Raw genomic sequence first — 144,179 nt, forward strand, 5'->3', positions numbered from 1 at the left:
CCAAGTACCACTAGTATCTTTAAGCTTTGAAATCTTGTTGAAACTCTTTCTATTGCTAGCAGCCCTATGAAAGTATTTAGAATTCTGATCACCTTCCTTAAGCCAAAACTGCTTCGCCCTCTGCTTCCAAAAGACTTCTTTTTGGTCCAACACCAAAAAAAGTTCCTTTTTCTTCTCACTATACCGTTGGACGGAGAGAGTATCTCTTTTGTTCTTCAATTGATTCAACTCATTTCGGCATTTCTTGATTCGAAGTTTAAAATTGCCAGTCACATTTTTTCCCCAAGTTGATAATTTCTCAGCACAAAGGGATAATTTTTCGGCCACACTCACATGGTTAGAAACATTCCAACAATCCTTCACAATTTCAAAGCACGTCGGTTCTTTTAACCAAGCATTTTCAAACCTGAATTGCCGATTAGGAATGAAGGCGTCCGGAGCTACGACTTCTAGAAAAATTGGCGAGTGGTCTGATGAAGAAAATTCAAGGTTTAGTAACCAAGCTTGTGTAAAAGTCTGAAGCCAAACCGATGAAACAAGGGCGCGATCCAATCGAACTTCTATCCAACGAGAAGTTCCCCTCCCTTTTTCCCAAGTATAGGCATAACCAATCAAGTCCATGTCAAAAAGATCACAATCCATTAGAGTTTGTTCGAAGCCAGAGATTAACCAACTCGGATAAGGTTGTCCTCCGCGTTTGTCACTTTGACTAAGAACATTATTCAAGTCGCCAATTACACACCATGGAGCATTCGAATTGTTGACTAGGGACCTTAGTAAATTCCAGGTATCCATCCTTTGTTGCCTTTGGGGTTCACCATAAACCCCTGTAAGTCTCCACTTTGGATTGCCTTCCACTTCTACCATAAAATCAATATGGCTTTGAGAAAAGCCAATTATTCTACCATCTTTTTCATTTTTCCATAATAAAGCAAGGCCGCCACTCCTGCCTTGGGCTTCAACAATAAACACTCCTTCGTAGCCCAAACCACGACCAACAAACTCCACTCTAGCTTTATTACTTTTTGTTTCACACAGAAAAACAAAATTGGGTTGCTTTTGAGTAACAGTCTCTTTAAGGAATTGAAAAGCCCGTTGGTTCCCAAGCCCACGACAATTCCAACTTAACACATTCATAAGTCTTGGCGGGCCTGTGACACAGAACCCGCCCCATCTAAGTTTTTTGGGCCTGCTGACATAACAAGATTTCCACTAGTATTTCCATTCGGCCCAAATGAAATATCTTCAGCAAATCTTTTCCTTTTTGATTCAAGGATTAGTAGATCACCATCAATGCCATCATTAACTTCTTCCCTCATATTGGTATCTCGTATGATATGTTCAATATTCACCTTTTTATTTTTCACCTCACTTAAAAAAACAAAAAAAAAAAATACCTAACGTAATTTTATTTTTGAAATAAAAAATAGTTACCAAATACATTTATTTTATTTTCCAAACATAAAATAAAAATACTTCAAGATGGATGTGAAGCTTTTAACAATGGTGAAGGTAGAAACCAAAAAGAGAAAAACAGAGCAAGTGGCAGAGCCTATAGCAGAATTGAATGCCAAGAAAGCTTAACCAACTGGTTAGCTTGAGACCAATTTATTTATACTGTAATAATGTTCAGTACATGAGAAAATAACAGAAAAGAGCAACTTGCCTAACTAACATTTAACTAACTAAACTAACTGATAATAACTAACTGTTATTATTGTTTACATCCCCCCTCAAACGAAATGGGGAGGAAGCCATTTGAAGTTTGCCCTTTAGGTAGTTAAACCGATCTGTAGTGAGGGATTTAGTTAGGATATCAGCTGCCTGATCCAAGGAAGGAACATAACGAACTGAGAGTTGCTTTGCAATGATTTGGTCTCGAACAAAATGCAAATCTATCTCAATGTGTTTGCTTCTAGCATGAAACACAGGATTTGCAGCTAGTGCCGCAGCACTTTGATTGTCAATCCATAAAACTGGGGTCTGAGATAAGGGAAATTGCAGTTCAGAGAGGATAGATTTGATCCATTGTACCTCAGCTGCAGCATTAGCCAAGGCTCGAAATTCACTCTCCGTACTAGAGCGAGCAACAACATGTTGCTTCTTTGCTGACCAGGACACCAAATTGTTGCCAAAATACATGAGATAGCCTCCTGTAGACCTCCTGTCATCAATGCAGCTAGCCCAGTCTGCATCGGTGTACCCTTGTAATTGAAGATGATCTGTTGGTTTAAGCCACAATCCTTCATGTAGGGTGCCTTTTAAGTATCTAAGCAATTTCTTGCAAGCTTCCCAGTGTTTGACAGTGGGAGCATGGAGAAATTGACTGAGTTTATTAGTAATATAGGCTACATCTGGTCTTGTTAAACTCAAATATTGGAGTGCTCCCAAAGTACTCCTGTACAGTGTGATATTGTCAAATGGTTCCCCATCAAGTAAACTCAGTTTTGAAGTAGAACTAGATGGATTTGGACAACTCTTTGCTCCCTCCATTTGAACCTTACTGAGTAAGTCAGTGATATATTTACTTTGACTGAGATACATACCAGTGTGGTCTCTGTAGATTTCAACCCCTAAGAAATAATGCACTTCTCCCAAATCATTCAAGGAGAATACAGTATTCAGACCCGAGATGAAGTGATTGATGAGAGCCATATTTGGACCAGTGATGAGTATATCATCGACATAGACCAAAAGATAAACTAAGTTGTCACCAGATCCATGAATGAACAAAGATGAATCAGATTTTGAGCCATGAAATCCCCAATGTAACAGTGTGTTCCTTAGTTTTTCATTCCAGGCCCGAGGTGCCTGTTTTAAGCCATAGATGGCTTTGTGTAGAAGGCACACATGAGTAGGTTTAGAAGCATCAACAAATCCGGGTGGTTGTTGCATATAGACTACCTCATTGAGATCTCCATTGAGAAAAGCATTACTCACATCGAGTTGCTTTACCATCCAATTAGCATTGACTGCAAGAGACAATACAAGTCTAACAGTTACTGGCTTCACAACTGGACTGAAGGTATCTTCATAGTCAATTTCAGGTGTTTGAAGGAACCCTCTTGCAACCAATCTAGATTTGAACTTATCCAAAGAGCCATCCTTTTTGAGTTTAATTCGGTGAATCCACTTGTTGGTTATAACCTGCATATGATTTTCATAAGGAACAAGGGTCCAAGTTTTTTGGTTGGTGAGTGCTTTAATTTCTGAGTTCATGGCAGCAAGCCATTTGGGATGACTAAGGGCTGCTTTGAGAGACTTTGGTTCTGTTGGGAGGAGAGACTCAGGTAAAGGGTGTTTAGTGGCAAGATAGGATTTTGGTTTTCTTATACCACTCAGGGATCTAGTTTGCATAGGGTGAGTTCTTTGGACTGTGTTTGTTGGTTCGGGAATAGGTGCTTGAACTGGTATCTGGTGTGGTGAAGTTTGGGATAGGGAAAGAGATGATGGTGGTGGATCATTGGTATGATGGGGAGATGGTGAGATAGGAGCAGGTGGCACAATTTGTGTTGAGGATGTGAGGACAGGTGGGCATACAGGTGTCGGATGAGGGAATAAAGAAGTATGTGGTGGCATTGATGACTCATGATTGATCATGGGAATTGTGGTGGGTGGAAAAGTTGCCACAGGAGGATCAATAAGAGAAAAATTAGTGTTACATACATTCGGGTGAGTAGAAAAGGAAGTAGAAGGAAAATTTAATACAGGATTAGTAGTTACCTGATGTTTTGATGAAGTATTTTTGGCTGGGAAATGGTGTTCATTGAACACAACATTTCTTGCAATATATACTCTGCCTTCATTGGATTCACAGAGATAGCCTTTATGATGTGAAGAGTAACCCAAAAAAAGACATTGTTGGGATCTAAAATCCAATTTGTGGTTGTTGTATGGTCTCAGATGGGGAAAGCAGGCACAACCAAAGGATTTCAAGATATTATAGTCAGGTTTGCTTTGAAACAATGTTTCATAAGGGGATAGGTACTGTAGGACTCTTGTAGGCATTCTATTTATTGTAAAGACAGCTGAGCTAAATGCATACCACCAATAGGATAGATCCAAACCCGATTGAGCTAGCAAAGTTAGACCAGTTTCTGTAATATGTCTATGTTTCCTTTCTGCCCTTCCATTTTGTTCATGGGTTCTTGGACAAGGATGTTGAAAGTGAATGCCTTGATCCTCCAAGAACCTTTTGAAAGTCCTATATTCTCCTCCCCAATCCGCTTGAACCGATTTGATAGGAAGATTGAATTGTTTTTCCACTAAACCTTTCCATTTGATGAAGACTTCAAATGCTTGAGATTTGAGAGTAAGTGGAAAAATCCATGTGTATCTGCTATAATCATCCAAAAAATGAACATAGTACTTGTATCCTTGTTTTGAATCAACATGAGAGGGGCCCCATAAATCAGTATGGATCAAGGCAAGTGGTTGATTGGCTCGGGTTTCAGATGTGGGAAATGGCAAAGTATGACTCTTGCCTAATTGACAAGCAGTGCAAAATTGGAGGTCTTTAAGAGTACCAGTATGAGAGACATGTGGTAATATTTTGCTCAATATTTGTGGGGCTGGATGACCAGTTTTACAGTGCCATGAATTAATGTCTTTACTAACTGAAGTGAGAAAGACTTCAGGGGAAGATACAGAGTAATCAACAATTGTAGAATCTTTATTAATTGGCAAAGTATTACAATTGGTATTATCAGGTGTAATCTTCATTGAATTACAGACACAAGCACTATCATTGTCAGAACTGGACACAAGATTGCATTGAAGAGTAGTAGTAGGACATGATGGAGAGTCAGCACCCAATTGATATAAGCCATCTTTAACCTTCCCTTTGAGGAGCACCTGCCCAGTGGTCTTGTCCTTGACAAAGCACCAGTGTTTATGAAATTCAAGAAAGACATTGTTATCTTCTGTTAGTTTAGAAACACTAACCAAATTCTTTTTAATAGAAGGAATTTGAATAACAGAATTTAATTTCAGTGGGCAATTATTAAAGGAAGGTAAAGTAGCTGAGCCAATGTGAGAGATACAAATTGTCTTACCATCTGCAACAGCAAGAGTTTCTGGGCCAGCATAAGCAGTGGCTGCATCAAGTGTTTCAAGGTTGTTGGTGATATGAGTTGTTGCTCCTGTGTCAGCAAACCAGGAGAGATCATCACCAAAATCGGGAAGGACAGTTGGCTGGTGTGGTTCAGTCTCATGTTCACATTCAGTAAGATAAGCTCGTGGAGCATGAAAACCAGGTTTCGGAGTAGTCCAATTTTTGTCAAACCTGTAATGGCAGACTGCTGCTGAGTGACCTGATTTCATGCATACTTGACAAATGATTCTTGAATTGGTGGTGGAGCCACGGCCAGATCCTCGAGCATAAGTTCTTGACTGGTTTTCATAGGGAACACCACGACCTTGGGGCAAAGAAGGTCTGGAGTAATGATTTCTTGATGCACCAGTAGCAAGATTAGCTTGCAGCTTAACATTTGTATCCAGAACTGTATGATGATGATCCAAACGACTTTCATGAGCCATGAGTAGAGCTTGAACTTCTTCAAGTGATAATTCATCACTTCTTGAGGTTATGTTGGAAACCACGGGATCATATTCGGGTCCTAATCCGTTTAACAGTTGAAGAATAATATCTTGATTTTCGACATGCGAGCCAGCTATGGAGATTGAATCAGATAACATCTGAACTTTATCTATATAATCCGAGATAGAGAAAGAACCTTTTTGAATGTGAGAAAATTGTCCTTTGAGTTGAAGAAGACGAGCACGAGATTGGCTTGTGAATTTTTGCTCCAGGGCTTTCCAAACGGAGTAAGAACTGGTGTAGTTGGCTACGGAGGCTAGGACTCCTTCTGTCATTGAGGATCGGAGCCATGACAGAAGAAGCTGGTCTCGTTTTTTCCACATCAAGAATTGGGTGTTTTGAACACCAGTAACAAGAAATTCAGGGGGAGGAATGCCGGTGAATAAGATATCATCAAGGTCATGTCCTATCACAGTAGGAACCACCTGAGATTTCCACGCAAGGAAATTCGTTCGATCGAGGCGGACAGTCAGAGAAGCAGAGAGAGAATTGGAAAAAGGATTCCAATTCATCGTGGCTGGAGCTTGATGATGAGCAGCGGGAGTAGATTGATCAGTGGGAATACCAGAGGGATTTACAGAGGAAGCCATGGAGGACGCTAGTCAACGGCGGTTGATACCATGTGAAGCTTTTAACAATGGTGAAGGTAGAAACCAAAAAGAGAAAAACAGAGCAAGTGGCAGAGCCTATAGCAGAATTGAATGCCAAGAAAGCTTAACCAACTGGTTAGCTTGAGACCAATTTATTTATACTGTAATAATGTTCAGTACATGAGAAAATAACAGAAAAGAGCAACTTGCCTAACTAACATTTAACTAACTAAACTAACTGATAATAACTAACTGTTATTATTGTTTACAGCAACCTTCGGGCTAGGGCAAAGATAAGTAGATTTGGACTTTGGAGAAGCATGGAGAGTTTACTTGTAAGTCTGCTTATCTGGCTTGCAACGAGCACCGCATTGTGATGTTGTTCAAACACTTTCGAATAATAAACTGTGGACCAGTAAGATCTTGGAGCGTCATAAAATTTTATGGTGGTGTATCTTGTCTAAGGCTTTACCGGTGTGTTCAATTCTCAACAAAAGATTCAGGTTTGAGGATACTAGTTGCCCTATTTGCGGGTGTGTGGAGGAATCAATGGAACATCTATTTCTATCATGTAACTTGGCCTTCCACTTATGGCGATCTTCTCCCTGGGGCATTTTTTCGATTTGTTGGAAATAGTATTCACATGTGGGACTGGGTAAAATTTCTTTGGAGCTTAGATAAGAAAGGTCTCAATATCGATGAAGTTTTTCTCTATATATACTTCATCGGTTATCGATACTATTTGGCGAGTTCGAAATGACAAGGTACACAATAACAAATTAGATAATGTTAACCAATGTATTGAATCTATTGCTATATCTTATGCAGATTACTGCGCCTCTCTTCTCCCTGCCCCTACTCCTGCTGCGCTGGATGTTTGGCTCCCTCCTCCCGAAGAGTGGCTCAAACTCAATTGTAATGTTAGAGTTGAACTGGATAGCATGTGTATAGCAATCGTGGCAATGAACTATCACGGCGAGGTGCTTTGGGTACAAACTAAACATATGGATTTTACTGACGCTCTGTGTGGGGAAACAACAGCCTGTTGTTTGGCTTTGGAAGTCGCCAAAGATAATTGCCACCAATTTATAATTGTAGAGTGTAATTCCAAGGTTGTGGTCAATACACTCAATGGAAAGAAGTCTTGTTGGAGGATCCAGAACTTTGCCTCATTTTGTAAAAAATCTTTTTCTTTTTTTGTGAGTTGTATTCTAAACAATATTAATAGAACTTGTAATTTTAGGTGTTTAATGTGGATAAGTAGACTTTTACCCAAACAGTTTGGCTGGATTTCTGTTGGTCTAATGTATCTATATATAAGCACGCTTATCTCAAAAAAAAAAAATACTTCCGTTTCTATATTTAAAACTTTTTGAGAATGCATTAATTCTAAATTATTAAAAAAATATAAATGTAAAATATATATTAAATATATTACTCTCATCTCATCACCAATACCAACTAATATACATAATACAATACAGTTAAATAGCAAATCATGAATGATAATGATATATAATCTTTAATTACCAGTACAATAATATGATTAAGTTATGCCCATGAATTATCGAAAGCCGCAGCGGTGATGGCAGTAACGAACTCTTCAAAATCAATGCGACCATCGCCGTCTCTATCGGCCTCGTTCATCATTCCAGCGAGTTCATCCACCGTCAGAGCGTGGCCGAGCTTAGCCATGGAATGAGCCAGCTCAGCCGCCGTGATGTAGCCATTGCCGTCGGTATCGAACATCTCGAACATCATTCTAAGCTGTTCTTGGTTGTAGGGAGAGCGAGAGGAGTGGAGGAGCTCAGGTTCAACCATGGCCACGAACTCCGAGAATTCAACTAGGCCGTTGTGGTTTGTATCGGCCTGGTTAATTAGGGCCTCAACTTGATCTGGGCTGGGCTTTAGGCCCAATGATTTTAGCATTGAGCCCATTTCAACCTGAGTTAAGCTACCGTCTTTGTTGCTGTCGAATGATCGAAATACTTCTCGTAGATCAGATATTTGTTGGTCGTCCAGCTTAGCCGATGATGATGTTGTTGTTTTTCTACTCATGATAATGATAATGATTATAATCTATGTAGTAATTATGAATGAAAGACTGGATATGGCTTTTAAGAGATATAAAAAACTTATTAATATACAGCATATGAACAAGTCAATAAAAGACTTTATTTGTTTATTTAAAATTATTATCATAAGATATGTTAAATAATAAGTTTGGTTGTCATTATCAACCATTGATTCAACTTTTATATTTGACAACTCCTTTTATTTTTTTTATTAGTGTTTGGAATACTTATTACTTAGCACATTGATTGGTCGGTAATTTAGAAACTGTAACTTTGAAAATAGTGATTTTAAATTAAAAATTTAAATTTTGTGACAGATAAAATGTAATTAACGTCCGACCATTGCATTTTTAGTATTTTTTGCAACTATAATATGAATCCTTCCCCAATTTTTTATTATTTGGGAAGTTTTTTATTTTTATACTTCAAAACGAAAAAAAAAATTTGTATTTATGCGGAATTCTACACAAAAATCCCTTGTAACTAACGGAGAAACATAAATCGCAACCAAAATTCGTATAGCAACCCACCTAAAAATTATTGGAGCAACCCAAACCGTAACTTTAAAAAAAAAATTAAGAAATAGCATATGGAATAATTCTCCTTTCTTGGCACCCACAGTACTTAACACATTTATGAAGTGTAATCTCGTTATTGTTGTAATTCAATATCAGATTATCAAAAATAACTAACTAAATGTCATAGATATACTAATATTCTTAAGCACTTTTCATTGTTAAAAGATTATTATTAAGGAGAATTAAACTCGAACACAACTCAGATCTATTAATTGCGGAAAACATTGCAATATGATATGAAACCCCATTACAATGGTTGTAGAATTCAAACCAAACCCCCCCACCCCTTCCCTCAACACACAAGAAAGAAACCATTACCATATGGTTTCCACTCATGAAAACGGATCCTATTTATGATTTGGTGTGTCACCACATGTTATTGGGGGACATTATTTGTGACCTTCGGATGACTTAATTTGTGCTACCTCACATTTTATTATTGTCATTTGCATGTGAGTGACATATATCCTGACTAATCATTGAGTTTGTTCCTCGGAGTGTCACCAAATACTGCATTAAACACCTTAAAATAAACGTAAAATGTCGGTGTTAGACACCTTAAAGTGTTGCATGTACACAACCCAAACTACTCAATTAAGATTAAAACTCATGTTTGCTAATTGGTAATAACAAGACGTGAATAATGTCCCAAACTGAAGATGTCCATGAAAATGGATCAATGTGTTTGTTTCAATTTAAGAATATCTATCTATCTATCTGTATATATCCTTACATGTGTCTTCACTCATAGATAGCTAGCCTTCAAAATCACCCAACCAAGCCCATTTCACCTCAGCAAAGCTACAACAGTTTCAGTCCACCAGTTACTTTATCAACTGTTTCGACAGGTCCTGCACATCAAACATAAACCGAAGTTTAATGCTCACTTTTTAGAAAGGAATATCATAAGTGGTCACTAAAGATAAATGGATATGCAATTCAAAAGACTAACCAAGAATAGCCATCACTGTCCTTGAATCTGCAACAAAAGCGAAAATGTGTCAGCAGAACGACACTAGATAGATTCATACCATACATGTATGGCTCATTTATGATCAAACAAGCATTTCAAAGAAGAGAGGCAAGTAAGCTCTTGGAATCAGAATGCACATTAAGGCTCTTGAAGTACCAATATGATCATTTGGTCAATCCAAGTAATTTGTTTCGAACAAGTCTTAAGGCATACTAGTAGTTCCACTTCAATGCACCAAAAAGAAAGGAAAAGAAAAAAGAAACTATTTCAAATGGTGATGAACTACATATTGTAGGTTACAGCAAACTCACTTGGTGCAATCTGAGTTCTCCCGGCATCAATAGTAATATGGGTTGGGAGCTTGACTGATTTTGCCTTCTCCTGCAACCATTAATAGGAACCTTGCTCTTATCACAAATTTCAGCACCACATATACAAAATGTATGCAGTATGGATTGAAAAGGGAAGAAATATCAGTCCCTTTATTCATCACCAAGTGTTGGAAAATCAGTGAAAAAGAAACAAAAAAAAATTAAACAATGCTCTGAATCAATGACAGCAATGGAAATACAGATGAGATTGCATATAACTCTGATATGAAAGAACATTAGAAAGCTTCAAAAACAAACAAAACAATATCAAGCCTGACTTGGTAAGAATAAGAATTGTAAGAGATAGTGACCTGCAACATGAGCATATCCTCCTCGCTCTCAATTTTCACAACCACTTTAGGCTGTGCACACATCTCCCATCTGCAAGTTTATGGAAACAGCAAACCAAATCAACGATATATGCAACAAATACAAACATAGATAGCCAAAGACGGTACCTGTTCAGGGCTTTTGGTGCTCGGCGGAGTAGCTTCTTATAGAGGCCCAAAGTTGCATGACTATCAAATACAGTAAAGAATTTTGTCATTAAAAGTGTTTTTAGTACCAAAATTTGGAATAGTAATAAAAGGCGCCATAAAGTATTTTCATTATTTTTCATTGTTAACAAAGGTACTACGTGAAAATTTGTTTTAATCTTCTTTTGCCCTTGGCTACCCCATGAAAGATATTGAATAACAACACAATGTATATTCAAAGGCCAAACAAGAACGGCAGAATGATCTCACAAGTTCATTTTTTAACTCCAAGATATACAGTTTTGAAGATTTAATTCAAATACTTGTTGCAACATGTGGTTTCTATCTATAAAGCATAAAAGGGAAATGTCAAAGTTCAATAAGGTACCTGCATTGGGCGGCAATTTTCCCTTTACCCATCTTTAGATCATTTCTCACCACCAAAATCTGAAATATAAAAGAGAACAGAACGAAAAAACTGAAAACAAAAAAAAAAAAAAGGGTTCTTTTGGTTTCAACTGTTAGTGAGAAAAAATAAAAATAAAAATAAAAATAAAAATACCATCTTGAAATCTTCAAAATTGTCAACTAGGTTTTCAATCTCAAAAGGGTCTTTGGGATTATCCTTCTTCTTGTTCGTTCTAGTACTGACAAGTGCAGTAGTGTCTTTAATTGATCTGGTTGAGAGAAAATTCGTACCAGGGTTAGAGGTCCCCACGAAGTAGCCCATAGCAAGGCAACCCGCCCCAACTAGAATAGCGCTCAGCCAACTCAAATCCATGGCTGGAATATGCTACCACACTTGAATGAATCCTTTATATAATGATAAGTTCAAAGCTACACAGTACAAATGATTGAGCAAAAACCTTGAGCTTTGAGCGGAGGAGGAGAACAATTCAGGCGGAACAAGTTCATCTCCGTTTTGGGTGCTTTTATTGGGCTTAGGCCCAAATTAAATTGAAATGGGCCTGGGCCAGGCCGATATGAATGTGGAAAAGTGCATAGTGTTTGCTTTTGAACACTCCAAAGCAACAACTTCCAAGGAAACAAATTCACTTTCCTCCATTCGAAGAAGAAGAAGAAGAAAGTAAGAAAGTCTCACAGTCACAGGTATTTGTTTTTAGTTTAACTTTATATATTTTTAATTAATTTATATAAACAATAATTGGGTAGCTAAGCAATTTGCCTATGACAATATGTGTATGGGTTTTTTGAGTTGTACTTGTAGTGGGTTGATTCCATCTCCTTTTTCTAAATTCTATGCTTACTGAGAAACCCATTAAAGGAATTTGAGACCATAATCAAACAAAATTATTTTCTGGACTGGTAATCAACCTTCCACTTATTAGGGTTTTGTAGAATTTCTATTTTTTTTTTATATATATATATATAAAAGAATTCGTTTGCTTTGATGATTTATGTTGAGATTTTTTTGCCCACCTTCTCTACGATTTATGCATTTTTTTTGGTTACCAATTCTTTCATTTTCTCATTTGGTTATCAATTGTTGGTAGAGTTGATTTCCAATGAAATGCTAACATTATCTATTTGTTCTCAATTCTTTAATTCAATCAAAATTCCTTGGCTGTTGAAATGTATATGAATGATTGGTGAATTTTTGGGTGATTGAATTTGAATTACATGTTGCTTGCTAACCACATTTGGAAGGATCATCAAATGCTGGTGAATTTGGTCTTCCTTAGGTTTTATCTATCATTTTTCAATGTCAAATGGCTCAAAACTGTAATGTGTAAATTTTAGGAGTAAATTTAGTATACTTGCAGCAATGTCTTGAAGTGTTTCTTAATGGCTTTGCTTTGCTCGTTCTTTGCAAGTTTGCTGCTGTGTTCTTGATGAATACTTTCACCATTGTGCAGGCAATGTATATTCGTGTTAAGCGAAATAAAACAACTTACTTCATCCAATGCGAGCCGACTGAGACTGTTTTAGATATTAAGCAGAAATTACATGTTCTTATTGATCAACCAGTTGATGATCAGCGTTTGATTCTATTCAGTAGTGGGCATGTACTGGAGGATGTGAAGACATTGGCAGATCAGAAGGTACCACTCAGCTTTTTTTCTTTTATCTGAGTTGATTGGTTTTTCTATTGCTGTACTTATTCCTATAGGTGTACTTATCTGTTAATGTGCTAATTATAAATTTCTTTGCTTTTATCAGGTGGAAAATGATTCTGTCGTGGCACTTACTTTGAAGAAAGGTGGTTTTATCTTCTTCTTACCTTTTTTCTATTTCGTTTGAAATGGCTTACATCTGAGTTTGGTGTAAATTTGCTTTATCTTTGGTAGTTTTCATTTTGGGACATTATAGTTAGCTAGTTTATTTCTACCAAAGAGCATAAAAGGTTAGATTATATAGGCATGGATTGAATAATTTTTTCATGTGATTTGGTTTTGAAATTGAAGAGAATATTTAAAAGAATTAAATTAATCCAACAATCTTATAATCCCGGAGCATGTATAGCATAATTTCATTCAAAAACTAGGTATAATTTACCCTATCCGGTCCTCCATTTTCATGTATTTCAATGGTAAGAAGAAGAAAAAAAGGGCTACAACTTTGCATGCAACTTATTTGTTTGTTTGTTTTTCTAATTTTGCTGTTGCAAATGATCAACTCATCCATTCTTCTATGTTTTTTCTTTTATATTTTTTCTTTAATCTAATCCTACATTAACGTAACCATGGTATTTTAGAAAATGTTGTGGAATCAATTTGATATATTCTTACTCTCATTCTTTGTAATGGAATCGTATCTTTTTACTAGAAACATAGATTAATACGCTGCTGCCTTTGTGTGGTATACAAATCCTGTCATATCAATTATTAGTTATTACTGTTCTAAAGAACTAAGTGACCGTATGCAAACCAAAAATAAAAAATGTCCCAATTACAATAAATTTAATATTCTCAGTACCCTGTTTTGTCTTTTCTTCAAAGGCAGGTAAGAACTTCTTTAGCAACATAGAACAGGGAGTGTAGTAAGTTAGTCTTTCATATGCTCTCCGGTTGATAAAGATTATTGTTGGAGAGCTTCTTTTTGTTGAAAGATTTTAGAGTATGGTGCAACTTTCGTTACAATTTAGCTTGTAGATGATAATACTTTGCATATAATAATGTTTTTTCTGCTTCACCAAACAGAATAACATGAGAGACATTCTTCGAGTGCGTATTTTAGGTTAAGTTGGATACAATTGTTAGATTCTGCTATTTTTCATTGCTTTTTGGCAGAACCTTGAGAGAAAATCGGAGATTGTGTTTGAATAATTGGATAAAGAAGTAGAAGCTAAAAGCAATTAAAGACTGTTGCTTCTGGTCTGGTACTAGCTGACTGCTTTCTTGTATGCAAGTATGCTTGGGAACTGGGATTAGGTGTTTGTAAACTCTTCCCGATTAGCTCAACTTTCAAACTCTTCATGACAGTTATACTTGGGAACAGAACAGTTATATTACAATGGAATATGGCTCGTGTTCAGTTTAACAATTCAATTGAATTCTTCTCTTTTCTTTCAGATGATAATGAGTTTGAAGATGTGAACATTGCGCGGCCAACTGATTTCTACCAATCACGTGATGCAGAGGGAGGCAGTTGGTGAGAAGACCATTGCCTCAGCTTGTAAATCCAACCAGCTGCAATTGAAAGTGTTGATTAGTTGTCAAGGCCATGGGCTATAATACATATATATGATTAAATAATAGAACAATTCAATGGAGGGTTTGTGGATGAGTTATTCAACTTGGGTTTCCATTATTTTACTTAAATCAATGAAATAGCTGAAATATCTTGGATTTGGATTTTAAGCTACATTTGTGCTGTATGTACTGACTGACACCCCATCTAAAGGCATACCTTCCCTATTCTTACATTGAACCTTCCTTTTCATCCCTCCTACTCGAGTCTCAAACTGCATATGTATACATGCTTTTTCTCCACTTTGGTTCGATTGTCTTTCTTGTTTTACAATATGAGGAGTTTTAAAGAAAACTCTATATTTTACCTCACAATATTTAGACTAATTAGGACTTTTATGCGAACTGTGATATGATTGTCTCTTCATTTTTTCAGGCCATAAAAAATAGAGCATTGTTATAAGATACTATTTCAAGTTGCCTAGTACTATTATGAGGAGGCGTTCATAATTAGTTAACGATTTTTTATAATATTTATTAGTAAAATAATTGAAATTCGATATTAAATTACAGTAATAATAATATAATATTATAGTGTGTAAGTTTTTACCACACTTGAAATAATCCATTATATAATATTATATATTATATATAAATATATAATAATGATCGGTTTAAGAAAGAGAAAAATAGGGAAAGATGAGAAATTTACATTGTATATTCACTTTATTTTATATAATTTAATTTTTATTTTTATTTTTATATTCTTTAAAATATATCTATTTTTATATATGATCTCCCCATTATATCCCTTAAGTTAATGTAAATTATGTGTTAGACTTAAGTGAAAGGTGAGGAAATCACAAAGGTGTGTATATTTTAATGAAATATAATTTGAGAGTGTTTTCGATAAATAGATATAAAAAAAAAATAAAAAAAAAAGATATTCCTCAACTTATTCCAATAAAAATTGGGTGGAGGAGAAAGGGAAAATTCAGGCTGAAGGGATTTCCTCAACAAGATCCTTTACACTCTATACCCTTTTTATATTGTTCTCTTTTATTTGTACCCTCTTTTTTAAAGTGTATCATTTTTACCTCTTTTTTTAAACATTGTACTCATTTTGCTCCTGTCACTTTAAGATACTCTCCATGTGACTCTCTTATATCAAGGTATTTTGGGTACAATACATATAAAAAGATATATATTTTAATTAAATATAAAATTAGAGGTAAATTTAATTAATTGATTAATAAAAGTGGTATTTTTCAACTTGCCACTCTCCGTTTCGGGTGCTTATACTGACTTAGGCCCAAATTAAATTGGAATGGGCCTGGGCCCATATTAATGTAGAAAGTTGTATGGGCTATTTACAAAAATATGGGAAAATAAAGATAAGTTTTGATATATATGGCATAAAAACTTAATTATACTAAATATGGCATTTTTTAAAAAAACTTACAAATATGGGAAAAAGTCTTGACGAATGCCATAAAAAACTTTAAATTTGTGTTTCTTTTTATTTATTTTTTCTTTTTTTAAAAAATAAAATACTAAAATAAATAAAAAATGATCTCAACTATAGATATTATTTTTTTTTTTACAGAAATTAAACTTGTTTTTTTTTTTATTTAAACTACTATATTTTTTCTTTGTTTTTTTTTGTTAAAAACTAATTATTTCATTAAAAGCAACAAAAAAAAAAACCAGTTTCATCAACATCATCCTGAAGAAAAAACAATATAAAAAATTATAATCTAAAGATAATATAAACTTTAAAAATCAGTTTCATCAACATTGAAAGAAACTATTAATTTCATGAAAAGAATAAAAAAAATAGTTTCATTATGTTATTAGAATTTTTTTTTCAAGTTATTTTTTTATTATTTTGTTTCTAGGTTGGAAAATTACACTTATATTTTGTTATTAAATTATTGGTAGGCATTATGTGTTGTTTTGATTATATTTGTGATTAGTATTTTTTTTTTTTTTGTATATTTGTGTGTGTATGTTTTTATTTGATTGTCTGATGAAACTGGTTTCAATTAACTTTATTATTAACATTTGTATTTTATTATGATTTTTTATAACGTCAAAAGCTTGGTTTCACGAGGTTTTAAGCGATTACATAATGGGGTTGTTCAATTTTTATGATATTATTATATATTTTTTAGTTTGTATAAAACCAGTTTTATTATTGTATGATATTTGAACAACAATTTTTATTTAATTTTAATTAATCAGTTTCTGACACACATATTATTTTATTATTTTCATAACTGTTTTTTTTTTTAAGTAACTAGTTTTATAACTATTTTTTTTTATTGTTGTTCATAATTGAGTTTTATTCAATTTTTTATTAATTTATTTCAAGAAAATAGTTTTTATTTGTTTGTTTTTATTTTGGTTGTTTTACTAACTTGTTTCTCACATTCCACCTTTTTTTTTTTTTTTTTGTTATTCTTCTATGGTTTTTATTGCACTTTTGTCTCTTTAATTTTCTTTGTTTCTTTTTTCTCTCTTTGATTTTAATTTATGATTCTCTTTGTTATATTTGCTGCATATTGTATGTTTAAATTAACTCTAATTTTTGAGCAAGCAAATAAAAAATTAAATGCCAAAATAAAGAATGAAGTTAGAAGTTTGATTATTAGGTATTGATATAAAATTTATATGTTCAAAACTGGTTTTTAAATTTAGTATCGTTAATTTGTAAAAGTTTAGTTATTAGACATTGTGTATTTTTTATTATGTTATTGATGAAACTACTTTTTTTTTTGCCTCTTTTAATGAAATAATTCGTTTCTTTTAATATTGATGAAACTGGTTTTTAAAGTTAGTATCGTCTTTAGATTGTAATTTTTTTCATTATCTTGTTGATGAAACTATTTTTGTACTCTTTAAATGAAATTATTAGTTTCTTTCAATGTTGATGAAACTAGTTTTTAAAGTTTGGATTCTTTTTAGATTATGATTTTTTATGTTGTTTTTTTTTTTTCAGGATGATGTTGATGAAACTGGTTTTTTTTTTCTGTTGTTTTTAATGGAATAATTAGTTTTTAACAAAAAAAAAAAAACAAATAGTAGTTTAAATAAAAAACAAGTTTAATTTTTGTAAAAAAAAAATGAAATATAAAAATGTACACTTATTATATATATTAAGAGAAAAAAATTAGGTTGAGAAAAAAAATTAAAAAAAAAAAGAAAGACACAAAGAGAAATTAGAAAAAAAAAAAATAGAGAGAGATAAGCGAAAGAAAGAAAAAAAAAAGTAGCAACTGACTTAAAAGTTGAAAAGAAAAAAGAGCCAAAATTGGTAAAATATATAAAAAAGACAAAAAAAAAACTTATTGAAGTTTCAATAAGTAAAAAAGAAAAAAAAAATTAATAAAAGTATAAAAGTAAAATGTTCTTGTCAAATTAAAAATGTAATGTTTGAAAAAAAAATGTAGTATTTGGTGTAAATTTTTCAAATAAAAAAAAACCCTAAAATGTAAGTGTAAAATAAATTAAAAAATAAATAAAACTAATTAAGCTAAAAATAAAAACATAAAATATGGGATTTGATAATAAGTTTATAAAAATATGGCATATCAAATACCATAAAAAATCTTAAATGTGAAAAAATGTCATAGAAGAGTGACAAACCTAAAAATACCATATTTTTCTAACTTTGCTATGAAATTCCATATTTGATGTAATTTTCACAAGTTGTATAGTGTTTACTTTCTAAACACTCCAAAGCAACAACTCTGACTTTGACAAGTCTTCTTTCTTCTTATATATCAAACAAACAAAATACAAGTCATAAACATAAACACATATTTGTATTTGGTCAAACAAAACGAAATATAAAATTCAACCAGACTTAACCTTAAATTAATTTATGAATTTTCAATATCAGTAATTCAGTATAATAAATCCAAATTCTTTTCTATCTTACACACCATTGTTTTAGGTAACGATTTTCTTAATTTTTTTTTAAAAAAAAAATACTTTTATGAGTTATTCTGTTATGGTTTGGAGTATATATGCAAATTATGCCATTATAGAATATTAAGTAGTTATTATTTATTAAAATAAACAAATAAATTAGAGAGAGAGAGAAAGAGAGAAAGTGGGTGTGACTGAAACTCCAAGGAAACAAATTCACTTTCCTCAATTCGAAGAAGAAGAAGGAGAAGAAAGATAGACGGCTTAGGCAGTCCTCTAAGTCTCACAGTCACAGGTATTTGTTTTTTAGTTTTAACTATATATTATTTATTAATTCATATAAACAATAATTGGTTAGCTAAGCAATTTGCCGATGATCATGTGTTTATGGGTTTTGAGTTGTGGTGGGTTGATTCGATCTCCTTTTACTATGCTTGCTGAGAAACCCATTAAAGGAATTGAGACCATAATTCGAAAAAAAAAAATTCTGGACTGGTAATCAACCCTCCACTTATTAGGGTTTTGTAGATTTTTTTTTCTGTATAAAGGAATGAGTTTACTTTGATGATTTATGTTGAGATTTTTTTGCCCACCTTCTCTACTTACGATTTGTGCTTTTTTTTTCATTATTATTAACTATGAATTGTGTTTTTGTTTTTAGTTTTGTGTTTCTATTTTAGTCTGTTTGTTTGTTGAAGGAAAAAGGAAAAGTCTTTAATTTTGTTAAAAGTTTTGAATTTTTTCTACTGATAAGATGGTTTTGGTTGAAATTTCAAAGTTTCTTTTATGCTTAAGATTGTAATACTATATATATGTTACGTTTTCAGTAATAATTCAGTGAAAAAAGTTTGAAGATGAGTGACAATATAATGGAGAAAGTGAGCGCTTTTGGAGAGCGTCTCAAGATTGAAGGGGCCGACGTGGGTAGAAAGATGACTGCGGGAATCAGTTCGATGAGCCTTAAGATGAAGGAGCTCTTTCAAGGCCCAAACCAGGCGGATAAGCTTGTCGATGATGCAACCTCAGAGGCACTGGAGGAGCCTGACTGGGCCTTAAATCTTGATATTTGTGACATGATCAATACTGAGAAACTCAACAGTGTTGAACTGATTCGTGGGATAAAAAGGCGAATTGTTTTGAAGAATCCTAGGGTTCAATATTTGGGTTTAGTGCTACTTGAAACTTGTGTCAAGAACTGTGAGAAGGCTTTCTCGGAAGTGGCGGCTGAGAGAGTTCTTGATGAGATGGTGAAGCTCATTGATGATCCTCAGACTGTTGTTAACAATCGTAACAAGGCTTTGATGTTGATCGAGTCGTGGGGGGAATCAACTAGTGAGCTCCGTTATTTGCCAGTTTTTGAAGAAACATACAAGGTAATCTATCCATCAATGTGTGGATATTGGTGCCCTTTTTTATTGTTTTTCAGTTTTGTTTTGATTCCTACTGGTCTAGATCAAGATGACAGTAATTGACTAGGAGTTTTATTCATCAGCACTGTACCTTATGGGATTTCATTCTTATTGTTTTCATTTTACATCTGGCTGTTGTTGACTTCAAATTGCTAAACCAAGGCAATGTGGTTTTATATTCTTCGTACGTGTGCTGTTAACCTTATGTGCCCTTTCAATTTCAGAGTCTAAAATCAAGGGGAATTCGGTTCCCTGGTCGCGACATGGAGAGCCTGGCACCTATTTTTACTCCCCCTCGTTCAGTTTCAGCTCCTCCAGAACCAGATGATAGTCTTTTGCAGCAAATTCAGCGTGAGCCCCCTGTCCAAAGCTTTACAGCTGAACAGACAAAGGAAGCATTTGATGTTGCGAGAAACAGCATTGAGCTTCTTTCTACAGTCTTGTCCTCATCACCACAGCAAGATGTTCTACAGGTATTACTCTTTTCTTGTTCACTTTTTTGTCTGTCCCATAGTTATATCTTCCATGATCAGGGATGTGCTGATTCTAATCTATTATCCCTTTCAATTGAAATACCAAGCTTGGTTATCAACTAAAGCAAAATTAATGTAGCTGTGTAGTATAGATGCACAAATTCAATGATTTTGTTAGCCTGACCTTGTTATTGGGTGGCAAAGAAAGCCGGTTTGGTATTATGTGTTGGGTACACAAGGACATATTCAGTTCAAACAGGATTGAAAAATGTTAAGACAATGTCCAGACGAGATGATAGTGTTTACGCTTGATCATATGTTGACATAAATTTCTTACCTTTGGCAGGATGACTTAACAACCACACTTGTACAGCAGTGTCGTCGGTCCCAGGCTACCATACAGAGAATGATTGAAACTGCAGGAGATAACGAGGCCCTGCTATTCGAGGCATTGAATGTGAACGATGAGATCCAGAAAGTAATGTCCAAGTATGATGAGCTGAAGAAGCCATTAGATGTTTCAGCTGAGCCAGAACCAGCTATGATACCTGTTGCCGTCGAGCCTGATGAGTCACCCCGGCATACAAGGGAGGAAGAGGCATTGGTCCGAAAGCCAGCTGGCTCTCGGATTGGATCCCAGGGAGGAAGCAACGACGACATGATGGACGACCTTGACGAAATGATATTCGGGAAGAAAGGTAGTGGCGGTACGTCAGAAGGTGGGCAAGATGGTAAGAAACAAGCAGCAAAGGATGACTTAATATCATTTTGAGTCTGGTAGTGGTAGACTACTGGTAATTCCTTAAATATTTGGACTGAGTGAGACCTGTGACTGTCATGGTTGTTATGTTGGAATGTTTAAAAGTCCTTTTTTTTCTTTTTAATTTGATATATACTGGAGGTATTTATCCATTTTCATTCTTCTTTTTATTACCATTTATTTCCTCATTCACTTTGTGTAAGTAATTTATGATGGCTGATGATGATGAGGTCTGTTATATTTTATAGAACAGTGGATTATTCATGGATGATATCCATTTTCATTTTCTTCATTTTTTTTTTAAATACTTGGTAGAGTTTTTCAGCGACTAAATAATTAGTAACATGATGACCCTATTTATATGTTGTAATGCAAGATGGGCCAGATCAAATAGGGCCTAGTAACAAGTTAAATCATGGGCTATTACAAAATTGGGAAAAAATGGAATATTATAAGGGTTAAGTTGAAAAATATTTTTTTTTTTTTGTATCTATTAATAAAAAATAGGGAAAAAATTACTATGGGCCGGTCCAATTAACATTTATACAGCCTACATTGAAAATATTACAAAAATACCACCTAACCTATACCTTCAGCCGCACGTCACGAACGGAGACGATGAAGGAACCTCCATCGATCTAGTCTGCTACGCAACCAGAATGAAACCAGATCGAGCGTAGAACAACCATAAATTCCGGCGAATTTCGATTGGAAACGAACAAATCCAAGGATCTAAACAGAAAGTTAAAAAACAAAAAAACCAGAAAACCGTGGAGAAACTGAAATTAAACATTTGATTTCGGTTTTTTATCGTGCAAAATCACTCAATCGAGCCTCGAAAATCCAGATTGAAGCAATGTAAATCTGTATTGAACAGATCTGGAGCTCCCCCTCAAATCCAAAAAAAGGTATGAAATGAAATTTTTTTCAACAATGATATACGTCATACACAGTTGCATTCTGGTTGATTCACTGGTGTACAACAGGCAATTCAGATTCTTAAAAACAAAAAACAAGAACTGGTTCTAATTAAGGAACCACATGATACGAATAAGGCTTTTTTTAATTTTTTGCGTTGCCTTACAGTTGCATTATCGTTTTGAAATAGTTTACAAATTATGAAGAAGTGTCACTTGACGAGTACCAAAAGCTAGCAGATATACAAGGTACGATTTATGTAAATGGTGGCAAATTAGTTTTATAATAGTTGGAAATTGATCTGATTCAAATAAACATGATGAATAGTGACAATGAGTAACAACTATGTAATTTTGAGTAAAGAGTTGTGGTTTTTAAGTTGATTTACAGTTGCATAATCATTTAATAATAGTTTAATTACATTTTTTGCATGAATTTATTTTGGAAAAGAGAAAGGATAAATCAGTTTGAGAAATGGTTAGTTTCTGAAATATTTGTTGAAGTTTCTTAATAGTTTTATTCTCGTTTCTTTATAGTTTTTTAACAAAAAAAATGGCAAAAGCAGGAATTAGGACAGGAAATACAATGCTTGAACAAAGGGACAGAGATAGAAGTAAGTTTGTACTCTATTTCATAACAGAATCAAACTAGTTTTAAATTCGTTGCCTTGCACTAATAACCATTGCAAAATCACAGGAAAGGAAAGACATTCCATTCCTAGTCTTCTACAATGGACAATTCGATGATCGAATGAATTATGAAAATTATGAAGCCAGTGGACATTACATGTCAGCCAATTGTAACTATGAAGATTTGCAACAGAAACTCAAAGATGTCCTGGAATGCAACCAAGAAAACATTGTTTTGCAACTGAAATATCAAGTGAAGGAAGGATACCAACCATTGAGGATAAAGGATGATCAAAGCCTGCATTTCTACATACAACTCAAACTGAAGGACCCCGACTTCACAACATACCCATTGTGTGTGAATGTCATCCACAACCCAACAACAACCATCAATGCATCATTCTTGGGAAATGACAATTCATTAATTACACATACAAGCGCCTTCAAACCGATCGAATACAATGCAGCAACAACAGAAGACTCAACAAATCAACAACATACAATTGAAGCTACAGAACCGGAAGATGGGGGAGAAAATTTTGACTTCATGGACTATGCAAAACTTGTGGCGGAGGAGATGGTTGAGCAACTGGAAAACAACAAAAACAAGTAACCAGAAATCACAGATTATGACGAACTACTAATCACAGATTCACAACATCCGGAAATAGAAGAAGCACACATATACAAAGACAAAGAAACACTTCAGAGTGCGCTTGGTTTCTATGCAATTAGGTTCAACTTCCAATTCAGAGTGAAAAAATCATGTGCAAGAACATACAAGATTTGTTGTTTGGATCCAAAATGCAAGTGGGCACTAACGGCATCCAGAAACGGGCCAACAAAGTCATTCATCATTCGAAAGTACAACAGGAAGGTGATACACACTTGTGATCTAAACATAAGATTTGCCGACAAAAGACAAGCTACAACGAAATAGATTGGAAACTACATTAAGCCACGGTTTACCAACATAAAAATAACTCAAACGCCACAAGACATCAGAGGAGAAATGAAACACAAGTATGGGGTGAGAATGAACTACATGAAAGCATGGAGAAGCAAAGAGCACGCGCAAGAAGAATTACAAGGAAAAGCCAACGAATCATACAAGCTGCTGCCCAGTTTTTTGCACATGTTGCAAAAAACTAATCCCGAAACAATAGTGCACATGCAAACAGAGGGTGACAACAGCTTCAAGTACTTGTTTGTCGCACTGGATGCTTCAATAAAAGGATGGAAGAAATGCAAACCTATAATAGTTGTTGACGGAACTTTCCTTAAATCAACATATGGAGATATATTGCTCTCTGCTTGTATACAAGACGCGAATGGGCACATTTTTCCATTAGCTTTTTCTGTTGTGGATTCAGAAAACAACAACTCATGGCTATGGTTTTTCACAAAAGTAAGAGAAACATATGGGATTAGAGAGGAACAGTGCTTGATCTCAGATAGACATGAGAGCATAATTAAGGCAGCTGCTCAAGTATTTCCAGAAATCACGCATTTCTATTGTGTATACCACCTGTTAAGCAACCTAAAAGCAACCTTCAAGAAGAATGCAAGCAAGCTGGATAAACCATTCTTCGCTGCAGTCAGAGCATACACAGAGAGGAAATTTGAATACCATATGAGCGAATTGGACAGCTTGGACATCCGTGTCAGACCATATTTACAACAAGTTAGATACCACAAATGGTCAAGATACCACTGCAAAAACAACAAGTATTCAACTATGACTTCAAACATTGCTGAATCTCTAAATGCAGCAAACTTAGCAGCTAGAGAGCTACCAATCACAACACTGATGGAGTCATTGAGAGCTTTGATACAACAATGGACATACACAAACAGGAAAAAGGCACAGAAAACAACAACATTTTTAACACCTACAGCAGAGAAGAAATTAGTCAACAACTTTGTGGACTCATTGACTATAAATGTAAGAATCTCTTAAATATTTAAGTTGCATTACGGTTTCTGAATAGTTTATTTTCCGTTTTTATACATAATAACAATTTTATAAATTTACTTAATCCGCAGGTAAAGCCAATAAACGAGACCATATTCGAAGTCGTAGAACTAACCAGATCATGGGTCATCAACCCCAAGGAGAAAACATGCAGTTGCAACCGATTCCAACTTGACGAGTTACCGTGTGCTCATGCGCTTGCTGTTATAAAAAAGATGAACTTGAATGTTTACAACTACTGTTCAGGTTATTACACCACAAGAACATGGCTTGAAACATACAGCGGCTCAACATATCCGGTACACAATCACACAACATGGGATGTGCCACAAAACATAAAAGATATCATTGTTCTGCCACCAAACCAGAAAATAAGATCTGGAAGACCAAAGAAACGAAGGTTTTTATCTGAATGGGATACAAAAAAAACATAACAGGTGCAGCAAATGTGGTCAACAAGGGCACAATCGAAAGACATGCAACAATCAAGCAATAAAATAGATACAGATGAATTATTTGAATTGTTTAATTCTGTGTGCGAATTCAAACAGGTTGATGTGTTATATTCTAAATACATGGGATTTCATTTTTATAAAATTTTAAACAGTTTTTTAATAGTTGCAACATCGTTTTGTTACAGTTGCGACACTTATTAAATATTAAGTACATGAATATCTTCTTCATTACAGTTTTATAAGCATTCAGGTAAGAATTGATAAAACATAACTAAATAAAGGAAAAAGGAGCAATGGAAAAACAGGGAATAAAAATACATTGATAGCACAATTTAAAATATAAGTACATTGTTTGTTTTCAGTTGGATAATAGTTTCTCTATAGTTGTGCGACTGTATATAAAAACTTGAACAATTAGAAAAACATACAACTTTTGCTGATACAAACATATACAATAAACATATTATAAGGACTAATGTCAAATATCCTAAAAGTTTTAAACCAGATTCAGAGTATAAAACCAAATATAATACCTATATTCAACCAATAACACTAACTATTGTCTGATAATAGATTCAACCAATAACACCAAATAGTCACCAAATTAAAAGACCCTATTTTTTCAATTTAGAAGCCTTAGAAGACTTGCTTTGCTTCTCATCCTCGCTATCAATGCTTTCATCAATTTTCCTTTGGCCATATGAGAAGAAAAGTGCAGCAAGCCGAGTACGATAAACTTCGATATCAAAATCCGCATGAACATCCTTTCCATGGATAAAGAACTCGGCAATCACTGTAAAAGTAGAAAAAAGAAAAACAGTTTAGCAACTAAAAAACAACATAAAATAAACTTAAAAGAAACAACTCACTTTTTCTGCTGAGACGGCAGACCACTAATCTCCACGATTCTTAAAGGAGCTGTAGGGTCAGAACCTAAAGCAGGAGCATGTGACCTATTCTTCCAGAAACCAAGTAGATCAAAAAACAAAGGCAGCAACACAGAATAAGCCTTCATGGCATTCCTAGCTGCAGCATTCATTTTTGCAGTCCTCAATGAATTATACAGAAACAGAATCCCTTCATTCAAGTCAAGACGACCAAACACCCAATGACTTTCCCTCCTTAGATTGATGATGAATAACACATGATCGGCTTCATACCAAGGCTTAGAACACGGAATGCGCAAACCTCGAATGTAATGCGCTATTGGGTGGGCAGCGTGAATGTGCGACATCTTAGTCTTCATTGACTTGGCTTTGTTAAATTTGTGGTACAAAGCTTGGATGGAATCATCAAAGAGACAATCAGTTGTCGCAAAATTCAACGTCACAGCAGAAGAATATTTACCTTTTTTCCTAAGGTAATAGAATATGGTGTTCATATGTTGAAACAAAAACATCACAGAAACACAAATTAAAAGGTTGAACAACTGTTTAAAAACTTTAATACAGTATCTAAACTTAAAAACATTTAAAAAGCAACTGAAAACCAACTATCATAAACTATAATGGAAAATAGAAACTTTACCGAGTCATTTATAAACATGTCGCATGTAGCCAAATAATAAAACCAAGTTTTATCCTCCACATAATCAACACCTAGCCTAAAACTCGGGGTAAATTTCTTTGCGCCATCAACATAACAATTGTAATGCCTAAAAGAACAAAGAAACAACAAAAAGCAACATTAAAACCAGAATAAAACTGAAAAATAAAACAGAATACAAATACATATTTAATAAAAACAGTCACCTAGGATGTTTAAGCAAGCCTTGACCAATCCACGCGTCAAACTTTGCCTCAATCTCAGGAGATACGGGATCAGCAAATGCATCATTTAGAGCATAAAGGCCCTTCACATAAGTCACCATTTTAAAATCCCTATCATCCCTAGTTGATTGAGAACCTGAGGACATTAGCTCCATTGGAGTGCTCCCCACATCAGCAGACCTGAAATCAACAAAAGGAGATTTCAAGGCCGGAGCACGCTTCCTCTTATCCAACAGAGGTGTATCAGAGACAGTGTCCTCAGTTTCTTCATCAGTATGAAGGGCAGCTGACTTTTGACCAACAACATCTGGATTGGGTGGGGGGACCTAAAAAAGAAAGACTGAAATTTAACAGTTGCAAAACAAACTAGAAACTATTGAGCAACCAAAAAGAAACCTAATTTTCTTGCAAACAAATAAAAATACACTTACATGGATTTTACCAACAACCTCCAAGCCAGCCAACACAACTTGATCATCATCTATTTCAAGCTGGCTTAACCCATCAAAGAAATCGTCCCCCTTTAATCGAGACTCATCGCCCTTTGGCTTCTCAACATCCTTGGCATTCTCATCACTGCCTCCAACAGTCTCATATGGATTCACATCAGCAGGAGGAACATCAGTAACAACCTTATCAGCATCATCAGCATCACCACCAACTTTAACCAACTCACCACCATCGTCGGAGTCGGAATCTATATTTTTTGGATCAGGCAGTTCCTTCTCATCATCCTCAGCATCATCATCATCATCACCATCATCATCAGAATCTTGAGTTACTAATTCATCAGATGACTTTCCCTGAATCAAACAACACAAATGCAACTTAAATGAAACAGTAAAGAAACTAAAGAAAAAGTATGAAAAAGCAGAAACAATAAACTATGAATAAATACCTCATCAGAAGGACGACAATGAATGGCATTAACTTTCTCCTGAATATCCTTAATTACAGTCATTACGGACTTGAAATTAAGATCAACAAAACACCTCAAGGATATGAAGTCTTCAGCCAATGATGCTTGATTCGAAATGACCATCTCCAACTTAGATTTCATCAAATAAATATCCGCTGAATCAGATTTCTTTGAAGATGACCCACTCTCAAATGATTGCTTCGCTACACCACGGTCATCAATAGACTCATCAAGAAATAAACCGTCAAGTTGAAGCTTCTGCTTCTCTTCATCAGTAGGACACATGTTTTTGATCTTCAACTGAACAGCATAATCAATCAGAATATGAAAATATAAAAACAATTAAAAAAACAAAAAATTAACAACATAAATAAAACTGTAAAGAAACTGTATTTTACCTTGTTCAAAGGCAAATCAAAAATCTTGCCCTTCAAGTCTCGAAGAGTTGGATTTTTGGTGACAATGGTGTTGCTCCAGTTCAGAGTCCTTGGAATAGAAGACGAAACTCTTTTACAGAAAGAGTTCACCATAGCAGGACAACATTCATAAAACCAAACCGTAAAAACCCATGGACATCCCAAAGCCCTATACCAACCATCATACTGGCCTCCCTTCTCTGCCTTCTTATTTTTCATTAAAATCTCATGCTGAATTCTACCTTTGAATGAATCAACAGTCAATATAAAAGATTCCCTACCCCAACAATACTCGTCCCACCGACCGCTATCCACAACTTCTAGATCAAACCTAGATACTTCTTTATCAGGAGTATTACTAAGAAGAAAACACTGAATAAAATACAAAACAGCATTTTCAAACTAAGGGACTCATCCAAACCCCACCTACTACCAAAGAAAGCATCCTCAATGGCTTTGTGGTCAATGGTTTTCACACCACGAAAACAGATTTCTACCAACTGATTTGTTTCCTGTGAAAACAACAACTTGTTGCAATCACCGAAATAATCAATTCCATAAATCAAATAAAATTCCTCAGCACTAAACCGTCTGCAACGGCCAGCAACCTTAGCCAAAAACTCTCTAGGATTGGGCTGGAAAACTTCCCTCAGTAATAAACTATGGACAACTTGGGGATGAAAAACAAACTCAGGCATATCTAGAAAATGGCCAAACTGAGTTTCACGAAACATGGACAGTAAATTAACAGACAAAGTTTTCTTAATATTATCTATGACAGAAAAAAGACTAGTGCAAAAACACTTAGATCTATAGTAATCAGAAGGACTAAATTTGTAGTCCCAGACCTGCAACAAAACCAAAATGGCCACAGTAAATTATTAATTGTGAATAATGCAGTATGACAACTACAATAAAACTATTAACAAACAAAAAAAAAACTACCAAACAGATACAACTATACAAAAATAAACAGCAAAGATATGAAATCGTTTTGATACCTAAAAACTAACATCAAACAACTAGACCTAATGAAAATCGAAAAACACATCAAACATAACAACATTAAACTATAAAAATACTAATAAGAAACTACAGACAACTGATTGTACGCACTAAAACGAAAACAAAATACAGAACCTAAAACACAAACAAACACTGTAAATAAAGAAAACAAAATCAAATTTAAAAACCAAACCCAGAAAAGAACAAAATAAATTGCTCAAAACCAACAATAAAGACCTAAAAAATTAAACAAGATAAAACAAAATTTTCAAAATGAAACCCTAAAATTACACAAAGTAAAATGAACAAAAAAACGCAAAAATCTGGGAAAACACTAAATGTTGAAAAAGGGGGAAACAAAAATGAAACTGAAAACCAACCTCTGTTCGAACTTCGGCAGAGGCACTAGCTTTTTTCCCAGAAATTTCTTGAACCATTTGCTCCTCCACATTGAGCTTCGATTTCTTCGAAGTATGTGGCCTCCCACGCTTGGTCAGAGGAGCATCAAAATCAGAATCATACTCTTCAACGATCGGGCGTTTACCCTTTGATTTGTTAGCCAAAGTTTTCTTGCTCATTTTTTATTTTTGTTTCTGAACTGAGGAAGGAGATGAGGATGAACGAGTGATGGCCATTTTATAAATAAATTTGAAACAAGAAGAAACTGAGAGGGAAAAACTGTTGAGGAATCCTGGGTTGAGTGGGAGTTGAAATTTTTTGGAAGAACAAAAAATGAGAGGGAAAAAACCGTGATGAATAATGGGTGGTTAAGCTTATCAATGGAGGTTATTGATCTTCCAAACAACAAAAAAAACTGAAGGAAAATCGAAAATCAAATTAAAAGAAAAGGAAAAAAGAGAGGGAAGAGAGTGGGATTTGATTGATGTGTGATGGGGATGGCACACGTGTCTGTGCATGGGAATGATGAGTAAGTGGTATTATTGTAATAAAACAAAGATGGTAAGTAAAAAAGTTGATGTAGGCGTGTAGGGGTAAAACTGTAATAAAATGTGCTAAATAGATTTTTGGTGTAAAAATTTCTAAAAAATACTCTTATATAATTTTTTTATTAAAATATATCTTCTTTTTTGAGTGAGCTGTCCAATATATTATTTTTTAGGGTCTAATGGGGACAGGTAAAATTAAAACAAGTAAAATAAAGTACATAAAAATGGCTTATTTCTTAACTAAACAAATTAAATATATGGGGTATATAAGTAGAAAATATTATAAAAATTATTAAAAAATTGAATCAATTTTTCAAACAACTCTGTCATGCGATAAGAATTTACTTCTTTCTCATGTGATTTCTCTATCTCTCTTCTTGGTCTACTTCTGGTAATAATATTGAATTTGACTCTAGTTTCTCGGTCTATATCAACTAATCTTATTTGTCAAATTTTAATATATTCTAAATTCTAATGAATATATATTTTTTTTGTTATATATGTACTAGGGTTGTACAAAAAAAATTATGAACCGCCCAAACTGAATAACCCGCCCAAACCGAACCGAAAAAACCGATAAAAATTACAAACCAAAATCACCCGAAAAAATTACAAACCGCCCAATCTGTTAATTGGGCGGGTTGAAAATAGTTCCAACTCGCCCAATTAAACCGACCAACCCGATTTTGCACCTTTAATTTTTTTTTTAACTTTTTAGTTTTTATTATATATAACATAAATGATTAAATATATAATAATATAAAATTATATATTTAATTATTAGTTTTAAAGTCATATATATGGTGTTGTACTTTGGTGAAATGTGTTTTTTTTAATTTATCTTTTTAATTTTTATTGATTTTGAATTTAAAACTAAAAAAAAAAAAAAAAGTTTGGTCGGTTTGGGCGGGTTAACCCGACCAAACCGCCCAAACCGTTGGTCGGTTTATAGATTTTTTTTTTTTTAAATTGGACGGGTTGCACTTAAATTTTAGCAACCCGAACTTTAGATTGGGTTAGAAAATATATAAGATAAACCGCCCAAACCGACCGATGTACAACCCTAATATGTACTAGAAATTTCACACTTCTTATTGTCGTTAGCTCCCCAGTCTTGAAGAAATAAAAATCCACAACCGAAAAATCTCACATTTAGAAAGAGAGAGGATGGTGGGAGCGGAGGTCGAAGCGAGGGAGAACGAGAGAGAAGGGGGAGAGAGAGACTGCCAATTTTAAAATGTATAGATTCGAAATTTTTCACATCTAAAAACACATTACATTGGAGCGAGGGAAAACACATTATTTGAAATTTTTTAAATTTTAACTAATTGCTAATGGTTAAAAACCGTGGCTTATAACACTATAGGAGTTGTGAATAAACATATGATCTGGATTTAACTGATTTTGTGTGTAAATGTAATAAACATATTTAAACCATTAGCATGTAAAATTCATGCAAACATAAATTACTTCAAATTTCTTGTATTGATTACTAATCAGATTGTAAAGAGTTTTATTTAGGGCATAAAACCCAACAGAAACTTCCTCTAATTAAAATTAAAATTCTTAGGAAGGTTATTCACAAGAAAAAAGAAAAAAACTAAATATGATCCAAATTTTAAGGATTCATCTTTGGTATGCATTTTTTTTTTTAAATATATTAATTTGTTTTAATTTATCTTCTCGTGAATGTTCAATTTTTTAGTTGGTTGTACTAAATAACTGATTTATGTGTTTAATTGTTGGTATGTTATTTTACGTAATTGAGGTTTAAGTTTCATTTTTTCTTTGTTATTTTAGAAAACTGGTTTTACTGTGTCAGATTTACGTAATGTACTTACTTTATGTAACTAATTTTTCGGTGTCACTTTTTAATTGGTTGTTTAACATAACTAGTTTCAATAATTTAAATTTATTTATATGTTAAGAATTATCTTGTGGTATTTTTTAATTTTTTTAATTAATTAGCTATTTCGTGTTTCAATATATCATTTTATTGTTTTAGGATTCTTATGTTTTTGTTTCTGTATTAATTGTTAGTTTTGTTTAATTAGCTATCTAATGTAACTGGTTTTTGCAGTTTGATTCTTATTATTTTTTTTCTAAGAACTAGTTTTTATGTTTCAATTTATCTAATATAACTGGTTTTTGCAATTTAATTGTTAGTTTTTTTTTTGTTTTGTTTTGTTTTTTTTAAGAAAACTAGTTTTTAAGTTTTAATTTATCTTTTGATTGTTTTAGGTTGTATTGGCAGGGCCGGCCCAAGCATTGGGCAGCTTGGGCCATTGCACAAGGCCCCCATTTTTTTAAGGCCCAATTTTTTTTTTTTTTTTTTTTTAAAAAAAGCTTTTTTTTTTTTTATTATTTATACATAAATAAAAAAAATTTAAGTGGAAATTTATGAAGCATTTTTTTTTTTTTTTTAAAAAAAACCTACTAATAGAATTGTAGTTTTAATGTACATGGTTTTTTTTTTTTTTTTTTTTTTTTCTAAAGGGTTTAATTTTAAAATTTCGCACAAGGCCCCCAAAATGCTTGGGCCGGCCCTGTGTATTGGTAACTAGTTTCCCTACTTAGTTATTACTTTAGTTGTTTTACATAACTGCCTCTAATATTTTAGTTTTTGATTCGGTTGGTTTAAATAATTGGTTTCTCAATTATAGTTTTAACTAGCTGATTATTGTAATTGGTTTCAGTGTATCAAATTCCAACGTCTAACACCAATGACAACTCCGATTTCTAACAATGGTGACTTCCAGTTATGAAGACAACTTCAACGAATTTTTTAATGACAATCTGACAACGATAACAACTTCAGCGAATATTCTCATTTTATTTTCTACTCTTTTTGCAGCTAATATTTTATTTTAGTGGATAATGACTATTTTGGATAATGTATTGGGTTGATGATTAAATCTTGGAGCTTTTGAGAAGTTTTTAGCCAATTTTATTTTAGTATTGTATTTTATTTATTCAATATTCCATACAATATCTAGAATATAAGCATGTAAAATTTATTTATAATTTTTGACATCCATATAGTAACTGTTTTTTTTTTCATTAAGATAACAACTCTAGCAATTTACTCTCATTCTATATATTTTCTACTTCTTTTGTGACTAATATTATTGTTTAGTGGATATTGAATGTTTTGTTGATGGTCTAGTATTGGAGTTTCTGAGAAGTTTGTAACTGGTTTTAATATTAGTATTATGTTGGTATTAGTTTTGGCATTAGTTTTGATAGTGGGTTGATGATAAGTTTTTGAGCTTAGTAAAAATATGAAAATTTTATATATGAATTTTAACAACTGTATAGCTGGTTTTTTCATTAAAAGTTAGCTTTGATTACTTAGAATAAACTGTTGTCTTAATTTATTGCCTTAACAAAATTATATTACAATTGTTTTAGCTTATATAGTTTTTTTTTGTTTGTTAAAAAAAAAGATTTATAATTACAGTACTTATGTAAATAACTGGTTATTTTATATGATAAAAAATGAACCACAATTTTATAATTTTTTATGGCATTCTTTTTTATCTATAATAATTTTCTCATATTTTTAATTTTTTTTTGAAAAAAAGCCATATTTAATGCAATTAAGTTTACATGCCATATTTATCAAAACTTTAATTTTTTTTTTTCATATAAATAGCCCTAAAATTAACTAGTTAATTAATAATAAGGGTGGGGCACGTGGTTGAAGTAGACAAGGTCATCACGTTCAACGAGAGAGGATTGTAGTGTTGTTAGTGTGGGCCCATTAACCTCGGACGTGCGATGCATGAAATTAACAATTCTTTCTTTCTTTCTCACTCTCTCTCTATCTGATGTTCCCACGATCTAATCTATCGATCAGACATGGCCCAACTCTGCACATGCCTCCATTTTCTATTTATTATATAATTAGTGAAAACTAAAATGAACACTCACCCCTTCATGTTCATGATATCAATCATTGCCATTCCCATTTTTCTTACTTATTCATTCACATCAATGTTTGTCATCGAAGAAGGACTAGGATGGAAGAGAACCAAATATTCCATGTTAATTAATCATCAAAAGAGTTATTTACATTTATAGGGTAACTTCGTAGATCTGGTTTTAACATTTACTACAATTTCTAGTCTATTTTCTTTGTTGGAAGAATGCTAATTACAACCTCTTATTACAATTTCTTAATCAATTTCTACGTCCGAAATCACATGTCGAAATATTTTTTTTTTCAATTTTTTTTATAGCAGTATTCGTTATAGTTACAGTATCATCCCTGTAAATTTTTGAAAAATTTCGAATGGTTTACAATACCGAAAACAGAGTTCTTAATATTCCAGTTTACCACGCGCATTTAAAAAACTTCAAATGTATTTTCGACACTGTAAACTATTCGAAAATTTTCAAAAATTTACAGGAATCATGATGTTGTAAGCATAACAAACACTCCCGTGAAAAAAAAAAAATTAAAGAAAAATATTTAATTTGGACCAACCTACTGGAATGCCAACCATTTTCCGTCTGCTTTCTTTTCTTGTTCAATGGAATTCCGACATATGTTTTCGAGCGTAAAAGTTGACTAAGAAGTTGTAACAGGAGGGTTGACGGTAACACTACTCTAAAAGTTAATTTTTTTATTATATTTTAAGTATGCCAAATTATTTGAAATTTTCAAAAAATTTGTAAGTTAATTTTAATAAAGAGTACAACATACAAATATTTTTTTTTTCCAAAATGTTGACAGAAGAAAAAGTGTACCAAATATATTTTAGGAGGTGTAGTTGGATTTTTTTCAATTTATGTACATGCTTTTTCATGCTATGTAATAATGATTAATGAAGATAAAATAAGAAAGGGTACCATTGAGTTATGAGTCATCATGATATATATTGTATCAATTTATTATTGTGTTGGGGAAGAAATTAAATGAACAACACATTGAAAATTAAGATCCATTTTTGTCATATGCTAGTTAAATAAAATATGTCTTAAATCATCAATAAACAATATGGAATAAATATGATTTTCACCTTTGTAGAATATTATTTAATAATTCTAAGCTATTTGAAATTTACTCTAATGACATTAAACATACAAACAGTAACTCTAAGAATTTACATACATATTCACATAATTTATTATTATAATGTCATTTATGCATTATTTTTTATTTAAATTTTTGAACTATGCGTGATTAATGTTATATCAATAAATTATTTAAAAAATTGAGCATAATGCAACTGGAAAGGGATATTTATAACAATTTTAATAGTAAAGAAAATACTTTTGCAACAAAAAGAAATATTAGGTAAAAACACCATTGCATGTATAAGACTAAAACAAATCCCAACTCTTAAAGGTTGGATAACCAAATTTATAAGTTGAAAATATCAATGGAAGAACTTACACCTAATTTTGAAGACTTCATCAGAAGCCAACTACTCCCAACCTCTCTCTCTTTCTATTACCAAAAAAGAAATATTTAATTAACCGGCCTCCCACAAAACAATATATTTATCTTTTTGTATTATTATTATTATTATTATTATTATTATTATTATGAATTTATGAGCATGAATGTTTTTATAATTCTTATTTCTTACATATTGTATTCATTAAACATTTGGAGGACAACTCCTTCTCGATAAGTAAAAATATCGTTATAAAGCATGTGGAATTTAGCATTTTGCAGAATAATTCAATTACTAATTTACTATCAATGACTAGGTCTATAAGAATAGTAATTCTTTCTTTCTAATTATTATTATTGTTTTTTTTATAAAAAGAACAAAAGTGGAAGATAAAGTGTTTGTATAGATGCCATATATGTGCGTGACACCATCATAACTTTTTTTTAAAAAATATATATTTAAAAACTAAGGAAACCAATAGCTTGATTTCAAAAAAAAAAAAAAACCCCAATAGCTTGTAATTTTTTCAATTTCTCTATTAGAGAAACCATTGCTCATATATTAACTAAAAATGCTTGAGAGTCTAAAGTATCTCCAATTTAGAAGAGGATTACTATTTTGTGTGGTTAGTACAGTTGTGTTAGCTATTACAACCAAATTTTTGTAGTAATTTTTAAAGATTCTTATCTATTTTTAGTATATTTTATTTTATGATTATGTATATTGTAGTTATTTAAGATTATTTGTAAATTTAAAAAAAAAATTAAATAATTTATAGTATCAAAAATAAAATTTAAACAATTAATTACTATGGTGCAGCACACACTGTATGGTTATAAAAAAACTAATAAGAGAACTTTGTGAAAGAAAACAGTAATAAGGAAATAGATATAGAATGCTAAAATTTAGTCCGTTGTTTGCGCATTTGAATTGGGAAACAAAGTCGATTATATCATCATTATAGATTCGTGGGTATTTTGGGAAATAAAATATTTGATCTGAAGGGAGGGTGTTTTTAGAATTAAAAAATAGAAATAAAGGAAATGAAATGAGTATGAATGAAAACTCCAAAAAAGTCTCTCCATTTTGGATTTTTGCCAACTAGCATGCACTTGAACACATCAACACGTTTTCAAACATTTCAAACCTATGTAACGTTTGCTTATTAATTTTAAATTGAAACCAACAAACAAAAGGAAAGCGTGTTACCAATTAACCAAATATATATTTATTGATTTCGGCTTTTCTATTTTCATTACCTTTTTTACATTTATTGTAGTTGTGCAATGCCCATTATACCCTTTTTCCCATTTTAATTTTTCAAAAAATATAAAGGGTATATTAATTATTATTAATATTAGTATAAGATACTCAAAAAAAAAAAAAGAACAATGCAGCTCAGCTAAGACAATGGTGAGAGAAAATAGGAAGGTAGATAACACTATACTAACACTAAAAAGCCAGCAATACCCAACTCATACATACACCCTTTCTTTCTACACGTTCTTCAGAACACTCATAAACACTCAGAAGAACCTTCTCACTTTCTTCTTTATTAATTTTTGTTTCAATTTAAAAAAAAAAAAACCATTAATATTTACTCGGGTAGAGCTTAAAGGGAAGAAAAAAAAGTGACTTTTGTTCTAGTTTTGGGGGTTTGTGTTTTGGGTTGAAGTTTTTTTCTTTAATATTAAAAAGACTTGAATCATGGACTCTTAGTGCTTTGTAGTCTGGAAAAACTCGTTTACTTATCTCTTTCTTTCTCTTTTTCTTCTCTTCTCTAAGATTTGTCATCTTCATGCTCAATCTCATGGATAGCCAACAATTCATAGTTGCAGAGCAAAGGAAAAAGCTACCCTTTTGAATTGGCCTATTTCCACCTTCATCCCATCTAAGAAAAAACGCCTTCTTTCATTACTTATCTCATAGATCTCACTATATACACTTTCAGCATTATATATCAAAACGGAGGTAAATCTTACTTTTTTGTTTTTGGGTTCTCTTTTTTATTTGTATTTATGTATCTTGGCATGGTACCAGGATATTCTGATTTTGATTTCTTATTGCTCTGTTTGTTTGGATGCTGAGAAAAAAAAATGTCTGTTGTGTTAGTGAAAACGACTCTTTTTGTGGGACTTTGATTTGTATTGGTACTTACCCACTTACTGTGATGTGGGGTATTTTCAAGATCTTCTTTTTCTTTTTGAAATTTTTTGAAACATTTCAAACTTGTACCTGGGCGGGTTGGTTTGGTAATAAATGATAAGCTTTATGCTTTCTCACGATTAAAGGGAAAAAAAGTTGGGATCTTTTATACTTTTATTTTTCAAGATTAAGATGATGCTCCTTAAATTTAGTACTTTTTTTTTCTTAGACAAGTAGCAGATTTGTAGATTAGATCAGCCATTATTATGTTTATATGTTCTGTTTGTTTGATTAGTCCTAGACTTTGATGAAATTTAAAGTTGGGTTTTTAATAAGTTGGGGTTTTACAGCTCCAATTATGAGCTTTTAAAAGTTAGTGCTGACCAGCTCTTAGATATGGCTTTGAATGGTGTTAATGGAGTTTGAATTAATGTCTTATGTCAACTTTCAGGATCTAAAATAGGTGGTTGAAGATGACATCCAAGTCCTTCAAGGCGAGCCGATCTAATATATCGGCGAGTTCTGATGTGCTTGATGGGAAGCCTCCATTGCCTCCACAGGTGACATTTGCCCGAAGAACATCCTCAGGCCGCTATGTTAGCTACTCAAGAGATGATCTTGATAGTGAACTTAGTAGCCAAGACTTTATGAACTATACAGTCCACATACCTCCCACCCCGGATAACCAGCCCATGGATCCATCAATCTCACAGAAGGTTGAAGAGCAATATGTGTCGAATTCCCTATTTACAGGCGGGTTCAACAGTGTTACTCGAGCTCATCTTATGGACAAGGTGATTGAGTCTGAAGCAAACCATCCTCAGATGGCTGGTGCAAAGGGTTCATCATGTGCAATTCCTGGCTGTGATGCCAAAGTAATGAGTGATGAACGGGGCGCTGATATTCTCCCCTGTGAGTGTGATTTCAAGATATGTCGGGATTGCTATATTGATGCTGTTAAAACCGGTGGTGGCATTTGTCCTGGATGCAAAGAATCATATAAGAACACAGATTTGGATGAGGTTGCTGTGGATAATAATGCTCGGCCGCTTCCACTTCCACCTCCCAACGGGATGTCTAAAATGGAAAGGAGGCTGTCTTTGATGAAATCAACCAAGTCCGGGTTGATGAGGAGTCAAACTGGGGACTTTGATCACAACAGGTGGTTGTTTGAAACTAAAGGAACTTATGGATATGGGAATGCCATTTGGCCTAAGGAAGGCGGTTTTGGAAATGGTAAAGATGATGAATCCTCTGAACCAACTGAATTGATGAGTAAACCATGGAGACCTCTTACACGGAAGTTAAAGATACCTGCTGCTATTCTAAGTCCATATAGGTAAAAAGAAAAAGTATTTTCTTAGATATATGTCAACTAGTATTCTTAACATTCAATGTAGGGAGAGATCTTGTATCTATATATGTATTTATGCTGATGAGTGTTTTCATTTGCCTTGCATATGTGTTGTGTTACCAGGCTTCTCATTCTTATTCGTATGGTGGTCCTTGTTTTGTTTCTGATTTGGAGGGTCAAGCATAAGAATGAAGATGCCATTTGGCTATGGGGAATGTCTGTTGTTTGCGAGATTTGGTTTGCTTTTTCGTGGCTTCTTGATCAATTGCCCAAGCTCTGTCCAATCAATCGTGCAACTGATCTCAATGTATTGAGGGACAAATTCGAAACACCGAGCCCAAACAACCCCACTGGAAAATCAGACCTTCCGGGGATTGATATTTTTGTTTCTACTGCAGATCCTGAGAAAGAACCTCCACTTGTCACTTCAAACACCATCCTCTCCATTTTAGCTGCTGATTACCCAGTTGAGAAGCTTGCTTGCTATGTTTCTGATGATGGAGGTGCCCTTCTGACCTTTGAAGCCATGGCTGAAGCTGCCAGCTTTGCTAATACTTGGGTCCCATTCTGCCGTAAACATAACATTGAGCCTAGAAATCCTGAATCTTACTTTAACTTAAAGAGAGATCCTTACAAGAACAAAGTGAAGCCTGACTTTGTCAAAGATCGGAGAAGGATAAAGCGTGAGTATGACGAGTTCAAGGTTCGCATTAATGGACTTCCTGAATCTATTCGCCGTCGTTCTGATGCCTATCATGCTCGCGAGGAGATTAAAGCTATGAAGATTCAGAGGCAGAACAGGGATGATGAGCCAGTTGAAAGTGTGAAAATTCCAAAGGCAACATGGATGGCTGATGGAACTCATTGGCCAGGGACTTGGTTGACTCCTGGACCTGAGCATTCAAAAGGAGATCATGCTGGTATTATACAGGTATGTACATGGCCTGGCCCCATCAAGTTACTTTCCTTTTTGGATTTGGTTAACACAAATTTTGAGTGGAAATGAAAATAAAGCAAACTTAATATGTTTTCTCTCCCCATTGATGCAGGTGATGTTGAAACCTCCCAGTGATGAACCACTTATAGGAACTCCTGATGATTCTGGGTTCCTTGATCTCACTGATGTTGATATCCGCCTTCCTCTACTTGTTTATGTTTCTCGTGAGAAACGTCCAGGCTATGATCACAACAAGAAGGCAGGAGCTATGAATGCCCTGGTTAGGGCCTCAGCTATTATGTCCAATGGCCCATTCATCCTCAATCTTGACTGTGATCACTACATATACAACTCTCAGGCAATGAGGGAAGGCATGTGTTTCATGATGGATCGTGGTGGTGACCGCCTTTGCTATGTCCAATTCCCTCAGAGGTTTGAGGGTATTGACCCGTCAGATAGATATGCCAATCACAACACTGTCTTCTTTGATGTTAACATGCGAGCCCTTGATGGGCTTCAGGGTCCAGTCTATGTCGGAACTGGTTGCCTCTTTCGTAGGATTGCCCTTTATGGATTTGACCCTCCTCGTGCTAAAGAACACCATCCAGGTTGTTGCAGCTGCTGCTTTGGTCGTAAGAAAAAGCATGTTTCAGTTGGAACCACACTTGAAGAGCACAGAGCTCTAAGAATGGGTGATTCTGATGATGAAGAGATGAATCTCTCCTTGCTCCCCAAGAGGTTTGGGAACTCTACTTTCCTCATTGATTCAATCCCAGTAGCAGAGTACCAAGGTCGTCCTCTTGCTGACCACCCAGCCGTGAAGAATGGACGCCCCCCGGGTGCTTTGACCATTCCCCGCGAGCTTCTTGATGCATCAACTGTTGCTGAGGCTATCAGTGTCATCTCCTGTTGGTACGAAGACAAGACCGAGTGGGGACAACGGGTTGGCTGGATTTACGGATCTGTTACTGAAGATGTGGTTACGGGATACAGAATGCACAACAGAGGATGGAAATCAGTTTATTGTGTGACAAAGCGTGATGCCTTCCGTGGAACTGCTCCAATCAATCTAACCGATAGGCTGCATCAGGTCCTTCGATGGGCTACTGGCTCTGTTGAGATTTTTTTCTCCCGAAACAATGCTCTTCTTGCCAGCCCAAGAATGAAGGTTCTTCAAAGAATTGCATACCTCAATGTTGGAATTTACCCTTTCACCTCAATCTTCCTTATTGTGTACTGCTTCCTGCCAGCGCTTTCGCTCTTCTCGGGTCAATTCATTGTCCAGTCTCTGAATGTCACTTTTCTCAGCTATCTCCTTACCATATCCGTGACTCTATGCATGCTGGCTGTGCTGGAGATCAAATGGTCGGGCATCGAGCTAGAAGAATGGTGGAGAAACGAGCAGTTCTGGTTGATTGGAGGAACTAGTGCTCACCTTGCTGCAGTGCTTCAAGGTCTACTGAAAGTTGTCGCTGGTATCGAAATCTCTTTCACCTTGACATCAAAATCAGCTGGTGATGATTTAGATGATGAGTTTGCTGATCTCTACATTGTCAAATGGACATCACTCATGATACCGCCCATCACAATCATGATGGTCAACTTGATTGCCATAGCAGTCGGGTTTAGTAGGACGATATACAGCGTGATACCACAATGGAGCCGGTTGATCGGTGGAGTTTTCTTTAGCTTCTGGGTTTTGGCTCATCTCTACCCATTTGCCAAAGGTTTGATGGGGAGACGGGGAAGGACACCGACCATTGTTTTTGTATGGTCGGGACTGATTGCGATCACCATTTCCCTTCTTTGGGTTGCAATCAATCCTCCTGCTGGGACTAACCAAATTGGAGGTTCATTCCAATTCCCTTGATAGAAGAAAACAAGTTAAAAAAGTAAAATTATTCTTTGTTGTTGCTGTGAAAGTAAGTTCATTATTCATCAAAGATATTCCTTCATTCATTCATTTTTCTTCAATTCAAACAAGATTTGATGTTATGCTATGCTAGTGTTCTTCATGTTCATGATAATGGATGATGGATGGGATAGGAATCAGGGGAATGCCATGAAGAAGAGAAAGAGAATATATATGGGAAAATCTTGTTTTCCCGGCATTTTGTAATTGTTATTATATTAAATGACTTGGATTGATTTAGTTTTTGATTTTCTTTTTTTATTTATTATATTGAACAAAATTTCATTGTTAGGATGATTCTTCTTCTTCTTCTTCATTTGTAATTGATAATCAGAACTAAATCCACTGCTCTGCCAATTTACTCCTCTTCAGCATCATTTTAATATTCTTGCATGTAAAACTTAAAATCGTTCCACTTAATAAGCATGCAAATGTTACGAAAATGTACATCTTGTAATAAATAAATGTAATAATGAAAAATATTATGTAATAGAGACACTAGATAGTTTTGCCGTAACATCCTAAATAAAATAAAATTTATAACTACCATTTTCAAAAGATGGAAAAAAAAAAAGGTAGAGTATAGTGGTGTGCAAATATTTGACCATTTAGCTCGTAATCAATTTGAATTGGTTGGTTTCGTTTTTAATATCTCATTATTTGTCTTGAAGTTATTTTTTTTTTCTTTTTCTTTTCTTAAACGAGTATAATTTAGGGCTCGTTTGGTATGTTGTGTAAAGGGTCCTATTGTATTAAATAATAAATAACATTATGTTTGGATAAAACAATGTATTGTATTAATTATTACGACCAAATTTATTAATCAATGTATGTTGTATTATTTAATACATAACAAATGATCCGTATTAGTTTGTATTATAATATCTACAAAAGATTCAGGGTCAACACCAATCTCTGACCCGAACCCGAACCCAAACCCAGTTTTCGAAACTCAAACTCGAACTTGAACCCAGACATGGGACCCAAACCCGAACCCGGGACTCGGGACTCGGGACATGGACCTAGACCTAGACATGGGACCCGAACCCAGACCAGAGAACTGCGACCCGAGAATCAGACCTGGACTCAGAACCTAGGACTCGGACTCGAGACCCGAACCCTGACCTGGGATCTAGACCCGAACTCAGACCCTGACCCGAACCTAATTCTGGATCCGGACCCGAACCCGAGACCCGAGACTCGGGACCCGGACCCGTAGTTGATGTTGGGATTGAGTGTATTAAAAATATATTATAACTTTACACGATCTATGAATACAAGTCAATACTAAACATAATATTGTATTAAATAATACTAATACAATACAATATAATACAATCCAACATAATGCAATACAATACAGTACATCCGTACTTAAATACTCCATTTCAATACGTTGTATATAGTTCTTTCAAAAAAAAAATGTGTATGGCATTCAAAAAACAATGTATATACATTTCCACTAATTTTGATAAATATTTTCTTTTCTTAAATGTATTCTAAATTTGAAAAGAGATTAAATTAAAGATTTAAAATATATTTACAATTTTTATCGGAAAAATATTCACATATGTTATGTCAGTGTAAACCAAAATTTACACATTTCATCAGAAACAACAAGAAAAATAAAGAGAAGAAAAGATGAAGCACTGAAAACAGGTGAACAATATCAAATAATTTCAATAACGAAATATATAATAAAGCTGCAGGATCATATATCACATACAACAAACCATTCCAAGAATTCATTAAACCATTTATTCTAATCTGAACCATTTTAATTGAGGAAATCCAAAGTAAAAACCAATAATGAATATGATTGAAAACAACATCATTTTGTTTTCATTTCAGAAGTTAATTCAAAGGGTGTATACTCAATCAATCAAGACATGAATACAAAATAGTTCAAAAAAAAAAAAGAAGAAAAAATCATCCAAGTGATGACTTTGTATATATGGTACAAAGAGAATACAATGAAAAAGGATATTCAAAATTTAGTCCATATTTCTAAATCCTTCAGCTCCTGCAACAATTTCCAAAATCTCTCCAGTAATCTTTGCCTGTCTTGCGCGATTGTAGGCGGTTGAAAGAGTCTTAATTAAGTCGGCTGCGTTATCAGTTGCATTAGTCATAGCAGTCATCCTCGCGGCAAGCTCACTAGCCTTACTTTCTTCCAATGCCCTTAGTATTTGGCTATTCAGATACAAAGGCATCATAGCATCAAGAATATGAGCAGGGTCTTGCTCGAATTCCATGAGAGGGGACAATCCTTTGCTTCCTTTTTTAGCTTTATCCCACTCCACACTCAACTTCCCTTTCTTAGTTGTAAGCCTAAAAAACTCATCTTCAAATGCATCAACACTATTCCCATTCACATCAACAACCTTTCCCTTTGGTGATAAAGGAAGCAAGGTATGAATAACAGGACTAAATCTAATCAAAGACAAGAACTTGGTATAAACAAGCTCAACCTTATCAACTTCTTCGCTGAGAAAGAGCGAGAAAACATTGTCAGCAATAGTCTGAGCCTCTTTCGTAGTTGGAAAACTCCCTGCCTCAATAAACTTATCTACATGAAAATTAGGCCTGCAACTAAAATAAGAGTTGCCCTTTTTCCCAACACTAACAACAGTGTAATCCAATCCAAGTTTCTCCAAATCAGTGATACGATTCTCGACCTTTTTGATAATTCCACTGTTGAAACCACCACAAAGACCTTGGTCACTTGTAATGGATACAAGGGCAACTTTCTTCACGGGTCTAACATTTGTCAAAGGAACATCTATGTCTTCAAACTGAAGCCGCTCATTAATGTCGTACAGAACCTCAACAAGAGTCTCTGAAAAGGGCCGGCCATTGATCACTGCTTCTTGAGCTCTGCGAACCTTGGCAACGGCAACAAGCTTCATGGCTTCGGTTATCTTCTGGATATTCTTTATTGAATCAATTCGCTCTCTCAACTCTCGTATGCCACAATGAACTTTAGGGATTGATGAAGATCGAGAGCCACCATTATGAAGAGGAATGGGAAACAAAAGGGGTTTTGGGTTTTGCAGGAATGTACTAGAAATTGAAGGTTTTGCACTTACCCAAAAGGAGGCATTGGATAAAGACATGGATACTAATATGAATTGTAAATAAGAATGAACAAGAACTATTTATGGCTTTAAGGGTTTTGTGGATATCTGAAATACCAATTGCTTAAAACATTGAAAACATAAAGAAAGTACCTTGAGAAGAGAGAGAATTTGTATCCTTTTGCTAATGAGAGGAAAAGGAGATTATTGAAAGTTGAAAACCCAGGATTTATAAAAGTACTGGGTTTGAGTTTTGAGAGGAACCTAAGATGGCTAACGAAGATGAATGGACTTCAACTATGACATGCTCCAAGATATCTTTGTGTTACAAAACTCGATCATCCTTAGAGCCATCACTAGATTCTACAAAACAAATATATTATAATTAATTAATTTGTACAAATTGCAAGTTTTTTTTGCTCAAGATCTGGCACAAAAACTAATACTGGACAAACAGCAGATGACTACCTTAGGCTTATGCTCTCCAAGCTTGTTTACTAATATCTACAACTATTAACGCCAATATGAGAGTAACTGGCACTTAGCAATTTATTGAGGAAAACTAGATAGATACCAAAGATATTTGACTTTAGGATGTAAAATAAACCATCAAGTTCTTACATAATAATTTGCCATTTGAGTGAGCAAAAATTGATTCAGGATAAAACTCAAAAAGCATCACAATATTTAATCAGTTTATTCCACCAACACGGAATATGAAATAGGTTAAAAGAGCACAAGATATATGCAGTGAATTGAAAGCCATTTATCATAGCTAGAAAATAAGGTATCACCAGGTCTGACACTAATAATATCATAGTTAAAACTCAGCTCCAGAATTGATCTTGATCAAAACCTACACTAGCATAAGTTGATTCTATAAAACTCTCAAGAATTATTCAAGAAACTACAAAAATACGTTTCAGAGACTTGTAAGCTATACAAACTTTCCAAAGATCAAATGAAGAAACACCTTAGTTGGTTGTCGATTTGTTTGAAACAAAAGTTGATTATTAGGGCCTTGTATTTAAAAAACTAAATTGGGATTTTGTATCAGTATTATTACTTTAGAATCAGAGAAGTGCCAAAATCACTAGTGTTCTTGAAATAAACTAACCTTCATAGCCACAATTTCATTAAAGATTGTAGTCCCACAATTCTTATGGTGAGCATGCCACTCAAGGACCATCATGATCACCACTAACAATCCTTGTAAAAAATAATTGCCAAATTTCTGACTTTCCCCTAAATCTTTTCATTTTTATCAACCTAAACAATAAAATTAATTTTGTTCTAAACTAATTGTTTTATTCTAATTCAATATCCACTACAAAGTACACCAAAAGCATAGCATAATAATGCATTAAACTTATCAAGTAAGAATAGTAGGAGAAAATACTAACCAAAACAATAAGAACAAAGGAATCGACACACTCCAATATATGGATGATATACCTGAAAATTTTCCAAGAAAATGAATATCAGTACTGAGCTTGATAAACAAACAAGTGAATATATAAGAGGTAGCATTGTGTTCCTGTTAACATTGAAGCTTAAATAGAAAAAGAAGATAAGAGAACCACCGTGAGCGATGACGAGGACAAGAGACCACTGAGCACGAACAAGACCACCGTGAGAGAGAAGATTTGATTTCAGCGAAGATTGGGTTGGCTTAGGTATACATGTAGATGTATTGGGTTTGAATCAACATTGATTTGAATGACTCGTGAGCCATTGGTGGTGAGTTTTGAGGTTTCTTTTGATGGTTTCAGTTCAGCAGCTTCATACATTAATTAATTAATTTCAACATGAATTTTGGAGTTTTGAGCTTATTTTTCAAAATATCACTCTTCTTCTCAGAATAAATATCAATTTAATAAGTTCAATCTTTTCTTTATTTAAAAAAAAAAAAAAAGAATTGGTGTAATTTGATACATTTCTTACTAAAAATGTGCAAGTCTAGAAGTCCCATATGTGATATGTTCATGGTTTCGGCTTAAACACGTAAGATATTGCCATCCATGATCCATGGGGTGGCATCTATGATAGGTTTTGCTTATGTTTTTAGTTTGAGTATTCTTATTGGCTACCCGCATTTTTTATAGGTAGTATTTTATGATTGGTTAGCAATATTCTTTAAAAATTATTTTTTTAAGTTATATAAAACTCAATATTTAATTACACTAATAACAGTATAAGTACCAATAATGTATTTTAACAATTCTCTTTTAGTTTGAATAAGTATGTATTTTACATGCTTTCTTACTAATAAGTAGGAGTGTTCATCAAACCGTTCAAACTGTCGGCACCACGTCGCATCACAAAAAAAAATGCAATTTAAAATTCTTTGCGGTGCGGTCACGGTTTGAATTTTTTCTAAACCGCGCGGTGCAGTGCAGTTTGCAGTTTTGAATTGTTAATATGCGGTTCAAACCGCACCGCACATTATAAAAATACTAATTTTTATATTTAGTTAAGTCCAATATGTGAATGTCCAACCCAAAGCCCACTAATTATTGTATCATTGAAACTTAATTTTTTTTTTTTTCATATAAGTCTTATGGTATTTTTGACAAGTGTTACTCAAGCTTTGTTGTATTTGTGATAGTTTAATTATTGGTGATAGTCAAAATCGCAAAAACCACCAAAACTGCACCGCACCATTTTTTGCGGTGCAATTTTCGCGGTGTGAGTGCGGTTTGGGAAATTGAAAAAACCGCATGTGCGGGTTGGTTTGAAAAAATAGTCAAAAACTGCACCACTCGCACCGCGAATACCTCTACTAATAAGATCGTGGGGGCATAAGTTGGTTTTAGTAAAAATTTGGGAGATAAAATATTATAGTTATTATAATTTAGAGGATAAAATTACTAATTATTTAACGAAAATCTCATATTTTACTAACTCTCATAATTCAAGTGGTATTTGAGTTAGGAGTGGAAATTTATGTTATCGTATCATATTCGTGCTCGTGTTATGCACGTTAACATATTTAATTGGTCAACCCTAACTCGGCCTATATATTTCTTATTAAGAAATCTCAACCCTATTCTGACTCGGTGTTCTCATGTCAACCATCGTGTTTGCGTGTTGACTATACTTATGCTAAAATACATGTTGATCAATGGTATTGCATATTTAATTTTTATAAATATAATTTATCACAAATTATCAATATAATGAATAAATTTTTTAATATCAAATATAAATTATCTATTTTATATTTTTGTAAGCAATTTTCTTTTTAATTTATATATCTTTTTCTATGAAAATTAATAATTCTATAACTATAAATTAATAATTTTAATAATATACTGGATATAAATAAATTAATTCGTATCGATTTTGTATCACATGCATTAATCTTAATTTGATTTAAATAATAATCGTATCATTTAATTTACTTATAACCCATAATAATTAATATCTAATTTAAATTATATTATCGTATCATAACTTGAATGATCACTCTTAATTTAAACATAATTATTTTTGGCCATACTTATTTAATCTTTTACTTATTTCTAGTTTTGGGTTATAAATAATTTTATCTTCATACATAAGTGTCCAAAATTATGAAAATGTTTGAATCATATTTATTATACTTGCTCATACTCCATGATCTAATACGTATAATAATTACATAATTTTTATTATTATTATTATTATTTGAATAAAATCATCTTCAATAAATAAAACAACTGCACATAAAAATAGATAACAATTTAGGTTTCATAGTCTCTTCCAATATACAATTAGCCAAAAAAATTCTTAAAATAAAAATAAAAATAGGCAACCTAATTTATTCATTGATTAAAAAAATGCAAAATAACAAAATTTAAACTCAACAAAGTCTTTCAATCCTTAAAAAATAAAACCAAAACAATAGAATTTTGGATGGCCTCAACAACCACCAAACTATAAACTCTAGCTCGGCATATGAAAATTGTTGTCTTCAACCAACTCAGAGCCTCTTTTCCTACTTGATTTCGAGCCATTCAGCAACCAAACATCTTGCAATATCGCAAACTACAACTCTAAACCCAAACTAAATCTTCACCTCAAAAATAGCAGCATCTACATTTAACTTGATGCCATCTAGCTAGTTTAGACCAAAACTCTCTACCATCACTCACACGTAATGGACTTACCAAAGGAATATTCTCACGACCTTAACTTTAAATATTGATCAAGACTCAACTCAGCAAACGCAACTACTTCCTCCACCTTTCTTTGCTATTGCTGCCATAACAACTCATTGTGAGCTTTCTAAATTGCCCAATGAAGCATTGCCACTTGGCTTATACCATGAGAATTCATAACCCCAAACATCTCCTCAAGCAAACCTCGAATAGAAACCAAATCCCATCCTACAATGGTTGAACACCAACATGCCCAAGCATAATCAGAAGAGACCAAATAGTGATACTCATTCTCATTTAAAACACCACAAAAACACACAAGTTGGATCCACTACCACCTTCTTTGCCGTCAATCGCGTTCGAGTTGGAAGACATTTTGAAACCATGCGCCAAACCAGGTCCTTGGCTTTAGTAGGCAACTTTAGCTGCCACAAATTTTTCCATAAACCAATATTTGCATTAGTAAATTATAGTCACTCTTCAACTTTTGCAACAATTTATAAGCACTACTACCGGAAATCTCTCATGCTTCTCATAAAACCAATACCGCGAATCCTCATGGGCCGAAGAACTCGAAGAAACTTCATGAAAAACTGACCACCTCTTCATCCTAAGCTCACACACTTATCTGAAATAAACTACTCACCTCACCTTAAAATTATCCAGACGAGAAACAATAGGAGAAGGGAAAGGAGAAACATTCACGGACAACCAAGGATAAGACATAATCAAGATAGAATCAATTGACCCCCACCCTTTACTTAATCCTTTCCCTAAGAATCCCTCTAGTCTCCAAAATGATATGCCAAATAAAACTAGAATTCACTCTGATCTCAGTAAAAAAAAAAAATCTCATGAGTAAAATATCGTTCTTTATATACTTTACTCACTAACGAATTTGTTCTCATCATAAGTGTAACGCCTTCACTTCACATGTAACATACCTCTACAGTATACATGAGTACGTCATTTTGATTGTTTCCTAAAATGATGACTGGCACTGCAAACTAACACAAGTATTTCCAACATACTTTGTCCTCACTTGCACGTAACTTGAGAAAACTTTCTAAAAAATCACACATCCTAAAATTACTTAAGATCAAACACGCACGCTTAATTTTAGAGTTATTAATTGATGAGTTTCTAAAAAGAAGATACGCCAGATTACAATATGTAATCTAGGATTCTACAAACCCCCCACACCACCTACATGTTTATGCCTTGTGATTTTATCCCAACGCATCCCATTGATACCCCACCCTTGAGAGGTAGAAGACTTCTACCAAAACTTGACCATCATATGATTCACCTCACAACCAGATGAAGGAAGAAACACTTATAAGTTAAGGCAAAGATTAACATAATTAATACATATTTATATACATCAAGAATTCTTTTTTAATTAATAACAATAATTTGTCTATTTGCGTGGTTAGCATGAACAAAAACAAGTATTATAGAATATCTGAGCAAGAATGAAGAACATAAGATGGTATTTCTAATACCATTTGACAAATGTGTATCAAGATAATATATGATACAGAATCAACTTTGATCAATTCTGTAATTCTATTTATAACTGGACCATCTTTAAGAAAGTGACTAACATTATACCATTTTCTACTACAAAAGGCACAAGAGAGGGGGCCTTGTAAAAATGACTTAAAAACAGCAATATAACAACATGGTGAAATGAAGCAAGGAATCTGCCACACCTACAACTGCAAAGTCCAAATTAATTCAAGAGGAATCTGCTTGTCACCTAAACCTATATCAAAATTCTATGAGCTGGCCAATTTACTTCTTGGTAAATTACTCTACACAATATACAGAAATCTAATATTATCGGCCACGGCCAGGATGATCAAGCTTGTAATTTTTTAGTGCTCATGTTTAATGCGTGCTTTTAGAATTCCAGGTAGAGGGGGTGAGGTTGGATTCCTTACTGTTGTGTTTGAAATTGAAGGAAGAGGGGGAACTTGCGTTTGATACATGCTCGACCGGCTAGAACCTTCACCTCCATCTGTGATAAAATTGTGTGCCATTTCATCATCATCCCCATGGGAAGATGTTTCACAGAATTTCATTGCTTTCAGGACATAATTATCATCATGGAGCTCAAAAGGTGTGCTGCATAGAGAAAACCAAACAAATAGAGAATTATCATTCAGCTATTGTTTTTGTTTTTCTTAAAACAATAGTTCTATTAGGAAAACACCATAGTTGGAAAACTGCTTTTATTTTACACTACCTAGTCTATATCCCACTAAACATAACTTTTGACTGGAATTACATTTGACATAGCCGATCCTAGCATTCTCACAGCACAATAACATAAAGAACAACGCAAATATATCTGACCAAAACATCAATGCTAGCATATAATATATAATAAACATGCTCACAGGATCAGGATTTCTTACCTATTAAAATCAAAATGCACCAGTTGCATATCTTCTGATATTTCCACCTCAACAGTTGCATGAGGACGAGTCTGGAATTTCAATGAGTCATGAATAAAGAAAAGAGGTCAGATAAAGAAATGGGATACCCGTGAAAGGCTCAACAGCCTTGTAGATATCTATTTCTCAGAATGTTAAGGAAACATACTTGCACAAGAATAAAAGGTAAAGCTACACCCCCACTGGGGGCATTTCCAGAGCTGTATAATTGCTCATTACGTTGTATCAGGTTCTGAAGACCTACGTACTTGATAGGAGAAGACAAAAAAAGTTAGAATACAGTAAAAATGATCACAAGGTGCAGTTTTCCAATGCTATCAACTCAAGTCAAAGGTAAGCATACTTGTTCCTCTAGTTCTTGCAAATATGCAGTTTTTTTCTCAATGCGATTTCTCAGACCAAGACGTTCTGTCTGCATCAAATATGTTGAAGAGTCAGATTAGCTCAAAACTCAACATAGAACTGTTACATTATCACAATCCACACATTGCAAGAGATGCAGATAGAAGATGCACTTAGACCTTTAATTCTTCAATATCACTGACGCTTGTACGTGGGAGGCCTTTCCATTGTATTTCCTTTTTATCCTTTGATATAATATCCATTGCCATAAGAACATTTAAGGCATCATATACCCTTCGCCGGATGTTTTTCTCATCATATTGTTGCTGCCAATAAAATGTACCAAAAAGAAATTCACTGATAAGTAGGTGTCCTATGATCCTTTTCCAGCACAAAAGTAATTTTGACTTTCATACACGCAGAATAAAAAACACAGACTAGAATAGATACATTGGTGTTAGTAAATAAAGGCAAAACCTGATCTGGTGTCGTAACACTACTGCCAGGATCAGCAAACTCTGCTACTAGTTCATCAGCAACCTGGAAGGTGTTCAAAACTCTTAAATAATAACATAATATTGAAAATTGAAACCTTTGCATGGCCACAGAGCTTTCTGAAAAATTAAAAGAAAGCACAACAAGCATATACCATCAGTCAATGCTTGCATGGTTCAATAACATTTATAAAAAATTTAACACTTTTAACTGCCTAAACCCAAACGCAGAAACTAGCTTCCAATCACAATCTTTAGAAAATTGACATCAATATCTACGCATCAATTTGTCTTTTAGTGAATTGAAACAAAAAATCTCCACTCTCTAAATCAACAAATAATAATCGATATAGAGAACTCGTTTAGATAGATGATATCCTCATTTTCTTAGGGTTGTATCATTTTTTTAGTTGTACGATATAATGAAAAAATTCAATGAAGTTAAAAGAAAAAACTCGTTTTTAATGGACATGTAACTCGTTTAAACTCTTTAATATTGAATAACAAGATTAGCTGCCCAATATCTAACTTTATCCCATAGATGTCCTATAGTTCATCAACATCCTCAGAGTCTTCTATTCCACTCCAACCAGATCACACAATAAAGCCATTGTAGTTACACTCCATAACATTTGATTCACTTTATCTTTACAACAGAATAAAACAAAAATTCAGAACAATGTTGCTGAAACACCCATTGCACCTTAAATTCTTTAAACAACCTGTTCCATAAATGAGCATAAAAATCAGGGTAGTCCTCTTCATTCGACTGTTTGCCCCTTACCGTTATAAAGTAATTATTCTAGTACCATCCTCACATCAGAAATTTACTTATTTGTTTTGTTTACTAGAACACCCAGTATTTTCCCTGTTTCAACTGACAGATTCCCATAAAACCTTCAATTTTGTGTATATCAAAATTTAAAGATAACTTAATGAACAAAATAACATAAAACACAATTTAATATGAGGTCAACAATTAACACTAATTGAACCAAGAAATATAGTGGATCAACCTTAAGATATTTGCACAAAACTCACACACACATAAAAGTAAAAAATCATAAAAACCTAGGCAGTGTCTAATTTATACTGTCCAAAAATTAGACAGTATAAATGTAAAGTTTGCCCTTAGCATTTTTTATGGCTCAAAGTGCATACAACCTTACGGCCCTATGAATCCTGTTCGACACTCACTACATTCAATGCAATTAATCTTTAACGATAATTCATAAAAATTCCAAAGCTATATACCTTAATCCTGTGCAAGGGGTTCATATTACTATCTAAAGTTCACTTTTTTAACTACTTGTAGCTTAACCTTACAATTATTGAAAAACACTAAACCATAGCAATTACTATGTAGGTACCAAGGAGGAGCAACCCGTCTTGGGTACAATGTAGAACATTATATTCAACGAAAAGAATGCACACCGATATTGAAGAAAAAATAGCTTGTAAATTAACAATTATAAGATGAGACAAAAATGATAAACAACTTCAGACATCTTCTTACCTCATTATAAGTAGTCCTTCCCTTGCTTTCTACCTTCTCGCACACTGGACGCAACCAGCAAAAGAGCAACATGGAATCAGTAATGCAGACACTAACTAATATGTATATACATATAACTACTATCCATCACCCACAATAAGTTTTTTCATTTATTGATAAAAGACCAATACTCATATACACAGAAAGTATTCAATACTGAACTAAATAACATAAAATGGATCAATTCACAAACCTTTCATGCTGAATTGGCGGAGCCCTCTTCCACTCTTATCACCCCCAACAGCTCGTTGACCTCTCTTTTTCTTTTTGGTACTGTTAAAAGAGAATTCAAGAGATTCAAGCTAAACAATGGAAGAACATCATTTACCATGTCCAGACACAAAGAACAATTCAAAATCAAAGTTCCCATAACAATGCCAATTACTAATGCACAAAACGGAATAACAGATTTGCATCTAAGTGTAAAATTTCAAAGAGGTATATAATCCAGAACACAATTCCAATCACTAACATAAAATACTTCCAATATGAGCAATTGTCGTTGTGCCCTAACCCTCATGCATAAAAGTAAAAAGAAGGAAAAAGCATATCCAAATTAAGGGCGGGATTTTGCAATTGAATGAAATAAAGAGAAACACTGACCCAACGGCCCCTTGGGAACCGGCATCGTCACCATGAATATCGAGATGGTTCAATCTAAGGAAAGTGTTGTCGCTGGCGGGAGTAGCCATGGTCTGCTCGCTACGGCTAGAGGGTGAACCCACACTGCCACTCATGGACACCGATTGGCCGGAGGCGGTGGTGGCGAGCCCAGGTAGGTCTTCGTCTTCGTCAGCTCCGGTGGTTGGCTGGGTTCGGTTACCCATGTTAGGAAATCAAATACAACTGATTTTGGAGCCAAAATCTTTTAGATGGAAGATTTAATCAATCTGAATTAACAATCACAGTTTGAATAGAATTCAGCTAAAATTTCTCTATGCTTGAAGCAATTTAGGTAGGAATTAGGAAAAGGCAGGTAAATTTTCCAACTCGATTTTCCGTTGAACATTATTTTCCCGAGAAAATGAAATCAGTCACACACTTACCCAAACACGTATATGCCCATCTTTGCTACTCTTTCCAAAAGCTTATGCTAAAGTAATAATAACATATCTTTCATGTAATAACAAAAAATAGTTATATTTTCATGTAATAATTTCATCATAATAAATAGAAATTCTTTCTTAATATATTCTTTTAAATAAATATTAGTGTTTTGTCAACAAGAAAATAAAAAATATATATATATATTAGGGTGCTCCTAAAGAGAGAAATAAGTATTAGGGTTTGGTAAATATAATAAATTATCTTAAATATTAGGGTTTTTTTTTTTTATTCAGAGTTTCATAAAATGTTAGTTGGTTGAAAAAAAAATTAATTACGATTGAACTTTGACTTGTATCAAATTAAGATTGTACATCGGTCAGTTTAGTCAGTTTATACTACAAATTTTCTAACCCAATATAAATATACGTTTGTAAAATTCTAAGTGCAAGCTATCCAATTTTTTCAAAAAAATAGTAACCCGATCGACGATTTGGTACAATAATCTCAATAGTTTGGGAAAACTTTTAATAGCCTCAAAAATTCAAGGACATGATTTGGTACAAGTTAATACAGCAAGGAATCCAACCCCACTCTTGGGATTCTAAAAGCATGCATTAAACATGAGCACTAAAAAATTACAAGCTTAATTATCCTGGCCATGACTTGCTGCCGAAAATTTTTTGTCGAGTGTTCAGATTAGTATTTGGTCATAAATTCTTCAATACAACTCGGAATTGGACGATTCAAAATGTTCTGAAAAGTTGAGAACTAGATCTACAACTTTCATGTTTAGCTCCAAGTCCAATTGTACTTTCAAAGTCATCAAAAATTGGATTTAAGTTATGCCTTATAGAATTGAACTTGCCGGCTTCCACTATTTTTCACCGTAATGTGCTAAAATCCTTCCGAATGACACTAAATGCATGATTAATCTTCAAAATAGCCTAACAAATTAAAATCATACTAATTAATAATTTAAATAATTATTTAAGAAGGTTAATACATAAATTGGTCATATTTATAAGACAAAATATCGACTTAATAGAAAGTAGTAATGGACGTATACCCCAACTGCAGGCAAATGGAAAATCTGTGAAGCAAAGCTTTGGCCTCAGCGACATGAGGCTCAAAAGATCCCACACTCGAAAACACATCAGAGAAAAAGACATGACCATTAGAATTGGACGCCAAAACCCCCATCCCCATTTTGTGGTCTTCATCACGAATCCCAACATCCACAAACAAGTTCCTCATCTTAAGCCAAATTTATTTCGGTAGTAGACAGTTCATTCGGCCATTAAGGAGAAGGCTGACCATTAGATGAAGACTCACCAGCATTAGCATCTTGGTATCTCTAAAGATAGTTAATGGCCCAAGGGGTGACATATTATCGGGAATACGCTTGTGATCATGAACAAAAGTAGTACGCCTATGCCAAATGCACCTACTAAGGGCAATGAACTCATCCAATTCATGTTTACTCAAAATATCTACAGAACCTAATAACAATTCATAAAATCAAAAGACATCCTTTAAAGAATCGAGCTCGTGAAAAGATGCATTGATTCAGGCTGAAGGCTTGAATGGCTGACACGCAGGTTTGTTGGTGATTTAAACATGCGATGCTGATGTGTAAAATGTTGGTGAGTCCAGCATGGCCTTGGCGGTTGGGGATGTCAACGCAACCTAATATTAGGTTATAAAGTAGGCTATGTGCGCTTGAGTCATCAATGTGATGTCTAGCATTTGAACATTGTATTCCTTAATATTGTGTTAATAATAAGGTTGGGAAGGGGTTCCCATATGCTGTGTGTGTTCTTATGCTTTATGTGCATATACTTAATAACGAGAGAGTGTTGTTGAGTGACGTTATGCAAACTAAACCGTGAGTGTGTATGCATAAAAACGAGTGTTGGATTGGCTTACTAGATCAGAGAGAATCTAGGTTATCGCAGAGAAAATTTGTGTGTGTGAAATTAACTTTGTGACAAGCAAATGGCGAAGTCAAAGAGCATAAATAGTAGTTTCATTATTCTAAAAACAAATAAGATAAACCTCAAACGCATTTATACCATGACAAGTTAAATTGGCATAAGACAAAATCAAAGAACATGAATAGTAGTTCTCAAGGGCGGAGCCACTCATTATGTTAGAGTGGCCATGGCTCCCCTCAAATTCTAAAGAAATAGATGTACATATTTAAATGTATATAAAATAAATGTAAATAATTAATATATATAATATAAAATATATATATATTGTTATTGTGCATTTTTTGTAGATATTCAGATTATATGAATCTATATAATTTAATTGTAATTTATTAATTAAAATATAAATTATTTAAATTACATATATTTTGTTTTTTTATAGAAATTATAGTTTTGTAATTTCCACTAAATAAGACTATATAAAATGATATTTTTAAATTAGAAATAAAAATATAAAATATAATGACTCTAACACTATTCAATAATATATTTGAATATTTTAGGAAGATGAAAAGAGTTTTGACTAATTAATTATTAATGTATATATTGAAAAAAAAAATTATTTTAATTTCAAAAAAAATTTATGCTAAACATATAAATTACTATATAATATTAATTTTTTATGTAATTACTAATTATTTTGTCAAACAAAATTATTAAAATTTATATGTAATATTCACTTTTACATCTAAATACACTGTGTTTTAAAATATAGTGTAATTACTAATTATAATAGATTATGTAATAATGTATTTTATATCATAGTAAGCCTTTATAAATAACTTTTGTGATGTATAATATGTAAAAAAAAATTATTTAAAATAAAAAATTTTAATAGTTGGCCCCCCAATGTTTCAGTCCTCCTAGCTCCGCCCCTGGTAGTTCTATTACTTTTTTAACTTTATTTTATTTTTTAATTTTAAAATAATTTTTGGAATAATTTTTTACAATTGTTATTAGAAAAACAATATTATTATTGGACACTAATAGTGTCTAACACTTTTTATAAGTAGTGCCTCACAATTGGTTAGCAATATTCTCTAAAAATTATATTCTTAAGTTATATAGAAGTTGATTTTTAATTATACCAATAGCAATATAACAACAACAAAAATACTAAATACCAATAATACTTTTTAGCAATATTATATTATGTGACTGTGCTAAATAGATAACACTTTAAATTGACTAACTGTTCCAATAATTTAGTAACTAAAATTAAAACTTAGAATGTAAATAAAATAATAATTAGGATAGGAGAATTTAACATAAATATGTTAAAAAGTAACAATGATGTGTATCGATATTGCTATTGGTCCAACTAAATATCTATATAATTTAATGTAATAATTTGTTGAGAGAAAAGTGAAATGTCTAGATGCTAAGCACTGCTAAGTCTCCATAGCAATGCTCGGATTTAACAGCTAAAAACTCGATAATTATTAACTGCAATGCTTTTATATAAGAGGTAACCAAAGAGCTCACTGAAAAATTATACTGACTTGATTTTTCATTAACTTCCTCACAAAAAAAAATTCCAGTAAAGGGAGAATGATTTTACATAAAGAAGTTAAACTGTAATGGGAATTTTGATCAACTATTCAACCATGGCATCTGCTGATGCTTGAGGAGCTTCAGAAGCTGCTTTCCCTGATTTCTTGTTGTTCTTACCTGTTCATTCATTCATTCAAATAATGTTAATTAAACTTATAAATTTGTATTCATGAAATGTAATTTGTGATATTTTAAACAAACTTGCCTTTGCCTTTGTGCTTGAGCTGTTGTTTAAGTTTCAAAGCCCTCTTCATCGGAAACTTGGTTGAACTTTTATCACCACTTTTCGATGATTCTTCTCCTACAACAACAGCAAATACATGATTTGAATTCAAACAAAAAGATTAAGAAACATAAATATACAAATATAATATATGATTTACCATCAGCAGCAGCCATTTCAACATCTTGCATAGTCAAAAGGCCTTTTTCGGCGGCTTCCTTCTGGTCTCGGCGCCATTTTTTCAAGAGCTTGCGTTTGCGCTTGCCGGAGACACTTTGGTTCTGAGGTTTCACCTTCAGCTTCCGACTAGATGGATCTCCATGAATCACTCTCTTCCTCTCTGCAGTTTGAGCTCTCTTCTTCTTCTGGATCACATTGAACTTGGCCATCTCTCTCTCTCTGTTACTAAACCCTAAAACAAGCTCTCACACCCCTAATTTCTGATTCCTTTTACTTTCGTTTTCCTTTAACAACGACAATGGGCTTAATGGGCCTTCTCTTTTGCACCTGAGCCCGCCAAATATAAAAGAGTGAAAATTACATCAAATATGAGATTTTGTAAAAAAGTTACAAAAATATGGCATTTATAGGTTTGCCACTCTTTTATGGTATTTTTTCACATTTAAGACTTTTTATGGTATTTAATATGCCATATTTTTGTAAACTTATTATCCATACCCATATTTCATGTTTTTGTTTCTAACTTAATTAATTTTATTTTTTTTAGTTTATTTTATATTTACATTTTAGGGTTTCTTTTTATTTAGAAAATTTATACCAAATACTAACTTTTTTTTTAAACATTACATTTATAATTTCAGTTGCTGACTTTTTTTTTTTTCTTTCTTTCTCTTCTCTCTCTAATTTTCTTTTTTATTTTTTTTTCTAATTTCTTTTTGAGTCTCTCTTTTTTTCTTTTTAATTTTTTTTCTCAAACTATTTTTTTTTCTTTATATATATATAAATATATAATTAGTGTATATTTTTGTATCTCATTTTTTACAGAAATTAAACTTGTTTTTTTTTTATTTAAACTACTATTTATTTTTTTTGTTAAAAACTAATTATTTTATTAAAAACAGCAGAAAAAAAAAACCAGTTTCCTCAACATCATTATGAAAAAAAAAATATATAAAAAATCATAATCTGAAAAGAATACAAACTTTAAAAACTAGTTTCATCAACATTGAAATAAACTAATAATTTCATTAAAAGAATAAAAAAATAGTTTCATCAACAAGATAATGAAAAAAATTACAATCTAAAAACGATACTAACTTTAAAACCAGTTTCATCAATAGTAAAAGAAACTGATTATTTCATTAAAATAGGAAAAAAAAAATAGTTTCATCAATAACATAATGAAAAATACACAATGCCTAATAACTAAACTTTTACAAAAGATACTAAATTTAAAAACCAGTTTTGAACATATAAATTTTATATCAATACCTCATAACCAAACTTCTAACTGTTGGAAATTATTTTACCAGGATCTTAGATCTACTCACAAGTATGTTGATTAACACCCTAAATATGAACTTTCTAAAACGATGAAATAAACACATATAAATTTTAGGAAACCTTACATTGGGTGCAGCAGAACATAATGACTCCTTCCGTTCAGATATCTAGCCCTTGATTCCTTTCTGTAGCAGAGCATTATCAATATCTAAACCTGGATCTCTTTCTCTGAATCTTTGATGCTGAAACCTCCTTCTTGCTGAAAGTCTTTCTTCACGATCTTCCTCACTATGATTGAGGTATCACTTGCTGTGTGTGGGCACTACTCATACACTAAGGATTTTCGAAATCTCAATGAGGAAGAGAGAGAGAGTGGGTTCGGCCAAAGATAGGGAGAGAGAAGGCTCAGGTTTTTCTCTGAAGGAAAAATAGAAAATTTAAGTGTAAATTTCCTGAAGCCTTCACTATTTATTTATAGCATTCCACTAGGGTTAGGTTTGAATTATTTGGCATTAAAATAATGAAAACATCAGAGGGAAAAACCCTACAAAAGTGGCCGACCCTATACTAGTGGATTTGGGCCTCACTTTTTGCAATTTTGCAGTTTTATCTTTTCTGCATCTGATTTTCTCAAAAACGCCAATTTTCTAATTCAACCATTTAAATGCCAATTCTAACTATTTAATAACTACAAATAATTATTAAATAATATTGTCATTTATCATATTTATTAATTGAACCATACAGAGTATCATAATTAACAAATATGCCTCCTAAAACTCTTTCTTTACAATTTTGTCCTTACTTAGTGAAAAATTCACAAATAGACATAGTCTAATTTGAGAATTATAATTGATTAATCAAAACCAATTATATGAGTCTTACAAGCAATATTATCTCAACTAGTGCGGGGACCATGGGTCTATATAACCGAGCTTCCAATAAGTAGATCAAGAATTTAGCACTAAAATTCACTAACTTATTAATTCTTCGTTGAATCCACGCATAGAACTTAGAATTGCACTCTCAGTGTATAGAATGATCTATATGTTCCACCATATAGACACATCATTAGTTATCCATTGTTATAATCCTAATTTGATCACTGATCCTCTATATGAATGATCTACACTGTAAAGGGATTAAATTACCGTTACACCCTACAATGTATTTTATCCTTAAAACACTTGACCCCGTATAAATGATATTTCAACTTATGTAAAATGAGTACTCCACCATTTATGTTCGTTTGGTCAAGCTCGAAGGAGATCATCCTTTGCTTACTATTCGCCAGATAGAAGCTATAGATTCCATGTTTATGATAGCGCTCCCACTCAATTGCACTACCGTGTTCCCAAAATGTATGTATCACCCTGACCTAAAAGTAGGCTTAACTAACAAATCAAAGAACACGAATAGCCTCCTGAGATTGAGCCTAATCATAACAGGATTAAGAACATTTGATCTAGGATCAACTAGGCGATATTGACTTGAATAGATATTACGGTAAGTTTAATAAATCTAAGTCAAAGTTCAATATCGGTCCCTTCCGATGCATACTCCATGCATCCAACCTGAGCTTTACTTTAACCAATGCTCTGGAAAGAACATAGCACTTCTCCAAATGCAAGTAAACTCTGTTGTAGATTATCATATCAGTAAAACCCTATGTCTGATAAATCTAGGAAACTTTATTCACATAGTCATGTTTACTTTCCAATGTGTTGACGATACAATAAACAGGATCAAGTATGTGAAAAGGGTTTCAGATGAATTTATACATTATGTACATATAATCATGAAATAAATCATGTGAACCATGCAACATTAAATGATATTTCTGATCTATATTAATAAGTAAATCTGATTATATTGAAATGAGTTTTATTTAGGGCATAAAACCCAACAAACTCCCACTTGCACTAATATAAAACAAAAAGTGCGTTTCAAATAATCTCAACACCTCGATATACAAATCAAGTGTAGTAGTAGTAAACTCCTCGTAATAGGATCTGAAAGGTTGAATTAAACACAACCTTTTCTCCACCATTACTCTTCCTTTAATCACAAAATCATTGATAATGTGAAATTCCTCTCTATATGTCTACTCTCTTGGGATAGTGGATTCTATATCTTTGGCAACTACTTTTGGTTAATCAGGAAATTAACACTAGTAGTTTAAGGCAATTTGGAATGGTGCCAAAGATGTATAGAACTTTCCTTAGACTGAATAAGTACCTTTCCTGCAGCTTTAACATTCAGTCTCTCTCTGGTAGACCTAGAGACTTCAGATAGGTTTTTACACTTCTCCAAAATCACTATTCCACCCACAGAGTAACCACCATCTTATCAGAAAGATTTACTAGCACAAAGGCAAATTTCGAAATCTGATGTGGTGTAGTCTAAGAGTTTTAAACACACCCTTATTGACTAACATATAGTTCCTCTTCTTAATCTTAAGATTTACTTGATTGTCTTCCAATGTTCTTCTCCTGGATTAATCTGATACCTACTCATTACTCCCACTCAACAGCAAGTGTCTGGTCTAAGGCATGCAAAAGCATATCTAAGACCTCTCATTGTTGATATAAGAAATTCTTTCATGACTTTATCTTTTCTGGAATAGTTGAGACTTTTCCTTAGATAAATAAAATCTATGTCTAAGAAGTTGTGAAGCTTCTATAGATTGCCATTAGAAAGAAAATGCTTCAGCATCTTACTAAAGTAAGTTGCTTGCATTAGAGTAAGTAATTACCAGGTATACCACAAGCCATAGGTTTAGATAAACTCAAACCTATAATACTAGGAACAGGAAGTTTTGTTAAGTCCAGTGAATAGACTTATAAACGAAAATTTCCTTTTATGTCCTTGTAATAGAAAACTTTAGGTTATTCCATGTGAATGGATTAAACCATAGTTCTATTGGCTTTTCTTCTTAGTTTCTTATCTTGACAATCCATTACTTGTTTAAACTCACAATGGATTTTAATCACTAGTGTCTTCCAAGTCATAAGAAAGTGAGTTCCTAGAAACTCTCCCACTACGACAAGGTACCGTGAATTATGTCGAAGAAAACTAAATGGTATTGATCTCTTCGGTTGTGACAAGACAACATAGGCAGTGGGATCATCATATGTTATATAAGATGATAGAACACTTTTGGAATCAAGAAAAATATCTCCTTTATTTGCTACTTGTTTTCAGACTTAGTCATTATCTTAGAAAAGTAGTACTTGTTTGTACAAACACTTTCTTATCTATTGACAATGGGATGGTCCACCCCTAATCACTTAGAATAGCTAACAAACCATGGTTAATAGTTCTAGCTTTTCTTAAGATTTTTGATTAGGTCATCCATGAATCTAGTAATGATTTACATTAAGTATACAACCATTACACCATTCTGAAATTGTATTACCATAGAAGGAATTAGGCAACGACTAGTAACTAATCATCAACATTCAACTCGAAATTTCTGGGGAGGTAAGTTTGGATATAATTCAAAAATCAAATTAATGATCTTTGAACTGCATATCTACTAACTATTTCTCCACCCCTATCAGTTCGCAAGATCTTTAACCACTTACTTTAATGGTTTTAACCATTGCTAGAAATTAATGAAATTTTTAAACATTTCAAATTTCTTGCTAAAAGGTATAATCCAGAGTTTTCGTTTTAAGAATACAACGAAAAACTCATATCCACCCCTGAATGTACATCCATCTGCGAATGAGATGAACTACTTTCAGTGGATATAGGCATATTAACTCTTTGCAGAGTTTGATCTTGTCAAATCCACTATGAACAGGATACAAATGCCATAGATTAAAAAAAATGTGGTAGTGTCTTTTGATGACTTAGGATAGTTACATCAAAGAGTTCTTAGAATAGTGCAAGTGGATCCTGGTCACAGAATACCTAACGCATATTCCATACAGTTTGAATCCATTAATATAAGATGGATATTAAACACTTGAGAAAGTGTAACCGTATTGTATCTGGAATTAGAAATATAAGAAAATTTCTATTTGGAATCTAAAATTAAAGTCAAAGACTTAAAATTTATACCAAATATAATGAGTAATTCTATCTTGGACCACCACTACTATTTAATTCTAAGTCTGATTTGCCCATACAAGCAGGAGATTTCTAAGATTGAGGATTTATATCAATTGGGAATAGAATTTCGGGATTATAATCATATGCGTCATTTAATTTCTTAAGAGAAAATATAGAATGACATGAAATGATTTATAGACCATTCATCCAATGATATGTTTTGAAGCTAATTCGAAATGAATAAGCTAAGAGGAATTAGGATAATTACGTTGTTTAAATAAGAATCCAACGATGCTTCGATTAGCGAAAGTCAAAGTAATCTTATTTATACAATCTTCTTGTTTCATATCGTAAAAATACTAGTCTAAGGTGTCATCAATTGATGAACAACTAGATGTCGCATATACAATATTTATCTTTCGAGATCTAACACTATTATGTATGTCTAATGGTGAAAATCCACTAGGGATTTATCTCATTAGATAAACAAGCCAAGTTAGACCAACAATGAAGATTTGAAATTAAACTACAACTTAATAACAGAAAATAACATCGTTCAATATAAATTTATACACAATTCAGAAATTATAAGCATATAGCAAGTAGGAATGACAAGTGAAAATACTAAAACATACAATCCTAAATAATTTCCAAGGTTTTCAACAAATTGATATCAGCGTCCCGTTTAGGCGAGAGTCAAAGCTACCATTCATTGAATAGAGTTGTCAGCTCGTCTAAAATGTTAAACATTCTAGCAACCTTTTATTCGATCAAGATTGGAATTCAGCGTTGTCCCGTTTAGGCGAGAGTCAAGGCAATTCTATCTTATGAGCTTCCACCATTGTTTCATAATTTGCAAGTCAAGTATGGTCGCCACCATTAGGGTGATCCATACCATACAAAACACTTACAAACTACTTATCATGCGAGGTTAAACAGTGCGAAATTGCTAATGAACGTTCCTCCATTAGGGAGGATTACTCACTAAAACAAACGCGGTGTAAAACCCACAATGGAGATCGAATATCTTAATAATAAAGCTCATTATTTAAAGAGAGTTGTATTTTCTTTGATTCTCTTTATTTAATCTATTTATTTTAAATATATATTTATTTAATTAAAATTTCTAATTTAGAATAAAAAATTCTAAATATAAATTTTAATTTAATATTTATAAATTTTACTTAGATGGATAAGAAAATAACATGAATTATTTCCATCTTAGTAATAATTTCCAATAAATATTTAGAAAAATATTCAATTTAAGTTGTTAAAAAATTAATTTAAATTAATTTACAACTCAAATTTAATTTTTTATAAATATATATTGTATTTTGAAAAATTAAAGTATTCAAGGATACAATTTTCGAAAATGCATGTTAAAATAAAAAATTAATCCTGGAAAAATTATTCTAATTTAATGTTGGCCCAAAATTAATTAATAAAATTAATTTACAACAAAAAAAATATAATTTTCCTATTTAATTAAATATATATAAGAAAAATTTCAAATATTTAAGTATGAACTTAAATATTAATTTTCTATTTAATTAAATACACTAGAAAAACACTTCAAGCAAAAATATCATCTATCTAGATTTTCCTTTGACTAATTAATTCAATTTCTAATAATATACTTTAATTCAATTTATTTTAAATTAATCAATAAATGAAAAAATCATTGATTTAAGTTGATCCAAGAATTAATTAAAATAAATAATTAATTTACAACTTAATCTATTTTTCAAGATAGATTCAAAATCATCTTGCATTATGAAATGCAATTTCGAAAATTGATTAATAAAATTAAGAAAAATATATTTTACTTCATTTATTTTAATTAAACATTAAATGAAAAAATCATTGATTTAAGTTGGTCCAAAATTAAAATAAATAATTTACAACTTTAATCTATTTTTCAAATAAAATTCGAAATTCCAGCATTTAAGAAATGCAATTTCGAAATTTGATTAATAAAATAAAGAAAAATATATTTTGAAAATTATTTAAATTTAGTTGAAAAAATAAATTTCAACTAAAATAATTTTCTATTTAATTAAGTGTCATGAAAAAGAAATATTTAAATATCATGATGAAAATCAACTTAGATATTTAATTTTCAAATTAATTAAATGTATTAAATTCAAGAAATAAATAATTAAGTGTAGAGAAGACTTAATTATTAATCTCTAGTTTAATACTAGGAAAAAATATACTTAAAATAAATTGTACCAAAATTAATTATTTAAATAATTAATTTCACAATGTATAATATTTTCCTATTTAATATTAGAAATAATAAGTAGTCTAGAAATAACTATCTAGAAAATATCTTATTTGACTAAGTATCTTTTCCACAAAATTTGAAAAATATCTAATTTAAGTTGTATTAGAAAAAATCTAGAACTTAAATATTTTCAAATTTAAATTTAATTAAATATCAAAAATTAAGTTGTAACCACTTAATTCAAAAATATTCCATTTTAAGTTAATATTCGAAAAGATATTAACCTAAAAAATATCTAAAATATTCCATTTTAAGTTAATTCGAAAAGATATTAACTTAAAAAATATCTAAAGAATCTTAATAACCAATGCCTAAAATTCCTCAACTTAATTTTGAAATTTTAAATCCAAAAGATATTCAGATTTAAGTTGGTTAGTTGTAGATAACTAAATATCAACTTAAATAGGAATATTTAATGAAAAATTTAAATTAAGCTTCAGAAAGAATCTAGATGGTTATAATTCTATATTTAATTAAATACAAGAAAATACATATAGTTTAGCTTAGAATAAAAATTCTTTAAACTATATTTTTCTTAAATTAATTTCAAAATAAATGAAATTAATTATGTTGCTAATCAATTTTATTAGGTTAAACTAGTTTAATTAACCTAGTACAGTCATTCAAATCAGGCAAATGGGCCTTCACAATTGGGGTGGTTCATGTGAGGGGGTGCTGGGTTCAGTATGTCGTACCCACTACTATGGCTCCCAACTCTCACACAAGGCCCAAAAGAGAGGAATTTAACCTTAAAATGAACAACTGTTATTAATTGAATAGGCCCAAAAACTAAATGGGCCTAAATAAATTCTATCAAGAACTATGATAATTTATTTTAGCAACAACAACCTATATGCATCTATAATAAAATTAAACACATAGGCTCACACAGGCACACTTTGGATGGGTCCTATCATGTTGCTAGGTCATACACAGATGAAAGAAGATTGTAAATATACCTGTTACAAATTATTTACTTGACCAAGGGAGCCATCAAATCATTAGATCTGGCAAAAAGTAACCATGGCTATTTGCAATCAAGTAATAATAGGTTTTGAAAACTTACAAACAAGCTAAAACACATTCTCCTGCAACAAGGTTAGCTGGATAGTTGGATGTAGAATTTATTTAATTTTAAATAAATAATTTCGAAAAATAATTAATTAAATAAATAAAAATTTATTTTCGTAAAAAAATTTTTTAAAAAAAATTAAAATTAAACCTACAATTTTGAAAAATTAGGTTTCAACCAACCTAAATATCATTTCAAAATTTGCAAACTACTTTTAAAATTTAAATGTTATTTTATAAATAAAAATTAAATAAAAAATTAAAGAAGATAAATGAATATCTTTTTCAGATTTTAAATGTAATTTAAATAAATAAAATAACAAAATTTAAAAGTTAGCAAAATATCTTATATCTATTTAAAATTACATGATTATAGTTATCTTATTTTAAATTTAAATAAGGTCAAATTATTTTAAAAAAAAAAGATTTAATTTAAAAATTTAAAATCTGACCTTAAATTTAAAAATAAGATAAGATATAATCAAATTTAAAAATAAGATAGATAATTAAGCAAAAAAGATAGATACTAACTATTTTAAATTCAAATTACACTAATATCTTGAATTAAATTTAAAAAATATTAAATTAATTCATAATGATAATTAGAATTGAATTAGGAATAGTAATAGTATAAATATAGAACTACACAAAAAATCGGAAGTTAATTCCATGAAAAAGCATGAAAAATCGAAGAAAAACGAAAAAATTGTGAGCTGTACGGACAGTTTTCGTGATCGCAGGAAAATTTCAGCACAACTCCGATTTTTTCGAATTTTCAAAAAATCATAACTAATTCAAATTAAATCGAAATTGAGTTCTGTAAAAAAGTAACTTGCTTAATTTTTTCCATACTATCCAATAAAAATAATTCCAGAAACAGATATTCAATTATTTTTAACGAAAATTCATAGACACCAATCAATCATCAAATAACACTCAATACAACATGATACCATCCAAAAACAAACAAACAATCGTTTTAAAGTCCAAATTTCTTGCAAGTAAATCAACTACCATGGCTCTGAGGCCAGTTGTTGGAAATTATTTTACCAGGATCTTAGATCTACTCACAAGTATGTTGATTAACACCCTAAATATGAACTTTCTAAAACGATGAAATAAACACATATAAAGTTTAGGAAACCTTACATTGGGTGCAGCGGAACATAATGACTCCTTCCGTTCAGATATCTAGCCCTTGATTCCTTTCTGTAGCAGAGCATTATCAATATCTGAACCTGGATCTCTTTCTCTGAATCTTTGATGCTGAAACCTCCTTCTTGCTGAAAGTCTTTCTTCACGATCTTCCTCACTATGATTGAGGTATCACTTGCTGTGTGTGGGCACTACTCATACAATAAGGATTTTCGAAATCTCAATGAGGAAGAGAGAGAGAGTGGGTTCGGCCAAAGATAGGGAGAGAGAAGGCTCAGGTTTTTCTCTGAAGGAAAAATAGAAAATTTAAGTGTAAATTTCCTAAAGCCTTCACTATCTATTTATAGCATTCCACTAGGGTTAGGTTTGAATTATTTGGCCTTAAAATAATGAAAATATCGGAGGGAAAAACCCTACAAAAGTGGCCGGCCCTATACTAGTGGATTTGGGCCTCACTTTTTGCAATTTTACAGTTTATCTTTTCTGCATCTGATTTTCTCAAAAACGCCAATTTTCTAATTCAACCATTTAAATGCAAATTCTAACTATTTAATAACTACAAATAATTATTAAATAATATTGTCATTTATCATATTTATTAATTGAACCATACAGAGTATCATAATTAACAAATATGCCCCCTAAAACTCTTTCTTTACAATTTCGCCCTTACTTAGTGAAAAATTCACAAATAGACATAGTCTAATTTGAGAATTATAATTGATTAATCAAAACCAATTATATGAGTCTTACAAGCAATATTATCTCAACTAGTGCGGGGACCATGGGTCTATATAACCGAGCTTCCAATAAGTAGATCAAGAATTTAGCACTAAAATTCACTAACTTATTAATTCTTCGTTGAATCCACGCATAGAACTTAGAATTGCACTCTCAGTATATAGAATGCTCTATATGTTCCACCATATAGACACATCATTAGTTATCCATTGTTATAATCCTAATTTGATCACTGATCCTCTATATGAATGATCTACACTGTAAAGGGATTAAATTACCGTTACACCCTACAATGTATTTTATCCTTAAAACACTTGACCCCGTATAAATGATATTTCAACTTATGTGAAATGAGTACTCCACCATTTATGTTCGTTTGGTCAAGCTCGAAGGAGATCATCCTTTGCTTACTATTCGCCAGATAGAAGCTATAGATTCCATGTTTATGATAGCGCTCCCACTCAATTGCACTACCGTGTTCCCAAAATGTACGTATCACCCTGACCTAAAAGTAGGCTTAACTAACAAATCAAAGAACACGAATAGCCTCCTGAGATTGAGCCTAATCATAATAGGATTAAGAACATTTGATCTAGGATCAACTAGGCGATATTGACTTGAATAGATATTACGGTAAGTTTAATAAATCTAAGTCAAAGTTCAATATCGGTCCCTTCCGATGCATACTCCATGCATCCAACCTGAGCTTTACTTTAACCAATGCTCTGGAAAGAACATAGCACTTCTCCAAATGCAAGTAAACTCTGTTGTAGATTATCATATCAGTAAAACCCTATGTCTGATAAATCTAGGAAACTTTATTCACATAGTCATGTTTACTTTCCAATGTGTTGACGGCACAATAAACAGGATCAAGTATGTGAAAAGGGTTTCAGATGAATTCATACATTATGTACATATTGTTGGGTTTTATGCCCTAAATAAAACTCATTTCATATAATCAGATTTACTTATTAATAAAGATCAGAAATAACATTTTATGTTGCATGGTTCACATGATTTATTTCATGATTATATGTATATAATGTATGAATTCTTTTTAAGTCCCGAACATATGAGTTGGTTAAAGATTATAGTGTTGTCAGCACAGTGGAATATAATCTTAATCATATGTTCAAAAGTTTATTCCCTGATTTGTCAGCACTGGATTTAGACTGACATGGTATAATCAGCGATAGGTATTCTTACACCTTGGAAAAGTGTTATGTCCTTTCCAGGATATTGGCAAAGTTTACCAGTATCGGATGTATGGAGTATACATCGGAAGGGACCGATATTGAACTTTGATTAGATATGTTAAAACTTACCGTAATATCTATTCAATTCAATATCACCTGTTGATCCTAGATCAAATGATCGAAATCCTGATATGGTTAGGCTCAATCTCAAGAGTATTATTCGTGTTCTTTGATTTGTTAAGTTAAGCCTACTTTTGGGTTAGGGTGATACTTACATTTTGGGAACACGGTAGTGCAATTGAGTGGGAGCGCTAACATAAATATGGAATCTATAGCTTCTATTTGGCAAATAGAAGTAAAGGATGATTTCCTTCGAGCTTAACCAAACGAAGATAAATGGTGGAGATCTCATTTCACTTAGGTGAAATATCATTTATACAGGGTTAAGTGTTTTAAGGATAAAATACATTGTAGGGTGTGACGGTAATTTAATCCTTGTACAGTGTAAATCATCTATATAGAGGATCATTGATCACATTAGGGTTATAACAATGGATAACTAATGATGTGTCTATATCGTGGAACATATAGAGCGTTTCTATATGACTGAGAGTGCAATTCCAAGTTCTAAGTGTGGATTCAATGAGGAATTAATAAGTTAGGGAATTTACTTGGTAAATTCGGTTTGACTTATTGGAAGCTCGGTTATATAGACCCATGGTCCCCATACTAGTTGAGACCATACTGCTTGTAAGACTCAGTTAATTGATTTTGATTAATCAATTATAATTCTAAAAGTTAGACTATGTCTACTTTATGAATTCTCACAGTTTAAGGATGAAATCGTAAAGAAAAGGGTTTCTAGGTTTAATTATTAATTGAGAGACTTTGCATGTCTAATTAATAATTATTTTAAATGACAATATTAATTAATAATCTATTTTAGTTATTAAATAATTAGTTTTGGCATTTAAATGATTAGAATTGGAAAAATGACATTTTTGGAGAAATAGAAATAAAATTGAGGAAACTGCAAAATCCAAGTGAGGCCCATATCACCCTATGGTCGGCCACATGGTTTGTGTTTCCCAATTATTATTTTCAATTTTAATTGCCATGCAATTGCTAATCAAAGCCTAGCAATAATAGGAAAGTGGTGGATCACACTAAATAAGGCAGTTAATTGATTACACAGTAATTAAGGAAACTGTTTTATTTGGAAAGTTGTGCTCTCCCTTTTCCCTATATAAAGCAACCTTGTTCTCTTCTCTTGTATGCATGATAAGCCACGAAATTCAAGAGAGAAAAAGAGAGAAAATTTCGAAATCCTTGTGAGATGAGTAGTGCCCACACACATCAAGTGGTATCTCAATCATAGTATGTAAGACTATGGAAAATCTGCATCAAAGAAGGAGAAAAGAAGATCCAGGTTCAGATCTTGGTGATGCTCTACTACAGAAAGGAATCAGGGGCTAGAGATCTGAACGGAAGAAGTCATATTATTCCGCTGCACCACTGTAAGGTTTTTTAACTTTATATGTGTTTATTTTTATTGTTTTAGAATTCATATTAGGTTGTTAATCCAACATACTTGTTAGTAAATCTAGATCCTGGTAAAATAATTTCCAACAACTGGCACCAGAGCCATGGTAATGATTTACTTTCATGTAATATGAATTAAAACGATGATTGCATGTTTCTGTGTTGATTTGGATGGCTTCATGTTGGTTTATGTGTTGTTTGATGAATGTTGATGTTGTACAGTTTCGTTTTCCATGAAAAATATTTTTTTTATTTGGATTCCTTGTGAAAAATTGAGCAATTTTTGTTTTACGGAACTCGATTCTGATAAAAATTGAGAAAGATATGAATTTTGGAAGATTGTAAATCATGGTTGCTGCATGCAAATTTATCCTGCGCTTCCCCACAAATTGCGAATTTTTGAGGTTTTTTCCCCAAAAATCCAATTTTTTCATGGGATTGTTTCCCAAAATTTATTTTTCCAATTTTAAATATTTCTAAATTGAAATGTTTCCAATTTGAAATATTTTCAATTTGGAATTTTTCCAATTTTTAAATATTTCTATTTTGGAATGTTTCCAATTTTAAATATTTCCTATTATGGTCAGATTTAAAAATTTGTCAACTTCTTTAATATTTATTTATTATTTAATTATAAGATTAGATATTTTGATATTTAAGATATTTTAAATTAAAAGATAACTTTGTCTTTTTATTTAAAATATTATATTAAAATTATCTTATATGACAAATTAAATAATTAATAAATTTGAAATTAACATAGATATTTTTATAGATATACTTACCATTATGTTTTTCAAATTCAAAAATTTGTTATTTTGTTAAATATTTAATTATTTATAAATTATAAGTATAAAATGATATTTTTTTTTCTATATATATCATTTTTTTCCTTATTGGAAATTTATAAATCATATCTTAAATATTTAAATAACATAGATATTTTTGTAGAGATTTGAATATTGCTTAATTTGAGATATTTTGACATATAATTATGTGTTATAAATATTAATAATTATGTGGATGTCTAAATCTTTTATTTATTACCATGAATTGTAATCAACATTCCTCTTTTCCTTAGTTTCCATTTTTTCTTAGTTTCTTAATATCTCACTCTTGTATTGTATAAATAGGGGTTCACCCCATTGGAATAAACAACTCAGAAATTCTCATTCACTTTCTCTTTCTCTCTTCATCTTCTTCTTCTTTCTTCTCATCTATTTTATATTATTTTATATTATTTCATAACACGTTATCAGCACTAGTCTCTGCCCAAGCTTCAAGCATGAGTCTCTGCCCAAGCTTCAAGCATGAGTCTCTGCCCAAGTCCCAATGTAAGTATCTTGTTAAAGTTCTTGAATTGTTTCAAAGTCAAAATACACTAAATATATATATTTATATATATACTCCTCTGACTGAAACAATTTCAAGAATCATTTGGTTTCTTTTTTCTTTTTATCTATATATCTATATATTATATATGTATGTATATATTTTTATATATTTATTATTGATTTCATATATATATAATGGTCTTATCATTCATAATATTTACAATATATGTGTACCTATTATATGATAGAGAAAATCTATATAAATTATACATATATCCAGAAGATTATGTATCATCGATAAAATATTGCATATATCCTAAAGATTATGCATCATCGATAAAATATTGCATATATCCTGAAGATTATGCATCATCGATAAAATATTGCATATATCCTGAAGATTATGCATCATCGATAAAATATTGCATATATTCTGAAGATTATGCATCATCGATAAAATATTGCATATATCCTGAAGATTATGCATCCTCGATAAAATATTGCATACATCCTGATGATTATGCGTCCTCAATAAAATCTTGCATATATCCTGAAGATTATGCAAACGTAATATTCATTATATAGTTGATGAATATATAATGAAAGAGATGAATACATATTTATATATATGTTCTTGTATTCTTTGAGGACAATGAAAAATAATCTAATATCGATATAGATTTTGACAAACATTTTCTGAAGTAAATGTTTTATATTTATCGAAGAAAAAAAAATGATTGTATTTATGTGAATACAACTAAAGAATCATTAAAAATGATTATTATTGATGCAATTTTATAGTGGGTTTTGAATACCCAAAAAGAATGTTAAGAAAATTGCATTGAAACATTAAAGTATAAGAATAACAATGAGCATGACTAATGTTATTTAAATACATGAGGCAATATTTATTGTTCATCATTCCCTGCAGAGAATGATACGAATTGAAGTCAATCACTTTTAAAGATTCCTCGTATTAGTCATGTTATTATACATTGTTATTACTTGCAATGTTGGAAATTATTGAATCTGACATATGTTAAAGATTAAATTTTGCATACATCTTGGAGACTATGCAAAAATTGCATTCATATATTCTTTGAAATATCGTAAAAGAAATTGTTGAATAATTTCTTATATTTTTTATGGATGAACAAGTAATAAATTTTTAAGAAATTTATAATAATGTTCTACTTGTTCAACGTCATTCCCCGAAGTGAATGTAATGATTTTAAATAATCAATGACATTATTTACTACTCAAATATTTCCTAAAAGTGGAAACAACTAAAAGATGAGATACCACACATAATCAAAGTGCATGAAATTTATATATCATGTGTGGAATTTAATAATAGTGGTCGCGTACCTGTAGTACGGACATACTTATAATCAAGATAAAAGTATACTTGATTATTTAATAGAATGTGAATTGTACAAACTTATTGTACATTTAGAATATTTAAATATCATTACCTAAAGAGAATGAATAGACATGAAATTCTATTTCAAAGAATATAGATTTCACATATATTGGCAATGCCAGAAGTAAATTAATATATACATATTTTATTATTTCTTGAAATCAATAGTTTCAAACTATTGTTGGTGCAGAATATGTGTATATATATAGTTACTATATAATTTAGTTTGCATATTCCCAAAAGTGGATATATAATTTACTAATATTTTTTAGTGATCTAATATAATCAAAGTGATAAAGAATCACAAAATAATTATTTGAAAAGCTTCCTAAAGAAGTCTTACATACAATTGCTACTTAGAGTAGTAAAATATATTTGTATGTACCTAGATGTATAACTTTTATCTGATTATGAAAGTATAATAAGAAATAACTTATTATATGTACTGGTTGTACATTTAAATATATAATATATCAAGTCATGATAATTAGACTGATGAATAGTCTATTAATAAATTAGACGACTTGTTAAAAAGATACCAGGAAACATGAATGATATATTATGGTTATATCTATTTGACCATTATAACAACATGATGAAGTTGTCATGTACATTTTATATTATACACATCATTGAATTGATGATAGTGATTCCTGAAGAAATATAAAGTTTGATAAACATAATAGTGACTCCTGAAGAGTGTATATGTTTTGGAGAATAATATAATTATATTATTCATGTATATAAAATGAAACTTGTAATGATTATGTTGTAATGAATTTACATTACCTTTTGAAAGTTTCATTGAAATACAAATTATAGTGAACCTGAAGTTCATGAATTGAATTTTTTGAAATGATCAATCATATGCAATAAATTGTCAAAGAATTTGACTAAATTTTGTTGAAGAACCAGAAGATTCTTCTCATTGTTAATTTATAAGGCTCAAAAGAAGAATGTGCATATATTTGCACATAGAAAATATTTAAATTATATTTCTTTAACAGTCTTGAGCCATTATTAGATTTTTATTGCATAGTTTCTTATCGATGTGATAAGATTATATGATCATGCATTTACAAAATGTGTAAATTTATGTATTTCTAATTATACACGTATGACTCATTCTTAGAAATGAATTAAGTTCATAAGTATTGAACTTGAAACTGAAGTTATTGAACCTGAAGTTCAATGTCATATAATATATATGAGTTTAAATAGATATTGATTCACTGTGATGTATTGAAATCCCTACAGGTGTATTAATATTATTAGACACAATTTCTTAAAATTCTCTCGATCAGGGGGAGAGAAGCAGTTGGGATCGATGATAATTTTTGAAAAATGATCCTTGCACAAAGTTATAAGAACGATATAGTTCAAAATGATATATACCAACTGCAAATCAATATTACTCAAAGTTGAGATAGAATGAGTTGAAAACGCCTGAAGCGTAAATGAACAATATAGAAATTATTAGTAAATGTTCATTTGATTTGCCCTGAAGTTGTTAAATCTAGAGGTACTCATGGAGATACCTTAATGTTATAAAGTATTAAAATGATAACCGTGATGAAAACGGTACTCGAAGAGACTCCCAAGAGAAGTTAGACATAACACATTTAATCATAATTGAATCCCTGAAGTGATTCGTTATAGGTACCTATAAATGATAAACATATTTGAAAATATGTAATTTAAAGAGATCTCTATAAGTTATGTCAATATGGGAGGAAATTATCATTTATTGAAATTTTTGTCGACAATAAATATTGAATGTGTGCATATGCAATAAACTAACATGAGATAGCAAGGATCATTGTATTAGATTTGTCGAGAATTATCGACATACATTTTGATTTTTGGCCAAAATATTATGACGCAATCCAGGCAAATTTACTCACATAAAGTGAAGTAAGACCTGTAGGGTGTGCAAATAAATATTTCTAATGAGAAATTTGCATATATGTATTTGTACATAATGAATTGTTGTACAAAGTTTGTATAGACATGAGATTGATTGAAGTAAGGCTTAAATATTGAGAAAATATAATCATGATTTGATTATAGCCTGGAATATATTTTATGAGGATTTATAAGCGTCACATAAATGTTGCAACAAAAGGTTATTTATTTGGAGCTCCTAATATAGTGAGAATTTGAAATAAGCCTTATCTAAAAATTCTAGAAGAATTTAATACATGTCTTAAGTGATATAAATTCAAAGTCGCGCGCACTATATGACAAAGATCTTTGTATGAAATAAAGACATGTAAGTAAATTATTATTTGAAAAATACCTATGGTTGTCTATGCAATATAAATACGTAAATTATACGTTGTGATAGACTTTTTAAGAGTTTTTGATTAATTGAAGAACAAACTTTTATTTCTTTTGTATTTCGAGAAATATTAATGTATAAAGTTTGTTCATTAGTATTGAAGTCCTGAAGTACTTCATATGTATCAAGAATTATAGATATATGATCATTTGATATGGAAATTAAGATCATAAAATAAGATGGAATAAATATATGGTCTTGGAGTACCATCATTGTCACAAATGAAAATTTGTAGTACCATTAATGTGTTATGTTCATATCTACTTGAAATTTTAAATTTTTGTATGAACAAAGTTGTGTACACACATGAATGATACAATTAGTTGGATAAAGACTAATGTTCCACGAACCCCTCATCTATAATTTAGAAGTCCATGCATACTCTGGAAGAGTTATAGAAAATATATGATCAAAGATTATATATGGTGATATTTTAAAAGTGATAACAATAATCTTATGAGATATATTATCACCAAAAGAATTATGGATCATATGTGCATGAGGGGGAGACATATTCATGTTGCACTCTTTTTTCCTTAGTTCAGGTTTTGTCCCAATGGGTTTTCCTGGCAAGGTTTTTAACGAGGCAACTTGCAAATAATTATGAATACGAAATATATATTGTACTCTTTTCCCTAGCTCAGATTTTGTCCCACTGGGTTTTTCTGGCAAGGTTTTTAACGAGGCAACTATAAATCATGTTAACATACTTGCATTTTATGAAGCAAGTAGAGAATGTGTGTGAGTGAGATCATTGACATAGCATATTCGGGAAACATATGGATTGCACTCAATAAAGAAGTATCAACCCAAGCAATTCTCTATGGATAATACTGCTTGCATCGTTCAACTAAAAGGAGGTACATTGAAGGAGATAGAGTTAGAACACATTTCACGAAATTCTTCTTTATACGCTTCAAGAAAATGCATATTGGTGTTCAACATATTCAATCAAGTGTCAATCTTACAAACTTATTCACAAAGTTATTACCAACATCAATATTTGAGAAGACGGTAGACAAGATCGAAATTCGTCGATTAGAAGATCTCCACAAATGCCTAAATGAGGGGGAGGGAGTTAGTTTACACTATACTCTTTTTCCTTTGACCAAATTTTCAGCAAGATTTTTAATAAGGCAACTATTATGGACATCCAAGGGGGAGTGTTATAAATATTAATAATTATGTGGATGTCCAAATCTTTTATTTATTACCATGAATTGTAATTAACATTCCTGTTTTCCTTAGTTTCCCTTTTTTCTTAGTTTCTTAATATCTCACTCTTGTATTGTATAAATAGGGGTTCACCCCATTGGAATAAACAACTCAGAAATTCTCATTCACTTTCTCTTTCTCTCTTCATCTTCTTCTTCTTTCTTCTCATCTATTTTATATTATTTTATATTATTTCATAACATTATGGTAATTATTATTCATTTATTATTTTATTCCTAAAATAATAATTATCTAACCAAATCTATTTTAAAATTGGTTTATTTTATTAAATTATAAGATCTGAAAGTGATATTGAAGATTCTTTCCTTTTTAATCATTGATCTTATTAGATATTTAATTTGATTCAAATAAACCTAGATATTTTAAAATTAGTTTCCTTTATTTGGTTAGTTTAAGAATAATAATTTAATTATATTAATATCTTATTTCACATCTGTTACATGGACAATGTTTGTTTATTTATATTGTTTATTCAAAACTTTTTAACAAACCTATTATTTATCTGATCTAAATTGCTATGATTAACTTGTTGACAGATCATGATCCAATGATCTGATTTTAATCATAGTCCAATTGACGATAGATCTTATAAATAATTTGTAACAGGTAAATTTTGTACTTCTTTCATCTGTGTAAACCTAGTAACATGATAGGGTCCATCCAAATCATTTGACCTGTGTGAGCCTATATGTTTGCTTTTGGGCTTAGATGCATATAGGAAGCCCATTTAAGTTTTTACTAAGTAAATGGACTAGGTTGCTCAAATAAATTTTGACATAAGGAAATTTATTTAGGTCCAATTAGTTTTGGGCTTATTCAATGAATAACAATTGTTTATTTAAAGGTTAAATTCCTCTCTTTTGGGCCTTGTGTGAGAATTGGGGGCCATAGAAGTGGGTACGACATACTGAACCCAGCTCCCCCTCACATGAACTACCCCAATTGTGAAGGCCCATTTGCCTTATTTAAATAATTGTATTAGGTTAATTATATTAGTCTAACCTAATTAAAATTGAATTAGCAACATAATTAACTTTTAAAATATATGAAATTTATTTTTTATGTAATATTTTAAAGTTAATTTTAGAAAAACACTTAGTTAATGATATATTATAGACAGTTATTTCTAGTACTAGTTATTATTTCTAATATTAAATAGGAAAATATCATTGATTGTGAAATTAATTGTCTCATAATTAATTTTGGTACAATCTAAGTTTAGAATATTTTCCTAGTATTAAACTAGAATTAATAATTAAGTTTCCTCTTTACTTAATTATTTGTTTCTTGAATTTAATACATTTAATTAAATTGAAAATTTCAATATCTAAGTTGATTTTCATCATGATACTTTAATATTGTTATTTTCATGTTATTTAATTAAAGTTGAAAATTATTTTAAGTTTGGAATTTTATTTCAGAATAACTTAAGTTTGAATAATTTTCAAAATATATTTTATTTTATTTTATTAATCATTTCCCAAAATTTCGAAATTGCATCACCTTGATGCAGAAATTTCGAATTTTATTTGAAAAATAGATTAAAGTTGAAAATTATTTATTTAATTTTGGACCAACTTAAATCAGTGATTTTTTTATTTAATGGTTAATTAAAATAAATGAACTAAAATATATTATAATTAGAAATTGGATTAATTAGTCAATGAAAGTCTAGATAGATATTATCTGTTTTGCTTGAAGTATTTTTCTAAGTGTATTTAATTAAATAGAAAATTAATATTTAAGTTGATTTTTTAATCATGATACTTAAATATTTGAAATTTTTCTTAGATATTTAATTAAATAGGGAAATTATATTTTTTGTTGAAAATTAATTTTTATTAATTTTGGGCCAACATAAAATTAGAGTAATTTTCCAGGATTTATTTTATTTTATTTTAAAGCATTTTCGAAAGTAGTATTCTTATATAGTTCATTTTTCGAAATGCAATATATATTTATAAAAAAATTAAATTTGAGTTGTAAATTAATTTAAATTAATTTTGAAACAACTTAAATTGAATAATTTTCTAAATATTTATGGAAATTATTACTAAGATGGAAATAATTCACGTTATTTTCATATCCATCTAAGTATAATTTATAAATATTAAATTAAAATTTATATTTGGAATTTTTCATTCTAAATTGGAAATTTTAATTAAATAAATATATATTTAAAATAAATGGATTAAAATAAATATTAGAAGAAAATACAACCTTCATTAAATAATGAGCTTTATTATTAGGATATTCGATCTCCATTGTTGGTTTTACATAGCTATTGTTTTAGTGAGTAATCCTCCCTAATGGAGGAACGTTCATTAGCAAGTTAGCACCGTTTAATCTCGAAAGATAAGTAATCTTGTAAGTTTTTTATATAGTTTATGACCACCCTAATGGTGGCGACTGTATAAGACTTGCAAGAATATGAAACAATGGTGGAAGCTCATAAGATAGAATAGCCTTGACTCTCGCCTAAACGGGACAACGCGGATTTCAATCTTGATCGAATAAAAGGTTGCTAGAATGTTGATCATTTTAGATGAGCTGACATCTCTATTCAATGAATGGTAGCTTTGACTCTCGCCTAAACGGGACACTGATATCATTTTGTTGAAAACCTTGAAAATTATTTAGGATTGTATGTTTTAGTATTTTCACTTGTCATTCCTACTTGCTATGTGCTTCATAATTTCTGAATTGTGTATGAATTTGTATTGAACCATGTTATTTTCTGTTATTAAATTGTAGTTTAATTTCGAATCTTCATTGTTGGTCTAACTTGATTTATTTTTCTAATGAGATAAATCCCTAATGGATTTTCACCATTAGACTAACATAATTGTAACGCCCTAATGCTAAGGCACGCTACAGTGCTTTTTCAATTATTGTGCAATCTTTGCTAATCAAAGAAATTTCTCGAAAAACGTGTCAAATTAAAACTTTTGCTTTAAACATTAAACTTTGTAAAATAATATAATATTTACAAATCCCGAGATCCCGTTCTTTTAAACTTTGTAAAATTTACTTTTCAAACTATACATTCAAAATACACAAGTTCTAGGTCGCACAGCGACTTTCAAAATACAACTCCCAGATGTCCCGAGACCGAACACTCCAGGTCGCGCCGCTTGACATGTACAATCTCACCCGAGCTCAGGTTCATTCCTGTTCAGCCTTCGCCTTTCCTTTACCTACACATGGAAGCAGAAACTGTGAGTCACCGTACCCGCAAGAAATGCATATAACATACCATATAATTTCCGACCTGTAAATAGGTGCCCATACACCTATTTACAGAGCTTAACAGATGAGTATGAACGTTCTAACTAGGATACGACCATGTACCATGTACCACATGCACTCAGTATACCATCATACTAGTGTAGGTAGGGTATGGACCGCACCTCGAGTACCGTTAAGTGTTGTACCACAGACACCTCGTACCTTTCCGTACAAGTGCTGGTAACACCATGATGTACTTCCAAACATCATACACCTTACCAATGCACTCTGTAACGCAACCGTACAAGTGTTGGTAGTGTATGAATCACAACAAATAAGCATGTATATATATATTAACACATACACACATTCGAATATTCATATCACACATTATACACAGTTCTTACCTGTTTTCCGAATTCAAGTGTGCTGGCCGACCTGAACGGAATTCACGTGCTAGATGGATGCCCTAATCACAATAATAGTAATACAGATGAGTGACTCGCTAAATCACTTTTCGGGACTTAAAACTTGAAACTAAAAGTTTCCCTATCGATAAACCTCATGGCAATACCCTAAATATCTCAAAATTGGCCAAAACTAGGGTTCTGGAAAATCACCCAACAGGCAGACCGGTTCCCAACCGGCATCCCGGTTCTGGGTCACCAACCGGTCGATCGGTTGGTACAGACCACCCAGAACCGGAATTCCGGTTCTACTGCTGGGAACCAAAAAATCATCCCCCTTGATTCAATTCAATCCCAAACTTTACCAAACTCTTCAGTATACCTATACAATGCATAAACATCCATTTCCAACCAACAAATCACAGAACAAACCAATAATTCAAATTATGCCATTACAGCTCAAAGCTTGAGTTTCAAAACTCAAGCTTGCTTAAAACCAACATCAAGCAATAAAATCAGCTGCTAGGAACTTCAATCAACTCAAACTAACCCTAGAATTCGAATCCTAAACACATCAAACCTTAACAGCCCCTAAATTACAAAATCACCAATTCAACCTAACTTTAAAACTTGAAAACTAAGAAAGGTTTCTTTAGGGCTTACCTCAACTTGAATCTTCCAAGCTTCCTTTGCTGGAAACTCCAAGAATCAACAGCCCTTCCCCCTTGATTTATGCCCCAGCCGAAAGAGAAAGGAGAGAAAGAGAGAGTTCTCTTAAATTTTGATTTTTCTTTGCTTTTTCCCTCAAATGAAATGGTTTTTCCCTTAATTAAAACTTGCTGAAAAACAAAGTGCTAGGTGTCAACTAGAGGGACAGCCACCTAATCCACTATTAACAAAATGTCTAAAATGCCCTTTTGACTTAAACTAGGGTATTTCTTTGAAACTAGGGGTAAAATAGTCAATTTCCATAACCCCGCTCAATCCCGATAATTTATTTTCTCTAAAATATTCCCCACTATGAAATAGGGTTCTAAACTTACCCATGTGCCATCCATCGCATTTTCCGTTGTTGCCGAGCAAAAATTACAAAATTAACATATTTCACATATAAGCTAAATAATACCCCTAGAGTTTAATAAAATCTCCGGAATTGAGAAATTATAACTCTAATATTTATTTCTAAATATTGGGGTCCACAAATAAATTAATTCACAAATAATAATAAAATAATAAAAATTAGTGCTAATTGCCTTTTCTAATCCACATTACTAGAGCGGTCATTACAATTATCCCCCCGTTAATAGGATTTCGTCCCCGAAATCTAACCTGAATAGCTCTGGATGTTGAGCCCTCATATCTGACTCCAATTCCCAGGTGGCTTCTTCCACCTTACTGTTCCTCTAGAGCACCTTAACCAGTGCAATAGTTTTGTTACGAAGAACTTTTTCTTTTCTATCCAAAATCTGAACAGGTTGCTCTTCATAGGATAAGTCTGGTTGTAGTTCAAGGGCTTCATAACTCAAGACATGAGTCGGGTCTGACACGTATTTCCTTAACATAGAGATGTGAAATACGTCATGAACAGCTGATAATGCTGGTGGTAAGGCTAGCCGATACGCTACCTGCCCGACCTTCTCGAGTATCTGAAATGGCCCAATGAACCTAGGGCTTAACTTACCCTTCTTCCCGAAGCGCCTAATACCCTTCATTGGTGAAACTCGCAGGAAAACATGTTCCCCTGCCTGAAATGTGACATCTCTGCGCTTCGGATCAGCATAACTTTTCTGCCTGCTTTGAGAAGCAAGCATCCGAGCCTTGATCTTATCAATAGCTTCATTGGTCCTTTGCACTAACTCTGGACCCAGGTACTTCCTTTCTCCTGCTTCGTCCCAATGAATAGGAGAACGACATTTTCTACCATATAACATCTCATAGGGAGCCATCCCTATTGTACTTTGGTAGCTGTTGTTGTAGGAGAATTCAATTAAAGGCAAGTACTTACTCCATGAACCCTCAAAGTCCTTGACACAGGCTCGCAGTAGGTCTTCCAAAATCTGGATAGTTCTTTCTGATTGACCATCAGTCTGAGGGTGAAAGGTTGTACTAAACTTTAACTTGGTACCCATAGCCTTCTGAAGACTCACCCAAAACTTTGATGTGAACTTTGGATCCCTATCTGACACAATAGATTTAGGGGCTCCATGGAGACGAACTATCTCCTTCACATACAATTCAGCATACTGATCCACTGAATAGGTAACTTTCACTGGTAGAAAGTGAACCGACTTTGTAAATCTATCCACAATGACCCATACAGAATCATACATCCCTGTAGTTCTAGGTAAACCAGTTACAAAGTCCACTGCAATGTCCTCCCACTTCCATTCTGGAAGGACTAAAGGTTGCAATAACCCTGTCGGCCTCTGATGTTCAGCCTTAATCTGCTGGCAGGTTAAACACTTGGACACATAGTCCACCACATCTCTTTTCATCCCATACCACCAGAAGTAGGGTTTCAAATCCTGATACATCTTGGTGGTTCCCGGATGCAACGAGTAAGGCGTGGTGTGAGCTTCATCAAGTATCTCTTTCTTAAGCTCATCAACACTAGGTACACAAACTCGAGCTTTATATAACAACATTCCACTGCTCGAGACTGAAAAACCTCTAGGCCGACCAGCCACTACTTCATCTCGAACTTTAACTAGCTCGGGATCTTCTAGTTGTGCCTTTCTGATTCTCTCCAACAGATCAGATTGGAGGGTTAAATTATGTAATTTCCCGACCACGAACTCAATCCCTGCACTAACCATTTCCGAGGCTAGTTGAGGAGCTATCATAACCGTAGTACACACTTGACCGGGACCTTTTCTGCCTCATATTCAAATCTTTTTGGGTGAAAAAGTATTTAAGACTTTTATGATCAGTATAAATTTCACACTTTTCACCGTAAAGATAATGTCGCCATATCTTTAAAGCAAAAACCACAAGCGGCCGAGCTCTAAATCATGAGTTGGGTAACACCGCTCATAATCCTTCGCCTGACGAGAGGCATAAGCTATAACTCGTCGCCTTGCATCGAACACATCCTGCACCCTGTCTGGATGCATCACAATACACAACAAATTTCTCTTGATCTGATGGCAAAGCTAACACCGGAGCTGTTATCAAACGCTGCTTCAACTCCTGAAAGCTTGACTCACACTTATCTGACCACACAAATCTCTGATTTTTCTTGGTCAATTCAGTTAGGCGCATAGAAAGTTTTGAAAATCCTTCGACAAAACGTCGATAATACCCTGCTAACCCGAGAAAACTTCGAACTTCTGTCACAGACTTGGGCCTCGGCCAATTCTTCACTGATTCTATCTTGTTTGGATCGACCATAATTCCATTTTTCCCAACAATATGACCCAGAAAGGACACCTCGGATAACCAGAATTCGCACTTTTTGAACTTGGCATACAGCTTATGATCCCTAAGTCGCTGTAACACCATTCGAAGATGATGCTCGTGCTCCTCTTCTGACTGAGAGCATACAAGAATGTCATCGATAAACACTATAACGCAGTTATCGAGGAAATCCTTGAACACCTTATTCATAAGATCCATAAAGGCCGCAGGAGCATTAATCAATCCGAATGACATTACCAGAAAATCATAGTGCCCATATCTGGTTCTAAAAGCAGTCTTCGGTATGTCTTCCTCCCGAATTCTGAGTTGATGATAACCCGACCGTAAATCAATCTTTGAAAATACAGTCTTTCCCTGAAGCTGATCGAACAGATCATCGATCCTGGGCAACAGGTACTTATTCTTAATCGTCAGCTTGTTTAGTTCCCGATAATCAATACACATTCTGAAGGAACCATCTTTCTTTTTCACAAAAAGAACCGGAGCTCCCCAGGGCGACACACTGGGTCGAATAAACCCAATATCAAGCATCCCCTGAAGTTGTAACTTAAGCTCCTTGAGTTCTGCTGGAGCCATCCTATATGGAGCTTTAGAAACAGGTTCGACTCCAGGTGCCAAATCAATCACAAAGTCAATCTCTCGCTGAGGCGGCAATCCCGGCAATTCCTTGGGAAACACATCAAGAAAATCTTTCACCACCCGACTACCTCAGGCCCAAATGTTTCAGGTCTGCTGGAGTCAAAAACTACCGCTAGAAATCATTCACAACCATTGCATAGTAAATCCCTAGCTCTCAACACAGTAATAACCGGGATCCGAGACCCCTGAACCGATCCAACATAAATAAATGGATCTTCACCTTCCGGTTGAAAAGTCACCATTTTACGCCTACAATCTATACTGGCCGAATACTTGGATAGAAAATCCATTCCCAGTATAATATCAAACTCAGTTAATTTCAATTCTATAAGGTCAGTACTCAATTCCCTATCTTCGATCCTAATCGGCATAGACCTAATGCGCCTATTAGAGATAACCAATTCCTCGCTAGGCATTAGGGTTCCAAACCCTCTTTCTAAAATATCACAAGGCCTACCCAAAAGATCAATCACTCTTGTAGCCACATATGAACGTGTAGCTCCCGAGTCAAATAATACTGTAAATAACAAGTTGTTGACGGGAAGCTGACCTGTCACAAACGTAAGGACCGGCCGCGCATCGCCTTGGGTAATGGTAAACACACGAGCAGGAACCGGTTTCACCTCAGCTTTCGGCTCATCTTTCTTTGCCTGGGGGCAATCTTTCTTGAAATGCCCCACCATGCCACACAGGAAGCATGTCTTCCGGTTACACTCTCCCGGATGATGTTTCTTGCACCTTGGACACTCAGGATAAGAGTAACCCTGGCGTCCTCCTCTGCCTTGGTTCCCACGGAACCACTTGCTTTGCCCCGAGCCACCAAGAGCTGGAACAACTTTTCTTTTCTGCTCAGTGGTGGAGTCACCACCATCCCTACCATAAACAGGAGTAGGAACAGTGGGGGTTCCACCAACACTCGGAGTCACCCGGGGCTCCTGAAGAAATTTTACTGCACCCTCGGCTCTCAAAGCCTTCTCAACCATATCTGCATACGTGGTTGCTTCAAAGTAGTGGTAATAACCGCATCATGCCGGATCTTTGCACTCAAACCCGCTAAGTATTTTTCTTTCTTACTGAAGTCAGTGGGCACAATTCCTGCTGCCAACTTAGCCAACCGATCAAACTTCGTTGTGTACTCAGTGACTGACATTCCCTCAGTCTGAACTAGATCAATGAACTCTTTCCGCTTTGCACTGCGGACCGCTTCGTTGTAATACTTGGAGTTAAATAACTCCTTAAATTCTTCCCAGGTCATCAGCGTGACGTCCCGAGTGAGGGTTATCAACTCCCACCACACGAGAGCATCTTCCTGAAACTGGAAAGTGGCGCAGGTCACCCGGTCATTTCCAACCACTCCCATGAAATTAAGGATGCGTTCAATCATTGAAAGCCACTGCTCGGCCTTCATCACATCAGGGCCTCCCAGAAACACTGGAGGTGCCTGTTTTCGAAATCTTTCGTACAACGGTTCCATACGATTGCCAACAACAGGTTGTTCTGCTGGCACCGCAGGAACTGCAACTGCCTGAACTTGTTGAGGAGGCACGGCAGGAGGACCCTGCTGCCTCAATCTTTGGATCTTTTCATCTTGCTGGCGGATTCTATCTTGCATCTCCGCAAATCTTTGCTCCCAATCAGGAGGAGCTTGAGGTGGATTTACAGGGCGACCACCCTGAGCTCTGCCACGGCCACGGCCGCGACCACGAGGATTTTGAGGATTCCCCTGACCGCCTCCGGTCTCAACCATGCCACCCTGACTTCTTGTATTTCGCGGGGCGTCCATTTAATAGGACTTAGCCTGCGAATCCATAAGCCAGGCAGGTTAGACAGCGATCAAAATTAACACCCTCTTAATAACTTAAAGGCAACACACTTTCTTTTCTTTTTAAAGAAATATATCTAATTTAAATCTAATATGCTTCCTAACATGCTTTCACATCACACTTATTTAAAATACTAAACAAGTACAGGCTTACTGAACCGTGAACCGAGCTTTCTCTGATGAAGATTGTACATGTCATAGCAAGCTTCGGTAGACAAACCTGGCGGCTCTGATACCAAAATTGTAACGCCCTAATGCTAAGGCACGCTACAGTGCTTTTTCAATTATTGTGCAATCTTTGCTAATCAAAGAAATTTCTCGAAAAACGTGTCAAATTAAAACTTTTGCTTTAAACATTAAACTTTGTAAAATAATATAATATTTACAAATCCCGGGATCCCGTTCTTTTAAACTTCGTAAAATTTACTTTTCAAACTATACATTCAAAATACACAAGTTCTAGGTCGCACAGCGACTTTCAAAATACAACTCCCAGATGTCCCGAGACCAAACACTCCAGGTCGCGCCGCTTGACATGTACAATCTCACCCGAGCTCAGGTTCATTCCTGTTCAGCCTTCGCCTTTCCTTTACCTACACATGGAAGCAGAAACTGTGAGTCAACGTACTCGCAAGAAATGCATATAACATACCATATAATTTCCGACTCCGTAAATAGGCGCCCATACACCTATTTACGTAGCTTAACGTATGAGTATGAACGTTCTAACTAGGATACGACCATGTACCATGTACCACATGCACTCAGTATACCATCGTACTAGTGTAGGTAGGGTATGGACCGCACCTCGAGTACCGTTAAGTGTTGTACCACAGACACCTCGTACCTTTCCGTACAAGTGCTGGTAACACCATGATGTACTTCCAAACATCATACACCTTACCAATGCACTCTGTACCGCAACCGTACAAGTGTTGGTAGTGTATGAATCACAACAAATAAGCATGTATATATATTAACACATACACACATTCGAATATTCATATCACACATTATACACAGTTCTTACCTGTTTTCCGAATTCAAGTGTGATGGCCGACCTGAACGGAATTCACGTGCTAGATGGATGCCCTAATCACAATAATAGTAATACAGATGAGTGACTCGCTAAATCACTTTCCGGGACTTAAAACTTGAAACTAAAAGTTTCCCTATCGATAAACCTCATGGCAATACCCTAAATATCTCAAAATTGGCCAAAACTAGGGTTCTGGAAAATCCCCCAACAGGCAGACCGGTTCCCAACCGGCATCCCGGTTCGGGTCACCAACCTGGCCGACCGGTTGGTACAGACTCACCCAGAACCGATTCCGGCTCTACCGCCGGGAACCAAAAATCATCCCCCTTGATTCAATTCAATCCCAAACTTTACCAAACTCTCCAGTATACCTATACAATGCATAAACATCCATTTCCAACCAACAAATCACAGAACAAACCAATAATTCAAATTATGCCATTAAAGCTCAAAGCTTGAGTTTCAAAACTCAAGCTTGCTTAAAACCAACATCAAGCAATAAAATCAGCTGCTAGGAACTTCAATCAACTCAAACTAACCCTAGAATTCGAATCCTAAACACATCAAACCTTAACAGCCCCTAAATTACAAAATCACCAATTCAATCTAACTTTAAAACTTGAAAACTAAGAAAGGTTTCTTTAGGGCTTACCTCAACTTGAATCTTCCAAGCTTCCTTTGCTGGAAACTCCAAGAATCAACAGCCCTTCCCCCTTGATTTATGCCCCAGCCGAAAGAGAAAGGAGAGAAAGAGAGAGTTCTCTTAAATTTTGATTTTTCTTTGCTTTTTCCCTCAAATGAAATGGTTTTTCCCTTAATTAAAACTTGCTGAAAAACAAAGTGCTAGGTGTCAACTAGAGGGACAGCCACCTAATCCACTATTAACAAAATGTCTAAAATGCCCTTTTGACTTAAACTAGGGTATTTCTTTGAAACTAGGGGTAAAATGGTCAATTTCCATAACCCCGCTCAATCCCGATAATTTATTTTCTCTAAAATATTCCCCACTATGAAATAGGGTTCTAAACTTACCCATGTGATCAATCTAGCCATCCATCGCATTTTCCGTTGTCGCCGAGCAAAAATTACAAAATTAACATATTTCACATATAAGCTAAATAATACCCCTAGAGTTTAATAAAATCTCCGGATTTGAGAAATTATAACTCTAATATTTATTTCTAAATATTGGGGTCCACAAATAAATTAATTCACAAATAATAATAAAATAATAAAAATTAGTGCTAATTGCCTTTTCTAATCCACATTACTAGAGCGGTCATTACAATAATAGTGTTAGATCTCGAAAGATAAATATTGTATATGCAACATCTAGCTGTTCATCAATTGAGGACACCTTAGACTAGTGTTTTACAATATGAAACAAGAAGATTGAATAAATAAGATTACTTTGACTCTCGCTAATCGGAGCATCGTTGGATTCTTATTTAAAACGAAATTATCGTAATTCCTCTTAGCTTATTCATTTCGAATCAGCTTAAAGACATATCATTAGATGAATGGTCTATAAATCATATAAAGTCTTATTTTCTCTTAAGAAATTAGATGACGCATATGATTATATTCCTGGAATTCTATCCCAAAATGATATAAATCCTCAATCTTAGATATCTCCTACTTGTATTGGCAAATCATAAAGTTAGATTAGTAGTGGTGGTCCAAGAAAGAATTACTAATTATACAGTTACACTTTCACAAGTGTTTCATGACCATTTTCTTTCAATGGATTTAAACTGTATGAGTTTAGTATTTTGTGACCAGAATCCACTTGCACTATTCTAAGAACTCTTTGATGTAACTTAAGTCATCAAAAGATACAACCACATATTTTATAAATCTAAGGTATTTGTATCTTGATCATAGTGGTTTTGACAAGATCATTCTCTGCAAAGAGATAATATGCCTATATCCACTGAAAGTAAGTTCATCTCATTCGCAGATGGATGTACGTTCAGGGGTGGATATGAGTTTTCGTTGTATTCTTAAAACGATCACTCTAGATTTTACCTTACGCAAAAGAAATTTGAAATGTTTGAAAAATTTCATGAATTTCTAGCAATGGTAAGTGGTTAAAGATCTTGCGAACTGATAGGGGTGGAGAAAAAGTTAGTAGATATGCAGTTCAAAGATCATTAATTTGATTTTGAATTATATCCAAACTTACCCTCCCCAGAAATTCGAGTTGCATATTGATGATTAGTTACTAGTCGTTGCCTAAATCCTTCTATGGTAATATAATTTCAGAATGATGCTGGAGCATTTTCTTTCCAATGGCAATCTATAGAAGCTTCACAACTTCTAAGCATAGATTTTATTTGTCTAAGGAAAAGTCTCAACTATTCCAGAAAAGATAAAGCCATGAAAGAATTTCTTGAATCAACAGTGAGAGGTCTCAGATATGCTTTAATATGCATGCCTTAGACCAGACACCTGCTGTTGAGTGGGAGTAATGAGTAGGTATCAGATTAATCCAGGAGAGGAACATTGGAAGACAATCAAGTAAATTTTTAAGATCAAGAAGAGGAACTATATGTTAGTCGATAAGGGTGTGTTTGAAACTCTTAGACTACACCACATCAGATTTTGAGACTTGCCTTTGTGCTAGAAAGTCTGCTGATGAGATGGTGATTACTTTGGGTGTGGAGTAGCGATTTTGGAGAAGTGTAAAAACATATCTGAAATCTCTTGGTCTACCAGAGAGAGACTGAATGTTAAAAGTTGCAGGAAAGATACTTATTCAGTCTAAGGAAAGTTCCATACTTTTGTGGCACCGTTCCAACTTGCCTTAACTACTAGGGTTACTTCCTGAATAACCAAAGAGTAGTTGCCCAAAAGTATAGAATCCAGTATCCCAAGAGAGTAGACATATAGAGAGGAATTTCACAATATCAAGGATTTTGTGATTAAGGGAAAGTAATAGTGGAGAAAAGGTTGTTGTTAATTCAACCTGTCAGATCCTATTACGAGGAGTTTACTACTATTACATTTGATTGGTATATCAAGGTGTTATTTGAAATGCACTTTTTGTTTTATATTAGTGCAAGTGGGAGTTTGTTGGGTTTTATGCCCTAAATAAAACTCATTTCATATAATCAGATTTACTTATTAATAAAGATCAGAAATAACATTTTATGTTGCATGGTTCACATGATCTATTTCATGATTATATTTATATAATGTATGAATTCTTTTTAAGTCCAGAACATATGAGTTGGTTAAAGATTATAGTGTTGTCAGTACAGTGGAATATAATCTTAATCATATGTTCAAAAGTTTATTCCCTGATTTGTCAGAACACTGGATTTAGACTGACATGGTATAATCAGCGATAGGTATTCTTACACCTTGGAAAAGTGTTATGTCCTTTCCAGGACATTGGCAAAGTTTACCAGTATCGGATGTATGGAGTATACATCGGAAGGGACCGATATTGAACTTTGATTAGATATGTTAAAACTTACCGTAATATCTATTCAATTCAATATCACCTGTTGATCCTAGATCAAATGATCGAAATCCTGATATGGTTAGGCTCAATCTCAAGAGTGTTATTCGTGTTCTTTGATTTGTTAAGTTAAGCCTACTTTTGGGTTAGGGTGATACTTACATTTTGGGAACACGGTAGTGCAATTGAGTGGGAGCGCTAACATAAATATGGAATCTATAACTTCTATTTGGCAAATAGAAGTAAAGGATGATTTCCTTCGAGCTTAACCAAACGAAGATAAATGGTGGAGATCTCATTTCACTTAGGTGAAATATCATTTATACAGGGTTAAGTGTTTTAAGGATAAAATACATTGTAGGGTGTGACGGTAATTTAATCCCTGTACAGTGTAAATCATCTATATAGAGGATCATTGATCACATTAGGGTTATAACAATGGATAACTAATGACGTGTCTATATCGTGGAACATATAAAGCGTTTCTATATGACTGAGAGTGCAATTCCAAGTTCTAAGTGTGGATTCAATGAGGAATTAATAAGTTAGGGAATTTACTTGGTAAATTCGGTTCGACTTATTGGAAGCTCGGTTATATAGACCCATGGTCCCCATACTAGTTGAGACCATACTGCTTGTAAGACTCAGTTAATTGATTTTGATTAATCAACTATAATTCTAAAAGTTAGACTATGTCTACTTTATGAATTCTCACAGTTTAAGGATGAAATCGTAAAGAAAAGGGTTTCTAGGTTTAATTATTAATTGAGAGACTTTGCATGTCTAATTAATAATTATTTTAAATGACAATATTATTTAATAATCTATTTTAGTTATTAAATAATTAGTTTCGGCATTTAAATGATTAGAATTGGAAAAATGGCATTTTTGGAGAAATAGAAATAAAATTGAGGAAACTGCAAAATCTAAGTGAGGCCCATATCACCCTATGGCCGGCCACATGGTTTGTGTTTCCCAATTATTATTTTCAATTTTAATTGCCATGTAATTGCTAATCAAAGCCTAGCAATAATAGGAAAGTGGTGGATCACACTAAATAAGGCAGTTAATTGATTACACAGTAATTAAGGAAACTGTTTTATTTGAAAAGTTGTGCTCTCCCTTTTCCCTATATAAAGCAACCTTGTTCTCTTCTCTTGTATGCATGATAAGCCACGAAATTCAAGAGAGAAAAAGAGAGAAAATTTCGAAATCCTTGTGAGATGAGTAGTGCCCACACACATCAAGTGGTATCTCAATCATAGTATGTAAGACTATGGAAAATCTGCATCAAAGAAGGAGAAAAGAAGATCCAGGTTCAGATCTTGGTGATGCTCTGCTACAGAAAGGAATCAAGGGCTAGAGATCTGAACGGAAGGAGTCATATTATTCCGCTGCACCATTTGTAAGGTTTTCTAACTTTATATGTGTTTATTTTCATTGTTTTAGAATTCATATTAGGTTGTTAATCCAACATACTTGTTAGTAAATCTAGATCCTGGTAAAATAATTTCCAACACATATAATCATGAAATAAATCATGTGAACCATGTAACATTAAATGTTATTTCTGATCTATATTAATAAGTAAATCTGATTATATTGAAATGAGTTTTATTGAGGGCATAAAACCCAACACTAACTTCATTCTTTATTTTGGCATTTAATTTTTATTTGCTTGCTCAAAAAATAAAATTGATTTAAACATACATTATGTAGCAAATATAACAAAGAGAAACATAAATTAAAATCAAAGAGAAATAAAAAGGAAACAAAAATGCAATAAAAATCATAAAAGAATAACAAAAAAAAAAAAACAGTACAATGTGAGAAACCAGTTAGTAAAACAACCAAAATAAAAACAAACAAATAAAAATCAGTTTCTTGAAATAATCAAATAAAAAATTGAAACTTTAAACTCAATTGTGAACAACAATAAAAATACCAGTTATGAAAACTAATTACTTAAAAAAACTAATTATGAAAATAATATGTGTGTCAGAAACTGATTATTTAAAATAAAATAAAAATTGTTGTTCAAATATCATACAATAATAAAACTAGTTTTATACAAACTAAAAAAATACAATAATACCATAAAAATAGAGCAACCTCATTACAGAATAGTTAAAACCTATGAATATATATAATTAGTGTACATTTTTGTATCTTATTTTTTTTACATAAATTAATTTTTTTTTTATTTAAACTACTATTTTTTTTTTGTTAAAAACTAATCTATATATAAATATAAAGGAAAGCACAAAGGAGTCTAGGTGGCATCTTACATTTTTTTTATTGTATTTTTAAAATTTTGTGATATTTTCATATTTTGTTAAGAAATAAACTACTATACATATCTACTTAAAGTCCCACATGGTTTAGAAACACATAAGGTATTATCCATGTAGATTATAAATAACACTTTTGTTATGCAACTTTCTATGTCCAATAAATATTTTTCTTTATTGATGTATATTTTATCCAATAAGTTTTAAATTTTTATTTAATATAGAAAATCTATATCTATATATAAATATAAAAAAAAAAAAGTGCAAAAGAGTCTTGGTGGTATTTTAAATTTTTTTCATTGTATTTTTAAAATTTTGTAACATTTTCATATTTTGTTTAGAAATAAAATATTACAAAATTGCAAATACAAACTTAAAGTCCTACATAGTTTACAAATACAAACTTAAAGTTCTACATAAATAATACTTTTTTAAAAAAAAATATATAAATATAAAGGAAAGCACAAAGGAGTCTAGGTGGTATCTTACATTTTTTTTATTGTATTTTTAAAATTTTGTGATATTTTCATATTTTGTTAAGAAATAAACTACTACACATATCTACTTAAAGTCCCACATGGTTTAGAAACACATAAGGTATTATCCATGTAGATTATAAATAACACTTTTGTTATGCAGCTTTCTATGTCCAATAAATATTTTTCTTTATTGATTTATATTTTATCCAATAAGTTTTAAATTTTTATTTAATATAGAAAATCTATATCTATATATAAATATAAAAAAAAAAAAGTGCAAAAGAGTCTTGGTGGTATTTTAAATTTTTTTCATTGTATTTTTAAAATTTTGTAACATTTTCATATTTTGTTTAGAAATAAAATATTACAAAATTGCAAATACAAACTTAAAGTCCTACATAGTTTACAAATACAAACTTAAAGTTCTACATAGATAATACTTTTTTTTTTTTTTAAAAAAAAAAAAGTATTATCTATGTAGGTTATAAATAACATTTTTATTATGTTACTTCCGTCTCTAATAAATATTTTTTAAGGGTATTGATTTATATATTACTCTATAAAATTAAATAATTTATTATTCATATTTTGATAAATAATTGTATATTTTTAATAATTAAGTAATTAAGGTTTGAAGGAGTTGATGTTGCACTCTTAATCTTCTTATTTTGTCTAATGCCTATTTTTCTATTTTTCTAATTTATTTTAAAAAAATTAGTATATAACTAATAACTAACACTAAGGTGCCGTTTGGTAACACTTTTGTTTTTTAATTTTTTAATCACAAAATGAAAGTAAAATTTTTGTTTTTAAAAATTTTGCTTTTGAAAAACAAAAATGCGTTCTGTAACTACTTTTGTTTTTCAATTTTAAAAACAAAAAACAAAAGTGTGTTCTGTAAAATTCAATAAGTTTTAAATTTTTATTTAATATAGAAAATCTATATCTATATATAAATATATATAAAAAAAAAATAGTGCAAAAGAGTCTTGGTGGTATTTTAAATTTTTTTCATTGTATTTTTAAAATTTTGTAACATTTTCATATTTTGTTTAGAAATAAAATATTACAAAATTGCAAATACAAACTTAAAGTCCTACATAGTTTACAAATACAAACTTAAAGTTCTACATAAATAATACTTTTTTAAAAAAAAATATATAAATATAAAGGAAAGCACAAAGGAGTCTAGGTGGTATCTTACATTTTTTTTATTGTATTTTTAAAATTTTGTGATATTTTCATATTTTGTTAAGAAATAAACTACTACACATATCTACTTAAAGTCCCACATGGTTTAGAAACACATAAGGTATTATCCATGTAGATTATAAATAACACTTTTGTTATGCAAAATTTTCTATGTCCAATAAATATTTTTCTTTATTGATTTATATTTTATCCAATAAGTTTTAAATTTTTATTTAATATAGAAAATCTATATCTATATATAAATATAAAAAAAAAAAAGTGCAAAAGAGTCTTGGTGGTATTTTAAATTTTTTTCATTGTATTTTTAAAATTTTGTAACATTTTCATATTTTGTTTAGAAATAAAATATTACAAAATTGCAAATACAAACTTAAAGTCCTACATAGTTTACAAATACAAACTTAAAGTTCTACATAGATAATACTTTTTTTTTTTTTTAAAAAAAAAGTATTATCTATGTAGGTTATAAATAACATTTTTATTATGTTACTTCCGTCTCTAATAAATATTTTTTAAGGGTATTGATTTATATATTACTCTATAAAATTAAATAATTTATTATTCATATTTTGATAAATAATTGTATATTTTTAATAATTAAGTAACTAAGGTTTGAAGGAGTTGATGTTGCACTCTTAATCTTCTTATTTTGTCTAATGCCTATTTTTCTATTTTTCTAATTTATTTTAAAAAAATTAGTATATAACTAATAACTAACACTAAGGTGCCGTTTGGTAACACTTTTGTTTTTTAATTTTTTAATCACAAAATGAAAGTAAAATTTTTGTTTTTAAAAATTTTGCTTTTGAAAAACAAAAATGCGTTCTGTAACTACTTTTGTTTTTCAATTTTAAAAACAAAAAACAAAAGTGTGTTCTGTAAAATTCAATAAGTTTTAAATTTTTATTTAATATAGAAAATCTATATCTATATATAAATATAAAAAAAAAAAAGTGCAAAAGAGTCTTGGTGGTATTTTAAATTTTTTTCATTGTATTTTTAAAATTTTGTAACATTTTCATATTTTGTTTAGAAATAAAATATTACAAAATTGCAAATACAAACTTAAAGTCCTACATAGTTTACAAATACAAACTTAAAGTTCTACATAAATAATACTTTTTTTAAAAAAAATATATAAATATAAAGGAAAGCACAAAGGAGTCTAGGTGGTATCTTACATTTTTTTTATTGTATTTTTAAAATTTTGTGATATTTTCATATTTTGTTAAGAAATAAACTACTACACATATCTACTTAAAGTCCCACATGGTTTAGAAACACATAAGGTATTATCCATGTAGATTATAAATAACACTTTTGTTATGCAGCTTTCTATGTCCAATAAATATTTTTCTTTATTGATTTATATTTTATCCAATAAGTTTTAAATTTTTATTTAATATAGAAAATCTATATCTATATATAAATATAAAAAAAAAAAAGTGCAAAAGAGTCTTGGTGGTATTTTAAATTTTTTTCATTGTATTTTTAAAATTTTGTAACATTTTCATATTTTGTTTAGAAATAAAATATTACAAAATTGCAAATACAAACTTAAAGTCCTACATAGTTTACAAATACAAACTTAAAGTTCTACATAGATAATACTTTTTTTTTTTTTTTAAAAAAAAAAAAGTATTATCTATGTAGGTTATAAATAACATTTTTATTATGTTACTTCCGTCTCTAATAAATATTTTTTAAGGGTATTGATTTATATATTACTCTATAAAATTAAATAATTTATTATTCATATTTTGATAAATAATTGTATATTTTTAATAATTAAGTAATTAAGGTTTGAAGGAGTTGATGTTGCACTCTTAATCTTCTTATTTTGTCTAATGCCTATTTTTCTATTTTTCTAATTTATTTTAAAAAAATTAGTATATAACTAATAACTAACACTAAGGTGCCGTTTGGTAACACTTTTGTTTTTTAATTTTTTAATCACAAAATGAAAGTAAAATTTTTGTTTTTAAAAATTTTGCTTTTGAAAAACAAAAATGCGTTCTGTAACTACTTTTGTTTTTCAATTTTAAAAACAAAAAACAAAAGTGTGTTCTGTAAAATTCATTTTCAGTTTCATTTTTTGATTTTATTTACGTCGGGTCTAGGTCTGGGGTCGAATTTGGGTTCAAGTCAGAGGCCGGGTTCAGCGCCATGACCATGGGGGATTTGGGTCCGGGTCATGATCAGAGTCCAAGATATTAATTAAGAAAAAAAACTGTTTAAAAAAATATTGAAAGTGATTTTTTTTTTTGTTTTTAAAATTTTGATTCTCAATTAAAAAATTGAAAAGTAAAAACAGTTTTATAGAACATGTTTTTGAAAAATATTTTCACTTTTTCAATTTTAAAAACAGAAAACTGATTAAAAAAGTGTTATCAATCGGCACCTAAATTAATACATACTAATTAAAAAAATTAAACCAAAGACTTATAGTATTCTAACAAAATTATTATGTATACTAAATTAAACATTAAAGGAAAGCACAAAAATTGCCACATGGCAAGTTTTATTATCTTCTTTCTTTAATTCTCATCTCTTAATTTTTAGACTTAATTAGATTTAATTAGTGTTTTATTCTAATTCTTAGATTCAATTAGAATAAATCTAAGATTAACCAACCTTTCATCTTTTTTCAAGATTGAGTCCTTAAAAATAATTAAGTGGCAATCTCTAATAATTATCATTAACCTACAAGAAAGATGAGTAGGTCAAGCAACCAAGAGCCTTCTTCATAACATTTTTTTTCTTTATAAATAACAATAAATTAGTGTAAAATATCAAAACTAATAGATAGCATATTTCAAAAAATATATCTAAATCTATATATCAATAAATATATATATATATATTGCCATGTATACTAAACTAAAAGAAATCATTAAAAAAATTAAACTAAGAACTTATAGTATTCTAAAATAATTACTACCAATTTTATTATTATAAACATACATAATAATATACAAAATAATTAGAAAAAGAAAAAAAAATTGGCCATGTGTCATCACACATAGTTTTCTTTTACCTTTTCTATTTTCTCAATTTTTTTATTATTTCTATTATTATATTAAAACTATTTGTATTCTTTAAACTAAAAAAAATTATTTATATTATTTATGTATGGCTCTTATCATTTATATTTATATTAATGTCCTATTATTATGATAAAACTATTTGTATTCTTTAATTAAAAAAAGTCTATTTGTATTCTTATGTAACTCTTATTATTTATGTGTATATAATATTCTTTAATTAAAAGAATATTCATTGCTAAGAAATTCATTTTGAACTAAGAATCAATAACAAATGAGATTTACATTCTCACTTGTTTTTATAAAAGATTCTATTATAGACCTTGACATTTGTTGCTTGTTTCAATTCATTAATCAATTCCAAACAGTGAACTAGAGGAGAAGGTATATAGACTGCCATAAAGATTTTCCTCTAATAAGTGGTGAGAATATGCAAGCTTAAAGTGTCTACCTATAGATTAAAACAAACATCTCACAAATTGGTATTATATCATCTTTTCCTTTAGGTTTGAAAAGAGAATTATGGAAATAATTATATACCAGAAGGTTAGTGGGAGTAATATTTGTTTTATACGTAGACAATATGTTACTTGCAAATGATGATAAAAGTTTTCTATATAAGTTGAAATAATTCATATCTCAAATTATTATTTTGAGATAAAGAATATAAATAACATATATAATTTTAATTAATTAGAGAGTAGCCACAGCATCTCTGATTAAATAAAATTATGTATAACTTTTATCTTAAGTGTGATAAATTCAACTCGAACTATCATCTGAAAAATGGTCTGGATTGAGAATAAATTAAGAACATTCATTTGTTTCTATTTTAGAAGCCTAATGTATGCCTAAGAGTCTGAATAAGACTTTGTATTACATTTGTTTCAGGATCGTTAAGTAGTATCAGAATAACTAAAGTTAAGACCACTTTATTCTTCATACAAAGTGATGAGGTGTCTTTAAGATACTAAAATTATATTCATACATATTTTATTAAGATGAATTGACCATCTAGAAATATAGTTAACCAATCAGATTCTAACGTACTTCACTGGTTGTATTGATTCACATAAATCAATATTTTATTACGTCCTTAAGATTACCAGTAAGTTATATTGTAGAGAATCTTGATTGTTATTTCACTATAGAAGACAGATTCATTTATTGTTTTGAGGATACATCTTGTATGATGTATTATAGAGTTTCATAGTAGGCCTAGAGTTCAGAATTACAGTTTCATTAGGCCATTAAGAAAATTTTGCGATAAATTCAGCTACAATATTTATGGCTAATAACTCTAAGAGTACTGGTCGAAGCTAGCATATCGACATTAAGTATTTAGCCATAAAAAGGCGTGATAAGTGGTCATTAATCACGCAAACTGAATTGGGTGATCGCATAGATCCTTGACTAAAGGCATGCCGCAACACAAATTCAAGGATCATAAAGTAAATATGGGATTCAGTTAACCCATATGCAGTTTTTTTTTTATTTGTACAACCAAAAATTATTAATGAAACTCTAATTTCGATATTTTCTCATATTTATGTGCACCTTAATTTCATCTCAGAAAATTATCGTAAGAGGACCTGAATAAACATAAGGGTTAGAGTTTATTCACTTAAGTACATTGCCACATAAAGTACATTGTTATATAATAAATATATCGTAATACATGGAAGATAATACTCGACTTATAATGAGGACATGTCGCTATGATTCGTATGTTTATTATATAATGAGGAACGTTTGGGTTTGAATGTTTTAGTTTAAATGCTGACCAAGTGGGAGAATATTAGAATATTTCTAATTAAGGAAATAAAATAATATTATTGATTTTCTGATAAATGAATATTTTATATTCATTAAATCTGGACAAAATCAATTATGTAATATTCTATATATGGTCAGATTTCTATATTCATTACCTGATTTGATTTCCTAAATTAATTGTCAAAATATTCTGACAATTAATGTGGCACAGATACTGATGGAGTATCTCACCTATAAATATAGGGTCTCGGTCCCCGAGCTCCTGACTCATTCTGTTCATAACAGCAAAATTCTATCTAAAGAGAGTTGAGAGAGCGAGGAAGCCCGATTACCCATGGTAGTCAATTTCCTTTGCAGATCAAAGCTTATGTGGGTTTGAAGCTCAAGATTCAATGGCTGGAGGTATTTCGATCCTTATTCATAGTGTATATATGTTTGATTAATTCCGCACTTAATACTTAAACATATACATTTCAGTTTATATATATAAATGTCTAACAATTAAAACTATTTGTATTCTTTAATAAATTATTGTATTCTTCCACTACAAAAAACCTATATATAGTGTCCAAGATCAAGTTAACCTTTATAGAATTTTTGTTATGTTAATTATTTTTCCTTCTAATTTTTTATGTTGATCTATTTTTATTACTTAGCAATATATATTTATTTTTTGAAGTTTTTGTTATTTTTTTTTTTAATTCTTGATGTTCTATATTTTTCAGATTTCGAAAAAGATCAATCATCGAAAAATTATTCTCCAATGGATACTTTGCAGCAAAATTATTAGGTAATTTTTTCTCTTGCTATGAAAGATTATATTTCTTTTATTTTTATTTGGTTTTTAATTACAAATTTTTTTGTCAAAGTTTTAATTACAAATTAGGTATTAAGTTTTTCTCTAATAGATTTTTTGGTAACAAAGTCCACTCATAGTTTTGAAGTTTTTGTCATATTAATTTTATTTCTTTTTAATTCTTGATGTTGATTATTTTCACTACTCAGTAATGTATGCTAATTTTTTAAGCTTTTATTATGTTTTTTCTTATTTTTTGATGTTTTATATTTTCAGATTACTTGAAAAAGATTATTCATTCATATATTATTCCCCAATAGATATTTTGTAATATAACTATTGGACAATTTTTTCTTTTTATTTGAAAAATTATATTACTTTGATATATATATATATATATATAAGTATCAAGTTCTTCTCTAATAAATTTTTTTGCAACAAAGTTATTAATAATTTTTTCTACTTTAAAATTCTATATTAATTTTATTTTTATTTAGTTTTTAATTACAAAGTATATTAAAATGATAAATTTCCATCTCTCTCCATAAAATTTATATATATATATTATAATAGACATATATATATGTATCTCTAAGAAAACCTAAAAAATAATTATATAAGAGCTAATATGATTTTTTTTAATTTATAACAACAGAAACATATGTATTAAGACATAATTTAAATGTGCTTAAATTTTATATATGATAGCAAACAAAAATTTATATATTACTCAGTTTAAAAATATCTAAGAAAATCTTTGTAATATAATATTAAGAAAATTTATAACAACAGAAACATATGTATTAAGACATAATTTAAATGTGCTTAAATTTTACATATGATAGCAAACAGAAATTTATATATTACTCAGTTTGAAAATATCTAAGAAAATCTTTCTAATATAATATTAATAAAATTTATAACAACAGAAACATATATATATATTATAATAAAATCTTTATTATTACATTTTTATCCAAAATGAATTTCTTCTATTTTGGTCATCATCTTCACTCTCAAGATTCCTAGGAATAACAAATTCAAAGCTATTCCTAGGTGTAACAAATTCGAAACTCTCTTCTTCTTCTGTTATATTATTAGGATGATTAGGTTCATTAGCAAAATGATCAGACTGATAATCGTGATCACTTGCCTCTGAATTTACGGGCGCTCCTGGAATTTCCGTCTCCGCATTCTCGGAAAGGTGCTTTTTTTTACTCTTAAAAAGACCTTTGAAGATCTTATTAAGAGCTCCTTTAATTTCTTTTAAAGCTCATTTCTTCTTTTGGCCTCTTGGCCTTTGAACATCAGTAAACTCAAAGCTTGGTGATGTGGCTGCATATCTCACGCTTTGAGATCTTGGTATATCAGAAAAAGACGACCTCCTTGTACTCAAAGTTGTTGGTATATCAGGAAAAGACGACCTCCTTGTACTATGATATAACTATTGGACAATTTTTTCTTTTTCTTTGAAAAATTATATTACTTTGATATATATATATATAAGTATCAAGTTCTTCTCTAATAAATTTTTTGCAACAAAGTTATTAATAATTTTTTCTACTTTAAAATTCTATATTAATTTTATTTTTATTTAGTTTTTAATTACAAAGTATATTAAAATGATAAATTTCTATCTCTCTCCATAAAATTTATATATATACATATATATTATAATAGACATATATATGTATCTCTAAGAAAACCTAAAAAATAATTATATAAGAGCTAATATGATTTTTTTTAATTTTATTTTTATAAATTTTCATAATGAATAATTAAAATTTTATTATATTTCTCTCCTTCAATCATGAACTTTAAATTTTTATTATGTTAACTGTTTTGTAATAAATTACATACATTTATATTAATTTTAGCGATGCCTTTTGATTTTTTTAATTTACACTATATAATTAATATATTGAAGATAATATTTTAGCATTTTTTTTTATTAATTTTAATCATTTAACTTTACAAAAAAAACATCACAATACATTTATATTAATTTTTTATAAATTACACCATATAATTAATATATTGAAAATGATATATGTAGTATGTATTTTTTAATTAATTTTAATTATTTAACTTTCTAAAAAATTATTAATTTAAATTTTTTTTTTGGTTATTGATAAACTAATTTTGAATTATTAATATTTAATTTTAAGTTGTCTTCTAATCGATCTATTTATCTGTATATTTTTTATATCTACATATAAATCTGAAAGAAAAATAAGTGTGGTGACTTCATCTCCTTCTAATTTTCTACTTTACCTAATTTACGGTTTTTTTATAATTTTTTTCATTTAATAATATTATAAAAAAGTATATAACAACCAGATTAAATATATACTCAGATCTTACTACTTCTTCATTTATACAATTAAATAAATCAATATCACCCTTACATATTGCACTTCCACTGAAATCAATGAGAAATTTATTAACTACTATTTATATTTCTTTGTCCATTAAATTCCTACAATTTTTTCTTTTTTTCAATTATTTATTTTCTAATAAATACTTTTCAACTTTTAATCATGTAAAGTAGTATGTATATAAATAGAGAACAACACAAATCAATCTTATATTAAAAGTAAATATTATTGATCACTATTTTTTATTTTTTATATATATAAACAATTCTCTTATATATTTTTTAAATAGATTTTCATTTTATTTGAAGGTCTGCTATAAAAATACACATAGAGATTCATTTAATTGTGGTGCTCCTTTAATAATGAAATAATATATATATATATATAAAATTAGTGATTTTTTTGTTATATTTATGTACTTTTAATATTCAAAATATTTTTAGTATTAAGTTGTAATTCTATTATTTTTATGTGTAATAAAAAAAAGTTATATTTTGCTGTCCTAACAAAAAAAATATACTTTTAGTGTGAATAAATTTTTTTAAATTATTATACATGCCGCACGAAGTGCGGCTTTGTTCACTAGTTATTTTATAAAAAACAGCAGAAAAAAGAAATCAGTTTCATCAACATCATCATGAAAAAACAAACAATATAAAAAATCATAATCTGAAAAAGAATACAAACTTTAAAAACTAGTTTCATCAACATTGAAATAAACTAATAATTTCATTAAAAGAATAAAAAAAATAGTTTCATCAACAAGATAATGAAAAAAATTACAATCTAAAAACGATACTAACTTTAAAACCAGTTTCATCAATATTAAAAGAAACTGATTATTTCATTAAAATAGGAAAAAAAAATAGTTTCATCAATAACATAATGAAATATACACAATGCCTAATAACTAAACTTTTACAAACGATACTAAATTTAAAAACCAGTTTTGAACATATAAATATTATATCAATACCTAATAATCAAACTTCTAACTTCATTCTTTATTTTGGCATTTAATTTTTATTTGCTTGCTCAAAAAATAGAATTGATTTAAACATACATTATGTAGCAAATATAACAAAGAAACAAAGAAAATTAAAGAAACAAAAATGCTATAAAAATCATAAAAGAATAACAAAAAAAAAAACAGTAGAATATGAGAAACCAGTTAGTAAAACAAACAAATAAAAACCAGTTTCTTGAAATATTCAAATAAAAAATTGAAACTTTAAACTCAATTGTGAACAACAATAAAAAAAATCAGTTATGAAAACTAGTTACTTAAAAAAAAAACCAGTTATGAAAATAATATGTGTGTCAGAAACTGATTACTTAAAATAAAATAAAAATTTTTGTTCAAATATCATACAATAATAAAACTAGTTTTATACAAACTAAAAAAAATACAATAATATCATAAAAATAGAGCAACCCTATTATAGAACAGTTAAAACCTATGAAACCAGTTTCGACCTGTGAAACCAGTTTTGACGCTATAAAAAATCATAACAAAATATAAATATTAATTATAAAGTTAACTGAAACCAGTTTCATCAGACAATCAAATAAAAAAAAAATACACACACACACAAAAAAAAAAAACTAATCACAAATATAATCAAAACAATACACCATGCATACCAATATTAAAAACAAAATATAAGTGTAAGTTTCAAACCTAGTAACAAAATAATAAAAAAGTAACTTAAAATAAAAAATTTGTAATAACATAATGAAACTATTTTTTTATTCTTTTAATGAAATTACTAGTTTCTTTCAATGTTGATGAAACTAATTTTTAAAGTTTGTATTATTTTTAGATTATATTTTTTATATTGTTTTTTTTTTCAAGATGATGTTGATGAAACTGGTTTTTTTTTTTTTCTGCTGCTTTTAATGAAATAATTAGTTTTTAACAAAAAAAATAAAGAAAAAAAATAAACAGTAGTTTAAATAAAAAACAAGTTTAATTTCTGTAAAAAAAAAATAACATCTACAGTTGAGATCATTTTTATTTATTTTAATGTTTTATTTTTTAAAAAAAGAAAAAAAAATAAAAAGAAACACAAATTTAAAGTTTTTTATGGCATTCCTTATGACTTTTTCCCATATTTGTAAGTTTTTTTTAAAAAATGTCATATTTAAGGTGATTAAGTTTTTATGCTATATATATATCAAAACACATCTTTATTTTCTCATATTTTTGTAAATAGCCCTATAAAAGATTCATACAAGAATGTCGTAAAAGCCTCATTTTCCTTGGCAAACTTACCCAATACATTTTTTTTCGAAAATATTTACCCAATACATTTAAAATGGTAGTTTTTTTTTTTTTTTACATTTTTATATATTTTTACGGATTTTTTCTTATTTATATTTTTATAGGTTTTTCACTTTTTTTTCTTTAAATATTGGTTTTAAGTAGCAGTAACATTGAAAAAATGCTATTCTGAAATAAGGGGAAAAACAACGAAAAAACAACAATATGTATTTTTTTAAAAAAAAATAAATCTGTAAATAACAGCAATTTCTTTTTTTTTTTTTTTTTTGATAAATGAAACTTCATTAATAAAACCAGCAACAGCTGGGAAAGGGAACAACAACACAGCAGCAGGAAGCCACCGCCACAGCAGAAAAAATAAACAAACACAAAGCTACCTAATTAGAGTTCATAGCAGCAGACACATCCGTAACAGAAAAAAGACCACAAAAATTCAGGGACGCAGCCCGAGTGGCCAAAGAATGAGCTGCAACATTTAACAACCGAGAGATCCAACAAAGCTTACAAGAAACAAAGCCATCAAGCAAATTAAAAAGCTGAAGGAAGAGAGAAGACAGCTTCCAATTTGGAATTTTCCTGGCCAAGACCGCATCAACAGCCACCTTACAATCAGAGTAGATCCTCACCCTCGACCAATTGCAAGAAATACATCTGGAAATAGCATGGAAAATGGCCAAAGTTTCTCCTTCAAGAGAGGAACCAGCAGAAATCTTCACCGAAAAGGCCTCAATCGCTCTCCCCTGGTCATCCAAAGAAAGAATAGCAAGGAAAGCATCAGTCCCTCTCATAGCAGCATCCACAAAAATATTAACTAAGGACCCAGACCACAGCCTATCCAAACCAGGCACCACAATAGGCTGCTGCAAAGATCCAGAAGGAGCCACCCAATCTCTAGTCTCACGCAGAGACTTCATCACCGTCTGGAAAATGGATTCCGGGGTCGCTAATAGATTATCGTGGAAGGTTTTATTGCGCACATTCCACAGGGTATAGCACAAGGAGGCTGCGAATAGGGAAAACTGAGGCAGGTCAACACTCCCTCCAAATGGAGGGTTAAGGATCCAATTCAAAATCTCTCTTGTCGAAGCAAAGGAGAGAAGATCGCTACGAATCCCCCAAGAACTCTTAAACCAGCAGTATCGAGCCATATGACAGTGGAAAAACAAGTGTTCCAGTGAGTCCTCAGCATTCTCACAAAGGACACAACAAGACGTATTACCAAACAGAGCATAGAGCCTCTGGCCACAAGGAAGGATGTCCTTGCCCACTTTCCACATAAAAAGTTTAACCCGTTCGGAAAACGGGGTTTTCCATAGTTGTTGAAAGAGCACATCCAAGTCCCCTTTTCTACACTCAATAATAGCAGTATAGGCAGACTTTACAGAGAAGCTTCCGTCCAGTGAACTTTTCCAAACAAGGGAGTCATGGGAGCCAGGAGGAAGAAGGGATAATCTCCCCAACTGCTCCAAGAACTCGGGTTTAAACCAAATCGAGAGATCACCAAGATTAAGACTTCTATCAAAATTAACAAACTGATCAAGATACAACAGCTCAGACCCCCGTATCATTATTGAAGGCAGCCTCATAGACATCCCACGCTACCCATGGCACCCAAGGCGAACTCCAGATGTCCACATTTTGACCATTGCCCACCAACCAGCAGCTCTCTCTACGAATAAGATCCCGAGTAGCGAATATTCCTTTCGCTCCCCACGAGGCAGAACTCGGGATGCTCGCATTCCAAAAATTAGAATCCCTCCTACAATACTTAGCCAAGAAAAGTCGACACCACGGGGTCCTGTCACCCTTAGCTAAGGCCCAACCCAGCTTAGAAACAAGAGCCAAATTCATATCATGAAATTTTTTAATGCCCAGTCCACCACAAGCCTTTGGTTTACAGATCTCATCCCAGTTAAGCAGCGATAGATAGCGTTGCTTATCACTACATCCAACCCACCAGAATTTTCTAACCAATTTATCCAAAAGCTCACACACGGACTTTGGAAGCAGGAAGCAAGACATAGTATAAATAGGGATACTCGAAAGCACAGAATTAATGAGGGTTGTTCGCCCCGCTTGAGAGAGAAGTTTGCTTCGCCACCCTTCTAACCGGCTCTTAATTCTTTCAACCACAAAATTAAAGTCACGCCTCTTACTCTTGGACACCAAGAGAGGATTTCCAAGGAAAAAATCCTCTGCCCGTAGAAACCTGAAGCCAAGAAGATCAAGAACATCCTGTTTTAACAAATCTGCCGTATTCGCTGAAAACACCACAGCCGATTTGGAGGAATTAATCAAAAGCCCTGACCACTCACATAATTGGTGAAGGCAAGCCTTTAAGGTCTCAACCTCTTGAAGAGTAGCCTTACAAAACAAAAAGGTATCGTCCGCAAACATAAGGTGAGAAACAGAGGGGCTGCGAGGAGAGACCTTAAAGCCATGGATCCGCCCAGCAGCTTCTTCCCTAGCCAAGAGTCGAGAAAGAACCTCACTGCCAAGGATGAAGAGGAAAGGCGACAAAGGGTCTCCTTGTCGAAGTCCCCGAGACGGTCTAAATTGTTTCAAAGGTCCCCCATTAAGTAAGATCGAGAAACTAACAGATTGAATGCACTTAGCCACCAAGGAGCGGAACTTAGAATCAAAACCAAAAGCCTCTAAGACAGTGTCCAAAAAGGACCATTCCATTCGATCGTAGGCTTTAGACATATCCAACTTCACCCCAACAAAGGCCGTCTTACCCACCTTCTTCTTAAAAGAATCCATGATTTCATGGGCCATGATACCATTCTCCGCAATCCATCTTCCCGGAACAAAGGCGGATTGAAATGGGGAAATTAGGGAAGGGATCACAGCTTTCAGACGATTTGCAAGGATCTTTGAAATAACCTTATAGACAAAGTTGCACAAGGATATAGGTCTAAAGTCATCAAAATAATTAGCCTTCTGCTTCTTTGGAATTAGCACAATAAAGGTTCGATTCAAGCTCTGAACAAACTCACCAGTATGAAAGAAGTCACTGACTGTCCCAACAACCGTCTCCCCCACTGTATCCCAGTGTTCACGATAGAAACATCCTGGCATCCCATCGGGACCCGGGGACTTGAGAGGGCCCAGAGACCAAACCACATCCTTAATTTCATCACAGCAAGGGATTCTGGACAAAGCAGAGTTCATGTCATCCGAGATGGAAGAAGGAATAAGATCAATCAAAGAGCTGTCCAGAACAGGAGAAGTAGAACGGAAAACATCCTTAAAATGATTGATAAAGAAGTTCCCAATAGGCATCCTACCCGAAATCCAATTTATCCCATCATCCGTGACAGCCCCAATGAAGTTTCTCTTTCGCCTAATCACCGTCGAGGCATGGAAGAACTTGGTATTGCGGTCCCCATCCTTTAACCAAGTCTCACGAGACTTTTGACGCCAAATGACACACTGGTGGGTTTCAATTTCATCGATTTCAAGCAAGATATCAGCTTCCAAAGAAGCATTTTCAGGAGAAGGATTACGAGACTGAACTTCAATCAACAATCTTTCCAAAGCCCGCAACTTACTTTGGCACATACCAAAGTACTCTCTATTCCATTTGGCCAGCAAACGCCTGGTGCAACTGAGTTTAGCCATCAATTGAAAACTTTGACACCCCCTCACCGTAGTACTCCAAGCTTCCCTCACCACCTCACGGCAAGACGGATCCCGATTCCAGGCCTCAAGATACCGGAAAGGGCGCCGATAAGTGTCTCTATCCAACATCAAATCCAAAACAACAGGAGCATGATCAGATTCCCTAATGGAGAGGACATTAACACCAGCCTTAGGAAAGGCCATAATCCAATCTGCACTACCAATTACCCGGTCCAATCTTTCTTTGACAAGATTATCAAACTTCCTATTGTTAGTCCAAGTGAAGAAATTTCCCACCGAGCCAAGGTCCACGCCTCCCGATATCAAAAGAAAATTAGACAAGTCAGAAACCTCCCTAGGAGAACAAGCCATCCCACCAAACTTTTCCTGATCGTTGAGGATGGAATTAAGATCCCCAAGGAGAGCCCACGACCCAGACAAAGAACTAGTGACCAAGGCCAAATCCTCCCAAAAGGCCCGGCGCTCACTTCTAATAGGCGGACCATACACAAAGAGACCCATCCAACAAGCACAATTAAGAGTATTAGAAAATTTAACAGAAATAGTGAGTTGTTGAAAACTAACCACCTCAATATCGATTCCGGCTCGCCAACATAGACATAAACCGCCCGCGGAACCAACAGGATCAACAATTACCGCATCACTAAAACCGAGTCGTCTCCAGATACTACCCATTTTAGAGTTGTGAACTTTAGTTTCCATGAGGAATAGCACATCAGGATTTTCCCTGACAACCAGACCCCGAAGGGCGTTAACTGCACGGGCTTGCCCCAAACCCCGGCAGTTCCACGACATCACCTTCATGGGGACTTGGGGGGCATGATAAGGCCCGCCTCCTCGGCCAATTGAAAATCCTCATTTCGAACCACCGTATTATGAGTGACCCTTCCTTTAGCGATATTTGCATCTGAAATCAATGATGTTGACCCCGACAACTCAACCATAAACTCCCCAGTAGGCAAAGCTGAGTTAGTCAATAATTTGCTATCATTTGAGATTCCCACAGAAACCTCAAAAAGACCATCGTCTTGTTCGAGAGCAAGCAGACTATCGGATTTACCCATAGATTTCTTTTGTTTTCTAGGTCTACTAACCTCACAAAACTTCAGAGACTCCTCCTCACCATTGAGATTGTCCCTCGGATAGGCCCTAGTAGCATCAGCCGCCACACTAATTTCAGCGAAAACATCAAGAATTCCATCTTTAGTCCCCGGCTTGTGTGGCAAGTTAGAATTGTCCCCCTGGAAAAGATTGCATTCTTTTTGGGGCTGAGATTTCTTCCTTTTATTCCCCACCTGCTCCACTGCCGAAACTGAATTATACCCGAAAATGGGTTTCTTCGCTACTCCTTTTGGCCCCGTAAGTTTAGCCACTTTAGAATTCCTATGAGTGGGGTTAGAACCAATGGGGCCCTTACGCTTTCCTCCCCCCTTTTTATGAATAGGATCATAACCATTATTAAATCCCAACGTACTCTCCAGAACATTAAAAGGCCTGGCCCCCAACGGGTCCCCACTGATATGATTCGGAGTAGTCTTGGCCGTACCCTCCTCGCCTTGAATACTAAAGGAATTGTCACCACCATGGATAACCCTCCCTTCCACACTAACGGAGCTTTTAGACGCCGCCTTCGGATTAGTATCACAAGGGGCATCCTCTTGTTCCATTTGGATTCGTTCCTGAATATCTTCAGCTTTCAGAACCGCAAGCCCATTTTCAAGACGAGATCCAACTTTTAGCCATGGACCAAATAGCGGAACGCTCCTTCCATCATCTAAAACCATCATACGTTTTCTAGCCGAACAAGCGTCTTCCTCGTGTCCGATAACACCACATTTGTAACAGACTAGAGGGAGCCATTCATACTTGAAATAGCTCCAAACTTTCTTACCATCTTCATCATCCAGACCAACCCCAGCAAGGAGAGGTTTAGCCAAATCAAGGCTAACACGAAATCTCAGAAAGTTACTACGGATAACTCCATTAGACCGGACCTTATCAGCCAACACAAAGGAGCCCACCCGATTAGCAATTTTAATTACATTGTCATCTGAAAAAAACCTATAAGGCACTCCCAAAGCACGAACCCAGATATTGACATGTTCAAGATCAGCAAAGCTCCATTTTCCGTCGGACGGCATCGTTGTCAACAAAAGAAAACCCCCACAAGGGGACCACGGTCCTTTTTCCAGTACCTTAAGAGCATCGGATTCTTTCGAGAACCGGAAGATGAAGATTTTTGGGTGAATCTCTTGCATACTCCACCCAGGAGACACATTCCACATTTGAGAAAGGATAGAACGAAGCTTACCATTTCCCACTTTCCTTTTCGCAAAAAACTTACCCACCAGCGACCTGCTTATGGTTTCCTTGGCAACCTCATCATTGGGTACAAGGTCAAGAGAGAAATCATCCACAGAGACATTCTCGACCAGGCTCACCATCTCCTCGATGACTTCCACGTTATCTTGAAGGCTTTGATTAGTATTCAGAGAGGGAGCAGAAGCCATGGACTCCGATTGAAAAGAGGGATAGACCAATCCACCGCAGAAACAGAGAACAATCTCAAAGCAAGGAGAATTACAGGAATAACAGAGGAGAATTAAATGGCTATTTCCTTTGCTGGAAAAGGGAATAAGAAATCCCAGAACCCTAAGAGGATTCAAAAGGCAAGGCCTTACCGGACTGGGGACACCGTACCCCCGCCGTACAGACGCACCCCGCTGCCTGATCGTACCCATGGCAGGGATGCGCACCACCACTACGCACGGACAGAGAAAGGAATTCCACTACTCGTACGGAGAGTGAGGTGCATACTATCATAAAATTTTAACAGCAATTTCTTAAAACTGTAAAATTTTTGCTATTTTTATATATTTATGAAATAATCCATCTACTTTCCTTTAACAACAAGAATGGGCTTAATAAGGTACAAGAAACGACATGTCGTATTTTTTTAGTCTTGTCTGACTATATAAATGATAAAAACGACATGTCGTAATTTTAGTCGGTTCGAGTCACTATATAAGCATAAAAACGACATGTCGTATTTTTGAGTCGGGCTGACTATATAATGGCTGAAAACGACAGAGTTTGGTTGAGCTGAGAGTCTGAAACTTTTGAGAGTGAAAGAGAAGAAGCTTGCTGAAGCAGAGGAAAATTTATCAATGGCAGGGTCCGGTGGCGGGACTGGTTCGTCGTCTCCTCTTCCACCCAAAATTCTCTTAGCAAAACCCGGTTTAGTAACCGGAGCTCCTGTATCGGCTAAGTTCGGCCGTACCGGCGGTGGCGGAGAGGACGATACGGCGTCGCTTCGGTCCCGTCTACCTTCAATCGGATCCCTCAATCTTCTATCAGATTCTTGGGACTTCCACATCGACCGCTTCCTTCCTGTAGGCATTTAAAGTGTTTCATTTCTTCAAACATCTCACATGCAAAAACTTTGATTGTAATTTTTCTGTGAATTTTGTAGTTCTTGACTGAGAATACCGATTTTACGGTGGTTGGGGTGATTGGTCCTCCTGGAGTGGGCAAGTCCACGATTATGAACGAGCTTTATGGGTTTGACGCCACCTCTCCTGGTGAGTTTCTCAATTTCAGTCCTATTCTATTCCATTTATATTTGTGTATTTGCGATTAACGCTAGTGCACAGGAATGCTGCCGCCATATACGATACAGTCAGAGGATGTTACAGCAATGGCGAGGCACTGTAGTATGGGGATTGAACCCAGAGTTTCTGCTGAACGCATTATTCTTCTTGATACCCAGGTTTTGATTTTATGCTAAAACATATCTATCATAGTCATATGTATGTTTGTTTGTAGTATTTTGTACACTTTCTTTACTTGACAGTATTATTCTCCTTGAGAGTTGCAGCCTGTTTTTAGTCCTTCTGTTCTAGCTGAGATGATGAGGCCTGATGGGTCATCCTCTGTTCCAGTTCTAAGTGGTGAATCTTTATCCGCTGAGTTAGCTCATGAAATTATGAGTATTCAGGTAGAATTAGGGAGTCAATATTGTTGTTGGGTTTGTTTTTGGTAATGGTTAGTTGAATGAAGTTTATTCCATGGTTGCTGCAAGAAATATTTCTAGCTTGGTGTTCTTCTGACTTCCATTTGCCACACTTTGCTGGTTGTATCTGATGGAGTTCATGATCACAACATGTGGCGTTTGATGTCCACGGTATCTCTCCCATTTGATTATTTTTCAGCAATTTGTTACCTTTACTACATTGTTGTTCTTAAAATGTATATTTTGTTAAGATTCTTTTACAGACGATCACTAACATAATTTGTCACCACAGGTTGACTTACTGAAACATGGCATACCTGATCCGTCTTTGTTAACCCCTGCCCCTTCTCAGGGCTCTACTCCAGGGCCTGACAAAGAAGCTAAAGATAAAGATAAGGTTCGTGAAGATGGAGACTACATGGCTGCTCCAATTTTTGTGCATACAAAGTATGTGTTACATTCCAAGTACTATCTTTTCATGAGTAAGTCTCAAAATACAAAAATGAGTAGATAAACTCAAACTAATGTGGTTATCTTTGTTCTACTCCCATTTGAATAGAGTACAAGATCAAGATCTTACTGAACGTAATTACACGCAACTGAAGAAGACAATTAAGCATTATTTTAGCTCGACGTCTTTCATGAGAAAAACACCAGGAAACATTGCCAAAGATGAATCCATTTCCACTTCAGCTCTTAGCATTCGAAATGGAGATCCAGATTCAATGATCCCGAAGTTGTTCATAATCCCAGTTAAGTATAAAGACGACTCTCGTTCAAATCAGTATGAAAGTCATAACAATGTGCTATGGAAGTTGCGGGATCAGGTAGATCTCTATTCATTTTGTAAGCTTGTTCTTTTTTACATTAATTTGAGATAATGTTGAGTTGAGACCACTTGGGTATTTTACTAACTCAGGTTTTATCAATGAGTCATCCTTCATTTTCAAAGACTCTGAGTGAGCGTGATTGGTTGAAAAATTCTGCCAAAATATGGGAGCTGGTGAAGAACTCTACAATCATTGCTGACTACAGCAAAACACTTCAAACTTCTGGTTTATTTAGAAGGTAAGCTGGGTTTTTGTCTGGCTGCTGCCTTTCTCAACAATTAAGATTATATGAGATTTGACTTGAAAAGAAGAATAATTTCGATTTTTGAATTAAGGGGTCATTTTAATTAAATTTAACGCAAAATCAATCTTTATATTCACGTCTTAGTTGTACGAATTCATTGTGACTAGCGGGGAAAAATATTTCGAGATGGGTCTTGACCATTTTTCACAAAGGGATGCTACTATAAAAATGTGAGATTTTTACAATTTTGATTAAATTTAATGTTAGTTCTTGAATATTATTTTTTCTCTCAACGTGTCCAGTAGAAAAGTGATGAATAACGTTTATGGTTTCGTCTTTGGGAAACTTCATAATTTTTCGAGATCTGTAGGGTGAGATTTTAAAAGAACACTAATGAGTGTAAGAGAAAAAAAATTTGTTAAAATTTTAAGAAAAATATTTTCAATTTTTGAATTAGAGGGACATTTTAACCAAATATAACTCAAAATCAATCTTTATATTTACGTCATAGTAGTACGAATTTATTGTGATTAGTGATAAAAAATATTCCGAGATAAGTTCGGGCCACCTTTCACGAAGGGGTACCACTATTGAAAATGTGAAATTTTCACTAGTTCGATCAAACTGATTGTTAGTGCTTGAAAATTATTTTTTCTCCCAACGTGTCTAGTAGAAAAGTGATGCACAACGATCTTGGTTTAGTCCCTGTAAAATTTTATGATTTTCGAAGAGAACACTAACGAGTGTAAGTAAAAAAAACTTGTTAAAATTGAACATGAAAACAATAATATTTTTAATTTTTGAATTAGGGGTTATTTTGACCAAATTTAGCGCAAAGCCAATCGTCATATTCACGTCTTAGTAGTACGAATTCATTGTAACTAGTGGAGAAAAATATTTCGAGATGGGTCCGGGCTAAATTTCACAAAGGATACCACTATTAGAAATGTGAGATTTTCACTATTTCGATTAATATGATTGTCAGTGTTTGAAAATTATTTTTTCTCTCACTGTGTCCAATAAAAAAGTGATGCACAACAGTCTTGCATTTGTTCTTATAAATTTTCACGATTTTTCGAGATGTGTAGGATGATATTTTAAGAGAACACTAATGAATATAAGAGTAAGAAAAATATTTTTAATTTTTGAATGAGGGAGTTATTTTAACTAAATTTAATGCGAAACTAATCTTCATATACACGTTTTAGTAGTACGAATTCATTGTGACTAGTGGGGAAGCATAATTTGAGATGAGTCCTGGCCATATTTTACAAAGATGTACCACTATCACAAATGTGAAATTTTCATTATTTCCAATAAATTGATTGTTAGTGCTTGAAAATTACTTTTTCTCTCAACGTGTTTAATAGAAAAGTGATGAACAACGATTTTGGCTTTGTCCTTGTGAAATTTTATAATTTTTCGAGATGTGTAGGGTTAAATTTTAAGAGAACACTAATAAGTGTAAGAGTAAGAAAAAAACTTGTTAAAATTTATCATAAAAACATGAATCTTTTCAAATTTGGAATTAAGGGGCCATTTTAATCAAGTTTAGCTCAAAACTAATCTTTATATTCATGTCTTAGTAGTACGAACACATTATACCTAGTGGGGAAAAATATTCTGAGATGAGTTCGGGTCACATTTCACAAAGGGTTACCACTATCAGAAATGTTAGATTTTTACTATTTTAATTTAAATAATTGTTAGTGCTTGCAAATTACTTTTTCGCTAAACGTGTCCAATAAAAAAATTATGAACAACTGTCTTGGCTTCGTCCATGTGGAATTTCATAATTTTTCGTGATGTGTAGAGTGAGACTTTAAGAGAATAGTAACGAGTGTAAGAGTAAATAAAAATTTCATAAAATTTACCCTGAAAAGAAGAATATTTTAAATTTTTGAATTAGGGGGCCATTTTAACTAAATATAACGCGAAATCAATCTTCATGTTCACGTCTTAGTAGTACTGATTCATTGTGACTAGTGGAGAAAAATATTTCGAGATTGGTTCGGGCTACATTTTACAAAGGTATACCACACTTAAAAATGTGAGATTTTTACTATTTCGATTAAATTGATTGTTAGTGTTTGAAAACTACTATTTCTCTTAACATGTCCAGTAGAAAAGTGATTCACAATAGTTTTGGCTTTGTCTTTGTGAAATATCACGATTTTTCAAGATGTGTAGGGTGAGATTTTAAGAGAACACTAACGAGTGTAAGAGTAAGGAAAAATATTGTTAAAATTTACCCTAAAAATAAGAATATTTTCAATTTTTAAATTAGAGAGTCATTTTAACTAAATATAACAAGAAACTAATCTTCATGTTCACGTCTTAGTAGTACTAATTCATTGTGACTAGTGGTGAAAAATAGTTCGAGATAGGTCCGGACCACATTTCACAAAGGGATACCACTATTAAAAATGTGAGATTTTAACTATTTTAAAATGCTTGAAAACTATTTTTTCTCTCAACGTAGTTAATAAAAAAGTGATGCACAACGGTCTTGGCTTCGTTCCTGTGAAATTTCACGATTTTTCGAGATTTGTTAGGTTAGATTTTGAAATAACACTAACGAGTATAAGAATAAGGAAAAAACTTATTAAATTTTACCCTGAGAAGAAGAATATTTTTAACTTTTGAATTAGGGGTCATTTTAACCAAATTTAACATGAAACCAATCTTCATATTCTCGTCTTAGTAGTACAAATTCATCATGACTATAGGTAAAAAAAAATTCCAAAATAAATTCGAACCACATTTCACAAAGGAGTACCACTATCATATCATAGAAAACATATATTTATTATTATTGTTAAACTCTACAAGAAAATAATAGACAACTGGAAAATCCCAAGTTTAGGTAAACTCTACAAGTACAGGCACATGTGAGATATATCTGTTTTCAACTAATTTTAAACTTTCAAGTTGAAGGCAGCAGATCAATTCCTAAAGGCAAGTAGCCTCAATTTCCTCAAGAGTAAGCCCCTTTGTCTCGGGCACAACGAAGAATATGAAACCAAGAGATATCACAGCTATAACTCCAAATACATAAAACAAGATTGCAGCTCCTAGCAATTCCTGAAAATCACACAATGAAACATTGTATCGTGTTCATAAGAATTCTAAAAAAAGAAAGCAAATGTGTTACGAACTTCGAATGTTCTGATATTTAAGCACCTTCAAAGGGGAGAATGCAAATGTCACCAACGCATTTGCACCGAAATTAACAAGCACTGCTATACTCAGTCCCCGTCCTCTTAGTCGCAACGGGAAAACCTCCGATATCATTAGCCAACCAATGGGACCAAAGGATACCTGCAAGCAGCATCAGTGTATTCAGTCACCAATTTGTAAAATCAAGTGAAATGAAACTCGTTATCATATCAGAGATGGTACAAACTACAAAGAACAAAATAAACTTTCATGACTTACCTGATAACTGCCAACGTACAAAAGCAATGCAATAACAGCCACAATCCATAGATTATCCAAGAATAGGTAATATGATCCCAAAAGGAACAAAGAGACAACCTGTCATTTGTCAAACAAAAAAGGTTCATTCTTTTGTTGTGGCTTCATAGAAAACTCTCTACATTTTCAATTCCAATATGAAAAACAAAAAGAGAAAAAAGAACTCACAATTCCCGAAACACCTCCGAGCAGTAAGGGTCTCCTCCCAAGTCTATCAATGACAAGAACAGCCAGTCCGGTCATTATTAGCTACAATTACAAAAACCAAGTCAAGACATTTTTTCAACTGAGAAGAGAGCATGAGTTAAGAACATTCAGATCTCATAATTAAAAAAAGAAAGTTTACCTTCAGCACACCAAGTAGAATTGAGACCCGGGTTGCATCAGAAGCTGCAGAGAACCCTGCACTCTAATAAATTATGTTGATTAGGAAAACAGATTAATAAGCCTAAAATTTATCATCTAAAGCTGCTCAAGTAATTAGGTTCTTCATCAATGCCCAATCAAGTGTTGTAAATAAAATATTAGTGTAATACCTGAAATATAGATGCAGCATAGTATAGAACACTGGGTTGCCCTGTGATCTGTCATGGAATTTGTCTCTCATGTAAGCCAAAATTTTCCTAATTAATAACTTTTGAAGGTATAGCTAAAATTAGTTAAAAATACCTGCTGGAACAAGACTAATCCTGTACCAATTATAAGGGCTTTCAAGCATTTTCCTCTAAAAAGTTCGCTTATTGAACCTTCTTTCTCTTCTCCAACAAAAGAAAGTTCAGCCAACATCTCATCCACTTCCGCGGGAGCACAGTCTTGATAGACTGGACCTCTAAGCCGGCGCAAACAAAGTATTGCATTCTCTTTTAAATCCTGCATATTTCCTTTCCCTTGTATGGCACGCAGAAGAATCCACCTCGGTGATTCGGATAGCCAGCACATTCCAATTCCCATCACGATCGCCAATGGAATACTGGCAGAGTAAATGTAGCGCCAACCAGAAAACACATCAACAAGAAGGCTTCCAATTCCATAACCTGCCTATAATTAAAGGAATTTACTTAATGTGAATTCTAATACCCAGAAGCTCTTTGTTCTTGTATTTAAATTGCATAAAGGAGCGTGGAAACAAATTCTTGGTAACCAGATTCAAAGTTGAAGAACTTACAACCATTCCGAGTACTATAAAGAACTCCTTAAGAGAGATTAGTTGACCCCGTATCTGACATGGAGCTGTTTCAGCAATGTACATTGGAGCAGCATGCATTGCCTAACAATGAAGAAACCAAATGTATAACACATTTCATTTGCAGTCAAGAACACAAACATTAGGAGTATGAAGTGAATTATCTTACACATAAGACAAGCATGAAGCATTTCATGATTTGTTTTTCTTAAATGCATGTAGTTAGAAGTTTTACATCTCTAAAGGTTTGATTCCGAGCAGTTATTTTCTCTTTGGATGTTTGTGTTCGATTACTAATTCTTCTACTATGATAATTCAATTACATATTGAATAGGATTCTATATTATAACCAAAAAAACTAAGAAAACAATCTAAAATTCTTACACACTAGTACTACTTCAATAAGAAAAGTTCAAACCCCAATGAATTACCAGTCCAATTCCTATACCGAATATAATGCGCCCAACGACCATGATAGGCAAGTTAGGCGACACTGCGGTTATTATAGCTCCAATGAGATACACCAAAGCAGATAAAAACAACTCCTTTCTTCGCCCTTCATACAAAATCAATCATCAACACTGTTCAAGAAATGAAGCATATCATAAGAACTTCAGTTGTATAACTACATTAGATCACAAACCTAGAAAATCAGCAACATTAAAAGCCAACAGAGAGCCAAGCAAGGCACCGTACAATGAGCCACTGGTCTGCAAAATCCAATTGATACATATCATTTATACAAACAGTTTCTTGGTCTAAAATTCAACATCTTTGTACACAAACTTTAAGGAAAAGAAAATCAGCTGTAAAAAACTTACTATGAGACCAACATCCACAGAAGACAAATTATACCATGATACTCCACTTGATGTGGCTGACTGCAAAGATTAACAAACAAAGCCAGGAAATAGAACACATCAAGAATAAAGGATTCAAAAAATATGTAATCTTATCATATCATTCATTACCTGTATAGAAATTGTAGCACAAGAAGTGGCACCAATATCATATCCATAGAGCAGCCCACCTAAAGCTGGGAACAGAAATCTGAAGAGCACAAAGCCAAGCCACCATAAATGAATATAAACATTAAGAGACATTAAGCAAAGGACTGTAGAGAGATACTCACGGGAGAATTGCAGCAGTAACAGAGTAGTTATCTGAATGTTGAACCCTACTGAGAAGAGGCTCATTTTCATTTCCAATCTCACCCGAAGACTTTTCCCACATACAAAATAAAACAATAAAAATCATTTCTTTAGCAAGATTAAAGAAATTCCCCATTTGGGTTTTTCCAAGAAGAGAAAGAAGAGCAATTTAACATCCACACGTATTAGAATTCGATTACGAAATCTCAAAACAGTTGACTTTCACAAACCCAGAAACAGAGAAAAAGAAGATAACCCAAGTTGAGAATGAGGAGTCACAAACCTTTCCAATAGAAGAGAGAGTGTGCTGCTCAGGATCAGAGGCCATAGCTTGGAATTTCTGAAACAGAACAAGAGAAAAACCAAACCCAACCCAGAGATATAATAAAGATCAAAATTGGTCGTTGTGAGTGTCAAATAATCAAAAGTTGAATTCTTGTTTTGAGTATTGTTTTGTATGTGTTGTGTTATGTTCAAAACTTAGTATGTACGCAGGTGAGTTAATGGCAAAGAGCTCAATTCAGATATATTAGGTGAGATTTTACTTTGAGATTATTATTATTATTATTATTATTATTATTATATATATTTGTATTTTAAGAATTTGTAAAATGTGCAACCATTACTATAATGTGATATTAATATTTAACAATACTTTAAATTTCCCAAAGTTTATATAATGCATCCTAATCCTATTAAAATCACTGATACAATCTCTAATTCTTTCGACTTTTATAGGAATTTTTTAGTCTTAATTTTTTAATAATTGTATATGTTATAGTTTTTTTAATGGTATATATTATATTTATTTAAGATATTATGTAAAATTTTAAAAAATTTAAAATAAATAAAGATCAATGTTTAAACTATCTATTTCACACAAGTATAAAATAAATGAATCACGCGTAAAATAAATTTTTTTAAATCTTATTTTTAACATTTTTATCTCTGCACTTATTTTAAAAAGATGTAGTGTAGAATTTTTATTTATTATTTTTCTCACAACCACCACATTAGAAAACATTATTTTGTTTTTGTTTTTTCATAGATATGAGTCTTACCTTAAATCCTGTGCCAAGATATATTGCACTGTAAAATTATAAAACCTCACATTCCACGTGCTAATATTATGTGGGTGTAAGTAATGGTGCATTCCTAACATAATTTTAGTATTTTTATTTTCTAATAAAAAAACATATTTTAGTATTTTTATTAAAAAAATCCAATGGCCTTGGTGTGGTGTTGAGTGTTGAGGAATTCAGATGGAGTGATGGTGGCCACGGCACAACACTTGGCCTTTTGTTCTTTGCCTATTTTCTTTGAGATTGGGCTTTGCGTTTGTCTTAGATACACTCATGTTGGTGGAATTCATTTGTCTCAATGTTATACACATTAAGGAAACTAACTCTTACTTTGGCTACTCCCTTTATATTACTATTTCTATTAATGATATTATCATGCCAACTTTATTTTTTTGAGGTTTCTCCCATCAGCTTTACTCAACAGATTTTAACAAAGTACATTTTTCAAAATAATAATAATAATAATAACTCCTATTATACTTTTAAATTTGAATTATTATGGTTCATTCTCTTAAATATCTATTCTATATAAAGTGTGACTATATAACTAAATTCTTGATTTATGAGAAAGTGTGCCTATAACTGAATTATTGGTTTATAAGAAATTCATGGGTAACTTTTTATTTATATTTAATAAAATAATAAAATATTATTTATATATAATAAAATAATAAAATAAAAATAAAACAAATCTTATTAATATTTGAACTGATATTTGATGTTAATCATTTATCTGTTTTTATTTTTCAAAAAATACTTGAGCTTACCAAAATCTATAAGAACAAAACCAATGAAGAAAATTTTAACAAAAAAATGAACGAAGAAAAAAAGTGTCATAAACATTATTGAATAATGGCAATTGCCAACACAAGAATTTCAGCACAAAAAATTATACTTGATCCCTAGACAAAATTATCATCTTCCAATCCTAATAATATAAATAATGAACAATACCTCATTAGTTATTGTAGGAGAATGATACATGGTAATGTCAAAAAAATATTAGATGATAATAATATTTCTCTAACAATGATACCCTAAGTAAGAACTAAGAAGTATTGTAACATTTTATTTTTAAGAGCATGAATAATATTAAGACAATTGGATTCCACAATCAAGCTCTTATTCTCCTATTAAAATAAACACATTAATATACATGTAAATGATTCTCAGTTTTACAATAATAAATTATTAATAAACTCACAAATTCATAAAATTATAAAGTAGTAATTTCAATTAATTTTTAAAAATAATTTATAATTTTTTCAAAAGTATTGGTTATAATTATTATTTGCAATTTTATAAAAAATAAATATAATATTTTTTTTTTAAAAAATAATTATTAGAAACTTGCCATAAAAAGTTATTAGATTGTTACCTTATTAATTGTTTTTAGTGCCCATCAATGGGTATTACCCATTTAGAAGTGTTCCATATATATATATATAAAGTATTTTAACTAAATCATTTTACATTATAATTTGTGAAAAAGAGATTTTTTATCTACAACTTTTAGATAGATGTTATCTTCAATTATCAATAATTTAGAGATTGATTTTCAATTTTTTTTTTTTTATTTCACACACATTTAAGTTGTGTTTTCTTTAGTATTTGAACATGAATTTTTAGTTTATTTTTGGATTATCTTAAGAACATATTACACTTAAATTATCAAGTTTTCTTAAACACTATAATATATTACATCCAGTATTTACTTTTAATTGTCAAAATTATAAATTACATTATTTAGATATACATAATAATAATCTCACCTAATAAGTAATAATATCTTTTTCTTTAATTGTTAATTACATCTTTTAAATAAAGTAAAAAATACCTAACATAAAATTAGTATACGTCGCACATAACTTTTTACTAGTAAAAATAAATGCGTAAAAGGAGCATTCTATTAAATGAGTTAAAATTGAGCTATAATACATTTTTTTAGCTCAATAAATAGTATTCATTGAGCTATAAATATTATATTATTTTTATCAATTTTTTTAATATATGTGTGTGTGATATTAATATATTAATGTATTTCATTTTAAAAAAATAATATAATATATTAAAAATAACATTTAAATGATATAGATAAAAAAAATAGAGAAATTAATATATGGTGTAATGTAAAAGTGTGAAGTAAAATATAAAAAAATAAAATTTTTGTGAAATATTTTAAAAAATAGAGTAGAGAAGCTCATGATAGTGCTCTTAAATTTATTTTCTTTTATTCTATTATCCGTAATGGTTTTTTTTTTTAAAAAAAAATATATTATTAACTCAAAATGTAAAATAAAGAAAGAAAGAAAAAAAATGTTGTTCTTCTATATTAAAGAGGTGATGAAAATGTTGCTGGAAAAAAAAAACAAATAAACAAAACAAAAAAATGATGAAAATGATGGGTGTGAGAGTAAAGCTTATCTTGTGGTAGTCATTATATAATACATAGGTACAGTAATGATGGTATGTTGTAAGCTTCTCCTTCACTAATTGGGTGGTAGTTAGCTAAGACTTAGGAGAAGCAAACAAAGAAAGAGAAGCTCTTCTTTCTCTCTTTATTTTTCATAATGTTTCTCTAAGTTTCTACACAATCCAACTAACCATTTAGTATCTAACTTTATTAATTGACATCTTCCAATGACTTACAGTTTTAAGAAAGTTAGATAAAGAAAAAATGATTTTAAGATATAAATGTCAATTGAAGAAACTTATTTATAACCACATATTTATGATAATAAAGAGTTATTAATTCAAAAGAGAATGTAGTGTAGACTGTAGTGTACAAGGTGTTTTAAATGCTAAATTACTCCCTGCTTCAATTTGTTTATGCAAATCCTTCAGTGAATAATAAGTCCAAACACCCTGCAACTCATCCACATAATGATCTCCTTTTCAATTTGGGTGGAACTCAAATCAAACTTTTTTAATATCATTAGTTAGTTCACTATACAACCAATCACAATGCATAATTGTACAATTTAATAAATAGAGCACAGATGAGGAAGGAAGGTATTTATCATCAAAAGTTAAAGTGCAAAAATAGAGAAACCTTTTTCTTCTTTTCTCAAAGCTCTTGGGGAAAAATTCCGTGAAAGTTTACTTGGTCAGTTGCCAAAAGCACCACTTAGAGGTTACGCCTTGTATAAATATAGTGATATTTCATAATAATTATTAAATTAAATTATATGAAATCCGATACATAATTATACCAATAACAAATTACACCTTTAGGTGGTGCTAGGCACTACTGGTGCCTTTTAGCATTTCTCATATATTTATGTATATTTTCCGTCTTAACATTAAATCATTTCCCTGTGCTCATATGTTTCATGTCAAAGGTACATATCTATAAAGAGTACAAGTGAGAGATAGAATATGCTAGCTACTCCATGTTGTTGTACTGAAGTGAAAATTGAGCATCCCTATATAGAATATAAAATGACTAACGATGTTCTGTTGTAAGATTATCCTTCACTAACGTCATGGTAGTTAGGGGAACCAAACAAAGAACCAAAAAGAGAATGTAGTGTAGTATAGTTTTCTTGGTCCTTTCATGCTATATTATTTCGCCATGCTTAAAATTGTTTATGAAGAAGCTTGCGTGAATAAATCAGTTCAAACACCCTTCAATACTCAAATCATATTTTGCCTAATATTATTTGTTAGTTCACAACACAATTATTTATAATAAAACATCATCCATCTACCACAATGCACACTTCTATAATTTTGAAGAACAGAATACACACGGGGAAGGTATTTATCAACTAAAATTAAGTGAAAAAAGAATCATATAGTTGGCTTTTCCCCTCTGAAAGCAAATAAGGTTCAAATGCAGAAACAGAAAGTTCCCAATGCAAAAGATTGAATAAAGATGCATTTGTGACAACATAAAACACAAGTTTGATTCACCAACTCAAGGGAGAGACCATTTATTAAAGCTGGAAGAGTAGCAGAGTAAAACAATTTTTTCTCGAACCTCTCGGGGAACAATTCCATGAAAATTTACTTGGTTGGTTGCCAAGGCTGGTACCTTGTCCAGTTCCTCTGTCCTGGATTGAGGGCGTGTCCCTTCGAATGGTAGATATATTCATCACCTTCTCCAGAGAAATTTTCCTTGTGCTCAATTCCATATCTTTTTGGTTTTAACATCAGAAGCTGCAGACGTTATACCGTTCCTCTGTTACTCATATGTTTCATGTTAAGAGTACATGTAATGAAATAGAAAATGTTAGCAGTACTTGCCTCGTCACCAGTATGGTCAGTTATGTAGTGTAACCAACCATGCCATTCTGGTGGGACTTGAGAAGCATTGTAGCGACCCTTCTCTGCGTATTCCACCCACCTGTGCCTTCCTGTAAAAAAACAACAGAAAAAAGGTCAATCAGATGCTACATTTGCACCAAAAATGTAGGAAACAAAAGAAATGGAAACTTTGAAGGAATCAGCACAATAGTGAGAATTATCCGAAGACAAAATCCATTGTAGTGTGTCAAGACAAAAAGAGAGAGCGCAAATACTAACCATATTGTGTGTCAAGTTGCTGATAATACTTGTTGCCAACTTTATCAACACCCACAAGCGTTGCCCCAATATTGTGGATTTTTGTTTGCCTACATCAATGAAACAATATTGTGGCACACGATCCATAAGGACATGTGTAAATATCATAATTAAAAATGAATGAAAAATCAAGGAATAGGTCACAACATAAAGAATCTCAATCTGATGAATGATATAGCTTATCAAAGAATGATCCGTAACCATCAAAACTTACTTATAACAAGGAATTCTAGCCATAACAGTTTATTAATGCCCATGAATGCAACACAAAATATTACAAGTAAAAGTTTAATCTTGCATTAGCACAATTTTTTCATCACAAAGTACCTAAAATTCCAAAAAGAAGTTAATAACAGAAGTTTTCATGTATAAAGAATGAATAAAAGCATCATATTACTTACATTAGGTTCCCATCGAGAAGGGCTTTCCTGCAATAGTTGATAAGTATGGTCAGTAGGGTACAAAGATTAGAGTCAAGAATCATCCTAAATCTCAAAAACATTTGAAAAATTACTAATGATATAATCACTTAAAAGGGTTTTGACTTGTAATGCATAAATATTCAAATAACAATTTTAACAAAGAGCTTTATGCCGTCAGCTCCAATAGCCATGAAAAAAATTTGTCATTGTCATCACCAAATTATTGCATTTTCTCAACATTTCTCTTCAAAATCAAGCAAATTTCCAGCAACAGTATAATTTGATTTCCCTTTAACTGTCAATGAAAGAACCCAGTTCGATACATTCAATATATACTTTTTTTAAGCAAATGTTACAACTTTCTTTCTGCAAAAACTTGACATAATCATACCCATTCTTTATTGAATCAATCAAGTGTTATGAAAACACTTAAAGCCATGTTGTTGAGAGTTTTCTAGGTATCCAAACACATAATTTAAGGAATGAAAAAAAACATAAAAACATATTGATTTAAATGATATATAAATAAAAAGAAAGAAAGAAAACTGACAAGTAGCCCTCTTCTCTGAGCTCCCTGAGGAAGTTGCCGACGCCTCTCTCCTTGATCGACCTGAATACGCTCTTCACCACCGATGCCATCTCTCTCTCTCTCTCTCTCTCTCTCTCTCTTCCCTTGTTCGTGTCAAAACCTTCTTCAAAATCTGTAGAATTGGGCCGATCACACCTCAGCCTAAAACGCACTACTTTAGGCCCAAGCCCAAGCCCAAAAGTCTATGTTAATTCAACTGTTCATATTTTTATTGTGATTTTTAGATTTATTTACATCTTTTAGTATATTTTTATGTTGTTTATCAAAATTATTCAAAAAAATTAAAATTATTTTATTTTCTTTATAAAATTAGAAAAGGTAATATAAAATTTAACTAAATTATCATTATTAAAAAGTATAAGTATTTTTATTTATATTTATAGCTTTTTGAAAGATATATTTGTTTTTTTAATTTTAATTAATAAAATAAAAACAAAAGTAAAAAATAATTAGAAAAGAGAAATATATTTCTTACAAAAATGGGAGGAGAATCTCTGATTTAAGTAGCCCCTACTAAGTCTTAATTTCATGATAGAATTTTGGTAATGAGATAAATGTAATATTTTGTGTAATTTTATAATAATAATAATAATAATAATAATAAAATTATCAACTTTCCCACCCTATTGTCCATTGAGCTTGTTATGAATAAAAGCCTAAATTGTATAATTCTCTTAGGGCTCGTTTGGAATGCCGTATTAAGTCGTATTGTATTGTATTGTATTGTATTATATTGAATTGGATTATATATCATATTTTTATATAATACTATGTTAAACTTTAATTTATACTAAAATATTATATATTTAGGTATCCATAAAAGTTAATACCATACATAGTTTTTCATAAAAATATTGCATAAAATACAATTCAATATAATACAATATAATACGACCTAATACGTCGTTCCAAACGAGCCCTTAATATTAAAAATAACAAAGCTTAAAAAAGAATTTGATTCCAAACTTTCATTAAAACAAACAAAAAAAAAAATAAGAGTGGTATAACATATAGTGTTTCATTTTGTCCAAAGGAAAAAAAACTATATAGTTTTTATTTTGTAATATCATGTGTCTATTTTATTTTTGAGCAACAACAATTTTTTTATTGGTAAAATAAAAAGGGAAATTTCATTAATTGACCCTAATAATACAACTTATATCAAAAATTGGATCCTTTTATTTTTTGTACAAATTGATACCACTAATTCAAAAAGATTCCTAAAATACCCCTAAAATAAAATTTCACTCATTCTCTCTGACTTTCCCTCTCTCTCTCACTTTCCCTCTCTCTCTCTCTCTCTCTGGCTTTCCCTCTTCACGAACCAGAAACCACCGTCGACCTCGACCCATCTCCACCACGAACCAGGAACCCGTAAACCCCAAACCCCCAAACCAGCAAACCCATCTCCGTCGACCATCTCCACCACGAACCCAACAAACGAGGCGAACCCAACCCACGAACGAGGCGAACCCAAACCCAAACCAAGGTGTGTCTCTCTCAAATTTCACCCAAACCCACGACGAAACGTCGACCCAAACCGAAGGAAGAACCGCCGTCGCCACCACGAGCAGGACCCGTCGCCACCACCACCAAATTCATTAAAAGGTAATGTTTTTTTTTTGAGAAAAAAATATATTTTTCATAGATTTGGATGCCAATTATTGCATGTTGTTGAGATTAGTGGATTTTTTGTAGCTTTTGTGATCTTTAGGTTGTAGATGTTAGTGTTTCAATGGTATCTGTGTTTATTACAGGGTTGTCGATGACATATCGATAGGATATCGATAGGATGTCGATAGATTGGGTGTCTGTTTGAATTTTGCTGTTATTTGTATGTCGATAGGATATCATTTGTATGTCGATAGGATGTCGATTAGTGGTTTAAGTGTATTTTCTGCCCTATATTGTTGACGACTTGTCAACAGTATGCCGATGGTTTGTCGATTAAATTAACTTGTTGATTGTTAGGTTGTATTGTCGACTGAATATCGACAGTATGTCGATATGTTGTCGACATGTTGTGAAATTGTTATCTGATTGAATTTGTCGACAGCATATCGACAGGTTGTCGATATGTTGTCGATTATATTAACATGTTGAATTTAAGTTTGTATTGTCGACTGAATATCGACTGTATGTCGATATTTTGTCGACTTGTTGTGAAATTGTTGTCTGATTGAAATTGTCGACAGCATATTGACAGGTTGTCGATTATATTAACATGTTGAATTTAAGTTTGTATTGTCGACTGAATGTCGACAGGATGTCGATATTTTGTCGAGATGCTGTGAAATTGTTGCCCGATTAAAATTGTCGACTGAATGTCGATATTTTGTCGACATAATTGAATTGTGTTTGCTTTTGATAATGTCGACATAATGTCGACGGCATGTCGATATAATGTCGACATGTTTTTAAATTTTTTTGGCAGCTTTATTTATTTGTTTTTGTTTTTTCAGATGGCTCACAGACTCATAATTCCAGCACCCGAGCATTTTACTGGCCGCGTGACATATAGAGGCACCGGAATTTTTTGCAAAAATCAAAGCTCGGTTTGAGGAGTTCAATCTGAATAACACGGCGAAGGAAAGCCGTTTCGGCAGCTTTTGGAATGTCGTACCCTTGACATTCTCCTCGGTATTATTTCACCAGCTGATGCTAGGGCTGCACATTTAGACCCGTAAACCCGAAAAATCTGACCACCCGCCCCGACCCGCTGACCCAAAAACTGAAAATCTTAAAACCTGCGTGGTCGGGTCGGGTTCAACCCGAAAATACCCCACACGGGTTTCGGGTTCGGGTATAATAAATTGATTTTTTTTTATTCGGGTTATAACCCGTAACCCGACCAGCTTTAAAAATTAAACCAATTAAACCAGCTTTAATAATATATTAACATTTACTATAATATATACTTTCAGTTTTCAGACTTTATTATTAAAAAAAAATGGCCATTCAAATTCTGTAGCTTGTCTTGCCTTGCCTTACGAATATAGACACAGTAGTCACTAGTCAGTACACCAAGAGTCACCTCCTTCAAGCTTCTTCTTCTCCAAGGGCGGCGACAGACGGACGACGATTGCTTCTCTTCTTCGGCGGGGTCACATCCAAGCGGTGTGCAGTCCTGCGTCCCTAACATCTAAGTCCAAACTCATCAGAAAACTTCTTCTTCTCCGAGCCTCGGAGTCCGACCGAGGTGGTGACTTCACCGGCTAGCCTGGCGACTGGCGAGGTAATATGTTTGTGCGTTCTTATTTTCTTCCTTCAGTTGTTAACTTTGACGACGATGTACTGTTACACTGTCAGTGTGTGGTGGTTGCTGTGTGCGTGCGATCTTTTTTTTTTTTCCCTTAACTTCTTTTTTTTTTTTGTATGTAATAAGAACATACAGTATAGTAATAAAAAGAGCTAAAAAAAAATTGAAGACGACATAAATTATCATCATCTTCATCTTTTCGTGTTCCAAAGTTCAATATTTGTCATCTAGCTAATGATATTTGTTTGCATTCAATTTGATTATTATTATTATTATTATTTAATAAATAAAAAACGACAAATAAGTAGCATATTTGGCGTTAATTAGGACCCACAAAAGCTTGGAATTCCCACCACCACCCCACCTTTCTTCTCTTCATTTCCTTTAAAAAAGCTAGTTTGAAATTCAAATACAATTTACTAGACTAAAAAAATATTAATTATAACAAAAAGGTCTAAACAATGTTAAAAAAAATGGCATTTTTAAAAATTAAATTTTATTTCAGCCCATAAATTAAATATTCGGGCTTAGCCCAATAGGACCCGAACCCGACCATGCCCAACCCGACTACACCCGACCCGATACCCGACCCACCCGAACACCCGAAAATCGGGTTCGGTTATACATTTCCAAGACTCGAAGCCCGAAAACCCGACTCCGACCGCCCGAAAACCCGAAAACCCGACCCGTGTGCACCCCTAGCTGATGCTCCACAAAATGAAAGTTGATGCTCAGGAGGAGTTGAGGTTGCGGTTTTACGTTGGTCGGAAGGAGGTCAGATTCAGAGTGCTTGAGTTGGCACTCATTACAGGACTGGACTTCTCCTCGGGGCCAACAGAAGAGGAGAAGGTTGCGCAGGTTGCTCGCTTAGGCTCAGACCGATTGATCAACAAATATTTCAACCGGTCTGGTAGTGTGAAGACAGAAGCACTCCAAGATAGTTCACAAACTGTCAGAACCCGGAAGACTTGTACAAGCTCGGCTTGTGCTTGTTTGTGGAGTCAGTGCTTCTGGGGCGCGAGGCTAACGCGCTGATTACTCCTGACATACTTAGATATGTCGAAGACCTGGAACATTATGCAAGTATTGCAAGGCTCACCCACAAGCCAAAGAATTTAAAAAAAAAATAATTTGTTATGTTATGGCTTGTGGGGAGTTTTATTTAATATTTGTTTTTTTTTTTATGAACTTTATTTTCTATTTTTTTTAATTTTTTTTTATGTTATTTTAATGTTATGTTATGTTTTATTTATGGCTTTTTTCATTTGCATCGATATAATGTCGACATGGTGTCGACAAAATACCGACAATTTCTAAAGAAAAGATGAATGCTTCTTGTCGACATGCTATTGACAAACTGTCGACAAATTGTAAGTAATATGTTGGTTGCTTAATGTCGACATGCTATCGACATACTGTCGACATCACGTCGATAATGGTCATCACTGACCTTTCCTCGTGTAATCATCGACAAACCATCGATAAGTGATCGATATATCATCGATAACAACTGGAAAACCCAAATTTCGACTGAAAACCAGATCTGCCAGATCTCAACAATTTCAAACCAAAAAACAGCAGTTCCAACAAATACGACACATATAACAATTTTAAACTACATAAAGTCTAACAAAATGCTTAAAACACAACTTACCCATTATAATGGTGTAAGATTCTTGAGTGATATTGGGTTGTGCTTCGGTTTTCCACCAACACCCACCGAGAAACAACCATTCAAGAGGGAAGAGAGAGAGGGACGAGAGAGTGGGACGGACAGAGAGAAATTTTTTGAGAAGTTTTTTCAGTTTTTTCTAGAGAGAGAGTGGTGCACGAGAGAGAGGGAAGAGAGAGAGAAAGACCAATTTCAGTTTTTACCAATTTTATATTTTTTTTTGAAAAAAAGAGTAAAATGGGAAGTTCATGTAATCAATGGACTAAATTTGTACAAATTAAGGGAGAGTATAAATTTTGATATGACTTGTATTATTAAGGCCAAAAAGTGAAATTTCCCAACAAAAATACTTGAGAACAAAGCTACTTTAATGCCCAAAAAGATATAAATAACTCTATTTTCATAGAGTTATCACACCCCAAACTTAAAACTTTGCTTGTCCTCAAGCAAAAAGAAAAATAAAGAAAATAAAACAAGAGGCAATATGACACTAAAATTGGTGATCTCCACATTTCCTTAAAGGTTGATTAATGAACATAGCTTAGAGAAAAATAAAAAGATTGTCCAGTGATTGTGAAAAATTCAAGCACAAGTTTTATTCCAATTTTGATTACTCCAAGTGTGTGTGTGAAATGCCTTTTATCAAAATATTACTTGCAATTTAGATCAATTTATGTAAATATGAATTAAGCACAAAATCTCTAAAGTGACAAAGTCTCATAGGTTTATTTTTCATCTCTCTCTCCACTAATGTAGACAAACACAAACCAAAGATCAAAAGGACTTTTTCAAGCTTGTAATGTAAGGCTTAGGTGAAGGTGGTTAAGAGAAGTCATTTTTGGCTCAAATCACCTAAAAACACCTTAATTTTTCTAAGACCAAAACGAGACCTCACACTTACTTCCTCAAAGAATATCCCACAAAAAATTTGAGTATTAATATTGCCATTATTTATTGCCCCAAAATTTTCCAAAATAATGTGCTCCCAGGAGTTATAGCAATGCTTTAGCATAGCATTTTTTTTCTGTGTCTCTCGCTCCTTAATGCTGAAGCAATGCTATAACACCTGACTTCAAGCTTCTAAAAAAAAAATCTTGCTCTTTTTTTTTTTTTTTTTTTTGCAAGGGGTGGCACACCCCAAACTTAATTTTAAACACACTTTTTTTTTGCAAGGGGTGGCACACTCCAAACTTAATTTAGACACTCTTTTTTTTTTTTTTTAATAACTAACAATACAAATATAATAATGGCAATGTACACAAAATATGGTAACTCTCCCCCAACTTAAAATTCAACATTGTCCCCAATGGTGAGAATAATAAAGTACGACAATGAAAACCCTCACCCAATTACCACGCTACAAAAATTGCACCCCTCCCATCCCCTTCATGACACAACAAACAAAATCTTGGAATAATAAGGTGCTCAAAGGGTATATGGTGAGAAGATTTGTATTTAGCTAGGCTTACATATGGTAAAAAAAAAAATAAAGGGATCAATTATGCTCAAAGGGGGTGACTAAGGATGAAATAATACTATGGTTGGCTCGAAAGGCTCAAACGGTCCAAAAATGGCCTAAATCATGTCTTTGGTTAAGCATTGTCTAGGATTTCGCCTCAAGAGAGAATCAAACAAAATTCTAAGACTTGTGAGATCACAAAATCATATATTTACACAAACTTTCACCAAATCACACACAATAAAATGATCAAGGCATTCGTGCTCAAAATTAGCCATATCTCAATCAAAATGAAACTAGCACAAGAATTAGTCACAAGCTCAAACAATATTTACATTTTTCAACAAGCTATGCACACTATCAATCATATATTAGAATGTGAAAAAAATCACCAAACCAAAGCACATATGCCTCATTTTTTTTTTCAAACAAGCAAAATAAAAGAAAAGAAGAAAAAAAAAATATTTAGTTTCCCAAACCATTGTATGCACAAAATTCTCAAATATGTGTGAGCAAGTTTAAAATTAATAAAGAAGAGTTAAAGAGGAACTCCCTTTCAATGATGTGCAAACTCGCTAGTGTCAACCTCCATAAGTGCGTCCAATTCCACATGACTTTATGCTCGCACCTAAAAGAGAGAAAAAGAAAAGAAAGAGAGAAAAAAAAAACTACAATGCACTTGTCAAAATCACTTAACATTGCATATTTATTGAATTTAAAACAAAACAAAGACAAAGTTTAGAAAACTCGGGTTGCCTCCCAAGAAGCGCTTGATTTAAAGTCGTCGGCTTGACTTTTTGAGAAGCACTCATCAAAGAGCGGCTTCCGCCCATAGAGAGTGGCATATGCCCTCACAAATGGGTCTTTGTCATGAACGCCCTCAAGCTTGGCGAGATATTGAATTGATGAGCGCAAATGTTCAACTTTTCTTGAATTCGATGAATGCACATGATGGATGCCAAGGTACCATGCCAATGGTGGAGGAGGAGGTAATGGCCAAAAAGGATCCTCATAAACATAGTATTCCATTACCATGGGCTCTTGGACTTGAGGAATGCAAAAATGCTCTTGCTGAATTTTTTCAAAAACTAGGCAGTTTTGCTGTGATAATGCTACAACATTATGAGCAGCAATAAATATTGACCAACTTGGAATGCTTGCTTCCTTATCTTTTTTTTCACTACTTTGGATTGAAGTGAGCTCTTGTAATTGCTCAAAATTTTCCCCAAGTATCTCCAACTCATTACCATTCCTCAAAATGACATTTTCACTTTCTTCTTTCTCCCTTGAATTTTCCATATCAATACCCAAAGTTTCATGGGATTTATCATGCAACTCATTCACCAAAAGCTCAAATTGGTTCTCCAATTTCCTCAAGGATGAAGCTTGGCTTTGAATTAAGGCATCATTTTTAGCCATGAACTCCATCATCAACACTTCAAGTGAGCTTGATTGAGCCATTTGATGAAGATCTTCTTCTATGTTGAACTTTTGTAAATTTTCTAAAATCTCATCATTTGGTCCTTGAGTGTAAATGTCCAAATTTGGCTCCAAATTGTTGTAATTGTCCTCCCAAACATGGTCATTGTTTGGACAATTACAACACCACTCATTGTACTCCGCCATGTCTTCCAACATCCAATAGGCTTCATCAATTGATAGTTGGTAGAAATTGGTGGTACCATTTCCTCTTTCTACCCATTTTCGTGTGCTTGGATTCAACCCATTTAGGAAGCTTTCTAATTGACACTCTTTGGACAACCCATGATATGGAAACCTCATTAGGAGTGCCTTGTATCTCCACCATACTTCATACAAGGACTCCAAGTCATGTTGAACAAAATTCATAAGGACTTGTCGATGAGACATCCCAAGTACCTTGAAAAAGGAACCAAGACAAACAAACAAAGCGTAAAATAGAACAAGGAAAATAAAATGAAACAAATGAAAAACTAAAAAAAAACCAAATTGATAGTAATTAAGTTCCACAAACAAAATTTCACTAAATCAATCCCCGGCAACGGCGCCAAAAACTTGTTGTGAAAAATTGTATACGCAAGTGTACGCAATCGTAACAAGTAATAAAGTGATAAATCGAGTATCGTCTCCACAGGGATTGAAAATTGGAAATTGATTTATAAAACTAATTACTCACAAATTGGTTTCAACAAAAAAAAAATAAATAAAATAAAGTGATTAGAATAGGTAAAAAAAAAAAAATTAACAAACACAAACTATGAATAAAACAAGCTAGAACTATTAGATTGACCTAAAAAAATGCAAAGTTGATATAATGGTGCTAATGAGTATTGTTGTAAATTGATAATGTCAACTAGGAATTTAAAATGTCATAATCCTTTTTCCAAAGTGTTTATGGTTTGATTCTCTAATTAATTAACATATTCCTATGCCCAATTAATTTTAAGAATACCAATTTAAGCACAATTCCTTCAAGTCATACAAGGTAAATAACACATTCCTATGCTATTTACAAATCACACTTTTTCAAGTTGATATTCATGCATCATTCAAGCAATTCCACAAACCCTATTTTTTCCAAAATCAAGATTAGCTACTACTTACTAATGGTGATCAAGCAAAAGTAAGCAATTGCACAATAAACACTCTTGAATGAACAAAACCAATTCACTAAACATAGCAATAAAATACCAAATCACAATTTAAGTCCACAAAATAATTCTAGCAAAATAAAAATTAACTCATAATAGATTGTGCAAAAATTACAAAGTTTAAAATAAAAGAAAGAGGAAAAGAAAAACCCATATTGGAGTTGTCACAATACTCCAAGCTTTTCCTTGCCAAAATCTTCTTCTTCTTCCTTTGAATATTTGCCAATCTCCAAAATAAAAATGCTAAATTAAAACCCTAAATAAAACTCTCTCTCTTTTTCTTTTTCTTCTTTTTCTTCATTTTTCTCCTTGGTGTGAAGCTCTGTAGCAGCCGCCTCTTCTCCAATCTCTATCACGCCTGTTTGTTGATGTTATATATATTTAGATCATATAGGTAATACCTTGCAATATCACGTTGCCTATTTTTTTCCTTTCATTCTTTGTTTTTTTTTTCTTTTTCTTTTAGTGAGCCCAAATCTCATTCTTTTGTACAATAGCCCAATTAAAGTCATGATAATATTTCTTAATAAATCAAATGGGCTTTTAGTAAATCCATGGATTTTAACATCATTTCTCTCAATTTTGACAATAAGTTCAAAATATACATTTAATATTTTTACAAAAATACACAACATTAAGAATTACACTTATAAAAAGGGAAACTAAACTAAATTGATAAGATATTATAAAATTTAACCAAAACTAATCTAAAAGGTATTAAAATTAATATTTATTAAAAACTAAACAAAACTAATTAAAATTCACTAAAATAAGCTAAAAATACTAGAACAAAGCTACTTTAATGCCCAAAAAGATATAAATAACTCTATTTTCATAGAGTTATCAAGTATAAATTTTGATATGACTTGTATTATTAAGGCCAAAAAGTGAAATTTCCCAACAAAAATACCAAAAAAAAAAGAAAAGAAGGAAAAGTAGAAGCAGAACGATGTCGTTTTGATCGGTCCGGTCCCGGGGCTAATATTGGAGGCAAAGTAGATCTGTCCTTCGACAACACGTGTCTCAACATGATTGGATGCTCATACATCATTCTTTTTTATTTTATTTTATTTTATTTTTCAAAGCAAAATTAGAGAAACAGCATAGAGCAGAGGCAGAATCAATCAAACAAAGCTTTGGAATCTGAATTTGAAGGAGAGAGCGTCTTATCAGGTTTCCATTTTCTCCTAATTGTTGTTCTAGGCCAGTTTTTGTTCCATTTTATTCTTAATCTGCATTGTTTCTTTTTTCAATTACATCAACTTTAGGGCTCACAAATAAATGAAATTCTGTTTTTGGTTGATGTTGAAATTTCGAAATTTCGAGGAGAATGGGCTTTGATGTCTTTTGTGTTGTTCTTGTGGTGTTAAATTGCTTGAATCATCACGAGTCACTAACTAATTTCAATATCTTCCTGTTTTTTTTTTTGGTGTAGATAATCATGTCTGAAATTTTCATTCTTTTTAGTTTCTAAGTGACTTGATTAGTATGTATAGGAAATGGATTAAGAGGAAAGAAAGACATGCTTCGGATTTGAATCTATTGGGCAATTTTTTGATTTTTATTGCTTTATGTATTGTTTGGATCCAATCCAACCAGGAGATAGGTAGATTTATGTGTGTAGCCATTATCAAATTTGAGAGTTTAATTTTCCCTTTGCCTGTGGGTTGTAATTGTGTTGATTGGTTGTTTATGTGTGTGGCAGCTCACATAGGAAAATGATGAGGTTGCAGTCGTATGCAGGGCTTAGTTCTTTTGCTACTCTAGCAGTTATTTATCATGCATTTAACAGTAGAGGCCAGTTTTACCCTGCCATGGTTTATTTATCTACTTCAAAGATCAGTTTGGTACTACTTCTCAACATGGGTTTGGTTATTATGTGTATCTTGTGGCAATTAACTAAGCGGGTTTTCCTCGGAACCCTCCGAGAAGCTGAGGTCGAGAGGCTAAATGAGCAATCATGGAGAGAGGTCATGGAAATTCTTTTCGCAATCACTATTTTCCGGCAAGATTTTTCAGTTTCATTTCTTGCCATGGTTACTGCTCTGTTATTGATCAAGGCTTTGCATTGGCTGGCTCAAAAGAGAGTTGAATACATTGAGACTACACCATCAGTAACAACATTATCTCATATTCGGATTGTCTCTTTTCTTGGTTTCCTTCTTACGCTAGACAGTCTCTTTTTGTATACTTCAGTAAATGAGTTGATACAGTCACGGAAAGCTTCAGTTTCTCTTTTCTTTTCATTTGAGTAAGTAATCTTATCCATTGACTTGCATTGTGGTCTTGTTGATGAGTTTTGATATTATGGTTTCTGCTTATGATCGCATATTAAAATTTAATTGAAGCCTCTCTACTTATGATCCCATGTGTGAAGTGATACAGTTGCGGAGAGATCCTGTTTAGTGCTAAAATGCTTACAACTTGATTCTTCTTTTGTCAAGGTACATGATCCTTGCAACAACAACAGTGTCAACATTCGTCAAATATGTTTTCTATGTCAGTGACATGCTTATGGAGGGACAGTGGGAGAAGAAGCCTGTCTATACATTTTATTTGGAACTCATACGTGACTTGCTTCACTTGTCTATGTACCTGTGCTTCTTCCTTGTGATTTTCATGTGAGTATTATTTCCAACCTTTAGTTGTACAATTTCTTATAGGTGCTAACAAGCTTCCCAGATTGCCCTTTTTTCTCACATAGAAAAATGTGTAATATATGTTTCATATCTTATCTGACCTGCTGGCCATTCATTTGCATTGCACATGTCTCATTTTTATTGAATCAACCATTGAATGTTGGGCTGCTTTTTTTTTTCTTTCTTTCTCTCATTTATAATACCTTCGTTAATTTGATTTGGTTTCCAGGAATTATGGAGTACCTCTACACTTGATACGGGAGCTCTATGAGACGTTTAGGAACTTTAAGATTCGTGTAGCTGATTACATTCGTTACCGAAAGATCACTTCAAATATGAATGACCGATTTCCTGATGCGACACCTGAAGAGCTCATTGCGTGAGTAGACTTAGTTCAGTCTCCTGTGCATTATTCTTATGATTATTACGTTCTTACAGACAGTGTTATGGTTTATTTATGGACGTGCAGAACTGATGCAACTTGCATTATTTGCCGTGAAGAGATGACCTCTGCCAAGAAATTGATTTGTGGGCACCTTTTCCACGTGCATTGCTTGCGTTCATGGTTAGAGCGACAACATACATGTCCTACCTGCAGAGCTTTAGTTGTGCCTCCTGATAATGCAACAAGTGCAACTGGAGGACAGAATGTATCTCGATCAGATACACATCAAGGTGAGTTATTTGTTGGGGGTTTTCTTTAGATATTTTATATTTTACTTAAATACTAGATAGTTTATTGGGGTAGTTGTCCCCTTATAACTCTCCAAACCTTTCCTCCTTTTGTATTAAAATCACTTTGCAGAAGTATTAACAGCTTCAACTATATTATTCTTTTTTTTTTTAAAGTATCAACTTCATTAAATCAAACCGTTCATCAATACATAAACGAACCCCGGGGGAGCATCGCTCACTCGTAAAATACGATCAGAAATATAACAAGTAGACCGCGCAAGACAGTGCGCTACATTGTTTGCTGACTGCTTAACAAACTTTAAAGAAATCTCTTTATCAACTAAACTTAACAGGAGATATTTACACTCATCAATAACCTTTCCAAAATAAGATAACATGTGAGAGGAGCTTCTAATTGCTTGAACACCTACTATGCCATCTATCCAACTATATTATTAGATTAATAATCTGTGAAAGTGTAATCCAAGAACTTTTATTTCATGATTGATGTTTTCGCGTGGCTTTAATGTTATAATGCCATTTGGTTCATTTGATACTCCGGTTCATTTAATGTTATAATGTTATAATGTTCTAGTATTATGTCCAAGTTCTGCAGAACCATTTAAGTAACTATTTAACCGTATTGGGGAAACAGGGACAGGAACTTCAGGTTCATCTGCTCAGGGTTCAGCTGGTGGTAATTTGAGCCAGCATCAGGCCAGGCTCCAAGCTGCCGCAGCTGCTGCCTCGATATATGAGAAATCTTATGTTTATCCTTCTGCAAACACTCCAGCATGGTACGTGCCTTCTAATTTTTTTTTTTGTTCCAACCAATGGTATACCAAATTCTATTTTTCCTGGATATAAGTATTTTCTGTATTGTCCTGGATGCAGTCATGAATTATGTGCATATACTTCTGATCTTAAAACTGAATACATTGTGGAAGCATGCTCTTTGGAACCCTATCCTATATCTACAACCATAAGATGTTTTAACATATTAGCTACTCAAAGTTTTGAAGTGCGTAAGAGTTGAAATAGGCATACGCTTAGGGAGTTTCATCCTATTTTCTCTTCCTGTATATGGAGTCTTAATTTTGCATTCTAGTACACAAAAACTTGTTGGGATTGTTGCCAATGTTTTACTGCTCCTGTAATGAGTAGTGACCACTTTAGATGTCAGACAAGAGCGATTATACAAAAACATTGAAACAATTTTACCTCTTGATGGCAGGTATCCTGGATATGTATGCCCCCAGGTGCAGGAACCCTTACCCAGTTCGTCTGGTATCGAATCTAGTGGCGAACAGGCAAATTTCTCTAATGATTGGCAGAGGTTGAACAGTGATCCGAAAATACAAGATTATCTACGGGAAGCTCAACTGAAGCTTGTTCAGCAGCAGATAGAGGTATCATAATTCATTAATAATATTGTTTTGACCTATAAACTTTATGGGGCAATGATCATACATATATTTCTTATAGTTACTTATTCTGTTTAGTGATAAATTTTCTTCTACAGAACCTACAAAATCAACTTCAACTATTACAAAAGGCTAAAGCAGAGGAAAGCCCGAACGCAGGCAGCAAAGAGAAGAATGTTGAATCTTCATTCGACTCGCAATATGGACACCATGACTGATTTAATAGCCCCCTTATATATTGACTGGATACATATCTCAGTAGACTCAGGATGTGCATATAGGGAAACACAAATGGATAAGAGGTAGTGCATTGCTCTTAAGACTGGAACTTTGGTTGTTTCACAATGATGGTGTCTAGCAATGTCGTATATTTTCTCTTGTAGCCGGTCTTTGTGGAATGGTTTATGGCTTTTTGGATTTTGATGTAACATGTGTAGTGCTAATTTGCACACAGAATATATGTTCCTTATCTCACTTGGAAAATTTGGACTATGTTAGAGCAATTACTAAAGCAATGAAAATCTTGTTTGAAGAACATCCCCACTGTTAGTTATTGATTTTTGTGTTTGCAAAACTCCTAATTTGAAAAGGATGACCAGTTAAATGAATTAGCATAACTTATTAGTTTCATAATGACATTTTAATATGCCCAGATAAATGGATAGTAATGAATTCCAATTATACAAAACCTCTAGCCATTTTGAACATTTCTCAAAAGAACCTGAAACTTGTTAACCTTGCAAGTAAAATGTAAACACTTACATCAATGATCGATCAAAATTTTTAAATACTATTATTGATCCATTATTGGATATTTTGTAAATTTATCTGGGTACACTGAAACAAATGAAATTATATTATTAAAAATAAAAAGTCTTCCCACAAATATCATATAGCTAGCTAGTAACCCCATTGACATATATAGCAAAACAAGGACTAATTAATTCAATTAGTGTTAGACCACAAAAAAAAAAACAATGATCACAATCCACGTAACCATTTTAATTTGGTAAATAACACTCCTCATCTACAATTAATTAATAATGTAGAGAATTAATTAAACCATAAGTCAGTACTAACTACTAAATAAACCCATATTTGTCAAAACTATGTATCTCATTTTCAACTCTATTAAACTAACCAAAACCAAAACATACCCCCAAAACGTGCATACCACAAAAACAAATTCCACCCCCCAAAAACGTTTACACTCACATATATAGTATATATAGGTTGGTCACAACTAATTATAATGTGATCATTCTCATCATCATCATTATTATTACTCATAATAATAATAATAATAATAGTCATTGAGATCTCCCATGGCGGTGTCTCAACAACAACAACAACCGCAGGCACCACCACCATCATCACCCCACAGGCATAGACCACCCATCTCTCTCCAACCATCCCACAAATCATCCTCAAGACCACCCTCCAAACCCGCCAAGCTCCTCCGCCGAGTTCGCTCCGTCTTTAGATCATTCCCCATCATTACCCCAGCATCATGCAAGATGCCGGGTTCACACAGCGTCACACGTCACCACGTGGATGGCCATATCCACGGTGGTACGCGCATGACGGGAACCTTATTCGGGTACAGGAAAGCGAGGATAAACCTCGCTTTCCAAGAAAACCCTAGGTGTCTTCCCAGTCTTGTCCTGGAGCTGGCAATCCCAACAGGGAAGCTGCTCCAGGACATGGGGACGGGTATGGTGCGGATTGCGTTGGAGTGCGAGAGACACCCTTCGGAGAAGACGAGGATGGCACAAGAGCCGATATGGGCTTTGTACTGCAATGGGAGGAAGTCGGGGTACGCAGTGCGGAGAGAGGCGACGGAGGATGATCTTGTGGTGATGCAGTTGCTGAATGCGGTGTCTATGGGAGCAGGAGTGTTGCCTACGGATCATGGTGATAATAAGGAAGGAGAGTTGACTTATATGAGAGCATTTTTTGAGAGAGTTGTTGGGTCTAAAGACTCTGAGACTTACCACATGATGAGTCCTGATCACACCACTCATAATGCCACTACTGAACTAAGTATTTTCTTTGTTAGAATCTGATTCATCATCTTCATCACTACCTACTTTTTACACACAAGAAAAATAATTAAGAACCTTATGTTATGTAGGTTTACTTTTACACAGTTTATCAGTGTATAATTTATTTATATATGATGAGACCATACCATCAAATGATAACTTATTAATCATTGACGATAATTCAAGTACTATGTATATTGTTTATATTAATTATTTGAAAAAGAAATATATAAAGGCATATATATTGATGATCATCACGTATACGTTGATCAATTTTCAAGAATTTTCTAATATATATTTCAAGAATTGTTATTATAGAAATATAGTATAGTATTCTTATCGATATATCATAGTGTTGTTGATATAATTAAGTATTGAATCTTATATATAACTTAAAAAAATAGTTTTTAGAAAATATCGCTAACTAATCATAAAACGCCAGCTATACAAAATGCCAGATACTATTAGTATCCAATAACAATACT

The 144,179-nt window shown here is 32.5% G+C and overlaps 14 protein-coding genes across 17 annotated transcripts; 6 read left to right on the top strand and 8 right to left on the bottom strand.

The window, feature by feature from the left end:
• Positions 1–7,600: 7,600 nt before the first annotated feature.
• Positions 7,601–8,437, bottom strand: LOC115705963 (probable calcium-binding protein CML18). Its single transcript, XM_030633458.2, has one exon. The coding sequence runs from the start codon at positions 8,245–8,247 to the stop codon at positions 7,741–7,743; it is 507 nt and encodes a 168-aa protein (XP_030489318.2). The 5' UTR covers positions 8,248–8,437; the 3' UTR covers positions 7,601–7,740.
• Positions 8,438–9,340: 903 nt separating this feature from the next.
• Positions 9,341–11,443, bottom strand: LOC115705961 (uncharacterized). The gene is made up of 7 exons (XM_030633457.2): positions 11,225–11,443; positions 11,051–11,109; positions 10,645–10,704; positions 10,498–10,567; positions 10,127–10,196; positions 9,795–9,821; positions 9,341–9,693 (listed from the first exon to the last, which is right to left on the bottom strand). The coding sequence occupies exons 1-7, from the start codon at positions 11,441–11,443 to the stop codon at positions 9,644–9,646; spliced, it is 555 nt and encodes a 184-aa protein (XP_030489317.1). The 3' UTR covers positions 9,341–9,643.
• A 189-nt stretch (positions 11,444–11,632) lies between these two features.
• On the top strand, positions 11,633–14,546 carry LOC115705966 (uncharacterized). The gene is made up of 4 exons (XM_030633466.2): positions 11,633–11,772; positions 12,540–12,725; positions 12,844–12,883; positions 14,196–14,546. Exons 2-4 carry the CDS (start codon positions 12,543–12,545, stop codon positions 14,276–14,278), a joined length of 306 nt encoding a protein of 101 aa, XP_030489326.2. The 5' UTR covers positions 11,633–11,772; positions 12,540–12,542; the 3' UTR covers positions 14,279–14,546.
• Positions 14,547–18,124: 3,578 nt separating this feature from the next.
• Positions 18,125–21,179, top strand: LOC115705944 (TOM1-like protein 1). The gene is made up of 4 exons (XM_030633433.2): positions 18,125–18,540; positions 19,073–19,618; positions 19,879–20,127; positions 20,474–21,179. Exons 2-4 carry the CDS (start codon positions 19,100–19,102, stop codon positions 20,897–20,899), a joined length of 1,194 nt encoding a protein of 397 aa, XP_030489293.2. The 5' UTR covers positions 18,125–18,540; positions 19,073–19,099; the 3' UTR covers positions 20,900–21,179.
• A 5,782-nt stretch (positions 21,180–26,961) lies between these two features.
• LOC133033618 (uncharacterized) lies at positions 26,962–29,951 on the bottom strand. Of its 2 annotated transcripts, XM_061108592.1 has the most exons (4): positions 29,354–29,951; positions 27,951–28,816; positions 27,532–27,852; positions 26,962–27,436 (listed from the first exon to the last, which is right to left on the bottom strand). In XM_061108592.1, the coding sequence occupies exons 2-4, from the start codon at positions 28,185–28,187 to the stop codon at positions 26,981–26,983; spliced, it is 1,014 nt and encodes a 337-aa protein (XP_060964575.1). In that variant the 5' UTR covers positions 28,188–28,816; positions 29,354–29,951; the 3' UTR covers positions 26,962–26,980. The 2 variants fall into 2 exon arrangements, with proteins under 2 accessions (XP_060964575.1, XP_060964574.1); XM_061108591.1 differs by having other exon boundaries at positions 27,951–29,951.
• Positions 29,952–36,587: 6,636 nt separating this feature from the next.
• Positions 36,588–42,038, top strand: LOC115706356 (cellulose synthase-like protein D3). Its single transcript, XM_030633976.2, has 4 exons — positions 36,588–37,296; positions 37,922–38,809; positions 38,948–39,755; positions 39,874–42,038. Exons 2-4 carry the CDS (start codon positions 37,944–37,946, stop codon positions 41,629–41,631), a joined length of 3,432 nt encoding a protein of 1,143 aa, XP_030489836.2. The 5' UTR covers positions 36,588–37,296; positions 37,922–37,943; the 3' UTR covers positions 41,632–42,038.
• Positions 42,039–43,489: 1,451 nt separating this feature from the next.
• On the bottom strand, positions 43,490–46,706 carry LOC115705948 (ATP synthase gamma chain 1, chloroplastic-like). Of its 2 annotated transcripts, XM_061108590.1 has the most exons (4): positions 46,334–46,660; positions 46,154–46,205; positions 45,219–45,312; positions 43,490–45,113 (listed from the first exon to the last, which is right to left on the bottom strand). In XM_061108590.1, the coding sequence occupies exon 4, from the start codon at positions 44,787–44,789 to the stop codon at positions 43,668–43,670; it is 1,122 nt and encodes a 373-aa protein (XP_060964573.1). In that variant the 5' UTR covers positions 44,790–45,113; positions 45,219–45,312; positions 46,154–46,205; positions 46,334–46,660; the 3' UTR covers positions 43,490–43,667. The 2 variants fall into 2 exon arrangements, with proteins under 2 accessions (XP_060964573.1, XP_060964572.1); XM_061108589.1 differs by lacking the exon at positions 45,219–45,312 and having other exon boundaries at positions 46,334–46,706.
• A 3,708-nt stretch (positions 46,707–50,414) lies between these two features.
• LOC115705950 (transcription factor-like protein DPB) lies at positions 50,415–54,913 on the bottom strand. Its single transcript, XM_030633442.2, has 10 exons — positions 54,792–54,913; positions 54,349–54,635; positions 53,939–54,018; positions 53,707–53,750; positions 52,174–52,236; positions 51,876–52,022; positions 51,698–51,766; positions 51,503–51,601; positions 51,316–51,386; positions 50,415–51,022 (listed from the first exon to the last, which is right to left on the bottom strand). Exons 2-10 carry the CDS (start codon positions 54,570–54,572, stop codon positions 50,773–50,775), a joined length of 1,047 nt encoding a protein of 348 aa, XP_030489302.2. The 5' UTR covers positions 54,573–54,635; positions 54,792–54,913; the 3' UTR covers positions 50,415–50,772.
• A 3,351-nt stretch (positions 54,914–58,264) lies between these two features.
• On the bottom strand, positions 58,265–59,026 carry LOC115705964 (uncharacterized). 2 transcript variants are annotated; one of them, XM_030633464.2, is made up of 3 exons: positions 58,721–59,026; positions 58,543–58,638; positions 58,265–58,454 (listed from the first exon to the last, which is right to left on the bottom strand). In XM_030633464.2, the coding sequence occupies exons 1-3, from the start codon at positions 58,947–58,949 to the stop codon at positions 58,381–58,383; spliced, it is 399 nt and encodes a 132-aa protein (XP_030489324.2). In that variant the 5' UTR covers positions 58,950–59,026; the 3' UTR covers positions 58,265–58,380. The 2 variants fall into 2 exon arrangements, with proteins under 2 accessions (XP_030489324.2, XP_060964576.1); XM_061108593.1 differs by having other exon boundaries at positions 58,265–58,456; positions 58,539–58,638; positions 58,721–59,016.
• Positions 59,027–113,418: 54,392 nt separating this feature from the next.
• Positions 113,419–115,709, top strand: LOC115705942 (uncharacterized). Its single transcript, XM_030633431.2, has 8 exons — positions 113,419–113,727; positions 113,808–113,916; positions 113,989–114,104; positions 114,213–114,332; positions 114,429–114,518; positions 114,640–114,794; positions 114,907–115,174; positions 115,267–115,709. Exons 1-8 carry the CDS (start codon positions 113,503–113,505, stop codon positions 115,417–115,419), a joined length of 1,236 nt encoding a protein of 411 aa, XP_030489291.2. The 5' UTR covers positions 113,419–113,502; the 3' UTR covers positions 115,420–115,709.
• A 2,501-nt stretch (positions 115,710–118,210) lies between these two features.
• Positions 118,211–121,933, bottom strand: LOC115705941 (D-xylose-proton symporter-like 2). Its single transcript, XM_030633429.2, has 14 exons — positions 121,516–121,933; positions 121,214–121,302; positions 121,053–121,131; positions 120,903–120,962; positions 120,725–120,791; positions 120,513–120,637; positions 120,064–120,165; positions 119,568–119,936; positions 119,435–119,482; positions 119,245–119,307; positions 119,067–119,147; positions 118,860–118,958; positions 118,605–118,742; positions 118,211–118,505 (listed from the first exon to the last, which is right to left on the bottom strand). The coding sequence occupies exons 1-14, from the start codon at positions 121,558–121,560 to the stop codon at positions 118,374–118,376; spliced, it is 1,497 nt and encodes a 498-aa protein (XP_030489289.1). The 5' UTR covers positions 121,561–121,933; the 3' UTR covers positions 118,211–118,373.
• A 4,014-nt stretch (positions 121,934–125,947) lies between these two features.
• On the bottom strand, positions 125,948–128,014 carry LOC115706713 (probable NADH dehydrogenase [ubiquinone] 1 alpha subcomplex subunit 12). Its single transcript, XM_030634432.2, has 5 exons — positions 127,853–128,014; positions 127,282–127,308; positions 126,842–126,930; positions 126,563–126,672; positions 125,948–126,475 (listed from the first exon to the last, which is right to left on the bottom strand). The coding sequence occupies exons 1-5, from the start codon at positions 127,939–127,941 to the stop codon at positions 126,323–126,325; spliced, it is 468 nt and encodes a 155-aa protein (XP_030490292.2). The 5' UTR covers positions 127,942–128,014; the 3' UTR covers positions 125,948–126,322.
• A 9,912-nt stretch (positions 128,015–137,926) lies between these two features.
• LOC115705949 (ERAD-associated E3 ubiquitin-protein ligase HRD1B) lies at positions 137,927–142,186 on the top strand. The gene is made up of 8 exons (XM_061108594.1): positions 137,927–138,084; positions 138,617–139,162; positions 139,356–139,532; positions 139,780–139,929; positions 140,020–140,225; positions 140,881–141,022; positions 141,460–141,634; positions 141,748–142,186. Exons 2-8 carry the CDS (start codon positions 138,630–138,632, stop codon positions 141,865–141,867), a joined length of 1,503 nt encoding a protein of 500 aa, XP_060964577.1. The 5' UTR covers positions 137,927–138,084; positions 138,617–138,629; the 3' UTR covers positions 141,868–142,186.
• A 752-nt stretch (positions 142,187–142,938) lies between these two features.
• Positions 142,939–143,926, top strand: LOC115704395 (protein MIZU-KUSSEI 1-like). Its single transcript, XM_030631605.2, has one exon. It carries the CDS (start codon positions 142,975–142,977, stop codon positions 143,713–143,715), a length of 741 nt encoding a protein of 246 aa, XP_030487465.1. The 5' UTR covers positions 142,939–142,974; the 3' UTR covers positions 143,716–143,926.
• The last annotated feature ends 253 nt before the right edge of the window (positions 143,927–144,179 follow it).

This window comes from Cannabis sativa, chromosome 1, assembly GCF_029168945.1.
Source record: "Cannabis sativa cultivar Pink pepper isolate KNU-18-1 chromosome 1, ASM2916894v1, whole genome shotgun sequence".
NCBI classification, from domain to species: Eukaryota; Viridiplantae; Streptophyta; class Magnoliopsida; order Rosales; family Cannabaceae; genus Cannabis; species Cannabis sativa.

Bases quoted from the DNA above. Each gene is read 5' to 3' on its own strand.
- LOC115705950 (XM_030633442.2), bottom strand. From the start codon at position 54,572: ATGGGTAACCGAACCCAGCCAACCACCGGAGCTGACGAAGACGAAGAC. The intron at 52,237-53,706 runs GTAAGAAGATGT...AACACCTTCCAG, and splicing joins GAAGGACTACTTATAATGAG to GTTGCTGATGAACTAGTAGC. The intron at 52,023-52,173 runs GTTTTGCCTTTA...TTTTATTGGCAG, and splicing joins GTGTTACGACACCAGATCAG to CAACAATATGATGAGAAAAA.
- LOC115705942 (XM_030633431.2), top strand. From the start codon at position 113,503: ATGGCAGGGTCCGGTGGCGGGACTGGTTCGTCGTCTCCTCTTCCACCC. The intron at 113,917-113,988 runs GTGAGTTTCTCA...GCTAGTGCACAG, and splicing joins GTTTGACGCCACCTCTCCTG to GAATGCTGCCGCCATATACG. The intron at 115,175-115,266 runs GTAGATCTCTAT...TTACTAACTCAG, and splicing joins TATGGAAGTTGCGGGATCAG to GTTTTATCAATGAGTCATCC.
- LOC115706356 (XM_030633976.2), top strand. From the start codon at position 37,944: ATGACATCCAAGTCCTTCAAGGCGAGCCGATCTAATATATCGGCGAGT. The intron at 38,810-38,947 runs GTAAAAAGAAAA...TTGTGTTACCAG, and splicing joins GCTATTCTAAGTCCATATAG to GCTTCTCATTCTTATTCGTA. The intron at 39,756-39,873 runs GTATGTACATGG...CCATTGATGCAG, and splicing joins ATCATGCTGGTATTATACAG to GTGATGTTGAAACCTCCCAG.
- LOC115705963 (XM_030633458.2), bottom strand. From the start codon at position 8,247: ATGAGTAGAAAAACAACAACATCATCATCGGCTAAGCTGGACGACCAA.
- LOC115705949 (XM_061108594.1), top strand. From the start codon at position 138,630: ATGATGAGGTTGCAGTCGTATGCAGGGCTTAGTTCTTTTGCTACTCTA. The intron at 139,533-139,779 runs GTGAGTATTATT...TTTGGTTTCCAG, and splicing joins TTCTTCCTTGTGATTTTCAT to GAATTATGGAGTACCTCTAC. The intron at 141,635-141,747 runs GTATCATAATTC...TTTCTTCTACAG, and splicing joins TTGTTCAGCAGCAGATAGAG to AACCTACAAAATCAACTTCA.
- LOC115705964 (XM_061108593.1), bottom strand. From the start codon at position 58,949: ATGGCCAAGTTCAATGTGATCCAGAAGAAGAAGAGAGCTCAAACTGCA. The intron at 58,639-58,720 runs GTAAATCATATA...CTGTTGTTGTAG, and splicing joins TGAAATGGCTGCTGCTGATG to GAGAAGAATCATCGAAAAGT. The intron at 58,457-58,538 runs GTTTGTTTAAAA...GAATGAATGAAC, and splicing joins AAGCACAAAGGCAAAGGCAA to AGGTAAGAACAACAAGAAAT.
- LOC115705948 (XM_061108589.1), bottom strand. From the start codon at position 44,789: ATGTCTTTATCCAATGCCTCCTTTTGGGTAAGTGCAAAACCTTCAATT.
- LOC133033618 (XM_061108592.1), bottom strand. From the start codon at position 28,187: ATGAAAAATAAGAAGGCAGAGAAGGGAGGCCAGTATGATGGTTGGTAT. The intron at 27,853-27,950 runs GTAAAATACAGT...TATGCTGTTCAG, and splicing joins TTGATTTGCCTTTGAACAAG to TTGAAGATCAAAAACATGTG. The intron at 27,437-27,531 runs GTATTTATTCAT...TGTTTGATTCAG, and splicing joins ATTGTCGTCCTTCTGATGAG to GGAAAGTCATCTGATGAATT.
- LOC115705966 (XM_030633466.2), top strand. From the start codon at position 12,543: ATGTATATTCGTGTTAAGCGAAATAAAACAACTTACTTCATCCAATGC. The intron at 12,726-12,843 runs GTACCACTCAGC...TGCTTTTATCAG, and splicing joins AGACATTGGCAGATCAGAAG to GTGGAAAATGATTCTGTCGT. The intron at 12,884-14,195 runs GTGGTTTTATCT...CTTTTCTTTCAG, and splicing joins GGCACTTACTTTGAAGAAAG to ATGATAATGAGTTTGAAGAT.
- LOC115704395 (XM_030631605.2), top strand. From the start codon at position 142,975: ATGGCGGTGTCTCAACAACAACAACAACCGCAGGCACCACCACCATCA.
- LOC115706713 (XM_030634432.2), bottom strand. From the start codon at position 127,941: ATGGCATCGGTGGTGAAGAGCGTATTCAGGTCGATCAAGGAGAGAGGC. The intron at 127,309-127,852 runs GTCAGTTTTCTT...CAACTATTGCAG, and splicing joins CTCAGAGAAGAGGGCTACTT to GAAAGCCCTTCTCGATGGGA. The intron at 126,931-127,281 runs GTAAGTAATATG...TCATTGATGTAG, and splicing joins CTTCTCGATGGGAACCTAAT to GCAAACAAAAATCCACAATA.
- LOC115705941 (XM_030633429.2), bottom strand. From the start codon at position 121,560: ATGGCCTCTGATCCTGAGCAGCACACTCTCTCTTCTATTGGAAAG. The intron at 119,148-119,244 runs GTAAACTTTCTT...TTGTAATTGTAG, and splicing joins TTCTACTTGGTGTGCTGAAG to CTAATAATGACCGGACTGGC. The intron at 118,743-118,859 runs GTAAGTCATGAA...TGCTGCTTGCAG, and splicing joins TGTACGTTGGCAGTTATCAG to GTATCCTTTGGTCCCATTGG.
- LOC115705961 (XM_030633457.2), bottom strand. From the start codon at position 11,443: ATGGATTTGAGTTGGCTGAGCGCTATTCTAGTTGGGGCGGGTTGCCTT. The intron at 10,705-11,050 runs GTACCTTATTGA...TGTATTTGATAG, and splicing joins AAAATTGCCGCCCAATGCAG to TCATGCAACTTTGGGCCTCT. The intron at 10,197-10,497 runs GTCACTATCTCT...TAATGGTTGCAG, and splicing joins AGGATATGCTCATGTTGCAG to GAGAAGGCAAAATCAGTCAA.
- LOC115705944 (XM_030633433.2), top strand. From the start codon at position 19,100: ATGAGTGACAATATAATGGAGAAAGTGAGCGCTTTTGGAGAGCGTCTC. The intron at 19,619-19,878 runs GTAATCTATCCA...TTTCAATTTCAG, and splicing joins TTTTTGAAGAAACATACAAG to AGTCTAAAATCAAGGGGAAT. The intron at 20,128-20,473 runs GTATTACTCTTT...TACCTTTGGCAG, and splicing joins CACAGCAAGATGTTCTACAG to GATGACTTAACAACCACACT.